Source organism: Mesoplodon bidens, assembly GCF_964165515.1.
Source record: "Mesoplodon bidens genome assembly, chromosome: 11".
Lineage (NCBI taxonomy): Eukaryota > Metazoa > Chordata > Mammalia > Artiodactyla > Ziphiidae > Mesoplodon > Mesoplodon bidens.
The window spans coordinates 6,705,547-6,824,521 of NC_138167.1; the positions used below are offsets into that span (position 1 = coordinate 6,705,547).

At 41.3% G+C, this 118,975-nt stretch overlaps 4 protein-coding genes across 10 annotated transcripts; 1 reads left to right on the plus strand and 3 right to left on the minus strand.

The window, feature by feature from the left end:
* Positions 1 to 7,423: 7,423 nt before the first annotated feature.
* Positions 7,424 to 30,404, minus strand: AICDA (activation induced cytidine deaminase; the record flags this gene model as incomplete). The annotated part of the gene is made up of 6 exons (XM_081249114.1): positions 7,424 to 7,477; positions 7,854 to 7,969; positions 8,458 to 8,731; positions 11,284 to 11,431; positions 16,278 to 16,315; positions 30,285 to 30,404. The coding sequence occupies 6 exons, from the start codon at positions 30,402 to 30,404 to the stop codon at positions 7,424 to 7,426; spliced, it is 750 nt and encodes a 249-aa protein (XP_081105240.1).
* Positions 30,405 to 32,661: 2,257 nt separating this feature from the next.
* Positions 32,662 to 33,611, minus strand: LOC308625686 (histamine N-methyltransferase-like; the record flags this gene model as incomplete). The annotated part of the gene is given in 2 exon segments (XM_081250194.1): positions 32,662 to 32,796; positions 32,800 to 33,611. Coding segments are annotated over 2 exon segments (876 nt in total). The 5' UTR covers positions 33,541 to 33,611.
* Positions 33,612 to 35,985: 2,374 nt separating this feature from the next.
* MFAP5 (microfibril associated protein 5) lies at positions 35,986 to 48,204 on the minus strand. 4 transcript variants are annotated; one of them, XM_081248724.1, is made up of 10 exons: positions 47,960 to 48,204; positions 47,380 to 47,439; positions 46,378 to 46,413; positions 43,294 to 43,338; positions 42,491 to 42,523; positions 42,025 to 42,060; positions 40,430 to 40,456; positions 39,604 to 39,691; positions 38,916 to 38,989; positions 35,986 to 37,639 (listed from the first exon to the last, which is right to left on the minus strand). In XM_081248724.1, the coding sequence occupies exons 2-10, from the start codon at positions 47,435 to 47,437 to the stop codon at positions 37,527 to 37,529; spliced, it is 510 nt and encodes a 169-aa protein (XP_081104850.1). In that variant the 5' UTR covers positions 47,438 to 47,439; positions 47,960 to 48,204; the 3' UTR covers positions 35,986 to 37,526. The 4 variants fall into 4 exon arrangements, with proteins under 4 accessions (XP_081104850.1, XP_081104852.1, XP_081104851.1 ...); XM_081248726.1 differs by lacking the exon at positions 46,378 to 46,413; XM_081248725.1 differs by lacking the exon at positions 40,430 to 40,456.
* An 11,209-nt stretch (positions 48,205 to 59,413) lies between these two features.
* Positions 59,414 to 107,896, plus strand: RIMKLB (ribosomal modification protein rimK like family member B). Of its 4 annotated transcripts, none has more exons than XM_081248300.1 (6): positions 59,414 to 59,436; positions 80,634 to 80,869; positions 97,400 to 97,630; positions 99,341 to 99,427; positions 100,580 to 100,783; positions 103,577 to 107,896. In XM_081248300.1, exons 2-6 carry the CDS (start codon positions 80,695 to 80,697, stop codon positions 104,038 to 104,040), a joined length of 1,161 nt encoding a protein of 386 aa, XP_081104426.1. In that variant the 5' UTR covers positions 59,414 to 59,436; positions 80,634 to 80,694; the 3' UTR covers positions 104,041 to 107,896. The 4 variants fall into 4 exon arrangements, with proteins under 4 accessions (XP_081104426.1, XP_081104427.1, XP_081104425.1 ...); XM_081248301.1 differs by lacking the exon at positions 59,414 to 59,436 and adding an exon at positions 68,883 to 68,905; XM_081248299.1 differs by lacking the exon at positions 59,414 to 59,436 and adding an exon at positions 69,088 to 69,325.
* Positions 107,897 to 118,975: the final 11,079 nt, after the last annotated feature.

The following is a 118,975-nucleotide window of genomic DNA, read 5'->3' on the forward strand; positions in this document are numbered from 1 at the left end:
AGATACACACTCCATAGAGTGTGGGCCTTCTTAGAAGATGAGAGGCGGCCACAAAATATGGAGTGTTTAGTTTTTATGGTCTGGATAATTTCATAGGCTAGTGAGTGGGAGGAATCTTCTAAGTATCTTGGAGAAGGGCTGGGGATTTCCAGGAATTGGGCCACCACCCACTTTATGGCCTTTTTGGGAAATTGTGTCATGGCCCCTGCGGGTGTGTCATTTAGATGCTAACGAGAGTATAATGAGGCCCAGGTCTACTGGAAGTAGACTCTTGTGCCTTCTTGGACCTAGTCGGTTCTAACCAGTTTACGTTCTTAAATGGTCGTGGCGTTCTCTTAACCGTTGTGCCCTGCCCCCTTCCTTCTTGTCTCAAAGCCAGTTACATAATACCTTTGATTTTAGTTCAAGATAATATGCATTCAAACGTAATGCAAAGAATTCTGCATTAGATATTGGCGTTTCAGGCTGAAAGGTTTAAGAGAATTTAAGTCCATAAACCATATTAAGATGTTTGGAATATTTAACATTTATTTTGCCCTTTTATAGGTTTAATTTGTTAGATTTGTTTTCCAGTCTGCCGTGTCAAGCATTTAAGGTGGTTAAAAAGCAGCTATGTTAATATGCGTAATGTAACTTAAAATGTTAAAAGTAATGTGATCATATTTTTTGTTTGTTTGTTTGTTTTTGCGGTAGGCGGGCTTCTCACTGTTGTGGTCTCTCCCGTTGAGGAGCACAGGCTCCGGACGCGCAGGCTCAGCGGCCATGGCTCACGGGCTCAGCCGCTCCGCGGCATGTGGGATCTTCCCGGACCGGGGCACGAACCCGTGTCCTTCGCATCGGCAGGCGGACTTTCAACCACTGCACCACCAGGGAAGCCCAGGGTAATCATATTTGTGAATAGAATTGTTTTAAAAGGGAGATGGGAAGCCAGCGAGGTCGGTTCCGCCCGACTCCAACATGGCGGCACTCTTTGTCTGCTCTGAAGTGCTGTCCCCGGCCTCCTCGCGGCCGTGATGCACCTCCCTCTGCGGTGGGGTCCGGGACATGACAGGTAACGAGCTGGAGGAGGAGAGCCAAGCTGGAGTTGCCCCAGACAAATTGTCAGAACAGAGTAGGCTGGGCTACTTGGAAATCTGAGAAACAAAGTTGTGAGACTTCCCTGGTGGCACAGTGGTTAAGAATCTGCCTGCCAATGAATGGCACATGGGTTCGAGCCCTGGTCCAGAAAGATCGCACATGCCGCGGAGCACCTAAGCCCGTGCGCCACAACTCCTGAGCCTGTGCTCTAGAACCGGCGAGCCACAGCTACTGAGCCCGTGTGCTACGTGTCTGGAGCCCATACTCCACAACAAGAGAAGCCACTGCGGTGAGAAGCCCATGCACTGCAAGGAAGAGTTGTCCCTACTCACCCCAGCTAAAGCCCACACACAGCACTAAAAGATTGAACTTACTTATTGTAAGTAAATAAAATTGTTTTTTAATTTAAAAAATTGTTTTAAAGGGTTTAATATCTGTTTTGAGTTGCTCTAATATTAAAAACCAGTGAAAGTTATTCCTCCTATTTAATACAAAATTATTATTTAAAAAATTAATTAATTTTTGGCTGCGTTGGGTCTTCGTTGCTGCATGCGGGCTTCCTCTAGTTGCGGTGAGCCGGGGATACTCTTAGCTGTGGTGTGTGGGCTTCTCATTGCGGTGGCTTCTCTTGTTGCGGAACACGGGCTCTAGGTGTGCGGGCTTCGGTAGTTGTGGCTCACGGGCTCTAGAGCACAGGCTCAGTAGTTGTGGCACATGGGCTTAATTGCTCCACAGCATGTGGGATCTTCCTGGACTGGGGCTCGAACCCGTATCCCCTTCATTGGCAGGCGGATTCTTTTTTTTCTTTTTAATATGTATGAACTTTTAAAAAAAATTATGTATTTATTTTTGGCTGCTATGGATCTTCATTGCTGCTTGAGGGCTTTTCTCTAATTGCGGCGAGCGGGGGCTACTCTTCATTGAGGTGTGCAGTCTTCTCATTGCGGTGGCTTCTCTTGTTGTGGAGCACGGGCTCTAGGCTCACAGACTTCAGTAGTTGTGGCATGTGGGCTCAGTAGTTGTGGCTTGCGGGCTCTAGAGCACAGGCTCAGTTGTTGTGGTGCACGGGCTTAGTTGCTCTGTGGCATGTGGGATCTTCCCAGACTAGGGCTCGAACCTCTGTCCCCTGTTTTGGCATGTGGATTCTTAACCACTGAACCACCAGGGAAGTCCCAATATGTATGAACTTTTAAAAAAAGTTATTTATTTATTTATTTATAATTAATTAATTAATTAATTGATTTTTTGGCTGCACTGGGTCTTCCTTGCTGCGTGCCGGCTTTCTCCAGTTGTGGCTAGCGGAGGCTACTCTTCGTTGCGGTGCGCGGGCTTCTCATTGCAGTGGCTTCTCTTGTGGAGCACGGGCTCTAGGTGCACAGGCTTTGGTAGTTGTGGCACGCAGGCTCAGGTTTTGTGGCTTGCGGGCTCTAGAGCACAGGCTCCGTAGTTGTGGCTCACGGGCTTAGTTGCTCCTTGGCATGTGGGACCTTCCCGGACCAGGGCTCAAACCCGTGTCCCCTGCATTGGCAGGCAGATTCTTAACCACTGAGCCACCAGGGAAGTCCCTTAATAGAAAATTAGATTTGGAAATCATATTACACAATTTTGAAGGCTTAAAATTAGGTATTGAAATTTGTATCTTTAATAAATTGAACATGTACTTAAATTCTAACATACTATAAATAACGTTCTGTGAGCAAAGTCCTCCAATTCCCATCAACAGATTCAGCATTTATTTCTCATGAAAGTATCTTTAAAAAACAACCATCATCATCACCATCACAGAATGTCAGTAAAATATATTAAGAATTAGTGAATACCATAACTCTTGGCAATAGACTAAGCAAGCGATGTTGACAGCTCCAACTAAGGTGTCAATGGCCTCCAGGTGAAGACCATGAAGAAGATGCCTGCCGTTGAAGAAATGAGATTTATGACTCTCTGTGAGGGAGAATGCACCTCATTGGGAGCCATGAGCCATGAAATGTCTCAGCATGAGGACGTCTCTCTTACTGGGACACTCCATAGCTATACATTCTATGATAGAATTTGGGCTTTGGTTTGGTCATTTGGGGGAGGGCGTAAGAAAAGGGAAATTTGCTTTAGATTGTGAGGGAGTAGGGTTGATGCTGTCGTTGTTGATAAATCTTTGGGGAAGGCTGACTGCAACAAGGATAAGGCTGTAATTGGTTAAGACGTAGCAGACATTCTTTTTACCCAAGAGAGGGGGTGTTGGGTGTTTTGTGGGTGTCTCAGACAAATTATGAAGTGGCTTTGCTTGCTCTCATTTTATCAGGGTCTTAGAGTCATCTTGTCTCAGGTTGGTATTCTACAAGACTTATGTCCAACAGGGAAATGATATGGCCTGGTTACGAGTATCAGGCCAGTTTTTGACTGTCAGGGGCTGCACCTTGCCCTCCACCGTGCCCCTCCCTCCCCCCCCCCACCCCGCGCCCACCAGGTGATAGTAAATAGAGAAAAGTAAATAAATTCAAGAGATTTAGCCCACAAGTCTACAGGACCAGATATAGGGTCAGAGGGAATGTCAGCAGTGATTTCTAGGTTGCTGTCTTCTAGAGGGTGGCAATGCTGTTCACGAGGATAGCACCAGCTTTGTGTAATCCTTCAACTTAATACCAAAAATAAAGAACCTACTGTACGGCACAGGGAACTTTACTCAATACTCTGTAAGGACCTATATGGGAAAAGAATCTAAAAAAGAGTAGATATATGTATATGTATAATTGATTCACTTTGCTGTATAGCACAGACTAACACAACATTGTAAATCAACCATACTCCAACAAAAATTAATTTAAAAAAATATATGAAAAGTTAACATATCATACCCATTTTACAGATGGAAAATTAAAACTTTAGAAAGGTTAAATACCTTGCCCACTGTTGCATGGAATCAGAACTCTGGATTTATCCATTTTGGACATTTCACATAAATGGAATCATACAATAGTTGGTGTTTTGTGTCTGACTTCTTAGCACAATGTTTTCAAGGTTCATCCATTTTGTAGGATGTGTCATTACTTCATCTCTTTGTAACCAAATAAAATACCATCGTACAGATGTACCACATTTGTTTATCTATGTATCAGTTGATGGATGTTTGGGAATTTCCACTTTTGGGCCACCACATATAATGCTGCTAGAATATTCATGTACAAGTTTCTGTTTGAACATTTGTTGTTAATTCTCAGATATATGCCAAGGAGTGGAATTGCTGTGTCATACAGTAATTATATGTTAATTTTTGAGGAACCACCAAACTGTTTTCATAGTGGTTGCACAATTTTACATTTCCACCAGCCAATATATGGTTCTCATTTCTCCACTTTCTCATATGACGGTTCTAATTTCTCCACATTCTCACCAACGATTGTTATTGTTGGTTTTTTTGTTTATAGCTTTCCTAGTAGGTATAAGTGGATCTCACTGTGGTTTTGATTTGCATTTCCCTAATGACTAAGGATGTTGAGAATCTCTTCATATGCTTACTAGCAGTCTGTAAATCTTCCTTGGAGAAATGTACTCAAGTGTTTCAGCCGTTTTTTGTTTTTTGTTTTTTGTTTTTTTTTTGCGGTACGTGGACCTCTCACTGTTGTGGCCTCTCCCATTGCGGAGCACAGGCTCCGGACGCGCAGGCTTAGCGGCCATGGCTCACGGGCCTAGGCGCTCCGCGGCATGTGGGATCTTCCCGGACTGGGGCACGAACCCGTCTCCCCTGCATCGGCAGGCGGACTCTCAACCACTGCGCCACCGGGGAATCCCCTTTCAGCCGTTTTTAAATTAGGTTGTCTTAAGAGTCCTTTATATATTCTGGATACTGAATATCCAGAATATATACAGATAATATTGGTAAATATTTTTTTCCCTCTTCTGTGAGTCTGAAACTGAATCCTCCTAAAACAAGAGATCCCCTGCTGAGTTTATGATTAACCTCTCTATCCAAAACTTTATCCCCTTTCTTGTCCCACCTCATTCCCCTCAGGATTGAGTCCTATCAAAGAAAAGGGAGGATTGAAAATGACCCTTCCAGGTACAAAAGCCCCACTGTGTCCCCTGTTTCTTGTTTGTAGAAAAAGGCTTTAGTATCTTAGGCCTTCCCTGAGTTCCAAAGAGCAGACTTAAGCATGTACTAATTAGGGACATTCTTAGATTTAGGTATTTGATAAACTTTAAGTTAATTTTTGTGTGTATTGTGGTAGAGGTCCACATTCATTCTTTTGCGCATAGATATCCAGTTGTCTCAGCATCTTTTGTTGAAAAAACTGTTCTTTCACCTGCTGCATGGTCCTGGCACCCTTGTCAGAAATCAGTTGAACATAGATGTGTGGGTTTATTCCTGGACTCTGAATTCTATGCCATCATCCGAATTTTGTAACTTAACCTTTTAAAAATCACTTTTGGATTTACTTTAATTTGGCATTTTTATCTCCAAAACTTCCAAAAGTATTTATCATTTATTCAGTTGATTGAAATGAGCCAGAATCAAATTTGCTGTGGGAAAAATTTTACTAAATATCAAGAGGGTTTCATAGCAATGTTATTACAGTGTTAGACTAAACATCAAGAGGGTTTCATAGCAAAGTTATTACAATGTTAGACTATGTTAGAATTACATGCTTTGCTACTAGAAGCATTTCTAAACGTATAAATTTATGAGACATTAGGAATCCATTTCAACATATCAGAAAGGGAAATTATGATAAAAATACGAGACACCACATAGCATAAACATACAATATGAATGAATACATGAATAAGGATTTTTAATATTTAACTCCTTCACAAATTATGTACAATAAGAATAAAATAATACAATTATGTGTTCAACCTTGCCTGTGGATCTGTTTATCTGCATTGCAAGGGTTGCTAGGTAATAATTGTACAGTGTTATAGTTATTCTGAATATTTTTCTCACAGTCCAGGATAGTTATTAGGGACAAATGACCACTCTCTGCCATGCTGGCTCACACCATTTTACTGGATAAAACACGATTTCCTTGCAATGCTCTGTCATTCTAACTTCCCAACTATTCTTCTGTCACAGTCTGTTATATCGTTACATTTCTTTGAGAGAAGCAACACATACACACAAAAAGGGGGAAACCTTGACCTGGTTGGCATTGCTGAGGTTCAAAGACCCATCAGAGAGAACAGATTTTTCTTTTCTCAACATTCAAGCAAGTCCCTTCCAAGAATTCACTAGTTATATGGGAAGTGTATAGTTGCAAAAGTATGATTTTAAAAGGATCTTATATATATATATTTTAAAATTTATTTAGTTTTTATATTTGGCTGTGTTAGGTCTTCGTTGCTGTGCGTGGGCTTTCTCTAGTTGGGGTAAGCGGGGCCTACTCTTTGTTGTGGTACACGGGCTTCTCATTGCGGTGGCTTCTCTTGTGGCTCACGGGCTCTAGGAATGTGGGCTTCAGTAGTTGTGGCTCGCGGGCTCTAGAGCGCAGGCTCAGTAGTTGTGGCGTATGGGCTTAGTTGCTCCGCGGCATGTGGGATCTTCCCGGACCAGGGCTTGAACTCGTGTCCCCTGCATCAGCAGGCAGATTCTTAACCACTGTCCCACCAGGGAAGCCCTTAAAAAGATCTTTTTGCAGATCTGTTACTTGAGGTATACATTCACTTTTAGCGTGTCTTCTTCACAGCCCTCAAATTCATTTTAAGATCCTTTATTATACAAGAGCCTAAAGGTGACCAGGCATTTTCCATACCAAGAAAAAATCCTCTGTACGTACAAACATAAAAACATGCTTCAGACAATTAAAACATACAACACATGCTTGGATATTAATGCTTTGAAGAGATGGCTTGGGGTTACAATCACCCAGGTTCTCTCATTAGGAAGTTCTGTGGATCACAGGGTGACAGAATTTTGTTCACTTGAAAGTGAGCCCCAGTGGAAAAGAGTAGAAAATTTTATCATTAATACCACTGAAAACTCAGAACAAGAATCAAATAGTAAAGGATACCGGTTGTAAAACATTTGATCCTCTCACCATGCTCCTCAGCATTTACCTTCTGCTTTCTCTCTGCTTAAACGGCAGAGTATTGACACTTAGGGGCTCCCAGGCCCTGCAGTTCTGTCGTTTCCCAGTAGGGGACGATGCTGCATTTAAAAACTGCACCACTTGCGGCATTAACCCTGGTGGGTCTGGGTTCCTTCTATTTTCAAGACATTTTAGAAACATCTATGAATACTTTTTTCTAAACTCAGAGAAAGTGAGAGTTGAAGAAAAACAGAATTCTTGAAGGATAGTTCTTTTACCCACTATCTTCAGAGGTATTTCTTTGTATGTGACATTCTTGACGGTTGGTATCAAAGTCCCAAAGTACGAAATGCATCTCGTAAGTCATCAACCTCATATAGGGGCTGTGGAGAAAAAGAGAGAGTGGATTACTTTGTAAATATTTTTGAAGAAAGTAAGGGGAGAGGGGCTTCCCTGGTGGCTCAGTGGTTAAGAATCCCCCTGCCGATGCAGGGGACACGGGCTCGAGCCCTGGTATGGGAAGATCCCACATGCCACGGAGTAACTAAGCCCGAGCGCCATAACTACAGAAGCCTACAGCCTGTGCTCTGTAAAGTTTTCATCAGAGGAAAAATAAGGAGAGAATGATAAATACACACACACACACACAAACACACACGACAATGTGGGAAATATAAGAAAAGGAAGTATAAGTAGCTCCAGGGATAGATGACTTTGGAGAGAGAAAGAAAATGAGAAGCAAAGAGGCCCTTAACTTACCAAAAGGATGCGTCGAAGCTGTCTGGACAGACGAACCGAATTTTCATGCAGCCCCTCCCAGGCTTTGAAAGTTTTTTCATGATTTTCCACAAAAGTATTCCAGCAATAAAAATAATCTATTAAAAAAAAGGAGGGGGAAGGGGATAGCTCAGATCTCAAATCATGAGGAAAGAAAGAAAACCCTGTCTCCACCCAAAGCCTTGGGTCCAAGCCATTTGTTCTTTTTTTTAAAAAATATTTTATTTATTTGTTTGGTCTTGCTGGTTCTTAGTTGCAGCAGGTGTGCTCCTTAGATGTGGCTCACGGGCTCCTTAGTTGCTGCATGTGAACTCTTACTTGTGGCATGCGTGTGGGATCTAGTTCCCTGACCAGGGATCGAACCGAGGTCCCCTGCATTGGGCGTGTGAGTTTTAACCACTGTGCCACCAGGGAAGTCCCAAGCCATTGGTTCTTTTCCTCCAATTCTAGTTGATAACTTTTGGCTCCAAAGGCGAACCAGAACTCCCAGAATTCTGCCCCCCTGGGTCCCCCCCCCGCCCCTGCTCTTCCCAATCTGAATTGCAAACCGTGCTTCGCTGAGCCGGGCAGAAAGGTCCCTGCGCACCTTTGAAGGTCATGATGGCGATTTGGACCCCAGCGCGGTGCAGCCGCCGCAGCCCCTCGGGCTCCGCCTTGCGGTCCTTGTCGCAGAAGTAGAGGCGTGCTGTGAAGATCCTCAGACTCAGATTGGGGTACCCTCTCAGGAAGTCGGCCACGTGCCGCGCACAGTCGTAGCAGGGGCTCCAAGACGTGAACCAGGTGACACGGTAGCACCGCCCGGGGTCCAGGTCCCAGTCGGAGATGTAGCGGAGGAAGAGCAACTCCACGTGGCATCCCGCCTGGGGAGAGAGCAGAGGGTTCAGTGGAGGGTTATTGACCTCGACTGCCCTGCCGGTAACTTTACAGTCATTAATTCGTGTCCCTCCCAGGGTGATCTTTTTTGGGGTCTTTTTTTTTTGGTACGCGGCCACTCACTGTTGTGGCCTCTCACGTTGCGGAGCACAGGCTCCGGACGTGCAGGCTCAGCGGCCATGGCTCACGGGCCCAGCCGCTCCGCGGCACGTGGGATCTTCCCGGACCGGGGCACAAACCCGTGTCCCCTGCATCGGCAGGCGGACTCTCAACCACTACGCCACCAGTGAAGCCCGTGTCTGCAGTTTTGTCCTAGGTTACAGGAAGGTTAAGCGACTGCCAGAAAGGACACAGTGTGAGTGGTGAGCCCAAACACTTTGCACTTTCGGCCCTAGGAAGAGAAAAGCGTACAGCTTCTCTGTGGAGCGGGGAGGATGGAATGAGTTGGGTGGATGAAGGAGCAGCACGCTATCTGAGATTTAATTTTTGTTTGTGAAGCTCCTTTTCCTTCCTTGGAGGGGAAGGAAAATGGCTTGGAAGGGCTGTTGATGGAACGTTGTGGAAATACACTGGACCACTAAGTGGAGGTCAGAAAATCTAGGGGTAGGAGAGAGATTATGAGACTGACAGGTGAGTGTTGTTTTTTTTAAATTAATCAATTAATTAATTTATTTATTATTTTTGGCTGTGTTGGGCCTTCGTTGCAGTGCGCGGGCTTCTCGTTACATTGGCTTCTCTTGTTGCAGAGCACAGGCTCTAGGTGCGCAGGCTTCAGTAGTTGTGGCACACAGCCTCAGTAGTTGTGGCACGCAGCCTCAGTAGTTGTGGCTCGTGGGCCCTAGAGTGCAGGCTCAGTAGTTGGGGCACATGGGCTTAGCTGCTCCACGGCATGTGGGATCTTCCTGGACCAGGGATCGAACCCATGTCCCCTGCATTGGCAGGCGGATTCTTAACCACTGTGCCATCAGGGAAAGTCCCTGAGTGTTGTTTTGAGAGAGGTAATAGGCGCCACTGGGGCTAAGAGCAATTAAATACAGGCATACCTATATTATTGTGCTTGGCTGTATTGGACTTTGCAGATATTTAGCGTTTTGAAGGTTTGTGGCAACCCGGTCTTGAGTATGTCTATCAGCATCATTTTTTCCAACAGCATTTGCTCACTTTGTGTTTCTGTGTCACATTTTGGTAATTCTTGCAAATTTCGAATTTTTCATTATTATATTTGTTATGGTGATCTGTGGTCAGTGATCTTTGTTACCACTATGATTCGCTGAAGGCTTAGATGATAACAGTTTTTAGTAATAAGCTTTTAAAATTAAGGCATGCACTCTTTAGAAAAAAATTTATTTGGCTGTGCCGGGTCTTAGTTGTGGTGCACGGGATCTTTACTTGTGGCATGCTGGATCGGTAGCTGCATGTGAATTCAGTTGCAGTGTGGCATGTGGGACCTAGTTCCCCGACCAGGGATCGAACCTGTGCCCCCTGCAGTGGAAGCGCAGAGTCCTAACCACTGGACCGCCAGGGAATTCCCAGCACGTCCCCTTAATACTGCAGAAAAGTCATTAGTCTCAGAATCTGAAGACCCAGGCCAGGTTCCATTTCCTGGCATCGCCACTCTTGTGACTTAAACAAGTCACCCAGCTCTTGGATCTCCTGATTCCTCATCAGCGGAATGAAGTTTTGTTGTGAGGATTAAATGAGAGGGAAGGAAAGGGTTGTTAACACAGAAGCTTTCTATGTTTAGAATGTGTCTTATTACCAAATAGGAAAGAGATTAGAATGTAAAACAATTGCAGTGAGACAATTTACATAATACAAATGGAGGCCAAAAAATTGGAGAGTAAAACTAGCCCTAGAAACTAGCCAGTGTCATTCCACCCATGGATTGTTTCCTGGGATTCCACCAAGACTAGATGTCACTGCATTTTATGAGAGGAAATATTCATTGGCAGAAGAGCATGTGAACCCATCTGGGTTTTGGTGAAGAAGTCTCTTGGAAATGTAATTGTCTGATCTTCAAGTTTTAACGAAGGGCTTCCCTGATTTTTCTGAGGCTCACTATTACGTATGTACTTACTGGCCTCCGATCTAGGTGAGCAGGAAGGTATAGGACTCATTTGGAAGACAGAATGGAGTCATTCATTTTTCCTAAATTTTTCTTCCTTAATTAAAAAAAATTTTAAAGCCACAGTTTGTTTTTCCACATTTAAAATTCAGCTTGAATGAGCTGTATATATTCCCCCAAATCAAAAGCCTCTTTCTTTGGATATCTTCTTTAATCTCAAAGGCAATTTGGTTGCTGGGGAAAGTTTGGGGGCAGTTATTCTTGGCATTGAAGCAAGGTGTGGCCTTGATGTGCTCAGTGTGATTGGGGAGGACATTAAATGACACCCTTTGGGGTATTTCTATTGTGGTTGCAGGGACATGTAAAAATGAGATTTGAGGAATCTAGTGGAGACAAATGAAACAGGCTGAAAGTGGTACCATCAGCAGGTGGCTCTAAAAATGCCCTGCCTGGGAAGCAGGTATTAATTGATACCTTGTTTCGAAGGTGCCCAAAGTCCAGGGAGAAGGAGGTGGCGCTATCCCGCCGCTTCACCACGTAGCATAAGTAGGTTTCATGGCGGCCCTTAGCCCAGCGCACGTTTTTGAAGTGGTAAAGAAACTTCCTCTGCTTCATCAGGAGGCTGTGGGTGAGAGGAGGGAGGAAGTGCAGGTGCACCGCTGATCCTCTGGTCACTCCTGGCTTTCCTTCAGCTTTTTAAAAAAAATCTGTAATACTTGGGCCAAACCAAAGGAGATGCTCTTGCTTTCCTTGGTTGGATGCCTGAGACTTACTGAGCTTGGAATCCATTACAACCCCCTTATCATGCTTATATTTAAGACCCGTTGAGACAACAAGAAACCCAAAGCCATACGTGCTCACAGGACAGGCCCCTCCCATGGCTGCCTTCTAGATGCTGATAACTTGGAATCACAAACCTGTTCCCCAGTCCCATACTGATCTTTTCAGGTTTCCCCTCCAATCTCTACCTAAATGTCCAACATGGACCTCTAAGTCACGGGGTTAACGCAGCATTCCCAGATTGCCCTTTCCTGAGCTGCCTCTCCTCTCCTACTGACTTTCCATCCCAAGTAACCAGGCTAAAGGCTTGGAATCATTTTTGATTCTCCTTCACTCCTCATATTGAATTAATTTATTAATCATCTAAATTTATGGAGTCAAACTTTCAACTATTTCTGGATTTGTTCCTGCTCTACTTCCTCTGTTCTCTGCTTCAGTCCAAGCTCTAATCTTTCCCTTTATCTATTGTCCTGACCTCTTAACTGGTCTCTCTGCCCGCAGTCCCTTCAAAACAACATTTTCCATGAGGTGCCTGAGAAATCTCACAAAAGCCCAGGTGTGGGCCAGTCATTCTGATACCGAAAAGCCCCTAACTTCCACTGGTAGAATAAACTCCAAACTCTTTAATACAATAAAGCTTTTTTTTTTTTTTTTTTTTTTGCGGTACACGGGCCTCTCACTGTTGTGGCCTCTCCCGTTGCAGAGCACAGGCTCCAGACGCTCAGGCCCAGCGGCCATGGCTCACGGGCCCAGCCACTCCGCGGCATGTGGGATCCTCCCGGACCAGGGCACGAACCCGTGTTCTCTGCATCGGCAGGCGGACCCCCAACCACTGCGCCACCAGGGAAGCCCTACAGTAAAGCTTTTACATTTGGACATCAATCTACATTTCTAGCCTCGTTTCCTAGTATTTTCTCTTTTCCGCATCACTTCAGCCTCCCCGCCATGCCTGCAGCAGGACCCCTGGCACTAGTCTTTTCTTTCCAGCCACCTGACTGCAAGCTTCCCTGCCTTTTTTTCCACTGGGCAAAACCTACCCATCCTTCAAAGCCTTATCCACAATTTAAGACCATTCTCACTGCCACTATGCTGAAATTTCTAGGCAAAATCAAACATTAACAGCAACAAAAAACCCTTCCGTAGTTTCCTACTGTTCTCCGCTTATCCTTATCAAAGCATTCAACCTTTGTTATCAATTGATTGCTATGTCTGTCTCCTCAATTAGAATTTCTGTGTTTTGAGTCAGGAAGTGTCACTTTCTGAGTCAAGCTTTTTAAAAGTATGTCAACTTGCATAGTACTAAAAAGTAGAAAGTTAAAATTTTTTAAATGCTTAACCAGTATATCTAGTGATAGTTAGACATACTATCTAATGATAATTACTGTTAATATACTTACGTTTTTCGTTCTAGTCTTTTTTATAGGCGTGTATTTACAGGATTTAGATTAGGCTGATTTCCTGTGTAAATTTGCAATATAACCTAAATATTTTGCAGTGTTCTTCACACACGGGGTGGGGGTGTGGGTGGGGCGGGTTAGGGGAGGGGCGGATTGCTCTTTGTTTCCCAACACAGTGTCTTGCATATCATAAGCACTAAATTGAGTTGAATTTGTGGAAATACTCTCTGCTAACAGAAGTTTCTTTGTGGTTGTGAACACACCACAAGCTATACAGTGTGGCTGATACCAAAGCATCAGGAGTGAGTGTCCCTGGTTTTTGTCCTTGGACTTTTCCAGAAATGTACTTATCTAATCTGTGGAGATAATGTTGCCACCTAGTGGCACTGAGCAGAAGTGCAGAGGACTTGTCAAAGTAATGACCTAGTCATTAATTTGAATACGGTTTGCTGGCAAGAGAATTGAAACTTTTTTCAATTTTTTTTTTTTACATTGAGGTATAATTTACATACTTCGCCCATTTAAAATGTACAATTCTATGAATATTGGCAGATGTAAACACCCAAAACTGCTACCACAATCAGGATACAGAACATTTTCAGGGCACCCCTCCCCCACAAGTTTCCTCACCCAACTTTTCAGTCAATTCTTCCCCACCCTCGCAGGCAAGCACTAAACTGCTTTCTGCAACTATAAATTATTTTCTAGAATTTCATATAAAGCACACATTATTTCCTCCTTTGTGTCTGACTTCTTCCACTAAGCATGTTATGACTGTGACATTCATTCCTGGTGTTGCATGTATCAGTATAGTTTGTTCTTTTTTACGGCAAAGCAATATTCCATGGCTTAGATACAGCACATTTCGTTTATTCATTCACCTGTTGATGGACGTTTGGATTGTTTCCATTTTGGGGCTATTGTGAATAAAGCTTCTACATTGATGTACTAGTCTTTGTATGGACATACGTTGATTATTGATATTTTAATAATGAAATACATGAGATAGACCCTGAAGTCAAGTTCTCAAATGTCACACTTATTAAGTAGATAAGCAAGGGCTGGAGATTTTTAAAGCTGTTGCAATTTGAATGTCTTCCTCACACACATGAAGGTTTTTGGAATCCACATTTTTTTTTTTTTTGGCCATGCTGCAGGGCATGTGGGATCTTAGTTCCCCCACCAGAGATCGAACCTGTCCTCCCTGCAATGGAAGCACAATATCTTAACCACTGGGCTGCCAGGGAAGTCCCTGGAATCCACTTTAAATCCTGAGGCAGAGATGGTGATACATCTAAATCACCAGTATATACATTACGTATGGGAAACCATTTAAAAATTAGTCAATCAGATTTTTAGAATTAAAAATGCACATTTGACAGGAATCTGAAATGGATGCTAACAAAGATCTAATGATAATTGGCTTTATTTTAAAGTGATAATAATTTACACGGTGACCACCGCAGCACTACCTCTGTTACTATTACGATTGTTAAATAATTAACACAATCAGCCTCAGCATAGAACATAAACCGAATACATAATACATGCTTAATAAATACTGGAGTGGAAGAAAAAAAATTCTCTCTTTGGGGCCCAGTTTTAAATAGATTAAGCATAATCTCTTCATATCTTATTCATTCATAATTCATATTCATAATCTATACCAGTAAAGTCCTTTTACATTTAACCTGTCTTCCTGGGGTTTGTGGATGAGAAGTGGAGGAAGGGGGACTATATGATGCACTGCAGGTGGTGTGGGAGCCCTGTTACCATGAGGAGTAAAAAAAAGTGTCCTGGGAGTATAAGAAAGGACAGGACATAGAGTAAGGGATTCAGTTAGCCTTCTATCTCCTACCCCACATGAAAATACAATAGCTCTGTTTCCATCAGAAGATACCAGTCACAGTGAAGTGAATTGCATGGCTATGGCCTTGTTAATTAACTATCTTGATCCATCACTTTCTTTAACTATAGCTGGGGGCCTATTTCCAGCACCCTGTGCTCCTCTGGTTTCTCTTAAGTGTACGGAGGACTCGGCAGAGACAGTCTGTAAGGCCTGCAGGTTGACAGCTGTGCAGGACAGCTGTGTTCCCTGAGGCAGAACACTGGCTGCATCCCCAGCAATGCAAACCAGAGACAAATGGGTTAAAAATAATCGTGACAAGGTCACCCTCTCCTGCCGTGTGCCATTATTACTGTGCTCTGCAGATAGTATTTTCCTTAATGAAAATCATGTATTTCCCTTTTTCTCCTGTTGAATTTCATCTCCTTTGCCTTCTCTGACTTTCTCTGAATTTCAGCTCTGATTTGACCATTGCTTTGCATTTCATTATTTACAAGTATCTCCACTGAGACTTTTTCCTCTCTCTTTTACCTCAGATTAGTTTTCAAAATCTCACTGTAAACTGAGCTGACATTTGACATTTTTGCCCTCAATTTTCTGAAGAACATTGAATCTACCATTAAGATTCTTAGCTCTGTAGTTTAAACTCTTTGTAAAAGAATTAAATTGAGATAAAGTATGGATTAGGTGTACATTTTCATACATTTGCAATAATCAAAAATAGGAATAGATTAAGTTCTATGACAATAACATAATTGTCATAAACTTCATGTGAAGACATTGTGAAAATCTTACAAAATACACACTAGAGAAGTAAGTTAAGTCATGTCTGAAGAAATGGAAAGACTAGGTAAATAATAAATGCCATTTGACTGCCTAACAATTGGGCCTTTAATATTAAATAAGTTGCTTGACTGATTTATCTCCTTTATAATAGCAGACACAGTCATAGTGACCTGCAAGCAATTAATTTTGAATATTGGCATTTAAAAAATAATTTCTTGACTGTGTAATTATTCAGTAAAGTCTCCCTAGTAAAGCTTTTCTTCAAGGGGTTTCATAGTTGAATGTTTACAGAATTATTACAGTTACCACTACTGTTAGTATAATATTGCTATGAGCTTTTCATGATTTCAGTCTCTTAACATTTGCTTGGTTCATATTACTACCATAAACTAGTTCTAACTGCAAGGACAAGTCAATACATAGTGCATAAAAGCTCTTTTGACTATGGGAAAAAGAGAGAAAGAGACAGTTGGGTGGAAAGCATGTTAAGATCTGAACAGAAGATGAGGCAGAACTAGAAAAATAAATGTGCATCTTGACCAAGCAGGTCTTGTGAGTCAGACAGTGACAGGGGAGAAGGGGAGAATCTACCCATCTTATTACTCAGATTTGCTCTGAGGGGAAGGACAACACAACCACCCACGAGCCGACTGCTTTACCTGTCCATGGTGGACTCCAGCGTGTCTTTCTTGGCTCCCTGAAAGTCTTAGGAAGGGAAGTTTTCCTCCAGCACTGCTGCTGCACTGGCTGACAGTGCTTGGGCCCTACACATTCAAATCTGAACTCAGTTCTTTATGCCCCTCCCCACAGCAACATCACCACCACCAGGCAGCCTTCCTCCTGTGTGGGTCCAGTGAAGATGGGCGGGGTTTTCACACACCGAATCACATAGTTAAAATGATTGGGGGCCACTCTGCCTAATGCATAGGTTCCTTTAGGGCTGACTCTTTAAAAGTCCAGTCCATGCTCCACAGGTAATATAGATCAGGAGGCAGGAGGAGTAGACAGTTTGTAAATTGTAATCATGGTAAAATGATATCTTTAACTTTAGAAGCATAATAATAATCATAGTAACTTTATTTATTTATAATTTTTTATTTATTTAATTTATTTATTTTTGGCTGCGTTGGGTCTTCATTGCTGCGCGCGGGCTTTCTCTAGTTGCAGTGAGCGGCGCGGTGCGCTGGCTTCTCATTGCCGTGTCCTCTCTTGTTGTGGAGCCCGGGCTCTAGGCGCGTGGGCTTCAGTAGTTGTGGCACACGGGCTCAGTAGTTGTGGCTTGCCAGCTCTAGAGCGCAGGCTCAGTAGCTGTGGCACACGGGCTTAGTTGCTCTGTGGCATGTGGGATCTTCCTGGACCAGGACTCGAACCCGTGTCCCCTGCATTGGCAGGCAGATTCTTAACTACCGCGCCACCAGGGAAGCCTGTAACATTTATTTAAAGGCATCTTGTGTTCCATCAGCCAAAAGCATCTATTCCCTCATTTAATTACACAATATCTCTGAGTCTCAATAGAGACCAGCACTAACTGCTCCTGCTTTGTGACTGGGCAAGTAAACTCAGTTATATAGGACTTAGGACAGAGATTTTGCTTCCCAAACCACTTCTTTGATTGCTTTACAAGAATTGCTAGAAGACTGGATGATTACACCAAAGGATTTTTGCATAAGCCATGTTTTCCACAAACATGGAAGCCATATACTAATTTGAAGTCAGAAGCAGCAGCATCTCAAAGAGCAACAAAAAAAGATTTATTTCATCAGAATCAGCATCTAAATGACTGCACTGAACTTGGAAAACAGGTCGGGCTTTTCAAATAAGAGACTTTAAATTCCTTCCCTCATGCAAGCTGGTCTATTAAAGATTTTGCGTCTCCCTCCTACCTGAGGCCATATGCATTCTATTTATTCATTCAGTAGAAACTTAATACCCACTAGATGATAGAAACTGTGCTGGTGTTACAATAGTGAGCAAAGCAGCAAGGGTTCCTGCTCTCTTCCTGCCTCAAGGATTTGAATACCATCTATACATTGATGATTCCCCAAATCTGTAGTTCTAGGCTGGACCTCTCCCTTGACCTCAAGGCAAGTATGTCCATCTTCCACCTCAGCATCTCCATTTGGATGTCTGATGGGCATTTCAAACACGGCTGAAACTGAGCACCTGTTCTCTCTCCCAACATATAACCTGCTCCTTTTGCTGCCTTCCCTGTCTCAACGGCATCAATGGCACTGTCATTCTTCCCATTGCTCAGGCCAACCTGGCCGTCTTCTTGATTGCTCTCTTCCTTTTAAATCCCATGCCCACGGGGAAGGCTGGGGGTGGGGGCAGGGAGGGATAGACTGGGAGTTTGGGATTGACATGTACACACGGCTATATTTAAAATAGATAACCAACAAGGACCTGCTGTATAGCACAGGGAACTCTGCTCAGTATTCTATAATAACCTAAGTGGGAAAAGAATTTGAAAAAGAACAGATACATGTATACGTACAACTGAATCCCTTTGCTGTACACCTGAAACTAACACAACATTGTTAATCAACTCCACTCCAATATAAAAAATAAAAATAAAAAAAATAAGTAAATCCCATGCCCAAATCCTGTTCACTGACCACTTTCACCACCTCCAGGTCTAAACAACCTGGATGGTTACATTCAGCCTCTCAACGGGTCTTCCTTTCTTCAATTACAGACTATGCTCTGCACAGCAATCCTTCCAAAATATTTAATTTATTTATTCTAATTTAAAATTTGTATTTATTTATTTAGTTTATTTTGGTTGCGCTGGGTCTTTGTTGTGGCAGGCGGGCTCCTTAGCTGTAGCATGCAAACTCTTAGTTGCAGCATGCATGTGGAATCTAGTTCCCTGATCAGGGATCAAACACGGGCCCCCTGCATTGGGAGCCTGGAGTCTTAACCACTGCGTCACCAGGGAAGTCCCCTGAAATACTTTAGTTCATGTCTCTCTGCTCTCAGAACTCTCCATGGTCCCTCATTTTCTCAGTAATAGCCAACATCCTTACAGTGGGTCACCAGACCCTCTGCCACCTGCCCCTGCCATACCTCTCTCCTTGCTTGCACAGAGAACACAGAGGAGCAAAGAATACTTGCTGGCCCTTCTGCCTGGAATGCTCTTCCCCTGTATATTGTTACAGCTTGATCCCTTATCTTTTTTTTTTTTTTGCGGTACGCGGGCCTCTCCCGTTGCGGAGCACAGGCTCCGGACGCGCAGGCTCAGCGGCCATGGCTCACGGGCCCAGCCGCTCCGCGGCATGTGGGATCCTCCCGGACCGGGGCACGAACCCATGTCCCCTGTATCGGCAGGCGGACTCTCAACCACTGCGCCACCAGGGAAGCCCTGATCCCTTATCTTTATTCAAATACTCCCTCGTAGTTGAGGCTTTTTCTTGTCCCATATCTAAAATTTCGACTATATTCCATCATCCTGACCTTTCCTTTTCCCTTTTCCTAATGTATATTTCTCTTTAGCACGCATCACTTAAAATACAGTATCGTGTACGTTCATTGAGCTTTAGGTCCATGACAGGAGGATTTTTTGGTCGGTTTCTTTTTTATCCACATGGAGAAAAAGTACATAGTACCTGGTATAATAGACACTGAGAAAAGTACTGAATGAAACCAATAAGGATCTCATGGAAGTTAAATTCAAGTGGGGAAGAGACATTAATTAAGTAATTGCATTCACATGTAAATATATAATTAAAACAGTGATGTTTAATATGAAAGAAAAGTACACATCTCATAACAAGAGACCTAACTGGCCGAGGGACCGGTGAGAGAGAGCGCTCCTGGTTGGGAGGTGGTGATAGCTCTCCTCTCAGTCAAGATCCTTTTTAGATGATGGAAGGAAGCTCCGGAGTATATGCTGTTTCCTCTCTACATTTCATGCCCAACCCAAAAACTTTCTAATCACATCCTTTGTTAAACCATAGAACTCTACCCTTCCCTATTTGTCCTGCACCTGTCCTCACCCATCAATACCAGAACTTTAAGGGGAATTTCTGAAGTGAGCGTTAATTCAAATAACAGCTAATGCTTTGAATTCTTATTATGGTTAGGTTTGTGCCAAGGCTTTAAATACAAGCTAGGCAAATTTAGGAAAACTGGTGGTGGGGGCATTCTCTTGTAAGCTCCTGAGTTGTGATCAAGGTCACTGATTCTCTGGATTACGAATTCTTTGCTCCAGTGGGGGTCCCCAGAGGGGGATATCATGATGCTAGTTCACTCTGAAGGACTCTCTGGGAGAGGGTGGATTGAGTGTGGGGCAAGCCTCACTTCCCTTTACAATGACTTTCCTCCAGTACAACCACACTAAATTGTAAAGGTGCGGCAGGTTTAAATATTTATTTCTTTATTTGGCTGCATGGGGTCTTAGTTGCAGCACGTGGGATCATTCGTTGCAGCATGCGGGGCTTCTAGTTGTGGTGCACGGGCTCAGTTGCCCCGCGGCATGTGGGATCTTAGTTCCCCGACTAGGGATCGAACCCTCGTCCTCTGCTTTGGAAGGCGGATTCTTAACCACTGGACCACCAGGGAAGCCCCAAGGTACAGCAGGTTTTACCCAAGTTTGGAGAGCCAAAGGGAATGATACATGTGAGAGAAAGAGAAGTCACATACATTAATTCACTGTCATATATATCAATACATTAATTATAGCTTTTTATAGTTTGAATATTTGCAAGGAATTAAACTCTACACAAGAGCTCTGCTCATGAACAAACCCCACTCCTAGCCTTGCTCCCCTGCCTTCACGTCCACTCCTCTGTTATAAAACCCTACCCTGTGTTGTCATGGGTTATTCTCCCCCAAGGATCTAAGCTTCCTCTCTATACATTCTTTTCTCCAAGTCTAATTATCTGTGGAATAATTCCTCAGGGCACCAGAAAGACGGGAGATGGTCACCTTTGGCATAGAACAGATGAGTGAGGAACATAGGGACGGAGACTTTTCAAAATTCTTCTGAAGGGAATTCCCTGGTGGTCCAGTGGTTAGGACTTTCACTGCCAGGACTTTCACTGCAGAGGGTGTGGGTTTAATCCCTGGTGGGGGGAACTGAGATCCCACAAGCCCTGCAGCACAGCCCCAAAAAACAAAACTAAAGTTCCTCAGCAGAAGACAAGGTGAGATCATCCAAGGGCATGTAAAAATGTTTCCTCAGATATGAGGTGCACTTTTATCCTATTATCAACCGATTGTCCAGAGAATAACACAAACACACAAACACACACACACACACTTCCAAATAATAAATATTAATTCTCAGAGATGGTAACATCTCTAAATCCAAAAACTAGAAAAAAATGTCCTAGCTGCCCCAATGGGAAGACCCCTCACTGATACTGCATGATTAGGCAAAACTGTATTAGCTCCTTTTGTATATTCTCTCTTTTCAAATGATGACCTTTTGTTCCAGCCAGAAATAGGAAAATAGACCCATTGATGACACACATGCTTCTCTTTTGTTTAGTGTTGGCTTGGTTTGGTTTCTTGGATTTTAACCTTTCCCCCCCACCCCCCTTGGCTGCACTGTGCGTGGCATGTGGGCTCTTAGCTCCCCGACCAGGGATCCAACCCATGCCCCCTGCAGTGGAAGTGCAGAGTCTTTAACTACTGGACTGCCAGGGAAGTCTCCAACCATTTTTAAATGCACAGTTCAGTGGTATTAATTGCATTCATAACGTGCAACCATCACCACTATCTGTTTCCAAAACTTTTCGTGACCCCAAAAAGAAAACCCATAATCATTAAGCCAAAACTCACCATTCCCCCCCGCCATCCAACCCCTGGTAATCTCTATGAACTTGCCTCTTCTAAACACTCAGAAGTGGAAACATACAATCTTTGTCCTTTTGTGTCTGCCTTATTTCATTCTGCATAACGTTTTCAAGATTGACCCGTGTTATAGCATATGCAGCAGAACTTCATTCCTTCTCATGGTCAGCCTTACGTCAAAACCCATGCAATGCTGTCACGCTGGTAAAATCAACCCTGCAGGTATTATCTGTTGACGATATCAGTTTAGAAAACTTCATCAGAGCTGCACAGAGGGGTTTTCCCCCCATATTACTGTGTCTTTAGAATTGGGCTTGGCTGCATATGTCAGGCAAACTCAATAGATTGCTTAGGCAAGATACAATTTCTCTCCCACATAGAAAATGTAGACTGTTGGCCTAGTGAGTAATTAAATCTAAATCTAATTGAAGCATGGACTTTGGAGCTCTTTGTTTTGTCAAAAGAGTCTCTGTTGGACATTTTTAGCCAGAATGTTTTCCCATTTTTCTCAGTTCAGTGATGAAACGTGAGTCTTAGCCAGGCAGCAAAGAGAAATAAAACACTACATATTGGGAAACATACAAGACCAGGCAATATGGGAGAGAATAGAGAAAGGTGCCCATCAAGTCAGTTCCTCCAAATTAGTTTCCAAAGCAGAATTATCTGTGGATATTTATTCTATTTTATAAATTAGATTTGATAGGGTTGGCAGAATCTAATAAACACAAAATAGTCAATGTACATTTTTGTACATTGTCCCTATCTCCTGTTTTGAAAATCTTACTTTTCAGTGTATAGGCTACATAAAGAAGATTCTCTCCAACATACACAAATGTTTTAGATATCCAGTTCTTGAAAATGAAGGTGCTAGGGAGGAAAAAAAATCTACTGTGTTTGTTTTGATGTTCTCTCCCTTCGGGGGCAACTCAAAAAGTGCTTCTATAAGTAATTTTTAAAAAGCATCTTTGAAAACTGAAATTCATTCAATATTTATTGAAGGCCTATTATGAGAAAGCTGAGCTTTGAAGGGGAACAATTATGCACATTATAGTTCAAGGAATTTATAATTTTGTTTAAAGCTTTAAAATAGACAATACTGGACCTTCCCTGGTGGTCCAGTTGTTAAGAATCTGCCTTCCAATGCAGAGGACACAGGTTCGATCCCTGGTTGGGGAACTAAGATCCCACATGCCATGGGGCAAATAAGCCCTTGCGCTCTAGAGCCCGCACACTGAAACTACTGAGCCCACGTGCCGCAACGAAAGATCCTGTATGCCGCAACTAAGACCCGATGCAGCCGAATAAATAAATAAAAATAAAATAGACAATACTTAAAATGACAATATAAAAAAATTAAATGTCAATAAAAGACTAAAATAAAAATGACAGAATCATAGCATCTCAAAGTTGAAGGAACCTTAGCGTTCATCCAGCCCTGTGCTTCTCAAAATGGGATACACATATCTTTACACCTAAATTTGAGTACATGGCAATATACCAGGGAGTAGGTCAAACCTACAAGATAAACAGGTCATGTTATCCTAGAGCATAAAAGTTTTCCAAAGATAATGGGGAAAATAGTGTTTGTATTTAAAATTATTTAGAGTAGAATATAATATGCATGTTAGTTTTCCTTACCCTTATGCTTTTCCCCATTACCCTCTATCACCCTCATTTAAAAAGTAAAATTCCTTATGACATGGAAGGTTTCAACAATTTTTATTCTCCCCATATGGAGAGTAAGCCCACATTTGGCAGGCCCACAGGTAAACAGAGGATCATGTAAAATGTTAAAGAGAAAACATAGATTCCAGGGAAATTTCAGCCCAACATGGGGGGCAGTTTGAGATTATAGCCTCAGATACTCAGCATTTCTTGTATTACTCTTCTTTATAGGACAGTTTAATGGGAAAAACAAATAGAGAACCAATGATTCCACAATTCTTTGTAGAGAATTTTTGCTAAGGCATCCCAAACAGTGGTCTCCTACCCTCTTGTTTAATCCCATTAACAGGACACCATTGTCCACTTGGTGCCATGAGTTCAGAGGAAGGAGAGACTCCATAATCTAAAGCTTCATAATAGACCTAGTTCTTTTTTTTTTCTTTTATAAATTTATTTATTTATTTATTTTTGTCTGAGTTGGGTCTTTGTTACTGTGCGTGGGCTTTCTTTAGTTGCGGCGAGCGGGGGCTACTCTTCGTTGCAGTGCACAGGCTTCTCATTGCGGTGGCTTCTCTTGTTGCAGAGCACAGGCTCTAGGTTCACAGGCTTCAGTAGTTGTGGCACGTGGGCTTCAGTAGTTGTGGCCCACGGGCTTAGTTGCTCCACAGCATGTAGGATCTTCCCGGACCAGGGCTCAAACCCATGTCCCCTGCATTAGCAGGCGGATTCTTAACCACTGCACCACCAGGGAAGCCCTAGACCTAGTTCTTGATTGAGACTCTGATGAATGTATAAAATTTTAATAAATAAAGAGTACAGAGCAGAGAGTTTCTGGAGAACAGTCTTGAAGATAGACTTGGGCCCTACAACTGGACCTTTCACCTGTGAAGCACATGACGTTGGGAAAGAATTCTTCGCAAAGTCATTCCAAGAATCTACTTAGCTTTACTGTGTGAGTGAGAAAGCAAGGTATCTGGAATACGTGAATATGCTTGATAAAATTTCTCATCCTCTCTCCAAGGGGCAGAAACAACATAAACAAAGGCAGAACTGTAGGAATGGGCTTCCTATGTTTTAGTAACAAGTAGCGTATTCTGGTTTGAGTGATGGCTCATAACAAAAAATAATGACAGATAAAAATGAGATGACATTCACAGTTCATATAAGCTGCTTAAGGAATGCTTTCTAACAAAATGGAGACAAATAACTTGCATAATGGCTATAAAAAAATTATTAAAGAGGCATGATTCATCCAGCATAAGGAAATAACTTTATTTCTCAGTAATCTATAGTTCCTGCTCACCTTTCTTCTGTTAAAGGAAAGAAAAATACATCTCTTATGATGACAATAGCATTTTTCATTCCTGGAGATTTGGAGTTAGTGAGATTAAAAGAAACCATTTTGTGGGGTTTCCTTCAGCTATTTTGAAAGTTATTTTCCTTACTAACTACCCTCTCCCCTCACCAACTTCTCTTGAAAAGTTAAAAACCACAGAAACAACATGACTTGGAAATTGTGCCTCTGGTGGCTGAGTTAAGTCTTGGACATCTGGACTTCACCATGGGTAACCTTCATGAGAAGAACAAAACAAGGTGGTGGGGTTTCGTTATGGCCAGTGTGTGAAGCCAGAAGGCCCCCTGGGAATTCTTTAGGGTATCCATTCCTGTGTCTGAGAGATGAGATGCTCAGACAATGACTCCCCAGACCACTATTTCTGGACACCAGGTAGATTGTTCAATATGATACTTTGTTGTTTTTGAAAAGAGCCCAAAAAGGTTTCCACGTGGGTTAAAGTGTGGTTTTTGGAGTGCTTCAACTTCTGCATTTCCCAATTTTTGTTTTTCTCACTTTACTGCCAGGCATATTACTGAATTTCTCTGGGGGTATGAAGAAGTTGAGGGACATATACAGGAATTACTCACTCAGCTTCTGCTGTGCAGCTGCCCAGGACTTATCGAGGTTGAGAGAACAAATAAATATTCATCAAAAGCCTGGGGCTGGTCAAAGGTCTAAAAGAGTTATTTTTGACGGGAACATTAACCAAAGCTTCATTGATCCCACACATACAAGAAAGAATAAAAAGTTAGGTTTCTATAATCAAACATATGAAAACTTGAATTCTGTCTCCACCATTTCGTAGTGAATCGTCTTTGGGTGTTGCCTGATACCATATGTTTTTTAGTTTCCCCATGTATAAAATGTGAATAAATAATAGTAATAATAGCTAACCTTTTTTGTGCACTTAATTTATGCCAGGTTCTGTGCTAAGCATGTTGCATGTGTTATCTCACTTAAGTCTAAGAGGTAGGAACCATTATCTCAATTTTCAGATGTGAACACTGAGGCCCAAATAGTTGAAATCATTATCTTACAATTGCTAAAAATAATTTAAAATCAGTGGCTCTGCAAGTAGCCTAGTGCAGGGAAGGTATGCTATAAGAACAACTACTTTTATAAAACAGTATCTTCTAGGGACTTCCCTGGTAGCACAGTGGTTAAGAATCCACCTGCCAATGCAGGGGACACGGGTGTGAGCCCTGGTCCGGGAAGATCCCACATACTGAAGAGCAACTAAGCCCATGCACCACAACTACTGAGCCTGTGCTCTAGAGCCCACGAGCCATAACTACTGAGCCCATGTGCCACAACTACTGAAGCCTATGCGCCTAGAGCCTGGGTTCTGCAACGCGAAGCCACCGCAATGAGAAGCCCGCACACTGCAACGAAGAGTAGACCCCGCTCGCCCCAACTAGAGAAAGACCGCACACAGCAACAAAAACCCAACACAGCCAAATAAATAAATAAATAAATTAATTAATTAATTTAAAGAAGCAGTATCTTCTAATATCTGATAATATTAAGGAAACCAGATACTTGAAAAAATAAATTATTTTCATCAAAGTTAACTCCTCCCATGGTTCAAAATTTTCTGATTAGCAATAAAATATGAGTGCGTAATTTTGAGGTTCTCGTACTTTGAGGTTTGAGCAAGTGTATAAAATTGCATGTTCCAGTGTTTAATCCCTGCAGATTTTTTTTGACTCAGTGGTTCTGGAGTGCAGCCCAGCACTCTGCCTTTTCAACGAACACCCATTAATTCCAAGCAGGTAGTTAGTTTACACTGGCCTAGTAGACCTCTAGAGTCTTCCCCAGTGGTAAAATTCTATGATTATGTGACTTTATATACCTTTGAAAAAGTGTGTGTGTGTGTGTGTGTGTGTGTGTGTGTGATGTGTGTGTTTGCTTACTTAGAAAGCAATTGAAATGCCAGGAAAAATGAGAAGTGCTCCAAATAACATGCAGGTCTTTCTCTTTGTGGGTATGTGTATTCCCAAGACCAAATTCCATAGTATTGGTTTGCTCAGTGATGTAGTATAAGGAGTGATGTGATTTCATTGGTAGAGATAATCTCTTTTTAAAAGATTTATTTATTTATTTTTTAATTTATGGCTGCGTGAGGTCTTTGTTGCTGTGCGCGGGCTTTTTCTAGTTGTGGTGAGCAGGGGCTACTCTTCGTTGCGGTGAGAGGGCTTCTCCTTGCGGTGGCTTCTCTTGTTGCAGAGCCCGGGCTCTAGGCATCCGGGCTTCAGTACTTGTGGCACGTGGGCTCAGTAGTTGTGGCTCGCTGGCTCTAGAGCTCAGGCTCAGTAGTTGTGGCGTGTGGCCTTAGTTGCTCTGCACCGTGTGGGATCTTCCTGGACCAGGGATTGAGCCTGTGTCCCCTGCATTAGCAGGCAGATTCTTAACCACTGCACCACCTGGGAAGTCCTGGTAGAGATAATCTTGATAAAAACAGCTCTAAAATGAATAAGGGGCAGGTTCTGAAGTAAGGATAGCAGATTAAATGTTACCTGCAGAACTGCTATTCTTTACTCTGTCTAGTGACCAACACTCATTGGTATCAGATCATCCCCTCTAGGAAGCCCTGGCACCATATTGGCAAATTCTTCCTCCTTGGCTCTCACCTTTTTTGAAGATCTGTGTTGATCACTGCCTTCTGCAGTAATCATTCCATCACTACTAATTAGATCACATCACCTTTAAAAAAATTATTTATTTTATTTATTTATTTTTGGCTGCGTGGGGTCTTAGTTGCGGCACGGGGGATCCTTCGTTGCAGTGTATGGTCTCCTCTCTAGTTGTGGTGGGTGAGCTCCAGAGCTCAGTAGCTGTGGTGCACAGGCTCTCTATTTGTGGCGTGGGCTCCAGAGTGCACAGGCTCTGTAGTGTGGCATGCGGGCTTAGTTGCCCCGTGGCATGTGGGATCTTAGTTCCCTGACCAGGGATCAAACCCGCATTCCCTGCATTGGAAGGTGGATTCTTAACCACTGGGCCACCAGGGAAGTTCCCACATCACCTGTTGATTTAACTAAATTCAGTATCTTTGAGATTTGAGAAACAGCTACTTGATATCAAATAGTCCCAATTTCCTTAGTGTGTGAACCTGGTTTCCTCCCACCAACAAGACCCCCATGTTTTTCACCACCCCCAACCCATCCACACATTGGCTAAATGCACCACCAAGATCTCTTCAGTTTGTTACCAGAAGACAGGAAGAGTCAATTTCCTCAGTGCAATTAGAAACTCAGTACACTCAGCACCTTGGTTACTTTATTCAGCATGGCCCTGACTCTCACATGTCCTGGTTACTTTAGACCTCCATCCACAGGTTCCTTAAAGGAGGTATGGCTACAACATAAAAAGTAAAGTAGAAGTTCTTCCTATTAGTAACTTATGTCCTATACAGATAACCTTAAATCCTGATTATGGCAGACACAGAAGGCCACACAGTGTATGATTCCTCTTATATGAAATATCCAGAGTAGATAGATCCAGAGAGGCAGAAAGCAGATTGATGGTTATTCAGGTGCTTGAGGGAGCAGGGAATAGTTATGACTGCTTAATGGATATGGGATTTTCTTTTCAGGGTGATGAAAAAAGTTTTGAAAGTAGATAGAGCGGGTAGTTGAACAACAGTGTATGCGTTAAATGTCACTGAATTTTATACTTTAAATGGTTTGTTTTTTTTTGTTTTTTTTGTTTTTGGTATGCGGGCCTCTCTGTTGTGGCCTCTCCTGTTGCAGAGCACAGGCTCCAAATACGCAGGCTCAGCGGCCATGGCTCACAGGCCCAGCCGCTCCGTGGCATGTGGGATCTTCCCGGTCCGGGGCACGAACCCGTGACCCCTGCATCGGCAGGCGGATTCTCAACCACTGCGCCACCAGGGAAGCCCCTAAATGGTTATTTTTATGTCATATGAATTTCACCTAAATAAAAAATTTTAAGAGCCCTGATTCATTCAGAGACTTCAAGGGGCTGAACACCCGGAAAAGGGGTGAGAGTGATGATAGGTATTCTTTCAGCTGTTGGTATGTGAAAGCAGAGGAGACAGTCCGTAATAAGAGAGGCAAAGGTGATATATACCCTGGAACAGAGGAGAAGAAAGAATAGAAACGGGAATGGGAAGAAAGAACCCAGACAGAAATGGGAAATTCAGTTGCTTACAGGGTGCTTACAGGGAACTGAAGGCTATGGGTGGGACTGTACAAACTTAAGCATCTCTCTGTCCCTGAACAAGAGGAAACACAGTATAAATTAAAGCATTGCGTCATGTCTGATCAAAAATAAAAGCTGAAAAGAAAACATGTGCCATTGTAAGAGGTGAAAGTAGAAACAAGTTGAGTAATAAAGACGCTACTCTAATCTCATGGATGGAAGAGACCATGTCTTACTCATCTTTGTATCCCCAGCACTGTGCCAGGCTCAAAAGTTGTTGACCTAAAGATAATGACTCACACTTACATGGGGGCCTATGTGCCAAGTGCTATTCTTTCTTTTTTTAAAAAAAATTTATTTATTTGACTGCATCGGGTCTTAGTTGCAGAACATGAGCTCTTCACTGTGGCATCTTTCATTGTAGCGGGCTCGGGCTCAGTAGTTGCGTCTTGCGAGCTCTAGAGTGTGCGGGCTTAGTGGCCCCGCAGCATGTGGGATCTTAGTTCCCCGACCAGGGATTGAACCCGTGCCCCCTGCGTTGGAAGGCAGATTCTTAACCACTGGACCAGCATGGAAGTCCCCCAAGTGCTATTCTAAACATCTAATTCATTTGATCTTAAAATAGTCCCCAGGTTCAAAGACATTGTGCTCTCCTTTTACAGATGAGGAAACTGAGGCACAGAAAGGTTAAGCTCACAATGATGGAGTCAGGATTGGCACCCATGTGGCCTAGCACAGTGTTTGTGCTCTGAAACACTTTCTCAATTTACTGAAGAAATCAAAGAAACCATGATGAAAAGGTTGACTAAACTAATTCTCCATCCTTCTGAGAAAAGGAAAAACATGACCATCTTTGGCATTTCGCATGTTCTTCCATGTTCTTCTAACCAGATCCATGGCTCACAACTATTGGCTGTCTCCACAAAATTCCAGAGAAGCACAGTTGCTGGGTAGTGCCTGTGGTGTACGAAAGCAAAACGGTCGCCTGCAGTCTAGATTCCCTTACACACCTTTAGCAAGCTAGTAAACTACCTCTGATTTCTAAACAAGATGTTATCGAGTTTTCCTTTTGCAAATGAATGAGCATTAACCTAAGTTTTAGAACTTAGTTCAGGCATGGTTCTGCCACACTAAACTTTATCCAGTCAGTGGGGCTCTTCCTTTCTCTAAACCTTGTTCCCTGTCTGAAAAATAGCAACAATGATCCCTCTGCTGCCCACCTCACAGGGTCACTCTCAAAATGAAATAATGATGTTTGTTAAAATGAATGAGCAAACAAAACACCTGATAGAGCAGTAGGCTCCAACATGCGAGGGAACTTTGGCCACAACAAGCACCGAAGAATCCAGGGCCGGGAGCTCAAGGCCAGGACATCTCCCGAAGGCTGTTTGTCAAGCTGTACAGGTTTCTGGCCAACCAACTCCACCTTCAGCCAAGTTGTGCTGAAGAAGTTGTTTATGAGTTGCTATAACCAGCTGCCCCTGTCCCTTTCCTGGATGGTCGGGAAGATGAAGTTTCCTGGCTGGGAAGACAGAATGGCTGTGGTTATGGGAGTTATACCTGACGATGCATGTGTCTCAGTATAACCCCCAAACTGATGATGCACACCTGCCCAAAGTTCAGGTGTGCACTTCAGGGGAGCAGCTGCGCCCAGAGTTGCATCCCAAAGGCTGAGCTGCATCCCCAAGGCCAGAGGCAAGATCCTCACCTGGCTCTGGACTCCCCCAAGAGCTGTGGCACCATCCTGCCCTCCGGTCCTCTCAAGGGTTGCAAAGTGTCCAGGTGTCTGGGCGAGGCCCAGGGAACACCGCACAGCTCCACCCATCATCCTGTCTGCTCTCCAAGTGCCAAAGGCCGACCCACCAGCCGCTGCTACAAAAACGAACCTGCCCTGCTAAAACATTTTTGGATACTTAAAAAATTAAATTTAAATTAGGAAGCTCAAACTGTTGAGAAACTAGCATCGGTGGCATTGTACACCCTTAGCAGGCTTCCATACCTCTCCACACAAAAGCTAATCCACAAGGGTCATCTCACTTTGTCACAAGAGAAAGGAGAGTCAAGCTACTCAAGGACAGTTTAGGAGAAACCAATCGGCTTAACTAGGAAAAAAGTCCCATAGTTTTACTACATAATTGTTTTACAGGCGCCAAACCTTTGAATACATGGTCTTGTTAATCCCCAGAACCACTCATAAGGCAGATGTATCACCACCAATTTACAGTTATAACAGAGGTTATTACCTTAGGACCACACAATGTGGGTGCTACATCAGGACTGGCCCGGAAACCAATATCAATTCTTTTAAATTACTTGAAACAAACAGGATGATACAAATGCACCTGATTTAGGGTCTAGATGCCCTGGGTTTAGATGATATAATTTTTAGGTTTTTTTTTTTTACATGGCAAGAGAAATTATTCTTGTCCTATGTCATTAGAACATACTGTGATTCTTCTGAATTGTAATTTAATTATTCATAATTAAATTTAATTATGAATTATTGTGCTTATCAATTTATTACACATTGTCAGGTCTTTCGATGCTGGGTAGCTAATGGCAGAGAAAAGAGCATAGTTGTTTAACACAATTAAGTTATAGCTCACCTTCCAACAAACAAATTGGTTTCTCTTAATAGCCAATTAAGGAGCTGCCGTGCATGATTTTATATGAACTTTTTTTTTTGTGGTACATGGGCCTCTCACTGTTGTGGCCTCTCCCGTTGCGGAGCACAGGCTCTGGATGCGCAGGCTCAGTGGCCATGGCTCACGGGCCTAGCCACTCCGCGGCATGTGGGATCTTCCCGGACCGGGGCACGAACCCGTGTTCCCTGCATTGGCAGGCGGGCTCTCAACCACTGCGCCACCAGGGAAGCCTATATGAACATTTTTGAAGTACTTTTTTGTTTTCACATTGATTTTGATGTTAATATTACACATTTTCATAGGCTGATTTGTATTTGTATTACTTAATTTTCCTTCTCCCCTAAATCTCACCCATTTTCAAGAATGAGTGAATATATGAGTGTTTTTCTGTGCAGTTCTCACTACCCTTCATTGTAACTCCTTGTGTTTGACCATTTGGGACAGAACAACGTATTAGGAAAACGTATAATGACACAGTTGATACCTCAACGCCCATCAATCCCTTAAGTATAATCCAGGTTATTTTCCATTAAAATGTTTCCTTATACTTGCTCAAAGTGCATCTATTACTTTTTAAAAGAGTTGGGCGGAGGTGAGTCTCACAAATGTATGAGATCATTCCGAGTTCAACCCTTATTGATTGGTATGGAACTCCGATAATGTACTCCCCAAAACTACAGAGTACAGATTTATGGCTGGGTAAACACACAGAAGAAAGGAAAAGGGAATGAAAGAGGAAAACACCAGAGACAGAGAGAAGAATTTCAGGACCCCTGGGTTAAGAAAAAGCTAGAATCTTACTGAAAGTGATTGGACAAATTGAAAGAAAAAAACCCCCAAAACCCGTTATCAGCTTTTTTTTTTTTTTTTTAATCCATAACACAGGGCTTCCGTGGTGGCGCAGTGGTTGAGAGTCCGCCTGCCGATGCAGGAGACACGGGTTTGTGCCCCGGTCCGGGAAGATCCCACATGCCGCGAAGAGGCTGGGCCCGTGAGCCATGGCCGCTGAGCCTGCGCGTCCGGAGCCTGTGCTCCGCAACGGGAGAGGCCACAACAGTGAGAGGCCGGCGTACCGCAAAAAAAAAAAAATCCATAACACATATTTTATTAGTATTCCAGGAAATTCCATTATAATCAACAAATGGAAAGGATTTTATTGTCAATAAGCCTGTGAAACTTAGTTGTCTCATTTTTCCAGATTATGTGGTATGTAGACAGCATGTAGTCTCTTTACTGATAGAAGGGATGGGATAAGACCAGCAGTGTCATATATGATTCCACATGGAAGTCCAAGAATATCTTGGGATTTTCTAGATTTTACATATCAGAGAAAATGCTCTGTTTATGTTATGAGATATATTTATAATTTTAATACACAAATAAGTGAATGATCAAAATTGTTCAAACTATCATTTTTGAATACATTCTCATGGTGGATATTTATGCCTCAAGCACTATGAAACTCAGACTGTTATTGAAAAGAACCTTTCCCTCTTTCTTTACACTGAATTCAGGCTCTTGCCAATCTTTCATAATTTCTGCTTTGAGATCAGGTGGTGCTGTTGTGCTAAAGTTTCAGGTTTCTGTCAAAAAATCCCAAAGCAGGTCTCCATTTTCATTGCTGTCAATAAAACAGTCAGATATGTCCATGGTGGACAGAAGGTCATAACACTCATACTTAATCCCCAACTTGTCCAGCATCTGCATGAGGTCAGATGACGTGACATACTGGCAGAGGTCATCCCGGGGTAAGTGAGATCTGTACTTTTTCCATAGATTGTCCCAGCCACTGGCTCCGGACACAAGAGTAATGAGAATCTTAGCACTGGTAGCTAAGAGACTATGGAAGAATTTCAGAGTGGCTGGGATGTCTTTTACATAATACAGCATCTGAATCATATGAATAAAGTCCCACTTCTGAAGTTCTTTTTTCTCCATCATTCTATTTTGATATTCAGATGATGTCTTCTTATGCCAAGTTAACTTTATGTTCTCGAGGTTTGATGTCTTGGCTACAAGATCTTTGTCCTTGGTAATTTGTGCAGCACTCGGTTCAACAACTTCATTATTGATACTAACTCCTGGGTATTGAGCCTGCACTTTGGAGAGGATATGAAGATCAATTTCACCTGCACCTCCACCAGTGCTTAGAATCTTAATTTCAGATTTTGTGTCTCCAATCCTTGCTGTTATGCCCGGCAGCTTCTCGTCCATGAACTGCTGCATGCACGGATGCTCCGTAGAATTGTTGAGAAACCTCCGGAAAGATTCAACATATCTGCTGTGGTCAGAAAACGAGCTCTTCATGGAAGATGCCATGTTTGGTTTTCTGAGAAAGACAAGGAGGGAAGGGAGGTCTAACTTCCCTCTTCCCTTCCTTCTCTTCCCAGTTCCTTCTTTCTCTCTTCATCCGCATCAGTTTCTATCCAAAAAAAAAAAAAAACACACACACACACAAAAAAGCCCTGCTTTGAATTTAACGTGCTGGAGAGGCTGGGTTTGCAAAGCTGGTTACTAAGTGACTATCAGCTATTTTTAAAACCATTGAGGGTTTGAGGTGAAGTGAAGCTCATTTTGTCAACAGGAAGCTATGGGCTCTGCACCTCTATTTATATAAACAACATTTGCTTTTCCATCTTGGGTTCTGCCCAGAAGTTGTCATCTGAGGCTGCTTCTGGCTCTGGTTGACTGGTTTTTAGAAAAAAAAAAAAAAACTGTGGCCACCTGTTCCTCTCTCTACCACAGAGAAAGTCAAGTCACTTTCGCTGGCGTTTGCTTAGTGAAAAATGCTAAAACACACAAGGATTTCAATTTTTAAAATTATTTATTTATTTATTTATTTGGCTGCCTTGGGTCTTCGTTGCTACGCGCGGGCTTTCTCTAGTTGCAGCGAGCGGGGGCTACTTTTTGTTGTGGTGCGCGGGCTTCTCATTGCAGTGGCTTCTCTCGTTGCAGAGCATGGGCTCTGGGTGCACGGGCTTCAGTAGTTGTGGCTCATGAGCTCAGTAGTTGTGGCTCGTGGGCTCTAGAGCACAGGCTCAGTAGCTGTGGCTCACAGGCTTAGTTGCTCTGCGACACGTGGGATCTTCCCAGATCAGGGACAGAGCCCATGTTCCCTGCATTGGCAGGCGTATTCTTAACCACTGCGCCACCAGGGAAGTCCCAAGGATTTCAATTTTTATTGGAGTGTTGTATTTTTAACCTAATCTTTGCCTCCCTGAATTTGACTAAAGTCTAAGCACAGTCCTGCCCCACCTCCACTGTGCTTCTGATGTTCATTCTACCCTGTAAGGTTCCAGATGGATCGGTATGGAACTCGGGTCCTCTTCACCACACTTTGCAAATTCCCTTCTCCCAGACAGATTTGTGAATTCCCAGAGCTTCCGGGTTCCCGTGCTCTGATGTCAACCCATCATCCCTCTGCCGTCTCCTTATCCCCCTTATCTGGTACTCTTCCAACTTCTGTTTCTTCTCAGATGTCTCTCTTGTGTTACAGCTGCTTCAGTACAGAAGGAAGGTGAACCTTAAGAGACTGCCAGTTGCTTGCACCTCTGACCAGGTGTAAAGTATTTGGCTAAACATCAGCTTTCACCACGAGTGCCCGAGACAGGGGAGGGAGGAGCTTGTGGCTGGCGACATGTACTGCTTGAGGTCATCAAAAGTGGGGAGACAGCTTGGGGTTTGCACCGTCTGAGTCAAATGAATACTTAGAGAGAGTGCAAGGCGCTCTTTTTAGAGAGTATACTGCACACTTGAATTTCCAGAACTTCTTCATTCAAGGAGGAAGGAGAATTTTCTTTAATCAGAAGCATGAAATATGGGAAAAGGTTAGGCTCAGAGCAGGATCAGCTCAATTTTGGAAGAGAAAATAAGAGTAAAACTTTTTTTTTTTTTAGGTGAGGTGAGTAGGCAGGTGAGTCTCTTCAAGGTTCCAGGAAGGCATTCAGTCACAAATTGCTTAAAGGTACTTTTACCCGATCTGTTAATTCCGACATTAAAGATCCATTTTTTAGTTCAAATAACTTTTTCATCCAGTTCCTTGTTTGAGAGGGTTGTCATTTGTGTTCACCAGGAAAAAAATAATATTGATACCATAAAGAGTGAGATGTTTTCACATCCTTTTATGGGGAGGATCAAGGAACGACAACTAGAACATCGGGAACTGAAATGGGTCGAGAGTAAAATGCAACAGGAAGGAGGTGAATGGAATTCTGCAAATGGGGAAGAAAGGATAGAGGGAAAGAACTAGGACCAAAACCAACCCCCCAAAACTGCCCTGGGACTGTTCTTAGAGGAAAGTTATGAGGGAAAATAAGCCTTTGTAAGGGTAAGGGAAGAAAGGACGGAAAGTGAGTTAGAAGTGTTGGGTTACATATACAGAAGAGGACAAAAGGCAGAGGATATCAGAACAGTGCAAAACGGCAAAGCACAGGAATTTGATGATGCAAAAGAAAAGCGAGGGTGAAACACTAAACTTCACCCAGTAAGACTAAAGGAGGCAGAAAAGAAATGGAATTTTCTGGAGGACGTAGGAGGGGACCACATCTGGGGGAGAGTAAACAAATTTGTAATGTTGGAGAACCACTGGTCAAGTTGCGGAGGGAAGGAGGAAACAATGGAGAAGAACAGAACAGAGAAATGTGAGCGATGCTGCTACTCAGCTTTCAAAATGGGATAAAAGCCTAAGTTCAGGCCTTCTTTCTAAACATAGAAAAAGAAAGAACCAGACCAAAGACCACTGTCTTCTGAGAAAGAAATTGGGAACATTTATTTTAAATGTTTAATTTGCAATATACCCAATACTGGGATTGGGGTGCTTTCTGGTGGGAATGCCACCTCTCGTTCAATGGGCAATCAGAGGGTCAAGTTCATGAAGAGACTCAAATGATTCTTGGAAACTCTGTGCCTATGAGATGCCTCTACAGTGGTTACAATGTCCATTGACTATGTCTGTCTATATACGAGTACATTTGATTTGAGAGATTGGGGTAGGGCTTACATGCTTTGGAGCTTTTCTAGCATTTCTCTTTAATCAGTTGTGCAAATCCTATTAAACTAAATTGCTTCTTAACAACAAGAATCTTGTCCTCATTTAGGTAGTATTTCCGCAATGTGAAAAGGAATCCAACCCTTACCAAGTTGAATTCTGTAATGTGTAACATCTAGGCTTTGAGAAAAACGAATAATGCATTTAAATCTCAAACCATCGAGTTAAAAGAAACCTTAGAACTAACATAAATTTAACTTTGTCATGTTAAAGATGGGGAAATTAAACCAGGGCCTAATGAGAGAGCATGACTTAACTGAGGCTACCTGATTACTGCTAGAGCCAGGATTAGAATGCAGGTTGCCTGAATATTGTGTTTCTTTTACTCTATCCTGTAAACCATCAGGTAAACTTTATACTTGTGTGTTAAAGTTCAGGTCTGAATTCCCTTCTTATGCCCCAAATCAGGCTACTCCAGAATCCATTTGCACAATATAATCTCTACAGATTTTGGTAAGTGGTGAGGATGAAAGAAGTACCAACCACTCAAGGAAATTAGGAGCAATGATATGGTTTCACATTAAGTTGTCTAATTAACTTGTGGAGGTGGGCTAACCCCCATACTACCATAAATGAGTGGGTAAATGAGACTTGCTGGCCCTACTTGCCGACTGAACAACTGCATGAAAAATGCAATAGTTTTATACCTGGTGTACTCCTCTCTCTTTAGCCTCGGTCTTATATAACTCTTGGCTCTGGAGAATTTTCTACGACTACAAAAATTACCATAATTCTTCTCCTAAGAAGGACCTACCAGGCAAATGTTAGGACAATGCAGCAAAATCATTAATAAAAGTAAAGGGGACTATGTAGGTGAATGGGGGTTAATCTAGGAAACTCTGGAATGAAAAATAAAGTTCCATGGTTAGTTAAGGTAGACAGTGATAGCGTCTTCCACCCTAAGATGTATCTCAAACAGATTCAGTAGTTAATTATTATTTTTAATAATTTTATTGAAGTTTATTTTCCCTTGAAATTGTATGTAGAATGTTTGTACCTAAGCCACATGGTATATCCACTAGGTCTATGATATGGGGAAGCAGCAAAACCATGCAATACTATAGACTATTTTAAGTCCTGAAAAATGAGATAAATGGATGAAAATCAAGAAGTAGGGGCAAAAGCTAGACATTGCGATGGGATTGGTTTAAGAAATACTCATGTCTATGGGTTGGCTGACAATGGTTGGACAAGAAGTTCCCTCTTAGAGCGTTCTCTCCCTCCCACCCACACATTCTTTCTTTCCTCTTCCTTGACATCACAGACCACTGGGTCTCTGCAAGTTCACATCATCACAGGGAGGAAGGCTGAAATAGCTGGAGCGACGGAGTCGCCTTGGGGGTAGACCAGCCATCTGACGGCAAAGTTCATCTAGAAGAGAAGCAGAGCATAATGGGATGAGGATGCAGGACGATGGCAAGGGCTCGTGTCTTAAGGAAAGGGAAGACTGCAGGGTGGTGTAGTGAAAAGGTTGAAGAGAAATAGATGAGGGTTAGAACCCCAGCTCTGCCACTTACTGGTTATTTACTCCCTACCAGAAAGTTTAACTTTTCTGAACCTCACTATCCCTTTCTGTAAAGCAAGCATTAAAATACCCCCCTCAACAAGGTAGTTGTCAGTATGAAAATGAAAACATGGATGCAAAGGTACCTAGCACACTGGTGGTCGGTAAATTTTAGTTTCCTTTATACACCTTGCTCCCATTTCTTCGAACCGTGGACTTATTAAACAGCAAAAATATGAGGTCCAGTCATTCAATATACATTTAAATGTTTACTATGTGCAAATGGCTAACTTTAGCAAGTCCCCTGAGACACTTGAAAGTGCCTAGAGTCCCAAATACTCATCCTCAATGTCAAGGTGCTTCCCTTGCAGGTGGCTTGCATAGAGCCAATTGGGGGCAAGCAGCAAGTTTCCTTCTGCGAAGTTAAGTACAGCTCTTACTCAGGGGCTCGGTGCAAGGCGGGCTGCTGAGTCAGAGTGGCTTTCGTGTGTGGTGCCTTGCCGACCACAGCCATCGTTTGGGGCTGGCCAGGGGCAAGGTGAGAAATATCTTTTTTCCCACCATGCATAGTTTATAACCACACACTCTGGACCCTTGTAAACTCTTTCTACCTTCCTCTACCTCTGACATTTCACAATAAGCAAGGTAAATGGTTCTTGGAATCGGTGGACTGTTTAAAAGGTAGCCGGTGTCTAGGAGTCCAGTTGATTTTTCACATATCCAAATGCTACTCTGCCTCCAAATCAGTGGCTTTCCCCGCCCCACCAGAGTTATGAACGTGGCTGCAGACTAATAGAGACTGTTATTTTTAATGGCTGACTTGGCCTTCCTTCTAGAAGTCTGGTGAATGATCTTCAAAGCAACCAGAGCATCTGAAATTTCTATCTCTATATAAGAGAAGTTAGGGGCTACTGTCTAGCTGGAAAGAGATCTGGGGAGGGGTGCTTTTCTTAGGTTATGCATATAGTAAGCATACAGCTTTCCTTAGATTGTTTATCTGAGGTAACTTGTTGGAATGGGAGCTATTGTACGTCAGGGAGTAACCTAAAGCCCTCCTGCAAAGCCAGACCTTGGATCTTGTAGCATCTTGTGCCTAGTTACCACTCTCATTACTGTCCCTCCCCACTAAAAAGCCAGTCTTACCTTTCATAACTTCATGCTCTTTACAGACGAGACGGGAGCAGACCTCATTGTTGATGATGTACATACGCCGTAAACTGCCACCGGTGCAAATGTCACGGGGCAGGAAGGAGATAGAAAAAGCATTGAGAGGGAGAACTAGCCTCGGCCTTCAACTCCTGTATTTCCCACTCTTCCCTATCTGTTCTCCCCTTATCTGGATTTCCTTCAGTGCTTCAGACTGCTTCCTCCCGCTCCCCACCCACCCCACCTCCCCAAGCAGTGTAGGAGATGGAATGGGATCAATCACTCTTATTGGTGACACTGCACACTCCACCTAGACTCAAGCTTCATACTCCTCCCCACTATTCCCTACTATTTTCTACCTTCACACTTGGATGTTTAACTCCAGCCTTTTTCAGTGAGGTGGTAAATTTGATAGACTGGAGTTTCCCTCATGATGATCCTACCTCCAGCCCCCACCTTCATTTGCCTTCTAGCATCTACACTTGTTAGTCAAACTGTTCTCTGTGTGCCTTAATCCATACTCCACGTTCTCATTGGCACCTTCAGGAACAGCTAAGAGGATTATGCTAAAAAAAAAAGTCTGCCCTTCCAAAGACTGAAATTCCACAGTGGATGCTCATTCAATAGTTACTGACATGAAAGCCCTATCATGGACGATGCTCTCTAGGTGTTCTGGGACCTTTACCTGGTAAAGCATAATTGATGGATGCATTGCTTCACTGGCCGATGCACAGAGTAGAGTCTTGTGCAGGCAAATTTCTCATCCCGGCACTCTGAAGAGGCCCAACATAAAAAACACGGGGAGGCATAACAAACAGACATGAACAAAGGGTTAAGGGGATGGAGGAGGGGAGATAGAGTTGGGGAAAACCTACAAAGGAATCTCTACAGGGGATCACTGTAAGTTGGGGCATGTTCTTCCTGTCACCAAAACAAAGCAATGATAGAAGTTGGCTAAAAAATGAAATTTAGGTGCTTCCCTACCTGGAAGGAAAGTGGGTTAAAATAGTCCCTGAGGTCTCTTCTAAGAAAAAAATCCTTCTAGGGTTATACAGGTGGCAACATGAAATATCAAATGCTAGCAGTCCCATTCTGAAGAATTTGAATTCTAAGGTGGGTCACTATTTCTCTGTTCTGGTGGGTTTTCAACCCTATCTGCACATCAGAATTATCAGTACATTAGAGAAAGCATGACATCTACAGTCATATGGAGTCCTTGCAGTCACTTCCCAACCCACTAACCAACAGATAGTGTCCAAAAGTAGTTTAGGGAGAGGACTGGTCTGGGACCATGCAACAGTGGTCCCATCTTTTTCCCATGACTTTTAGAACAGGAGCTCGTAAAACAGTGGGGTGGGGTGGGAGGATAATGAAGAGTACTACAAATACGCTTTGAGAAAGAATTGGAAATAAACTAGAAGATGTACCAAGTATCCTCCCAAGAACAAGGACAAGGAATTCTCAGGAAGGAAAAAAAGGCTTAAAAAAAGACATGCAAAAGACAATCATACCTGTGGTGGTATTTTTATCGGGTGAGGCTAGAAGGCAAAAATTTTATTCAGTTATTACTGCTTCTAGAAGTCACTGCCCTGTAACTGTCATGTTGCCTTACTTGAGACCCACGTGGGGCACCCATAAATAGATGAAATAATAACTCTTTTTTTTAGCAACTTCTAAAAGAAAACCCATAATGGGGTGTTTTGATCCACAAAATTGAAGAGATTTAACATGATTTTAAATGATTTTTGTCTTTCTCCTTTCTTTCCTAGAGAGTTGAGAAACTTATTGTATTGAGAATATCTTTGTTTCTATCAAGCGGCAAATTTAGTAGAAACACAAGGCAATGAGCCATGCTCAGAAGAGCGTCATCCTAGAACTAAGGGGAGAAAAGATTATTATCCTGCTGTGGAAGCTCTAGATACATCATCATGGGTTCTTGGGTAAAAGTTATTTGGTAAAGAATAGCAAGGGTCATAGTCACATCCAGCCCTAACCTAGGGGCAAGTTAAATACCAGCGAAGTTTGTAAAATGGTGAATAAGTCAAGGAGTAAGATGAGTCTTGAGGAAATAGACTAACCACGGGAGTTATCTGTAAAAATGTCTTTGGAAGGGTTGCTTATAGGATACCATAGGAAGAATACTATATCTATCCCATGGTTTCAATTACAGGTTTATATGTTGAGAATTCTCAAACTTATATGTCTAGCCCAGATCTTTCTCCTAATAAGCTCAAGACCTACAAATCCAACTGCCATTTTGTGGAAGAGTTCATGGATTTTTTTTTTTTAAATCGTTCCATATCTCAAACTGCCTTATCTTTCCCCTTCACCAATTCACATTGGTGCCACCATCCACCCAATAGCTACCATCTACCTAATAGAAAACTGGACATGATCTCAACAGTCCCTGCTGACTGACAGCTCATTTCTCTCCCTTACCTCTAACGTAGTTCAGGCCATCATATTTTATTGGAACTAGGCAAAAGCATTCTTGCTGGCTTTCCAGTTCATGAATCTGCTTAGGACCTTCCTTTGCATGCACTATTCTCTGATTGGTTTTCATTTCCATGCTAAGCCTTTGCCCATATTGTTTTCTTTACCTAAAAGCTCTTCCCCTTTCTATTCACTTGTCTTTCAAGAATCAACCTAGTCAATATGCTTTCCATAAAAGCCTTTCCTAACTCCCAACACAAAGTATAGTCAAGGACTCTTTGAGTCTTCCACAGCTTCTTTTGCTTATCCTGATTATAGCATTAGTAAAACTGAATAAGGTTATCCATTCCTTTGTCTATCTTGTCTACTAGACAAAAGATATCTAGAAGAAAATCAGTTTTGTTCACCCTTGTCTTGCTTTTACCCATCCAGTCTCAGGAACTTGGAGAGAAAAATCAAGTCTTGGTATTTTGTGTATCAAACCCCTTACGCAGATCTTGCTTGTTAGGGGATCAAAAATGTCTTTAGTTTAAATTATACTGTTGGACAAATGTGCTACATAAAATGGTAGCCCTAATTAGGATCCTTCACCAGACATACTGCCTTCTGTCATGGGGGATAGGGAAAGACCAGAATGGGCCCGGTGGCCCTGGGATCCCAGATCTGAACTTACCCAGCTCATCTGTGGGAGGCTTGATATCGGCCAGAACTGAAAAGGCACAAAACAGTGGTGTGAGGAGGGTTTCGAATTGGCAAAGGGGAAGGCAGAAGGCAAGAGGGAAGAATATAGATAACAGGCCAAAGTCAAGACTATGGCTGGGTTTGTGTATTATGTCCAAGGGAATAAAGTTAATTGAAAATAACTAAATATTTTTTTAATATTATTTGGCCTGTTGACATTATACTAATTTTTGGAAGACTTTAATTCATGCTTTTTTAAGCTATTAATCCACTTTGCTTCCTGTTTTTAGAGGACTAGGAGCATTCTTTCCTTTTATCCCACCGTCCCTGAACAACATCCCTTTCCCTGTGATAAAAATACATGATTAATTCAAGAGCTGGAATAAATAATTGTGAATATTAACAAGAATCACGCCATCTTTAAGGAGATGAAACATACCTGTAGGAGTGAAACCTACCTGTTTCGTCTGTAGCAGGATCATTCACCAGATCTGCAAAGATACAACATAGGGAATGAAAAATGCAAGGCGGAAAAGTAGCAAAGAGGAGCAGGATGAAGGGATGATGATCTAAAAGGAGGCAAGATTGAAGTGAAAGAATGTGGACTCTTGGGGAAAATATAAGGGAGCGATAAAAAGACTGGGCATGTTTAGAGCCCTCGGTGGCATCTAAGATAGACAACAGAGCTCTGAACCTCAGCAAGTCCCCTACATACAAATGAGTTCCGTTCCGAGAGCACGTTCGTAAGTCCAATTTGTTTGTAAGTCCAACAAAGTTAGCTTAGGGACCCAACTAACACAATCGGCTATGTGGTGCTGTACTGTAATAGGTTTATAATACTTTTCACACGAATAATACATAAAACACAAACACAAAAAATAAACATTTTTAATCTTACAGTACAGTACCTTGTAAAGTACAGTAGTACCAACTACATCACTGCTGCTTTTACGCTTGCTTCTGGACATCCTGGGCTTGAAATAAAGATACTGTACTACTGTACTCTATACAGTACCATGCAGTAAAGTACACAAAAGCACATCCACTTGTAGAGGATGCACACACGTGACAATGTACGCCAGACACTAGAACTAACTTAGGTGACTGGACATGAGAACGTTCAGATCTTTGAAAGTTCGCAACTTGAAGGTTTGCATGTAGGGGACTTACTGTTCTAGTCTTCCTTTAAGGAAGGAGGTACAGACCTCAACCCTTCTATCCCCAGTTTGAAAGCAAAGAAATAAACAAAAGAGTATCCTACTAGGATCTTCTGTGAATGTCTCTGGAGTCACTGGAGTCACATCATCTGCATAAAAACAATCGGGAAAGATTTTCTGAGCATTCTCTGTCCCCCACCCCTACCCTTGCACGCCCAGTAAGTGAAATTGACAAGCACAGTAGACTCATAGTAAGATCCCAAAGTGTTTTTCTTTCTTTGCTTCCCAGCCTAAGTCCTTTCCCCTGTGACCCAAACAAATGTCACACTTTCCTACTTCCATGAATATACCTGTACAGTCCTAACCCTAGAGAGTCCTTCTCCCTGTATGCTCCTTATTTAGAGGAATGAATGAACTACATGACAATTAGACAGTCCACCACAGGCACGCCCTTTCTCGGTTAGACTTTGGTTAAGCGTTGGACTGCAAGAATGACTTCTTCATCCTAGCATATAATAACAGATACAGCTAATTTGGGATTACTATGTGCTTGCTTTTACAGATGGTAAAACTCAGGACCAGGAGAATAAATAACTCACACAAGGTCATAGAGCTTGTTAATAATTATAATGGATTGATGACCTCTTTGCGATACTTATTTAAAATGAAAATTGTTTTTCTCAAACAGACTGTGGTTTTTAAAAACTTTTTATTTTATATTGGAGTATAGTTGTTTAACAATGTTGTGCTAGTTTCAGGTGTACAGTACAGTTATTCATTTATACATATACACGTATCTATTCTTTTTCAAACTCTTTTCCCATTTAGGTTATTTAATATTGAGCAGAGTTCCCTGTATACAGTATACAGTCCCTGTTGATTATCCATTTTAAATGTAGCAGTGTGTACATGTCAATCCCAAACTCCCTAGCTATCCCTTCCCCCCCGGTAACCATAAATTCGTTCTGTCTGAATCTGTTTCAAGCAGACTGATTTTGATATTCATAATGTGGATGTAATTGGATATCAGTCTGATGATAGGCTTTACACAAAAGAGTGTTCACAAAAGGTAACATTGGTAGTTTTCTGATGCTCAGTGATAAGTGAGGTAAAGAGAGGGGAGAGGAAATGCCTTGTTGTTGATCCTTGGAAAGTAAATGCCGGAGGGGAAGAAATAAAAATGGTCCAGGTCTTAAGGCGGAAGCTATTTGGATAAACTAAGAAAACTGTATCTGAAACTGTAAATAACAGCAATTCCTGAAACAAATAGTCTCTGCTTTAAAAAGCAACATAACAAAGCAGTGTGAAGAACTAAATGTTTGTTAAACATCCCACCTGTAATTAACCTTCATGGTAAATGGCTTATAGTCATAATCTGTTTTACCCACTAGAGGTCAGCAAAATCACAGTTTGCCTTGAGGTCAGTTTACAAATGTCAGATTTAAAATCTGGTGAGAATAGCATTTTTATAAAGCATGTCAGAGTTACTGATCCTTGCACTAGAAGCAATACACAAAACATTTTGAAGGAATTTCCCCTGCTTATTCCTTACCTCATCCTTTTAAAAAAAATTTCGGATAGAAGGTCATCAGATTGACAACAGCCTCATCTTTAACACTCAGTATAAGCTTTTGTCTTCTGGAACAAATTTTTTTTTTTTTTCTTTTTTCGGTACGCGGGTCTCTCACTGATGTGGCCTCTCCCGTTGCGGGGCACAGGCTCCGGACACGCAGGCTCAGCGGCCATGGCTCACGGGCCCAGCAGCTCCGCGGCACGTGGGATCTTCCCAGACCGGGGCACGAACCTGTGTCCCCTGCATCGGCAGGCGGACTCTCAACCACTGCGCCACCAGGGAATCCCCCAGAACAAATCTTGATAAAAGGAATTCAAGTCTGCTCCAGTCCCACAGGATATTTGAAAAGCCACTGACCTGAACCATTCCAGAAGCTGTAAGAAGGGAGTGGATTCTCCCCAGGGTGCAGCCCTATCCTGCCCTGTTTCCCATTCTCTCCAGCTACATTCCAGTCCAACCACGCACAGAAACAGAGGGAGCAGTGGGCGAAAAAAGGGTTTGAGAGTATCCTGGCTGTCTCCTCAGAATTCCAGGCAGAGTACTAGTTTTTTGTATATTCCTCAGTTTACCCACCTTTTCCATGAGCTACCACCATTTGAATGCTTTATTAAGGATTCGTGAGTGTTCCCTGAAGGAACATTTTCATCATCTCTTGTACTAGCTCTGCATCACAAATCATAAAATAGGACTGGACCTTAACCAGCCCAAAGAAAGGAATTTGGATTTTTAGTTTTGCTACTGCTGATTGTGACCTAGGTTCAAAAATGTAGGGATTCAGACCTCCATATCCACAACAGAGAAAAAAAAAAGCTTTTCTATATTTTAGCTTCTCTACCAGGATGCACAGTAAGAAATGATATTGTGCCTCAGTATACACAAAGAAAATTGAAACAAGTTTAATAAGATAATAGTTTACTCTGGTAATGTACTTGCAGTGTACTCTATTTTTATTTTAGTCTATCCTAACTCATTAAAAGCCCCAGTTGTGACCCACTCATTTGGTTTTTGACCCATTAACAGGTTGCATACTGCAGTGCTCTCAGGGGTTGGGAAAAGCAAGAGAACTTATGTTAGATACCTGGAGGCAGCCTGGGAATGTTGATTAGAGTATCTTTCATCAAGCTGAAGGAAGTGGCCCTTTGGAAGCCAGAACTTTTGGGTTCTGTCTGATTGTGCCACAGTTGCTCTGGTGCTGGGAAGACTTCTTATGTCTGCACTTCAGTTTCTCCACTATTACATGGTTAGGAAAATGTTTTCTGTTAGGATCTGTGGGCATTTTCCAAGGGAGTGGAAATGAAATGGACATAGAGAAGGTCTGGGGAAAGTTATTTCAGTAGTTCAAAAGAGAACAAGAATGTTTTATGAATGGGATCTTAGTTTCCCGACCAGGGATCGAACCCGTGCCTCCTGCAGTGGAAGCTTATAGTCCTAACCAATGGACCGCCAGCCAATTACCAGGATAATAGGATTGTTGAACTAGTGAATTAGATCCTCTTATTTCCCACACCTTGGCAATGCATCTCTGTGTTGTATTACAAATTCTTGAACTCTAACCGTTTAGCTACATTGTCCTAATAAGAACCTCATCAGAGCCCAGTTCCAAGGGTTCACCTACCTCCTCTTTGGCTGTTGACCCCTAGGGGTGTCCAGTCTGTATCAAAGGAAGGAGAAAATGTATGTGAATGAGTCCAGCTCTGTACCCCGTAAAGCTTGTATAAGATGAACCAGAAAATGATAGGAAAATTGTACTTTATCTTTCAGTGTTTTATTTGTGTTATAGCTCAGTATAAAAGTACTCAGAGCGTTAGTGCTACACACAGACATGGGAACACGCAAAGAGAGCAGATTTCTGAGAACAAAGGCGAGCTCTGCTATGCCCTGACTCAAGAGGCCCTCTTGCCCTCAGTCCAGCCAGAAGGGGTAGGGTCCTGATCCACACGCAAGGCCAGCAGACTTTCTGATGTCCCATCCTCTGTCCCCACAGCCAACCCCTCTTAACTGCACTACTGAACAAGGCCAAAAATTATCATCTCACAGTCTGCATTTGGCCGAATGAGAAAAAAAAAAAAAAAAAGAGTAGGATTTTTTGAAAGCCAAGGTTCACTTTCTGTGATCAATCTTCTAGTTCGACTCTTTGAAATCTGTGAAGATCATTTTTCATTTGTGTATAGATGTGGCAACATATTTTCTGTGTGCATGTGAATCTGCTTGTGTGTAGGCTGGTACTCGTGTTTCTTAGGTGTATATATTCACTGTTTTCCTTCACGGTTTAAACTGGAGTTTCTTGTGAGGTGATCCTTCTATGTTTGTGTATGCATTTGTATATATCAGCTTCTTTAGCCTTTGGGTGTTTTTTTTTTCTTCACTGCCTGGCTGGCGGGATCTTAGTTCCCCCGACTGGGGATTGAACCCACGGCAGTGAAAAGTGACGAGTCCTAACCACTGGATCACCAGGGAACTCACCATGTTCTTCTCTTTAATGGCAGTTCTGGAGCTCAATAGCAAGCATCTCTTCTCCTAGTCCCCTTCAGCCTCATTCCATCCACCCTCTAACATACACCTTCACCCACATCTGAGGAGCTGACATTTGAGGGAGAAAAAAAAGGTAGGGACTCACCAGAGGGAATGATGAGTACAGTGAGAAACAGCAGCACTTTGGGTCCCAAAAGCAGCATATCTGACAGGTGGGTGGGGAGAGTAGAGATTTCAATTCCAGGCAAGGATATCTGTAGGATCTCTGTCTCTGCATCTTCCCAGGAACTTTCCGAGTGCCCCATAAGTCTCAGACCCTTCCTCTCTTTCACTCAACCTTTCTCCTCCAAATTCTATTCTTTGATCATTTGCCATTCTTCTCTCTCCTTTTTTTCTACCAAGTCAGAGGCAATTTTATACTCTAAATGGTTCATGATGGCCCCCGCCCTGTGGCCTCTTTCAACCCTAGTGTCTAATCTTCTGTTTTGAAATCTGTGGCTTTTTAATATAATCGGCTCATCTTGGTGTCTCCTTATTGGGATTCCATGGATAACTGGGATGTCTGTTCAATTCTAAGTCAGTGACATTCCCCATTGCCCTCTTCCAGCCCTTCAAAACACCACACACACACACACACACACACACACACACACACACACACACACACACACACACACACTCCCTACCCCTGTCTATTTAGGGTTTAGACAATCAAAACAACTCACTGTTTATGGTTCTCTGCTCTTTCCACCGAGTCCTTTGGTCGTTGAATGTGTCTCTCTCCTTCTCACTCTGTTCCACTTTGGCTGGAGAGTAAGATGAACAGGGCCACTCCCTGGAAAGGACTTCAGATTTGGCCTACTCTGAAACAATGAGATGAGGGAGAGCGAGGAAGAGAGAGAGAGAGGGAGGGAGGGAGAAAGCCGGGCTACAGGAGTCTGATGCTGTGCTACAGTATGAGGCTGGGAGGAGAAGGGGGTTGGGGCTTTGCAGTCACTCACACCCTCATTCCAAAGGTTATGACCACATTGATGCTGCTACTCCCTTGAAGGGTTGGCTGGCGCTCATATGTGCCTTTCTTCCGTGAGCCACGTTCTGGCCCCAGCCTCCCTTTCTCCTTGGGTTCCTTCTTACCTAAAGAGCAGCCCCCCAGCCCCCTCCCCGGTCACGCACCCAGAATCTGTTTCTATTTTTCTGGTCATCTTCCATATTGGAATCATTCCTCTAGCCCCCTTTCTCACTTTTGTCCTTTTAGAATTCCACACCAAAAATTTTCTTTGTATCCTTTTATTATTTTTTTTAATTTATTTTTTAATTTTTTGGCTGCATTGGGTCTTAACTGTTGTGCACGGGCTTTCTCTAGTTGCGGCGAGCGGGGGCTACTCTTCGTTGCAGTGTGAGGGCTTCTCACTGTGGTGGCTTCTCTTATTGCAGAGCACAGGCCTTAGGTGTGCGGGCTCAGTAGTTGTGGCTCGTGGGCTTTGTTGCTCCGTGGCATGTGGGAATCTTCCTGGACCAGGGCTCGAACCCATGTCCCCTGCATTGGCAGGCGGATTCTTAACCACTGCACCACCAGGGAAGCCGCTCTTTGTATCCTTATGTTTCTCTTTTTTCTTTGCCTCTTTCTTGACCTTACACGTTTGACTCTCCCACCATCCTCCCCTGCCCCTGTCACACGCCTTTAAGAATCTCATATATTGCTACATCCAAGCAAACAGACAGTACATGACTTTTGTCCAAGAGGAGGGCTGCTGTCTTAGGAAAAGTTAAGGAACATAGAACCCTCATCTTTTTGAAATGTGGAGGAGCTCCATGAGAGGAGATCCCACCCAGCCTTATGTTGTCTTTTGTCTTTGTTGAAGCTTATATTAAGAATCTTGGTTTCTGGAATCTTAAGGACAAAAATGCTATCAGAAGCCCAAAGAAAATTGGGAGCCAAGTTCATTCTGCTTGCCTTATTTTCCATCAGTACTCCTTCATGTCACGTAATATGTACATAATGTTTTCTCTGATCCAGGAGCTATAAAAACTTTGTCTTCACTCTTATTCCTAGAAACTCTGGTGCTTAGACCATTACAACATCTCCACTTCGGAGGAATAAACTTGAATTACAGAAACTTCAAATCTGAAGAATGGTTGCCCTTATGTGCCCTTGCAGTGTGTAAATTTCAAGTTATCTGTTAGCTTCTTTAGTCTATATTTTGTATTTCCCTGATGAGCTAAATTAGTGAAGTGTACAGGTAGACAGAGCAGATAGTATTCATGGATTACAGACCAAAAGAAAGCAGAGAGTAAATGATGGAAGGGAAGAAGGAAGGAAGAGAGGGAGGGAGGGAAGGAAGGAAGCTGTCACGAGGAAGGCAGAGGTATGGACATAGTCAGAAATAAGCACATAGCACCTCTGGTTTCTCTTAGGAAGCTATACCTGTTCCATCTCTGAGATACATGGGTTCTGGTCAGTCCCCAGAACAAATCTGTGCACAAAACCCAGCTTTTCCTGATTGGACCTGTCCAGAACTTGATCTTTTCCCATCTGTCCCACAATGAGAGTGCAGAGGCTACACAACAGATGTCTGGGGAGAGCCAGGGCAACAAAAGGCAGGGACGCAGGGGTCGGGGAAGAGACAAAAGCACACACAAAGCAGAACTAAGGCAGGGCATACGACAGAGAGCCTAGAGCCACACTCATGTTTTCCATGAAGCGCAGACAGATGGAGAAACTGAACTCAGGCCAGTCGTTTGGCAGGGACAGCAATGACCTCAATGTGCTCCCAGCCAGAGACTGTAGCTTAGGAAAGCCTCCCCAGGCAGTAGGAGGGGGCGCTTTCCTAGGGTCTCGAGGGGGAATCTGAAGTTAGGGCAGTAAAAACAGGAACAAAATGTTCAGAGCAAGGCAGAGGGAGCAGGCAGGCAGCGAGCCTGACCACGGAAGGAAGGAAGGGAGAGGAAGCGAGGGAGCACGGCAGGAACTGGCAGAAGAGCAGATATCACCATGTAGGCTCTCTTGGTCATTCAAGAACGCCGTTTACTTGAAAGTACTTGGGTTGGTTTCTTGTTCATGGCAGCTCTGGTGGCCCCTTCTTGCACAAGTCCCTGTTTGTTTTCAGAGTCTCCGCTTGGACCCCCAGTTTTGGAGATCCTCTGACTTACTTTTCTCATTGGTGGTTATCATGTAATGACATCAAGTCAGAGTCAGCACCCGTGGTCAGGAATGAGCAACTTCCATCCAGAGATGTGAGCCTAGACTCTTCCGAGGTTCTTGCTGACCCTGGGGAAAAACTCCCTGGGCAGCAGCCCACATACTTATCCAACACAGGGTGGATCTCCTGCAGGTCAAGGATGCAGGAAAGTCCTCCATGGAATTGACTGGCAGGTGAAGAAGCGACTCAATGTAGGCAATCTAATGTCTGAGACATCCAGGAAAATGTTAGTTTTCAGAAGAGGTCTCCAATCAGGGGACGATGGGTAGAATGCAAAGAAAGAGAAGGGAGACAGGGATGCGAGACAGCATGCTGGTTTATTCATCTGTTGACTGGCCTGTGAAGAATACACCCATTAGCTGAAGGCCTCTGGGCAAACATACAGAAACGTTATTACTACAGTCCAATCCAACTAAATTAAATCCAGGGCCTAAACACACACAAAAATCCCATAAAAGGAAGGAAAGGAAGGAAGGAAGGAGGGTTATACGAGGTGGGTGTGTGGGGGGGAGTGCTGTGTGTAGAGGGAATGAAGCAATAAAGTGGTAACCGCCAAACTTAAGAGATGGACCCAGTGGAGGAGTTAAGAGCCAGCAAACATATGTCCTCAGAGAACTTGGGCAAAGGAAAACTTCCCGCTTCTTAGTAACCCATACCTCTCTGTTCTTCACGCCTCCACGCCTTGCGCTTTCTGTTCCTTCCTTTCTCAAATATATATCCTCTTCCCAGCTCCAGGAAATAAATGCTGATGTGTACATCAAAACCCAGGCCCCATGCTGCTCTTCTCTGAAAACTTTCCTGGTCCCCTTTGCTTCTGAATGGTTAATCATTCCCTCTATTGAGCTACGTCTCTTTTTTAATCATTGTGGCATCAGCTTTATTACATTCTTTATAAATTTATTTTATTTTTTTGGCCACACCACGCAGCATGCGGGATCCCAGCTCCCCAACCAGCGATCGAACTCCTGCCCCCCGCAGTGGAAGTGCAGAGTCCCTTACTGGACTGCCAGGGAAGTTCCCCTCAGCTTTATTGTATTCTTTTTTTGTTTGTTTTAATTTATTTATTTATTTTTGGCTGCGTTGGGTCTTAGCTGCAGCACACAGAATCCTTCATTGCGGTGCACGGGCTTCTCTCTAGTTGTGGCGCCCGGGCTTAGTTGCCCCGCGGCATGTGGGATCTTGGTTCCCCGACCAGGTATTGAACCTGCGTCCCCTGCATTGGAAGGCGGATTCTTAACCAAGGGACCACGAGAGGAGTCCCTATATTCTTTGTTTTACATGTCTGTGTTCTTGATTAGACTGAGAGGTTCTTACTCGTCTCTGGCTGACATGATGATCAGCACAGGAGAACTCAAAATTTGGTCATTTGAATTGAGGTGAGACGAAGACTCGAAATATTTCGAGAGAGAAACATTCAAAAACTGAGTCAAATGCAAAGTAAAGGACAAAGTTCTAGAGAAGAAAGTAGTCTGAGAGGATACAGGAGCACAGCCAGTGGAACAACTAACCAGTGTTTTGATCCAATATGAGAGGAATAGACCTAAAGGAAACAGGCACAGAGATTGGGCAACAGTTATTCCAGAAATAAAGGAATTTGGGCAGAAGGGCTGTAAAATCAGTGCATGCGAAACATAAGTGACTTCTGTCAACAATAATGAGTGCTTTTGTCTCATCATTTTGCTTTGTGTAAATTTTCAGATGGCGCTGGTGGTCTTGCACTGTTATACCCACACTGTATGTAGTATCTACACTTACATTTGACTCCCTTGGTCTTGGTTGAGAGAGGAAACGTTCCCAGAAGCAAAGGAAGAAGCCACAGATCTCTCAGGGCTCAGCATCAGATTCCCAGCATCACTCCCATGTTCTGTTGGTCTATAGGGGCTCAGTTCCAAGTTAAGGGGAGGAGAAATAGACTTTACCTCTTGATGGGAGGAGTGGCAAAAAAGTGTGTAGCCTCATGTGTCACCAAGTTAAAATGAATCTTTTTAACAGATTAGACAAGGCCAAACAAAGAACATTTATATTTTGCCGTTTCCCTGAAACCTGATTTACCTCTCTTCACAATTCTAAGGACCTCTTGGATGCTCAATATGATAGAAAAAGTTCAGTGTTATTTTCTTGTTTTCTGCAGCATCAGACACTGTTGGCCTGTCCCTCCTTTTTGAAATGTGTCTTTCTCTTGGCATCTATGACATCACTTCCTTTGTTTTCCTCTTTAGCTTGGCTCAGCATTCTTTTTTAATTTCTTTTTCTTCTGTGTTTACCCTTAAATGTTGGTAGTTTTCAAGGAAGGTTCTTGCCCCAGCCATCTCTTTTTACTACACCCCACTCCTGTGTCTCTATTTACCATCTACTGGCTTCTGCTTCTAGATCTATACTTTAGTCTCTTCTATATCTGAAGGTGAAATAGTACATCTCTAGTTGGATGTCCCATTAGCACCTTGAGTCCGTCAGGCTTCATATTAGAGCAGGATCATTTAAGCACAAAGGGGGGAAGCTAAAGAACAGACTCCCAGGAATAACTACCAAGATTCTAGTGCCCCTCCCACCTTCTGGAGGCCACCTTCCATGCTGAGATGTCACCACTCAAGCTCTGGAAACGCGCTGGCTCTGCTAGAATCCACACCAGTAGAATGGATCCTCACTCCCTGCCTCTCTCTTCACTTAACCTTGGTTTTGAGTTCAAGACTTAGATTAGTGCATATGGTTGTTGAAACCTAGCTATAGGAGTCAAACTCTAGCTATAGGAGAGCCTAGGGTATGTCGTTTTTAGTTTTCCACCCTCTGTAATCCAGGAAGGTGCCCAAGAAAGAAGCTTCAATAAATGTTGAGTAAGCCTTATTTTTGCATATGTAAAGTTGGGTCATGCTCCCCGCATAGTCCCTCCCCATGCTAGGACTGTGGTGCCACCATCGCCCCATTACCCAGCTGAAGCATGGGAGTCACCCCCAGTTTCATTGGTTTCTCTCTTTCCCTCACCTTGAGTCCCAACACACACAACACACAACACACACACACAGATACACACACACACACGAGTCTTTCAAATCCATCCCTTTTCTCTATTATTTCCATCACCACTTTAGCTCAGTTCGGTCCAGTCATTGCTCTAACAGGGTCTTAACTGGTCTCCCAGTTCTGGCGTTTCCCCACCTTTGCTTATAATACAAAGCACTGTGAGCAATATTTCTAGCATTACTCAACCTAGGTTACTCTGGCTTAAAAACCTTAGAGGCGTTTCATTATCCTTAGGATACGGTAGGAACTTCTCAGTTCCCTCTCTCATCACCAGTGCTCTAACCCACCCACCCCGACACATTCTGCATCTTTCTTTCCGACACACTGAATCATTCATAGTTCTGCAAAAGCTCCAAGCTCTCTAAGCTGCCGTACGTGCTATGTTCCATTTACAACACCTCCACCAGAATCTTTAATTTACCAATTCAACATAACCTTTATGTTCATCTGTCTAATTTCTACTCATCCTTTCCAACTCAGCTTTGGGTTGTTTTCCTGAGTGTCTCCACTACAATGTGGGCTTATTGTGGGCAGATGCTTTGTTCACTGTTGCATGCCCAAGACCAAACCCAGGAAACTCATATTCGTACGTCAGAGAGATGTGTTGCCCGTGTATGGGAGAGACTGTACTTCCTAAAACTGAACACAAGAGGGCAACGAATCACTTCTCCAGGCCTGTTTTGAAGTTTGGCTGCCCTTTCCTACGCCTCATTTACTATTCCAGCTGACGACATAGTTCATGGAGCCCAACTCTTGAGCTGTGCCCGACAGGATGAAAGATTCTTAATGACTCAGAGCTGTACTTCATTGATATTCTGGCTGTCTTTTCAGTGCCAGGCACTTCACTTACCTACCGGTAATTAAAAAAGATGAATCAGTCCCAAGTCCTCCATTCAAGGAATCGAGAATCTAGTGGGAAAGAGAAGTCAACTGAACTTCCTTTATTCCCTGACATATGAAGAAACAAGTGACATATGAAGAAACAACCCGTTTTTTCAGTATCATTGGCTTCTTAAGATGGTAGAAGGGTTAACTACTGGGTGTAAATAAGACAGAAACTTAGAGTCTCCTAAGTGACAATTTTGAAAAACACGCACCACCAATCCAGCTAATTCAACCCCAGGTAATTCTAGGATGGCGGGAGAAGCATGCCCCGTCCTAAGCCCATCTCTGCGGCCACCCCACCCCCTTACCAATTTTAAATAGACTTTTCCTTCTGGAGCAGTTTTTATGTTCACAGCAAAATTGAGTGGAAGGTAGGGAGAATTCCCTTATACTCCTTGCCCCACATACCTACATCCTGCCCCACTCTCAACATCCTGTACCAGAGAGGTCCATTGTTATCAGTCTGTCAGGGTTCGCTCTTGCTGTTGTACAGTCTATGGGTTTTGACAGCTGTGTAATAACATGTATCCACCCTTATAGTATCATACAGAACAGTTCCACTGCCCTCAAAAGTACTCTGTGCTCTGCCTATCCATTCCTCCTTCCCCTCTAATCCCTGACAACAACTGACCTTTTTACTGCCCCGTAGTTTTATCTTTTTCCAAAATACATATGGTCGGAATCATACAGTATGTGATTTTTTTCAGATTGGCTTCTTTCACTTAGCAATAATGCATTTAAGTTTCCTCCATGCCTTTTCATGGCTTGGTAGTTAGCTCATTTCTTTTTAGGGCTGAACAACAGTTAAGTTATGTACACCTACTGAAAAACATCTTGATTGTTTCTGTTGGGGCTATTACAAAGCTGTGATAAGCCTCCGTGTGCAGTTTTTGGTATTTCCTTTTGGTAAATACCAAGGAGCACGATTGGTAGATCATATGGTAAGGGTATGTTTAGTTTTATAGGAAACCCTAAACTGTCTTCCAAAGCGGTCATACCATTTTGGACTCTCAGCAATGAATGAGACTTCCTCACTGTTGTTTCATGTTATCAGGATTCTGGATTTTAGCCATTTTAATAGGCTTGTAGTGATATCTCCTTTTTTTTTTTTCCTGTACACGGGCCTCTCACCGTTGTGGCCTCTCCCGCTGCGGAGCACAGGCTCCAGACGCGCAGGCTCAGCGGCCATGGCTCACGGGCCCAGCCGCTCCGCGGCATGTGGGATCTTCCCGGACCGGGGCACAAACCCGTGTCCCCTGCATCGGCAGGTGGACTCTCAACCACTGCGCCACCAGGGAAGCCCTACCCCATTGTTTTTAATTCTTATTTCTCTAATGACATAAGATGTGGAGCGTTTTTTCATATGTTTATTTGGCACCTTATATTTTTGTTGGTGAGGTGTATGTTTCAGGTCTTTTGCCCATTTTAAAGTCATGTTGTTTATGTTCTTATTGTTGAGTTTTAAGAGTTGTTTGTATATTTTGGATAACTGGCCTTTATCAGATATGTATTTTGCAAATGTTTTCTTCCAGTCTGTGGCTTGTGTTCTTATTCTCTTGACACGGTGTTTTGCTGAGCAGAAGTTTGGAATTTTAATGAAGTTCAGCTTATTAATGACGTAGTGACTTTGTATTTAAAAAGTTGTCACCATACCCAAGGTCATCTATGTTATCTTTCAGAAATTTTATATCTTTTCATTTTACATTAGGTCTATGACACATTTTGAGCTAATTTTTTTGAGAAGGGCATAAGGTCTGTGTCTAGGTTCTTTTTTTTAATTTTTGCGTATGGATGTCCAGTTTCTTGCATGTTTCTTGTTTAGTACATGCATGCAGTGACAAATCTGCCTCTACACACTGCTTTTGCTGCTCCCCACAAATTTTGATAAATTGTACTTTCATTTCCCGCTGACTTTTAAAAAGTTAATGTGATGTAGTGTGACATGCATATATAAATACATAAAATAGCGGAGTTCAACACATTAAAGATAAATTGAGGCATGTTAAATATTCTGAGTTTGAGCAAAAATTGATGTGAGGGCTTCCCTGGTGGTGCAGTGGTTGAGAATCTGCCTGCCAATGCAGGGGACACGGGTTCGAGCCCTGGTCTGGGAAGATCCCACATGCCGCGGAGCAACTAGCCCCGTGAGCCACAATTACTGAGCCTGCGCGTCTGGAGCCTGTGCTCCGCAACAAGAGAGGCCGCGATAGTGAGAGGCCCGCGCACCTCGATGAGGAGTGGACCCCACTTGCCGCAACTAGAGAAAGCCCTCGCACAGAAACGAAGACCCAACACAGCCATAAATAAATAAATAAAAATTAAAAAAAAAGTTGATGTGAACCTGGTAGCGCCAAACTGGAAGTGGTTAGGTGTATTCCACCAACAGGATCTTGGAGTGAGACTTGTAGAGAAAAGGCAGAAGCAAAGCAAGAGAATTATGGCTTGGCTATAGCTTAAGGCCTCTTGGGCTACCCTTAGGTTTCAATATTGCAACCCTGAGGTATTTCAGGCTTAGATTTTGGTTTGCTTATATAGGCCACCTTGGAATTAGAGCCACCTCAGTCTAATGGCCCCCTGCTTAATGAATTTAATGATTTCTCTCTTTTGACCATCATCTTGTACGTGATTCACCAAAAATTTGGTATTAGCGGCACTCTCAGTCGCCATCAGAGTTGAGTTGCTCTTGCCTCCTTGTGAAACTGATTATGATGTCAGGTTCATAGAAGAATTTGTTTGGGGGGAATTCCCTGGCAGGGTAGTGGTTAGGACTCCAAGCTCTCACCGCCGAGGGCCTGGGTTCAATCCCTGGTGGGGGAACTAAGATCCCACAAGCCACACAGCACAGCCCCAAAAATATTTTTTTTGTTTTTGTTATTCATCTCTTTTCTGTTCTGCAAGCACAGAGAGACCATCTGATGTATTGCTGATGGCTGTGAATATGCATTTAAGGCCTTTGGACAACACAGTGCACCAAGGAAACAACCATGATTAGGAGGGTAATACCAAGAGTGAAGTATATTCCTTAATCAGGACCTCCCAGTTGTTCTCAAATAAATCAGAGAATGTACCTGAAGGGTTATCAACCCCTGGCTATTTATTAATCTCTTGTATTTGGTACAATACCAGTTGCGTTGATCCAGCTGCAACAGGAGACATTCTGCTATGGCACACATTTCTCCTTGTTCAGCTGATAAGTAACGTTAAGCAATTCTGTTATCTAAAACCATCCTAGCAAGAAAGTCTAGGGACTCTTGTTGTGCAGCTATGGCCTTAGTGATAGATTCAGAGATGATTGCCAGAGTTAAAGGCCTTCCAGGAAGTGACCTTCCTTATTCACCTGGAAAGGCTGCAGGAATCCTGCAAACAGGGTAGCAGGCCAGTTTTTCCCAAGGGGCTTTATTGACTCCACAAAGTCAACCTTAGTTTTACTCTGGGCTTTAAATTGCTTTTAGAGCTGCACTTCTGTTCTTGTAAGGACTCAAGTTATAAGGCAAGTACAGTTGTTTTTAATTCCACAAAGAATAGTGTTGCAACCTGAAGGAGATCAAGAGGCTGACCCACCCACCCAAATACATTATCTTCAATGAGTTTCTTCATATTAGGGAGATTTCCAACTAAGAGGGAAAGATTCCCATGTTCTAGATTTAGAGCCCTGTGTCTTTGGAATATTTTCGTAAATGCTTCCACAATGACCTCAGAATGTTTTTCTTTCCCTCTGGATACATAGTTTCATTTTAGCTTAGGAGAGAACACCTAAAAAAAGGTTTTGAAATCAGCTTCCAATAAGGCCAACTTCTGACCACAGGCCTATTTTTAAAAATATATATCCTCCCTCCCCCCCACTCCCCCAATATCTTGTCGGGTTTCAGCTGGGACAAACAGTAAATGCCTGGTAGTTTTGACCAATCCCATGGATGCGAGAGGTGTCTCCAAAGAGGGTGCAAAAGGTACTACCTTCCCAAAATCCAGAGCCACTTCCAAAAATAGCCCAAAGAGAGAGCTAGCAACAATCAGTAGAATCCTAGCCACAAATAGAATACAGCCCACGTTTCTGTCCGGCTGTATTTTTGTGCCCCCAACCTGAGGACTGAGGTTCCCTCATATGCACATAAGAACCAACAACCTGAGTGCCCCAGGCAGGCAGAGAGCCAAGCCATGTCCTCAGGACACAAGTTGAGACAAGAAGGCAATCGCTGCCTCTAGGAGAGAAGCGAAGGATAACAAGGGGGTACCCCCAAATCAACTTCAAACCCTGAACTTGGTAAGGAAGGGACAACTGAAACTTTACCTTCCTCTCTTGACCAGGCGCCACAGACAGAGATCTGGGAGCATTGACTTTTTAAGAACTCTTACCCTTGGCGCACTTCTGCCAGTTTCCCTGAGATCCGGTCTGCAGGGTGTCCCAGTGGGTCCTTTTTTAAAAATATATTTATTTATTTTTGGCTACATTGGGTCTTCGTTGCTGTGCGCGGGCTTTCTCTAGTTGCGGCGAGCAGGGGCTGCTCTTTGTCGCGGTGCGCAGTATTCTCATTGCGGTGGCTTCTCCTGTTGTGGAGCACGGGCTCTAGGTGCACGGGCTTCAGTAGTTGTGGCACACAGGCTTAGTTGCTCCGTGGCATGTGGGATCTTCCCAGACCAGAGCTCGAACCCGTGTCCCCTGCATTGGCAGGCAGATTCTTAACCACTGCGCCACCAGGGAAATCCACCCAGCAGCTCGTATTCTGGTAACTAGAAACTGTAGAGGAGGAAAAGTACTTTTCTTTCTACTTTTTATAGTGAGGGAAGTGCCCTTGTGCTCTAGGGCACCTCTTGACTGGATCTAGGTTAAAAGTTCCCCACTGTGTCCACTGTAATTCAAGATTGTCTGTGGTGAGATTAATATACTTGTTCAGTCTTAAAATTTTACTCACCTGAAGCCTCACACTGGACCTAGTCCAGTTTAGGTCAGACCCAGTCCAGTCCCCGACCCAGTCTGGTTTTTAAGTTGGACTCTGGCTGGTTTCCGGACCCAGTCTGGAAAAACTCAGATAAAGTCTGACAGCTCATAACACGAGGATCCAAGAGGGACTTGGACACAGAGAAGCAGACATAGAGAAGCAGTGAGTTAAAGGGGCTACATGGATATGTCCACCTGGTTCCTCATTTCTCCTGGGAGGGGTCCCTGGGGGGCTCCTTTGGGTCCTTCTTCTGACAACAGAACAGTTGAAAAGAGGCATATTAAAACTTTAAGTAAGAGTTTATGTGAACTAAAATCAGTTCTAATTGGGCAGCTTTCCACCGATGGGAGCTGGGGAGAGACTTTCATAGGGAAAAGGGAGAAACAAGGAAATTATTGATGGGTGGATTAAAATTATGGATGTAGCTTAAAGCCTATTTAGTGGCCATTCAGTCTAATGGCCCCCTGGTTTAATTAACTGAACAACATTTATTAAGATTTAGGGAGGGTTCCATGAAAGAATTGTGAGGAAATCAGTGATTATCAAACTTTAGTGCATCAAAATAAACCAATGTATATCATCACAATGAAGATTCTTCAGCTTCTTAGGGATTTCAGTTTGGTATGATTGTGGGGTAGGGATAAGAATCTGCAAACACCTCCAGGTGTTCTTACTAAAGGTAGGCCTTCTTACTTCTTACCAGTATTTCTCAAACTTGAGTGTGAGTCAGAATCCTCTGAGAATATAATTGCCAGATAAAATGTGGGATGGTCAAATAAATTTGAATTTCACATTTTTAGTATATGCATATCTCAAAAATTGGGGATTCCCTGGTGGTGCAGTGGTTGGGAGTCCGCCTGCCGATGCAGGGGACACTGGTTCGTGCCCCAGTCCGGGAGGATCCCACGTGCCGCGGAGCGGCTGGGCCCGTGAGCCATGGCCACTGAGCCTGCGCGTCCGGAGCCTGTGCTCCGCAACGGGAGAGGCCACGACAGTGAGAGGCCCGTGTAGCGCAAAAAAAAAAAAAAAAATTGAGACATCATCTGTTGTTTTAACTAAAATTCAAATGTGCTTTCTTTCCAAGTGTCACTAAATCCTTCAAAATAGCAGTTTAAATTTTCCTTGTGGCAGATATTTGTGATTGTTGTCTGTTTTGTCTTTTTTCAGAAATTTCAAATGATGCAGTCTCATCAGGAGATTATTCTCTTTATCTCTGATTCACCTATTGACCTTTTTGTAAGAATCTTCTGTCCTACTTCTACAGTCACCTTGGTAATGTAGTGGGTAACAAAAAGCTCAATAAACTGTTATACCAAATCTTTCATACTTTTATCTTTTTTCTTAGTTTCTCCGTTTACTTTCACACCTCCGTTTTGTCTCTCCACTGCTTTCCCGTCCTAAATCTGTTTCTCTGCTTTTGTTCAAGTCGTCTTCGTTGAAATGTCTCCCGGGGCTTTCTCTTTCCTTTCCTTTTCTTTCTTTCTGTTTTCTTTCTCCTCTTTTTCCTTCTCCTGAAGCCTTCCATGACAAAATTAAAATCTGTAGAAACAAGTTAGCGCACTAGGGACCAGGCCACGGTATCGTGTTCCAGAAGGAGGTTCTGTTCTGACAGTCCTTTTGCAAGACCAAATTCCCAGTCAGGGGAAAAGAGAGCTTCAAGAAACAATTGCTTTGCCCGAGGATCTGTTGGGAGAGTGATGGATGGCACTGCACTGAGAACTGCCGGAAAAGGAGGGGAGACCTTGCCAGGCAGCGTGAGGAGAGGAGGCGGCTGGGAGAAAGAGCCAGTCAGGAAGAGCTAGCAAAGGGGCGGAGAATGGGCTGCCTGTATATGCTGCCTGCAAGACCTTTCTGCAGATGTTGTGTCTTTGTGAGCTGACCGCAGAGGCCATGTGCATGCAGACTGTATGTGAATGTATGCGTTGCTTATTTCAGATCGTGGGTCTATGAACCGCTGACTGCAAGAAACAGGAATGTATTGTTGAAAGGATTTTGCAGTCAGAGTGCTTGTTTGTGGTTGTGTGGTATGTGTGACTGACTTTTTGCCAAATGAGCTGTTCTGATGCCAACTCTGAGAGTTTAGTGGAAGTCTGGCCGACTAAGCTAAGACACAACAAAGTCAGAAGGAAATATGGGGGCAACCTGAGATGGAAATAGAGAAGCTGTTGCAACGAGAGGAAAAAAAAAAAGACTTGGAGAAAGGGGAAATGAATGAGAAAACAGAAAATAAGCAATAAAAATTCCTTCCTTAGAAAAGGAAGAAATTTGAAAGGAAGAAAAAGAAAAGCAACATTCTTCCAGATGCAGGCACTATACATATATATATATATATATATATATATATATATCCCTACATCTTCTGGTGCCTTGGTGAGATATTTCTTAGCTTTTCTCCCTTATTTCTTTCTAGACGCAGTTCATCGTGGCATATTTATTACACGTATATTTTGGTTACACCAGGGGATATTTTAAAACTTAACAGTTATCCAGAAAGGAACATTAGTAGCTCTTAAATGAGAAAGGATTTTTGGTTGCTATTGTTAGACAGGAGCGCTATTGGACATAATGGAAAGACATTCAGTTTTGATCAGAGATTAATTGAATTTTAATTCTTTAAAATGTTTAAGTGATTAAAACAGTACGTGAAGTGCATGACATTTCAAAAGCAGGGGTGTTGAAATACAGTTTCCACATTCCAAAGGTGGTTATTGTTGCTACTATGATTATTAACAATTTAACAGGCACTACCTACACCTGCAATGAGATATTTAAATTAGTCACGAGGACTTCTAGATCTCGACTGACCGATAAACACAGAGGCAGCATAACTTTGAACTTGGATGTGGACTGGGGAGGGAAGTCCTAGTTGGGACCATCCCAGTTTCGCTTTGTTGCGAACACACTACATATTTTGGATGGTTTCAAACTGCAACCATTATGGTGTCTTCCTCAGCTCTTTGCTTGCTTCATTTTTAAAACCTTAGAAGTTATTAGAATTGTATTTCCAGTATACTAATTTTGCTCCATGCGCTAATATGATTTTTGGTTCATTCAGCCATCTTTTCCTCCCTTTCCACTATTGTTTTCATCTGCCCCTCTCCTTTTATTTTCTTCTTTCATCATGTTTTCCTGGTTTTGATTAAAATTCACTTCACTTCTCTCCTCACCACTCTCTCCTTTATGGAAATTATTCCTTTTCAGGCCTTGTCTTTTTCCTCATTCCCTTCTCTGGTGTCTTTGTCTCCAGCAGAGGGGTCTGATGTTGATATGAGGTAGGGAATGAGGCCTGGGAGAAAGCAGCCTGGGAAGAGGGAAGAGGGCGGAGGAAGCGGTGCTTCAGCTGTTTCTGCCATTAGCCTATAAAAGGCTGCCTGAAGTCCGCCTCTGTAAATTCCTCCCCTCCCATCCCCACAGTCCCCCCTGCAAAGGGTCTCTCCACTTCCCCACCTTAAATCCCACCTCCCCTACCCCCCACCCCACTACTTGGGTGACATCACTCTCTACCAGCTGTGACTGCCAGGGACACTGACCTACTTTTGCCCTCTCGGTCAGGAACTAAACCCTGGTTTGTCTTTTAAACCCTGACTTTCTGCTAAACCCTTTTTGCCCCAACATATCAGTGGGTCCCTTTTTGAGCCGCCAAACATTTCAGTTCCCCACAAAAATAGTAGTTTTTATTTTTAGTAACGGAAGTTGGAGAAAAAGCTTAATGATAAAAAGCTTCTACGACTTTAGCAAATCCATCTATGACTTAAGTGGATTTGTACTTTGTTGATTAAAATGGAATCTATATGTATTTGGAGAATAACATTAGTAATAGTTTTTTGGTTGACTCTTTATATGTATGGTTGAGGAATGGACTATGAGATCCTTTGCGACAAATTCCAAATATATATATATTCCATATATATATATATATATAACCATTATTTATCAAATGTTTGTATATGATGTTAGAGACATAAGCCAAAATAGCAGGCATCAATATCCAAATAAAACTTTACATACTAAGTAGTGGGAAGAAACTGCCAACAAAATCAATTGTGTAGCCTTTGAGGGATTATAAAGAGTTGGTTAAGAGTATGTACTCTGATGCTTGGATCCAAATCACGGTTTTGGCACTTGCTAGCTGTGTGAGGTTGAAAAAGTTACTCAACGTCTCTGTTCCTCAGTTTGCTCATTTGTAAAAAGGAGATAACTCAAGCGCAGTAGGGTTATTAGGAGGATTAAACATGTTCTAAGACATATTAGGTTTATTATGAGACTGGGGACAGATATAGAACTATATCTGTTTCAAATATTTCTGTGGCAATTTCCTCATTCACCGTTTATTTACTAAGCAAGCCAGTGTTAATAGGTCCTCTATCTTGGTCTCCATTGTCTGCCCTAGTTGTCCAGAAAAGTTTTGGGAAAGTAGCCAGAAGGTTTGGAACTTGTATATTTCGAGAGATTTGCCTAGTCATTCCACTGTGTCACTCATTTTTTTCTTTCTCTTCACTGTCTCCTCATGCTCCTAGGATGAATCCCAAACTGAAAGGCACTGAGAGAGAGAGAGACCAAAAAATCAAGGAAACAGTTAGTTTGGGGGAGTCAGGTGGAGTCGATGGAAGAAGGGTTAAATAGAAGAGCAAAGAAGATTAAACAAATCTAGCTTGATGATCAAAATGGCTTTGTAACCCAAGAGAGCAAAAATGATTTAAAAACAAAATGTAGAAATAGGGTAGATAAGGATTTGGACACAACAGATATAAATTGTTCTGTTTCTTTGCATCAAGGATAACTGCATGAACTTAGATTAATGAACAGAACTCCCTAGTCTAACTTTTTCGATGTGCAGAAGATAGCAAACTGGACCAGGACAATCATGGTTGCGGCAGATCATTAGGATGATCCCAGAACGCATTCATTCATTCATCCATTCAATCTGTAAATGTTTGTTAATCATTCAAGGTGCTGCTGGTGACATAGGTGTGTGGCAGATCCTACAGCCCATGCGTGGTTCGATACCATCATTTCTATGGTTGAAATGTCAACAAATTCAATCCGGTGTCTCCCTGCACCTAGTGGAGGGTTCTTGTTTTCTTTTTTTCCCCTATTATTTGAGGCTTCCTCTGTTCTTTAAAAGAGAGCATGCTGCTGCCTTTCCACCTTTGCTTAGTCCATCGTCTCTTCTTCTATTCTTCCCAGACTGAGATACTTTTATGATACTCCAGTGGATAGGGAATCAGGAGACTCGGAATTGCCACCAATGATTTTATCTCATTGCCTTGATTTTCCCTTCTGTCAGAAGAGACTAACAATATTTACGCAACATTTCAAGGTTGCTTGAGGCTTACATCGAGTTTATAAATGCTGAGTGCTTTAAATTAAGAACATTTTACAAATGGTTATCTCTTTAAGACACGATTCTCACGCTGTCATGTATCTAAGATTCAACTTGGTAAGCTTGTTAAATTTGCAGACTATTGGCTGATTCCATAAGTTTTTTGTTTGGCTCAAAAAAATGCAGATACCCGGGCTCATTCAGAAGGTCGGGGTGAAGGCCAAGGAATCTGCATTTTAAACATCCTGGTTTATTCCTGTGTAATACAGAAAAAGAAATAGTAGCCAGATGCAATTAAAGGAAGGGGAAAAACCTACATCACCTCTTTTTCTAGGGGGAAAAACCTACATCACCTCTCTTTCTAAGTCATTTTTTTTCCTTTACACTTTTTCTTTCTCTGATGCAGCCAATCTGAACGGTCTTTCCTCCCTTTCCCCATCCCACCCTCCTTTGTGTCTGGCATCTGTATTTTCTTAGCATAGTTAGAGAGGCGCTCAGCTTACTGTGCACAAATGGAGTGGAGGGAAAGGAGGAGGGATGTGGGTGGAGAAAGGCTAGATCAGGGTTATTCTAACTGAAGACTGTTGCCGCCAGGCTGGTTCTAGCCGGCTGGCTCTGGGAGAGGAAGCACAGGGAGAGCTACATCCCCTGCAGCTGCTGCTACTGTTCTTATTTGCTAGTGTACGTTCTGATATAGGACACCCACTACCTTTTCTCCACCCACACGAATCACATTAGATACCCAGTGATGTACACTATTTTTGGTACTGAGAATAATTCTGGATTCATTCCTGTTTACAGTTTTTCTCTTCACTACTTTAGGCCTTAGTTTTGATCAAACCCCAGCTTGTTTGTTTGTCTTTAACCCCAGGAGAGAAAGATTTGCACCAGATGGTGTCTATGGGGTACTTAAAGTTTTTGCTTGACCCGCAGTCTAGATAATAGGTGAGTTATGCTTTCTGGCTGATATAGATATACACCAATGCAACTCAAGTTGAATCAGAGAACCTGGGCAACTTTGTTGGGGGAGATTTTGTTTTCATCAAATCCTCTGTTTTATGTGCCTCTCCCACTATCTTCATATTGTCCACCAAGAACATTTCAATAAGGCGATACATGGATAATTCCAGCACCTCTTGTCTAATCCTCAGTCCCTTCAGCTTGGGTGAACATCAGTCTTGTGTAATAATAGCTAATATTTATTGCACGCTTCATATGTAGTGCATTATATTTAAGTTACTTCATTAATCCTTATAGTTCATTGAAATAGTTAATCTTCATTTTGTTGATGAGAAAACTGAGGCTCATAGAGGCAACAATCCCATGACACCAGCAAATAAAGCTGGGCTTTCAAATCAGATAAATCAGATTTATCTGACTCCAGAGATGTGAGGTTACTTATAATATGTCTTCTCAAGGGATTCAACCCACCCCCTCCTGAAGAGTATCAATTTATGGGTTAAAAATGAGTGGCGCATGATTAAACCAAGATAAGTTACATGGCCACCAAAAGGAGATGTGAGTCCATACCTGACCAGACATAACTACCATGAAAACACAAAGATTATGGTTGAATCTAAGAAACTGAGCCTTTCCGGAAATGCTAAAAACAATTTCTGCTCCCTCATTACTTCACACAAAAATAGGAAGTATCAATTTAATCATTATTCATGTAAAGATTATCTTATAGAGTGACATATCATTGGTTTTGTTTTTAAAAATATACTTATGAGTTTTATTTCCCTGACTAGATTAAGTGAAAAGCAAAGTTGTTGTGTGTGTTATGAATTTCTTAGGATGTGTCTGGCACATAGTGACAGTATATTGAATGACAGCATTTTTTTTCTTTTTTCTTTTTTTTCTTTTTTTGCGGTACGCAGGCCTCTCACTGTTGTGGCCTCTCCCGTTGCGGAGCACAGGCTCCGGACGCGCAGGCTCAGCGGCCATGGCTCACGGGCCCAGCTGCTCCGTGGCATGTGGGATCTTCCCGGACCGGGGCACGAACCTGTGTCCCCTGCATCGGCAACATTGGCAGGTGGACTCTCAACCACTGCGCCACCAGGGAAGCCCAATGACAGCATTTTTTAAAGAGACAAGTGGCCTGTTAGTTAATAGTCTCATACCCCCTATCCACAGTTTCACCTATACAACCTGGTTTTCTTGGGCAGTGCATGGTTACTGTGAATGGGGATCCTCTGCTGGGCATGCCCGCGACCTTTTCTCTGTGCCAATTTCCCTATGTATTTGGTGTCAGATTCTCATTGTGTTCCTATCTCTGTGATCAAGCTTTCTTTGATCACAAAATGATTCTCTTCTTTTCCTCTTTAGATTGAAGGGAAGAACTTCATGTTCCAGGAGATAATATCAGAGTGGAGTAAATAGCAACATTTTAGTTCTGTAGACTTTTCCCCCCTTTCTTCTGAAGGTAGTATATCATATAACACTTTTGTACCTCTAAATGTATCTTTCGTGAAAATAGTTCACCATCCTAGGTTACCCTGTGTCAAAACGTGCAGTAAACACTTAGTTAACACCCTAACTACATTTCTCAGTCACGGTACTCTCAAGTCCCCCTGAGGTAAATCAGCAAAACAAAAAACAAAAAAAAACAAAGCAGACCCTAAAGATTGGGAAAGGAATGCTGAAAAGAATTTGTTGGCTGAGGGGACTGAGAAGGGGTTGTGATCTGCAAGAAGGCAAACGTGTTAGGACATACTCTCTCACATCTGGGCTATCTGGTGTAATAAATGACTAAGGTTATTTGGAAATGAATCTTCCATATAAGGTATGGTTTATCACAGGATATTGAATACAGTTCCTTGTGCAATACAGTAGGACCCTGGTGTTTGGATATTCTATTATATACAATGCACCTGCTAATGTCAAACTCCCACTCCATCCCTCCCCCAACCCCCCTCCCTGAACTCTGTTCTCTGTCTGTGAGTCTGTTTCTGTTCTGTAGATAAGTTAGTTCATTTGTGTTGTATTTTAGATTCCACATACGACATCACTTGGTATTTGTCTTTCTCTGTCTGGCTTAACTTTACTTAGTATGGATAATCTCTAGGGCCATCCATGTTGCTACAAAAGCATCATTTCATTCTTTTTTATGGCTGAGTAATATTCCATTGTATATACATACCACATCTTTACCCGTTCATCTGTGGATGGATATTTAGGTTGTTTCCGACCTATTCATATTCTTACCCTCCTTTATGGAGTTTTTCGACCTTCCTCACTAGAGGGAAATTACCAGCAACATCTTAAAAAATCTACCCCTTCTCAGCCATACTGCGAAGAAACACACTAAAGTGTAAATGAAAAAAAGTGTAAAACATTCATTTTACACAGTTTGGAAATTTACAAAATGCTTGTAAGTCTATTATCACATTTCATTCACACAGCAACCTTGGAATATACTCTTTTCATAACAAAGGATCAGAGGAAGTTAAGTAACTAGGTTAATTAACAAGTAACAAGGTTTACACTGGTTTCTACGCGGCAGAGCTGGCTATACCACGGTGCCCCGCCTGTATCTTAAAACCTGCCTAAAGCCTGGCGAATACATGATGTTTAAAAATTGGCCTCACTATATACAGAGGCATTGTCCTTACTCTGTACAGGGACAAGGACTTTATGGGTGTTTACGGTCTTTGTCCCCCAAACCTTTGCCTCCGGAGGGAAGACCGCGGTTTGAGGGGACTCGAGGGGGAGGCGGTCCTCAGGGCGGTGCGGGAGGTGGGCGGGGACGGGCGGGAGGGGTGGAGGCGCGGACACGCACTCCGCACACTGCGCCTGAGAGACTCGGTGGGCTCGCGTCAGGGTTCAGAGTGTGGGTGAATGGGGCTGGAGGAGGGACGGTGAGGGCGGGGAGGGTGTACAAAGGAAGGGATTCACCACGCGGTTTCGAGTTGGGAACAAACCTCGCCCCTCCACCCGTTTCCCTTTCTCAGTGAGGACGGTTTGGGGGCGGGTGGGGAAAGCGCGTCCTCGAAGCGCTCTCGCGCTCCCCTTTTCCTCCCGGCGCGCACGCGCGCCCCATCGCCTCTCCTCGACCCCAGAGGCCGCGAGGGTTGCGTGTGAAGACGGGACGCCTGGGGGTCGGGTCCTGACGCAGGTGTCAGATCCGCTTGGCCAGGTTTGGCCGGCTGGCTAGCCCTGCCCCTCGCTCGGCCGGCGGCTCGCCGCGCCGCCGCGCCGCCGCGCCGCCGCGCCTGGAGGGCGGGGGCGGGGCCGGGGCCGGGGCGCGCACGGGTTCTCGGCGCGCACGGGTCCTGGGCACGCGGGCGGACGGCGCGCTTCGCCTAGGTCTGGGGGAGTGCGGGGCGGTCTCCGCCGGCGTCGCGCGCGCTGTGTGAGAGCGGAGTCGCGCGCGCGCACGCCAGGCGAGTGAGGGAGTGTGAGGGAGTGTGAGGGAGTGAGGAGCAGTCGGGTGTGCGTGTGTGTGGGTGGGTGTGTGGGGGGGTGAGTGTGAGTGTGTGTGTGGGGTGAGGGAGAGCCAGACCGACCGCGCGGCTGTGAGAAAGGGGGCGAGTGGGCGAGGGCGCCGGGCCAGGCTGTGGGAGCCGTGGCGGCGGCGGCGGAGAAAGGAGGCGGCTCCCGGCCTCCCGACCCCCTCCCCCTCCTCTCCTCGGACTTACTGCCCGCCCGGCCGCCCGCCCGCGCAGCCCTCGGAGGCCCCAGCCGGGCGCCGCCGGCCGAGAGCCAGAGAGAAGTCGCCCCAGCCAGGTGAGCGGGACCCTTCGCGTTCCCTCCCCGGGGGTCGTGGCGAGAGGCGGAGGCGCGCCCGACCCCCGCCGCCCGCGGCGGCCGAGTTGGGCAGAACGGGCTCCTGACGAGAGGGGCCGGGCCCGGGAGAGGACGGGGCCGTGCGCGGCTGGGGCCCAGGGCTTGAGGAGGCCGGTGGTCGCCTCAGAGCCGGGGGCGGCGGGGCGCTCGGCGGACCCCGGCCTGGGCGTCTGCGCCGGGAGGGGCTGAGGATGCCGGTGGGTGCGGGAGGCTGGAGGGAGGCGGCGGCCTCGGGCGGGGAGCAGTGTGGTGTCTCCTCGGCGAGGGGGTGTGGTGACCCTGGGGATGCGCGTCGGAGCCACACACGCGTGGCGCTAACCTGTGCTCGGCAGCGTGATGATCTCTGCCTCCACTGCTGCCATCAGACAGATTCCTGTGGTGTGTGACCGAGGCGGGAGGGGCTGGTATTGGTCCCTCAATTATTCTGTTTTAATTCCACGCTTTCCTCCTTACGTGTACATTTTTAGAAGAGTGACAGCCATTCCTCTTTTTCTTTTGAAAGCCCTCTGAATAAGATGGGTGACAGTAATTGCTTGTCTCGTTTGATTTTTTTTAACAGCATTTGACCGTGATGCAGATCCCCCCCCCCACCGCAATAAATCCAAAGTAGTTAGGGGATAATTACTTCAGATTTGCCTTACTAATTTTTCCTTATCGCTGATAGCAGATTTGTCATCCCCTGTATTTTCTCCCATTTGTGTTTACGGATAGAGATGGGGCGTTAATTCTCTTCTGTGAGTGGGATTATTATAGTAACCGTGTTGAATGTAACCTCGATGTAAATTCTTTGCTTGTGCCGTTTTCTCATTAATTACAGGAATTGTTCCCACATCTTTGTGGAGTTGGGTTAAATTTAAAGTCTGTATGGAAACTGCATGGGCAGCCTAATATGGAAGGTTTTCCTTTTGTGGGCTTGATATTTTGATTATTTATGGATGATTTAATTTTTAACTGTAACCATTAAAATGTAAATGTTATTTATTTTAGATCTCATTTCATAGCATCGGATAGTTCTAAGGTCTTTTTAAAAAGAAAAAAAGGATTTCTTAAACAATTGACTGTCCAAATACTTTAACATATTCACTTGAAATAAAACACTCTCTGAAATTTTCGTCATGGAGAGTCACCATAACTTCTGGAATGAAAAGCTCTAATAGAGTCATAATATAGTTCGATTTCTTTTATAATGGTTACTGGATTTAGTAAGTGTGTCAAAGGGGAGGAGGCCTATTTTGTTTTGACGTAATCTTTTGTTTATTCCAGTCTATCTTGGTTAGGTATTCGTTTCCTTCGTTCACGTCATAGACTTAGTTGTTAGTTTGGCAACATGGCTGTTGATGTTTTTTCTCTTTCTCTGTCTCCCTTGTTTTCTCTCTTGTCTTCTCTTACCCCCGCCAGGTGCTGGAGTCTGCTTGTCAGGCAGGGAGGCAGTCTATGGGATTCTGAAAACAGAGCCAAGAAGGGGAACCGCAAATTGAGTCACATTCAGCCCTCTCCTCAGTGAAGAGCCACTTTTCTCTTCCTGCCTTTCCCCCTGTAGGGGGTAAGGAGCTGTATATCTAACCTTCAGACTTTTGACTATGAGCTACAATTCCACTTATCTTAGTTTCTAGTTGGATAGCTTTAAATTTTTTTTTCATGTTTCCTATTGAAGATGATAGCATCTGGGGGTGCAGGGGAGAGTGACAAGAAGAAATTATCCTTTTTTTTTCTTTTCCCTTCTCATTCAGTCCCCTCTTCCTCACCAGAGGGAAATACCAGCAGTATCTTGTATATCTTCTACCACTTCTTAGCCATACTGTAAAGAAAGTTCTAAAATGAACATTCTTTTTTTTCTCTAAACACCAACCAAACTTCATGCGTTACTTTGTTGGGGCACAGGATGAAACATACCTTTTAAATTATCTCCCAATTCTTTCTTTCCCCAGTTGGTATTCCCATGGGGTTTGCTACTGGGGTAAGTCACTAGACGGATCAGTCTCTCAAATCCTCTCCCCTCCCAGTGAGCTAGAAGACTGAGCACCGTGAACCCTGGAACAGATTAGGGGAATGGGACACAGTAGAGTGAGTTGTTCCACACGTTGGGACATAGCTTTTATCGTCTTCTTCTGGGGAGCAGGCATAGAGACCTAAACACAGAAAATGGGTGGAGGAAGAACTCCTGTACCCACAAACAGGCCATGAAGAGTGAGAAAACCAAACATAAAGTAAGGAGGGTGAGTTCTTATATGTTGCTTGCTGACAACTGTTTTTTGGGGGTGGATTTGTAGGAGATTTTATGGCTGATTAGTTTACAAAGAATATTCTCTGCAAGTGGGATTAAGCCATAAGCATTTGAGAAAAGAGCATTTAGAATTGTTCTCATTACGCTATTGAGGGGTAGGTAGATAGTGATAAGAACAATGAAGAAAGTAGTATGTTTAGATGTTAGCTGTACTGGCATGTGCAGTTGTTTCAAGAGAGGTTGAATCGGGAGGTTAGGTACAGGTGTTGGGTAAATTGTCCTGCATTACTTGGGAATTTTCCTGCTTGTCATATTAAGTGTTGTGAAGAAATAATGTAGTACCTCCAAAAATATCTGTACATAATATATTTTACATTTATGTGCCATATGTATCTGTGTAAATGTTTGGTTTGCAGAAAAGGACTGATTTTCTGGCTTCATGGTAACTGATGCCATGGTGTCATTTTCCGTGTTTTCTTTTCCAATGTTTTTTCCCTTTCAAAATTGGCTTGGAGGACAGAAGTCACAGGGCTAGCCAGATCTACTCCCTGAGAGCCTGGTCTGCACGGAACCCATCTGCTTATGTCTTTTTCCCTCTCCTTACTGCCCCAACCCCAGGCCCCACTTTAATTGTTAACAAAGGTTGTATAGTGATGATAGAAAGTAGCAGTAGCTTTGGGTTGTTTGTTTTTTATGCGAAACTGAAAAAATAAAATTTTAAATTTTAAACAGCTACGTTTAGATATTATGTTGTACAATTTGCCACCATGGTGTTTGATTTTGAAAATAGCTCTGGTTTTTTGATACCCCTTTGTAATTCAGCATAACACAGTCCTTTAAAGTAACTCCTAACCCTTAACCATGTCCTTCTGAGGTTCTGTGCTGCCGGCTGGGGATAATAGTAAAGAATACAACAGATGGGGATTCTGTCCTCATAGAGTTTACTGGCTAATTTCATTGGTCCTCTTGTTTCAAGAGAGGTTGAATGGAGGGCGGGGGTGGGGGGCAGATTAGGTACAGATGTTGGGTAAATTGTCTTTCATTACTTGGAAACTTTACTGTTTGGTCCTTTCCCCTGTCAATCACTTCTCCCAGCAATGTCTGGAGGAGTCTACTGGATTGTGAATTGATGAATTAGCAGAACAAATTTGTGTACATGTTGATATGCCAAGTTTTTTTTTTTTTTTTTTTTTTTTACTACCTTTCTTTCAAAAGTGGCAGGCACACCACCAAGTTGTGATCAAACAAAATAATCCAAACCTACCTCTTAAATGTTTTTGCTCTATTCAGTTCCTTAACGGTCCCCTTTTTGTTTCCCTCTCTCCATCTCTCTCTCTTTTAACCACTTCGGATACTAGCTCTTAGCTTCATGTTCTTAGAAATATAGAAATAAGGTCTCCGGGCTTCCCTGGTGGCGCAGTGGTTGAGAGTCCGCCTGCTGATGCAGGGGACACGGGTTCGTGCCCCGGTCCGGGAGGATCCCACGTGCCGCGGAGCGGCTGGGCCCGTGAGCCATGGCCGCTGAGCCTGCGCGTCTGGAGCCTGTGCTCCGCAACGGGAGAAGCCGCAACAGTGAGAGGCCCGTGTACCAAAAAAAAAAAAAAAAAAGAAAAGAAATAAGGTCTCCAAGATAGAGCATGGATTTGCTATAAAAGATCAGACCGGTTCTGTCTTACCGCTCTGCTGTCCCGTATTTGGCAGTATTTCAGACTTTGATGCTTTATCAGAAAACTACATCTTGAAAATTCATGCAGGTTTGCCCAAATACAGCAAGCTTGGAATTCTTCCCTGATGCTTTGGAGTTCTCAGTTGGTAGCTTATTCCTTTGACATGTGATGTAGTTAGCCATATCTGCAAAGCCTTCCTGAATATGTTAACAGCTTCCCAACCCTTTTTACAGCATAGTGTCCGGAAAGAAAATTTCGAAGGAAGGCCTGACATTTAACATGTTAAATGTGATGAACTTTGAGCTGTACTGTGCATTGCATCTCAGGAACATTTTTTAAATTTTGTGCCACGTTCCAGAGATACTTTGATGTAACATTTCTCTGTTAAGTGAAATCATTAGAAATGTTATTTGGATTCCAGAGAAAACTTAGGTTTTGTTTATACCACAGACTATTTTAGGAATTTTAGTAACAAAGCTACAGGTTATTTAAGTAAAGGTAACATTTGTTTTTTGACCCTTTGGTTGGGAATGTGTAAACATTTGCATGTTAATTTGCTCGTGACAGTTTTTTTCCTTTTCCAGTTTTCTTTTTATTGTAAAATACACACAAAATTTCCGTCTTAACAGATTAGTGGTATTAAGTACATTCATATTGTGCAGCCATCACCATATCCATCTCCAGACTCTTTCATCCTGCATAACCGAAACCCTATACCCATAAAACAATAACTCCCTAATCTTTAAATGCCCCAGCCATTAACGACCATCATTCTACTTTCTGTGAATTTGAGTACTTTAGATTGTGGGGCATAATGTCGTCAAGGTTCATTCACGTTGTAAGCATCTATCAGCATCTAATGCCTTTTTAAGTCAATAGATGCTGATACATGCATTTTGCTTGTTATTCATCTGTCAAATGTACACGTGGGTTGCGTCCACCTTTTAGTTATTGTGAATAATGCTGCTCTGAACATATGTGTACAGATACCTCTTTGTGACTCAGCTTTCAGTTCTTTTGGGTATATACCTAAAAGTGGAATTGCTGGATTGTATGGTGATTCCATTTTTAATTTTTTGAGGAACTGCCATACTGTTTTCGGCAGCAGCTGCACCATTTAACATTCCCACCGGCAGTTGGCAGGGCTTCCAGTTTCTCCACGTACTCCCCAAAACTTGTTATTTTCTGTTTTTTTTTTCCTTTCTTTTTTTTATTGTAACCATCCTGTGAGGTAGTTTTGTGTTTTTATTTACATTTCTTAGTGCTTAGTGATGTTGAGCATTTTTTCTTATTCATGACATTTTAACATCAGATCATTTTTAGTTCTGTTGGGGCTGGGGGTTTGTCTCTTTTGTTTACCATGGTATCTTTAGGGAGAGTGCGTAGTAGGCACTCAAATATTAATTGAATGTATTATGCAGTTGAATGCTTAGTTTTGTGTACTTAGTAGTTTATCTTTTTTGGCTATAATAAAGAATCCCCAAATATCATTGAGTTGGAAGTTTATTTCTCATGAAAAAGAGATAGTAAGCAGTCTAAGGCCACAGCACTGCGCAGTTGTCAGGGATTCGAGTTCTTCTAACACTTAGCTGCGCTTTTCTTAGGGTTGACTCTTGTCCTCTGTCCAGATGGTTGTTGGAGGTGTAGCCATGACACCCACATTCCAGGTAGCAGAATGGAGGAAGGGCCAAGGAAGAGTACATCTCTTTAGCATGCTTCCTGGAAGTTGGAGTGCAGTACTTTGGCTCAGCACTCTGCGACCATATCTAGTTGCAAGAAAGCCTACGGAATACAAATGCAGTCTCTTAGTCATAGGGCATTGTGCTCAGGTAAATATCAGATCTGTTATTACAGAGGAGTAAGTGGAAAGTGGATATTGGTAGGCAGGTGGCAGTCTCTGCCATAGAGTGTGTGGAATTTGAAGTGACTCTGGGCTCTTCTACCAGTTTCTAATTTAGACAAATGACCTCTCGGCTAGTGCAGCCTCACCTGCCCAATGAGGACAATAATGTGTCACAGGGATGATTGTGAGGATTCAGTGAGAAGATACAAGTAAACTGTCTAACACAGTATTTGGTACATATAATTACTCAAAAGTGAATTTATCCAAATTCCCTTCGATATCTTTAGATATATAGTAGAAAAGAGTACAAGGGACCATATTGAGTATGTATAGGAAAATGGTTATCCTCTCATTTTTCATGCAAAATCTTGTATATAGTTTTTTTAAGAAAAGATATTATGATAGTGCTGTAAGGAGAGAGTATGAGTGAATGTGTCACGTAAAGTTTGGAAAATTAGATATTTGCTCTGTTTTTGAGGTATACTCTTTCAAGAATAAGTAGGGGACTGTCATCCATTTCTGTCACTGTAAAGTCAACTTTGATTGAGTCCTAACCTGCTCCTGCTTTCACAGCCGTACAGTCTAACTTCAAGTTAATGTGCTAAGGAAAATGGCACCCAGACAGTGATATTTTTAAAGTGGCATCTTAGCTAAAGGATGAGATGGTGGAGGAACTATCGAAGTTTCTAAGGGACATTCTTTTAGTGGATGATGGGGTAACAGGTTTAACACTATTACTCGGTTGTCTCTGAGATTTTCATTTTATCATTCATTTTCTGTACCCCTTTAATAAGTATACCCCACACACACACACAATGGGGTGTTCCTACCTTTCTCCCATCTTTCTTCTTAATGCTTTTGCCCCTCTGCCTCTTACTCCCATTCATTCTCATTTCGAGCAGAAATTCAGATCCACCTCCTAAAGAGACACCGGATAAGACAAGGAAAGGAAAGAGGGTAAAATTTCAAATGTATCCCAGATTGTGTTTTGTTGTGTTTTGGATTTTTTTGGGAGGCGGGGAAGCATTAGAACTTACTGACATGGAGAGAAAAGCCTTGATAAACAGATCCTTGGTTTAAAACCTTAAGCATAACAAAGTAGGTGTTAAAAGGTACAATTAAAGTCAACATAGGCACGTAGTATGATTTGGAGGGAGACTGTTGGGGTTTAGAAAATCTCTGGAAATACAAGCTATGCCGCTTAGTATTACTTAGTTAAAAAAATTTATTTTAGGTGCATTTCTTAACTCTCTTAACCTTCATTTCTTAATCTGTAAAATGGTTACTATTAATACCCGAGGTTTAATTTGAAATAGTGTTCATTCAACTTTTAGTTTTAAAATAGCCCAGTATTTGGAGTTTGATAAGGCATGTCATTCAACATCTTTAAACATTATGCTTCTGTTATGGCATTTATTATATGTGTGTGTGTGTGTATATATATTTATTTATCATATGTATGTATATTATCACACACACAGAGTTGACCCTTGAACAACGTGGGTTGGAACTGGGCAAGTCCACTGATTTGTGGAATCTTTTTCAATAAATGTGTACTGCAGTACTTTACTTGCTTAACCGAGGCAATAGTGGGTGGCATTTAGTTAAGGCATATTGAATATGCCCGTTTAGGCATATTGAAACAAGATCTGAAATTCAGTTGAACTCTTGGTTGGAAAAATATATTTAGTAGGTCAATGATAGTAGTTGAAACTGGACTGAGAATGACTTTTCTAGAGAAAGGAAAGAAGGGTTTAAGAACGAAGCCCTGGGAATTATGTACAGGGGGAAAGCTGTCAGGAGAAAACAGTTACAGGAAATAATAGTGAAAGAGTGCCTGTTCGCACATTTGTTATTTTTCTGTACAAACCTAATCCACATCCAGGACAGAACGATGTCATTGAAAGTACAGCTGTAGTTATTGCCAAGTTGAGTAAATTCTAGTTTTTATATTTAAGTATGTATATATTCTTTCCTCCAACATATTTTCTTTTTCAGTCTTTTGATTCTAAGTTCATTTGGTATATCTTATCTGGAGTAAAGAATTTTTCTAGTTATAAGAGATGTCCTTAATATCATCAGATGGTAGATTGTGGTTTTGTTTTTTCTTTACCAGAATAATTACCACTGGGAAGGGGGCCTCACAAGAAATCACCTTGTTTATGATTCTCATTTAATTAGCCTTGCCTGGAGTATTTGAAGATGACAGTCATAAAAATTGGTGTGCTTATCCAGAAGTTTTCACGGGAAAACTATCTCTAATATAAAATTAAATTTTATAGATTTCTCTTTATTTCAAAAAGGCTAGTTTAGGGCTTTCCTGGTGGCGCAGTGGTTGAGAGTCCGCCTGCCGATGCAGGGGACACTGGTTCGTGCCCCGGTCCGGGAGGATCCCACGTGCCGCGGAGCGGCTGGGCCCATGAGCCATGGCCCCTGAGCCTGCGCGTCCGGAGCCTGTGCTCCGCAACGGGAAAGGCCGCAACAGTGAGAGGCCTGCGTATCGCAAAAAAAAAAAAAAAAAAAGGCTCGTTTAGCATTTATTTATTATCTGATGTTTATATATTATTTGGTTCTTTTGGAGAAATAAAAAAATAGAGAATTAGTAGATCTGATTTTTTTTTTATATTCTAAGAGGAAAAATCAACTGTGTATATGTGGACGTTTGCAAATGCCCTATTGATCTTACACTGTTGGAGAATAAACTTTTTTCCTACAGATATGTTATTGGGTAGCCAAACCTACTACTTTAAATGTCAGGGGGAAAAAGGGGAACCATTTTACTTTACAGGGGACTCTTTCCTGTCATTGACTGATTGATTGCTGTGTGGCTTGCGGGATCTTAGTTCCCCGACCAGGGGTCAAACGCATGCCTCCTGCAGTGGAAGCACAGAGTCCCAACCACTGGACCACCAGGGAAGTCCCTCCTGTCTTTTAAAACAGTGGATATGATATGAACTTCAGTACTAACCTTTCATTGGCATACTTTGTGCTCCTAGGCGGTGTAGGTTTACTGTTATACTTCTGACTTTTTATCAGCTTTTTTGTTTTGTCTTTTTCCTTGATGTTAACAGATGGGGGGAGAAAAAGAGAAAAGTAGATGTTTTAAAATCATAGCCAGGGAGGAGATACCAACCTGTTCGTCTCTGCCTGGCCTATAGGAATGCATTGGTGGCCTTGCAGGCCAGGAAGGCTGTTGGAGATGCAGAGCCTCTGCTTTGCGGCTGGCGTCTTTACCTGTTTCCTGGGTATTGTTAAATGTGAATCCCAACGGAACAGTCTGAAAAAGGAACAGCCACTACAGCAGCATCCCTGGGCACCAAGGATGGTCAGCCGCTTATCCTCCCGTGGAAACTGGGGGGGACCACTGGGCAGAGAAGAGGTCGTGCCCTTTCACTCCCTGGCAATAAACTGGTCTCTGGAGATGACTAAAATTATAGTAGATAAAAAATCTAGACAGGTCTTACTTGAAGATACCAACACCAGTCAGCTGAGGGTTGTTAAGCACACTTTGCCTTTTAAAAACTGGTGATGTCATTCACTTGTACAGGAAGACTGAGTTGGAATACAGTGTCGCATACCTCTACAAATCTTTACAGGAAAACCAGGGCATAACACAAAAATCTCTTGAAGGTGATAAAATGTATTCTACGTGATCAAACTGAAGATACCTCAGTTCAGGACAAGGTGACAGCCCCCATGGGGGTACCACTTCTTCTGCAGGGTGAGAGCATTCCTCCAGTTACAGATTAGGGGGTGTGGGCATCCCCCCTGTAAGAATGTGGTCCAGTTGCGGCCAATGATGCTCTCTCTACCTTTGCTTCATGTCTTCCAGACAGAGAGGGGAATCATTTTCTTTCTTAGAAACCTAGGTTCATGAGGATTTCGAGCCCTTTCATTAAAAAGAAAATGAAAGGCGATGGGGAGCCTAATATGAGCCTGTTGTTAGTTGTTCGTTGCACACCAGTGTAGAAACACCCAAACTTTACATGAGGATATCAGGGCTGTGGCCATGAAGCCAGCCAGACAAGATGGATATGCCCATTGGCATCATCTCTTAGGAGTTGCTGCATGACTGTGAGATTGCAACCCTGGAGTGTTTTTATTGTCTGGTTATAGAATCACTGAAAACACCATGTTGTGTTACGGTTGTGGCCTGGGCATTTTCCTGAAAGCTTACATGCCATAACTGCTTCCCAGTTGCTAGTGGCTATAACATCCCATCCTGATTTCTACTGGGTCCACAACTGCCCTAGTAATGCAGTGCAATTTCATGCAATGAAGTCAATCAGAACAGACAGTGGTCAAGAACTAAGGGTCAGGGGAGGCACAGACCTGGCTTCGGGGTATTGGAGGTCAATGACAGGTTGTTTCAAAACCTACCCATTGTAAACATTTTAAGGGCATTTTTATAGTTCCCCTCTCAAGGGAAACTGGACATCTCTACAATAGGTGCTCTGGTGTGACTTGTGGAGCTTTTCCTTCTGAGTGAGACCCTTTCCATTCACCTGGAAGGCCACATCCCATGTTCCTCGTGTGTAAATTGAGCCCCAGTCCCCTGATGCCTTTGAGACTGTGGGTCCCCAGGCAGGTGGGTGAGTGTGGTAGGCAGGACAGGTCGAGGTCTTGAGGGAGGGGGTGGTGTGTGTGTGTGTGCGTGTGTATGTGTATGTGTGTGGTGGTGCCTCTGTCCCATGATGTTCTGCTCTTACTGTGTGCATCTGTGGAGCAGCCCCTTCTGGCTGAGACTGTGGAAAGCACGTGAACGGTGCGTAAGGGACCAGTCCGGCTGCTGTGATGCTGGAAGCCGTCCACCTGTATGGACATTGCTTCCTCTATTCCTTGCCCTGGTCCTGTCCTTCTGTGTTAGGTTTCCCATGTCATCTGGGATAATACTAGAAATCACCTGTTATGCTTGTTAGTAAAACTTGTAACTTTTTTCTTCTTTTCATGAAAATGATTTTCAGTTGTCTTGCTCATGATATAAACTCTGAGAAGCAGCACTGTCTTTTTTTGTTGGTGGCATTCTAGTAAACAAGCTATGTTTGTTTAAGAAAAATTCTGTTTAAAAATAGAATAAAAACAGTGAGTAAGAGCATGCTGTCTCCTGACTGAAAAACAAATTTTAGTGAATGAACTTTGGCATTTATTTAAATAACTTTGGCAGTTATTTAAATTATTTCTCCCACATTCTCAAATTACTTATTTTGACAAAAGTTGCTATGTGAATGACATCATTGTTGATGCTCATCTAGTAATATGTGCTACCAGCTGATTTTTAAACATACCTATAAATATGTTTATAAGAAACTATACATATATGAAATAAAGGAAGATAATTGAACAATAGCTATAGATACATGAATATACATAATTTGTTCAAGTTTGTAGTGACGGAAAAGACGGGGTATAGTTCCTGTTTTTCATGGCTAGTATATAATCATGGTGTGATTTGTGTGAAAGCAAAAAATTGAGTAGGTTTCTCGATTTACTTTGTATGTATATCTTCTTTTCCAGCTAGAAGGAGTCTATATTCAGGAGGAAGTAATCCCAGAAAAGGAAGAACAGGCAGAGCAAGATGTGTAGCTCTGTGGCCACCAAGTTGTGGTTTTTGACAGATCGTCGAATCAGGGAAGACTATCCCCAAAAAGAGATCTTACGAGCATTAAAGGCCAAATGTTGTGAGGAGGAACTGGACTTTAGGGCTGTGGTGATGGATGAGGTGGTGCTAACAGTCGAGCAAGGAAACCTGGGTAAGTCTACATTTAAGTAACTTCTTTGCATTTTTACTTAGAATTTGGTGACTCTGCATGTTTTAGGAATAATTAGGGCAAAGGATTTGTTAATAGCCTTATTATTACTAAGTGTCATCTAATCTAAAAATCTAGTATATTTTACGGAAGAAATGGCAACACCGGTATTTGTTAAACCCCTTATTGTATTATTTAGGAAATAGTTGGGAGGGAAATTAAAGATAACCTACTAGTTTTCTTCCATTATTGTTCTCTATTTTTAAAATGCCTTCTTTATAAGGTGCCTCTAAGGGAATTTGTACCCCATCAGGGTCCTTCTAGTAAATTGATCAAAATCCATGTGTAATTCTCATTTTCTTTTTTCTTTGTAAGATACTTTATATGTATGGTGTTAAATACAGCTTTTCTTTCTGGATAAAAGTGTCCAAATGATTTGACTTAATTTGTGATAAGTATTTTTAATATTTTCAGTAGTTCATATTGTTTTCAGATTACTTGGGGAAGAGATTTTGGAAATGTGTAGAAATTCTTTAGGACTGACTTGCAGGAATCTTTAAGCTTTGTAAAAGGATTTGTTACAGCTAAATTGATCCTTTCTATTAGGGAGAGGTGGTTATTGTGAGAATTAATAATGCAGAGTACAGATCTGCTTTTAAGGTAATTTCACCCATGGGCTTATTTCAGTTTTTCTGTCTCTGTCTCTTTTGACCTAATTCATCCTTAAGAGCCATTTATGCCACAAAATTCTGTTGCTTTTTTTCCCCCAAGCCACAGCTATTCTGACTTCTACTTCTTACTGTCCTGGGTCAGGATCTTAAGGCCCCAAATTTTAATGCTGCAGCAGCCCTCTATGTCTTTTTCAAAAGTCTTTCCTTTCTAGCCCTTTCTCATTCATTAGACACTACTTTTATCATCTTAACATGATAAAACCTTCAGAAACTCTCTACTTCCCTATAACATTAAATCTAATCTTATTTTAAAGACTTTTCACTGATGCATGTCCCATAAATCCAGGAATTTCTACGTTTGTTTTTTTTGTTTACATTTTGCATATTTTAAATTATTTAAACCTCATACCATCTTGTAAGGAAGGTAATATTATCATTTTACAGGTGAGGAAACAGACTCTTGAACAATTAAGTGGATAAATTAGGATAAAATCCCTCTTCTCACATATTGTTAACTCTGCTGTAAATGCTGCAGATAGACCATTTGTCCAACCTTGTCTCTTATTAGTCTGTATTGTTTGCCTTGGATCAGTATGTTCAGTATGAAAGCTCAATGTCATTTATGCTCATTGCTGTTTCTTTGTCTTTGCTCATATATTTCAGTACACCTTAATATTTCTGGACCACAGTTAACTGTGGTAACTGTGCATAAGGGGACTGCTGCATTCTCCTATAATATTTTTTATTTCTGTAGAATCGGTAGTAATGTTCCCCCTTTCATTTCTGAGTTTAGTAACTTGAGTCTTCCCTCTTAGTCCATCTAGATAAAGTTTTGCCGATTTTATTGATGTCTCCTGTATTAGTGTCTTCTTTTGTGTTTAGTTGCCATTTTTGTAGAAATCTTTACATTTCCTTTTGTGTATATTTCATTTGCTTTTTGCGTTTACCATGGGGATTACATTTAACATCCTTATGTTGTACTACTCTAATTTGAATTTATACCACCCGAACTTCAGTAACATGCAAACACCCTGCTCCTTTACCACTCTGTCTCCACCCCTTTCATTTGTTGATGTCACAAAATTACACCTTTATTCAGTTAGTGGCCAAAAACATAAACTGATAATCCTTTTAAATGCACGAGTCTCTTAAGTTATGTAGAAAACAAGAGTTGGAGTTACAAACGAAAGTTATAGCAATACTAGCTTTTATACTAATGGTTGTTTATTTTTTCTTGAATTATATTAGTCTCTAAATTGTGAAGTACAGTTACAAACTATTGTTGCAGTAATGTTAGCTTTTCTAATTGCCCATTTATTTACCTTTATTGAGATATTTATTTTTCCATACGACTTTGAGTTACTGGCAGATGTCCTTTCATTTCACCTTACAGGTTCACCAACTCCCTCAACTTTTGCTTTTCTGTGAATGTCTTAAATTCTCCCTCTTTTTTTTTTAACCTCTTTATTGGAGTATAATTGCTTTACAATGGTGTGTTAGTTTTTGCTTTATAACAAAGTGAATCAGTTATACACATACATATGTTCCCATATCTCTTCCCTCTTGCATCTCCCTCCCTCCCACCCTCCCTATCCCACCCCTCTAGGAGGTCACAAAGCACCGAGCTGATCTCCCTGTGCTATGCGGCTGCTTCCCACTAGCTATCTGTTTTACATTTGGTAGTGTATATATGTCCATGCCACTCCCTCACTTTGTCCCAGCTTACCCTTCCCCTCCCCATATCCTCAAGTCCATTCTCTAGTAGGTCTGTGTGTTTATTCCTGTCTTGCCCCTAGATTCTTCATGACCATTTTTTTTTCTTAGATTCCATATATATGTGTTAGCATACGGTATTTGTTTTTCTCTTTCTGACTTACTTCGCTCTGTATGACAGACTCTAGGTCCATCCACCTCACTACAAATAACTCAATTTCATTTCTTTTTATGGCTGAGTAATATTCCATTGTGTATATGTGCCACATCTTATCCATTCATCTGTTGATGGACACTTAGGTTGCTTCCACGTCCTGGCTATTGTAAATAAAGCTGCAATGAACATTTTGCTACATGTCTCTTTTTGAATTATGGTTTTCTCGGGGTATGTGGCCAGTAGTGGGATTGCTGGGTCGTATGGTAGTTCTATTTTTAGTTTTTTAAGGAACCTCCATACTGTTCTCCATAGTGGCTGTATCAATTTACATTCCCACCAACAGTGCAAGAGGGTTCCCTTTTCTCCACACTCTCTCCAGCATTTATTGTTTGTAGATTTTTTGCGGTACGCGGGCCTCTCACTGTTGTGGCCTCTCCCGTTGCAGAGCACAGGCTCCGGATGCGCAGGCTCAGCGGCCGTGGCTCGTGGGCCCAGCCGCTCCGCGGCATGTGGGATCTTCCCGGACCGGGGCACAAACCCATGTCCCCTGCATCGGCAGGTGGACTCTCAACCACTGCGCCACCAGGGAAGCCCCTGTTTGTAGATTTTTTGATGATGGCCATTCTGACCGGTGTGAGATGATATCTCATTGTAGTTTTGGTTTGCATTTCTCTAATGATTAATGATGTTGAGCATTCTTTCACGTGCTTGTTGGCAGTCTGTATATCTTCTTTGGAGAAATGTCTATTTAGGTCTTCTGCCCACTTTTGGATTGGGTTGTTTGTTTTTCTGATACTGTGCTGCATGAGCTGCTTGTAAATTTTGAAGATTAATCCTTTGTCATTTGCTTCATTTGCAAATATTTTCTCCCATTCTGAGTGTTGTCTTTTGGTCTTGTTTATGGTTTCCTTTGCTGTGCACAAGCTTTTAAGTTTCATTAGGTCCTATTTGTTTATTTTTGTTTTTATTTCCATTTCTCTAGGAGGTGGGACAAAAAAGATCTTGCTGTGATTTATGTCATAGAGTGTTCTGCCTATGTTTTCCTCTAAGAGTTTTATAGTGTCTGGCCTAACATTTAGGTCTTTAATCCATTTTGAGTTTATTTTTGTGTATGGTGTTAGGGAGTGTTCTAATTTCATACTTTTACATGTACCTGTCCAGTTTTCCCAGCACCACTATTGAAGAGGCTGTCTTTTCTCCACTGTATATTCTTGCCTCCTTTATCAAAGATAAGGTGACCATATGTGCGTGGCTTTATCTCTGGGCTTTCTATCCTGTTCCATTGATCTATATTTCTGTTTTTGTGCCAGTACCATACTGTCTTAATTACTGTAGCTTTGTAGTATATAGTCTGAAGTCAGGGAGCCTGATTCCTCCAGGTCCATTTTTCTTTCTCAAGATTCCTTTGGCTATTCGGGATCTTTTCTGTTTCCATACAAATTGTGAAATTTTTTGTTCTAGTTCTGTGAAAAATGCCAGTGGTAGTTTCTACCTCTTTTTTGAATTAGAGTTTTGCTGGATGTAGGAGTTTTGGTTGGCAGTTTTTCTTTTAGCACTTTGAATGTAGTATTAGACCCCTGTCTTCTGGCCTCCAAAGTTTCTGATGAGAAATCTGCTGATAATTTTATTGAGGATCCATAGAATGTGATGATTTGCTTCTGTCTTGCTTTTTTCAAAATTCTCTCTTTGTCCTGGGTTTTGAAAGTTTTAAGTATAGTGTATCAACATGTGTCTGTTTGAGTTCATAAGGTGGAGACTGTTGAGCTTCTTAGATGTTTATAGTCATGTCTTTCATCACATTTGGGAAGTTTTCAGCCACTATTTCATCAAATATTATCTCTGCACAATGCCCCCCCCAGCCTCCCCGCCCCAATCTTCCTGGGACTCCCACAATGTATAAGTTCACTGATTCTTCTGTCTGCTCAGATCTGCTCTGAATCCCTCTAAGTGAATTCTCATTTCTGTTATTGTACCTTTCAGCTCCAGAATTACTTATTGGTTTCTTTTTTATGTTTTCTGTCTACTGGTATTAACATTTTGTTCACACATTGTTTCTTTGACTTTTTTCTCATCTTTCTTTAGCTCTTTGAGCATCTTTAAGGTAGTTTCTTTTAATGTCTTTGTCTAATCTCTCTGCCATTAATTAGGACTTCAGGAATGGTATCTGTTGATTTATTTCATTCCTTTTAGTGGCCATACTTTCTTGGTTTTCTGTATGCCTTGTGGGTTTTTGTTGAATTCTGCACATTTGAATCTAATGTGGAAACTCTGGAAATCAGTCTCCCCCTTCCCCAGGGTTTGCTGTTTTTTGTTTACTGTTTTTGTTGTTTTGATTGTCATAGACTGTCTCTGTACCTCAGATCAGCCTAAGGTGCAATCTTAATGTCTTCTAAGGTCTTTTCTGAACCTTTGCCTAGGCACTTGCAGTCACTTTTTAAATTTTCCCCATATATGCAGTTGAATGTCCTAGTGTTTAGTGTATGGCTTCTGAGAGGGGAAAAATGACAAGGGGGAAAGGGGCAAAGAGGATATTTGAAGAAATAAATAAGTCCCCTGGAAGTGACTTCAGCTGGAAGGGGAGGGGCTTGTAAAAGTGGGAGGAGTGGCACAACAAAAATGGCTGCTGGCTTCTTTGTCTGCACCTCTAATCAGAAGCTGCATCCAGCCATCAGAGCAGAGATGCCGGATATTTGGAGGGCAGCATCCTTATAGGCCACCCTGACTCCTGCAAGGCATGTCAGCTGCTCCAGAACCAAGTGCAGTATTGCTAAAGAATGGGGGATGGGTAGTTGCTACTTTTCTAGAGCTGAAATTGATGAAAATTAACTGCACTTACCATGCCAGTCTTTTCCTTCATTATCCTTCAACAGGTTGACAATGCATTTGTTGTTTAGGTGGCGAGACAGAGTCCTGATGCTCCCTACTCCTCCATCTTCCCGGAATCCTCTCTGTACTCTTTTTTTTTTATATTTTGCGGTACGCGGGCCTCTCACTGTTGTGGCCTCTCCCATTGCGGAGCACAGGCTCCGGACGCGCAGGCTCAGCGGCCATGGCTCACGGGCACAGCCGCTCTGCGGCATGTGGGATCTTCCCGGACCGGGGCATGAACCGTGTCCCCTGCATTGGGAGGCGGACTCTCTACCACTGTGCCACCAGGGAAGCCCCTGTACTCATTTTTAATTGGTGTGTGTCTCTTTTTGTTTTGTAGTCTTATATTATATTCTGGGGAAAAGTCTCTTACTGGATACATGTACTGTGAATATCTTCTCTCACTCTGTGGCTTGCCTTTTTCACTGTGTTAATGGCATCTTCTGGTCAGTGAAAGTTTTTAAGTTTAATTAAGTATGGTTCATTTTTTCTTATTTTTTGATTAGTGCTTCTTGTGTCCCAGTTAAGAAAATGTATGTGCCCAAGAGTCCTTATTTTGAGATACATGCTGAAAACCTACTTCATAAAATACAACATTGTTACGTGAAATTATTGTTAGGAAAAGGGCGTATACTATTTTCTAAGGGGAGGATGGGTATGTGACTGTAACTTTTGCTGGTTTAAAAAATAGTTAATAGGGCTTCCCTCGTGGCGCAGTGGTTGAGGGTCCGCCTGCCGATGCAGGGGACACGGGTTCGTGCCCCGGTCCAGGAAGATCCCACATGCCGCGGAGCGGCTGGGCCCGTGAGCCATGGCCGCTGAGCCTGCGCGTCTGGAGCCTGTGCTCCGCAGCGGGAGAGGCCACAGCAGTGAGAGGCCCACATATCGCAAAAAAAAAAAAAAAAAAAAAAAAGTTAATAGAAGGATAAATCATAATTTTCCAAGTGTGGTTACCTTTAGGGAAAAGAAAGGGTTCAAGAGGACAGGGATGAGCTAGACTACTCTGACTCTAACAAGGTTGGCCATGTATTGATAATTGAAAGTAGGTGATGGTACATTGGATTCATTATAGTATTTTTATTTTCTGTTTAGGAGTTTTCTTAATAAAATTAAAATAAATGGAGAGAACATTTCAACTGATGAAAATTTTTGACTCAAGGATAGAAGGAGAAAGTTTGGAATTTAATCATTTTTGGTATGGCACTTTGATGAGATTATAGGTTGTTTCTTGCTCAAGTTAACTAGAGATATTTTAATTGCTTACAAATCAAATAACCTTCCCCATTACAGAAATTAATTCCAGAGAGCATATTGCCAAAAATAGACGCTCAGAGACTTGGTTACTTGGCATAGATAGGGCAGAAATCAATTAATACTACGTTCCTTATTTCAGAGTGGGAATCTCATAACCCATGGTACACAGTGGTGAAACTGGTAATTAAGTAATTACTTTTATTCACTTGGAATCATGGTCTTTTTGAAGATAAAGCCTTGGAATCTGTTAGGTACTGCCACAGGAAACTTTTTTTAAAGAGTATGAGGGATTTGGCAACATGAGACTGAATAGCCTTCTGAAGGCATTGGGGAACTTAAAGCAAAGGAATGATGAGGAGCTCAGATCTCTAAATTCTTCCTTCCAGGCAAATAACAAAATTCAGGGGCTTTCCAGTATTTAGGATTATAGGTCTAACCTAACCATTAGAGCATATTCTTGTTGAAAGGAGTCTTCCAGCTGTCATGCTGCTAGGGCTTTGGAGGGAATTCATGTGATATAATGAAAAGAGCTTCTGCTTTAGAACTAGTTAGATCTAGCTATCCTGGCTGATTTAGTTTTTAAACTAAACTGTTTTGCAGTTGGTCAGACTGGTTGTCTTGATACTGCTAAATTAAGTCTGCTGGTAAATTCTCTCCTTGACAAGTAGAGAAATTTCTAGATCGCATGTAGTTAGGTCACCTGCTCTTAATTGCCAAAAGGAGGTTAGAACAGACTGATATAAATATTTGTCTTTAACCTGGAGCCACTGTTAAAAAGTTTACTCTTTTTCAAAGAGGGACTTGACATTTAAAGGACATCACAAAGATACTTTGCTTACACTCTCCCCTTTTTTACATTAGTCTGTTGCTGGGAGACTGCTGTAAATTTTTATGGCTGGCTTCATTAATAGCGACCTAAATGATACATTTCCCCACTTTTCTTCTATATAGTTTTCTTTTAAACTATTTCAGTATAGATTGCTATCTTATGGGGGAATAAAATGTAATTTTGGTTAGATATAACATTTCATATTTGGATAATAGAAAAAAATTCATAAAGTTTTCATGTTAAGTTAGAAAAATAGAAATATGTTTTCTTGCTTCTAATACTGAGACCTTATGCATCAGATATCAAACAAATCAAGTTTGCTTGGGAGTTGAGGAAAAAAAAGGAGATGAAGAATCAACAGCTACCACATGTGCCGTCAGCCTACCCCAATTGACTATTGTAAACTAAGAGTAATTGATAGCCACTAACAATTATTAACTACGTACTATGTGCCAATCTTTATCAAATACTTAACATGCACTTTCCCCCATCATCCTCCTCAAAACTGTTTAAGTGGGGCTAGGACTTTATCCCAAGGCTCAGAGTATCTTAAAATAGATCCTCAGTGTTTTTGAATGAATAAAAGAAGGAGTGGTTAAGTGGATGAGTCCTTTAAGGGTATTTTATCTTTTTATCACTTTCATGAAGTATTTTCTTCTGAGCCATTTTTTTCTATCTATAGAAAAGGTAAAGAGAATGTACTCAAACATGCAGAGCTTGAATGCCAGCATTTATAAAATTAAGATTAATTAAAATTATTTAGCTAGTGGCATCACATTTCTCTACATTTGATATGTCCTACCTGCTTTTTGGGGTAGGGTCGGTTGTCTTGACCCCCAGATTCTGTATTTTTTAAAGGTACTTAGAGCAGAAGCTAGCCAGTCATTACCTTCAGTAAAAGATGTTTTTAAAACAGACGTCATAATCTGACTTTCCTCATCTCTTTCTCCTTTTCTCTCTCTTTTTTTCAAACACATGATGGTCAGCTGCAAAGCGGCAGTGCTCAGTGATAATGAGGCACACTGTTATAGTAGACTTCCTTTTGTTTCTTTCAGTACCACTGATGGACCTGGGAAAGGAATTTTATTGGTTCCTTATCATTCCCCAAAGAGCATACCATTGAAGAGAAAAATTTTCTTGCTACCTGGGATTAATAGTGAGATAAGGCTTGGAAACAAATTGGACAGGATAAGGATTGCTGAGGATGTTAAACGGGTAGTTTGATAGGAAACATAAAATGTATCTTCGTAGGAAGCACGTAAGCAGAAAGAAAAGGCATGTATATTCTCAAAAGAATGGATTGTTTTATTCTTGTTTTTGATACTTGATAATTTAGATGTGTGAGTACTAACCCAGTCTTAATAAAGACTTTTTAGTGTTGTATATAACTCTTGAGAATTATCTGACCCTTAGTACTGTAAATTTCCATTACCAGTTGTCCTGTTCTCTTCAAAATTTGGGTAATTACTTTTCATCCTACATTTTTGGGACCTGGTGGAAACTAGCCAGTGATTTTTTTTAAGGTGATAATTTTTTAAATATTCATTTATTTATCCCCCCCGCCTGCATCGGGTCTTAGTTGTGGCACATGGGATCTTCGTTGAGGCATGCGGGATCTTGCCTTATGGCACGCAGGCTCTTCTTCGCAGTGTGCAGGCTTCTCTCTAGTTGTGACATGTGCGCTCCGGAGCGCATGGGCTCTGTAGTTTGCGGCACTTGGGCTTTCTTGTTGAAATGCGAGAGCTCAGTAGTTGGGGCGCGCAGGCTTAGTTGCTGCGCGGCATGTGGGATCTTAGTTTCCCGACCACGGATCGAACCCGCATCCTGTGCATTGCAAGGCCGATTCTTTACCACTGGACCGCCAGGGAAGTCCCAAGCCAGATTTTTTTTTTTTGCGGTACGCGGGCCTCTCACTGCTGTGGCCTCTCCCGTTGCGGAGCACAGGCTCCGGACGCGCAGGCTCAGCGGCCGTGGCTCACGGGCCCAGCCGCTCCGCGGCGTGTGGGATCTTCCCGGACCGGGGCACGAACCCATGTCCCCTGCATCGGCAGGCGGACTCTCAACCACTGCGCCACCAGGGAAGCCCCAAGCCAGTGATTTTTTTTAAGAAAAGCTTAGGAGGACAATTCTCATGAGAGGATAGTTTTGCATTTATAGTAGGCACCAGTTCTGTGTGACCTAAGCCCTCTTGCTGCAATCTTTTTTAAATGTCCTAAAGTAGATTAATTGATAAATAGATTTATAGTGAGTTGAGTATTTTAAAACGTTCAGAATTATCTCATCTTTTTTGTTAATGTAGCTCCTTTTATTTTACATGTGGTGGTGAATTTAATAGCTTTGTCAGTTAAGTAATGGATTAGCATTCTGGATTATTGACCTAAACAACTAAAGTTTGTTATGTGAATTTAGCTGGAAGTAGGGAGCTCAGAAGTTATAAATCTCTTACCCTGACTCCTTGCTTTTTCTAAGTAGAACTCAGCCTGAGAAAGAACAGGTTAGATTTCTTGTCCTAAATTTGGTTTTGACTGCCTTTAGCAAGTTACTTTAGCTTTCAGTTAGTCTTCCCTCCTCCGCCTTCCAAGATGAACTAATATAAAGTTTTTACTGCAGTAGTAGCACTTGAAACATAAATGGCAAGGGAGATGGGTCACTGGCAGAATAGTAAATGGGCTTTTGGTGAGAGAAAGGATGAGAAAGCATTAAAAAAAAAAAAAAGTGAAAAGCTGAGCAGCAAAACCCAGAGATTTTGAAACTGGAATGACCAGCGTCAGTTCTCTTTAGAGAATACTTAAGAATTTGATATGTCTTGGGTTCTCCCCTCCAAATCGGGTTTTCATTAAGAATTTTAAACGAAGAGAAAAGTTGAAAGACTAGAATTATGAACAGGTATATTCTTGCTACCTGGATTGAGTGTTCAGTAGTAACCCCCTGTCACAGTTCTTTAATATCTCTTTCTCCTAGTACGTATAAACATTATGTACATTACACACAGCTTTTTGAGAGCGTCATTATCTTTTGAACACAAGTAGCTATCTTAATGTTCACCCCTGAATATTTCAGTAACTGAGGCCAAAAAATAAGGATATTGTTCCCTATCAGCCAACACAATTAGCACGCCTAAGAAAAGTAAACTCTTTAATATCATCTCATATATACTCTAGAATCAGATTGTCGCAGTTGATTCCAAAATACCTTTTTCAGTTATTTTCAAATCAGGCTCTATAAGGTTCATGCATTGTATTTGGATATAATGTCTACTTAGTCTTTCTAACTCTAGACATTCTTCCCATCTTTATTTCTAAAGTGACATCAACTTTTTGAAGTGATCAGAACAATGTCTCATATCCTGGATTTGTGTGATAGTTTTCTTGTGATGTCTGCTTCCTGAAGCTTGCTGTGAGTTGGCATGATTAGATAGAGTTCATGTGTTTTGTGCACACAGTTACCTTTTAGTTGACCATGGATACTTCATAGTGCGTCCTTCCAGGAGGCCCAGAATGATAGTCTGTGCCACTGTCCAGGATAAGTTTGATCACTGGGACAGGTAGAGTCTGCATGGTCTGTTAGAAAAATCTATTTTTATCTTTTGCCTAGCAATTCTTTGATATTTTGGCACTATACAGATATCCCATCCACTTTTCCTTATAATGATATTTTGATATTTCATTGGGATTTGCAAAATGGTGATTTTTCTAATTTTGCTATTCCTTCTATATTAATTGGCATTCTTCTCTAAAGAAGACCTTTTCCTACTGGTGATAAATAGCTCCTTCTGAAATGGGGGCATAAATGTAATTTTTCCTCATTATTTACCAGTTTTTATTTCTTTATTTTTTAATAAATTTATTTATTTTTGGCTGCATTGGGTCTTTGTTGCTGCGTGTGGGCTTTCTCTAGTTGCGGAGAGCGTGGGCTTCTTACTGTGGTAGCTTTTCTTGTTGCAGAGCACGGGCTCTAGGCGCGCAGGCTTCAGTAGTTGTGGCACGTGGGCTCAGTAGTTGTGGCACGCAGGCTTAGTTGCCCTGTGGCACATGGATCTTAGTTTCCCGACCAGGGTTTGAACCCACGTCCCCTGCATTGGCAGGCGGATTCTTAACCATTGCGCCACCAGGGAAGTCCCTACCAGTTTTTAGAATACAGATTTATGTAATAGTTCCTCAAGTGATAGCAAATGAGCCCCCCTTCTCCATTATCATTATAGATTAATGAGCTTTTTTTGCATTGTTAGTAGTTCTTTTTTTCTTTGAAATTTGGCTAAATTGAAAGCTCTTTCAGGCTGTCTCCTGTGTTCTAGTAACTCATCTGTCTTAATCTTTGAGTGCGTCCTTGATTTTTGGCACAGAGACTGTGTCACTTTTTAATTGTGTACAAATAGCTCCTTCACTGGAAACTTCCAGTTTAAATTCTTAAAATTTGTTAGCTTTAAAGTGATTCCAGAGGTCCTGGTAAGTCCTCTGGAGTACTAAAGGATGGAAGAAAAAGAAATGCCAGTCAGCAGGTAAGCCTATCCTTATTTCCTGAGGATGAAAACACCTAGTACTTATCATGTAGCCAAACTAGTTTCAAAACGCACGGGTGTAGAGCAGGCTACGTGAGAGATTTCCCACTTAATTACTGGCAAGGAGATTATTAATATCCCAAAGGAATCTTTCAACTTGGGAGAACAGTGAGCCCTCAGCACCTTCTCACTCTGCCTTGACAACAGTAGCAGCCTTTTAATACATAATACATTTTTTTTTTTTTTTTTTTTTTTGCGGTACGTGGGCCTCTCACTGTTGTGGCCTCTCCCGTTGCGGAGCACAGGCTCCAGACGCGCAGGCTCAGCGGCCATGGCTCACGGGCCCAGCCGCTCCGCGGCACGTGGGATCTTCCCGGACCAGGGCACGTACCCGTGTCCCCTGCATCGGCAGGAGGACTCTCAACCACTGCGCCACCAGGGAAGCCCCCATAATACATTTTTATCTAAAAAATGTAGGAATAAAAATTGTTCCCAACCCCATTGCTATTCTAAGGTTAACTCATTATTTATTGGCTTTAAATTTTTTTTTTTTTTAAGATTTTGGGGGTAGGAGTTTATTAATTAATTTATTTATTTTTGCTGTGTTGGGTCTTCGTTTCTGTGCGAGGTCTTTCTCTAGTTGTGGCAAGCGGGGGCCACTCTTCATCGCGTTGTGCAGGCCTCTCACTATCGCGGCCTCTCTTGTTGCGGAGCACAGGCTCCAGACGTGCAGGCTCAGCGGCCATGGCTCACGGGCCTAGTTGCTCCGCGGCATGTGGGATCTTCCCAGACCAGGGCTCGAACCCGTGTCCCCTGCATTAGCAGGCAGATTCTCAACCACCGCGTCACCAGGGAAGCCTGGCTTTTAATGTTTAATCATACACAATTCAAAACTTACCCAAAATATTTATATTGAAATCTCTATCCCAGTATGAAACAAAACTAGATGAATAGTTTCATAAGTTGCTGTTTAAGATGATGAGCAAAAAAGACAGTATACGCTTGAGGAAGTGGAATTGAAAGCAAAGCTGACTGGTAGCACATTCAGTTGGAATAGCTGTTTTCACAATGAGTAGAGTGGAATTGTGCATGTGTATAATGAATAACAGGGATCTAAGGAAAAGAGTCATTCTCCGTATATTTCAGTTTTATAAGCTCCGCATCAAAGATGAGTGGTATTTACTAAGAGTACTCAAGAGGTCAGTAATACTTTGCCTTTTTTTAATTTTTTTATTTTTTTTATTTTTTTTCTTTTTGCAGTACGCGGGCCTCTCACTGTTGTGGCCTCTCCCGCTGCGGAGCACAGACTCCGGACGCGCAGGCCCAGAGGCCATGGCTCACGGGCCCAGCCGCTCTGCGGCATATGCGATCCTCCCAGACCGGGGCACGAACCCGTATGCCCTGCATCGGCAGGCGGACTCTCAACCACTGCGCCACCAGGGAGGCCTGCCTTTTTTTTTTTTGACTCACATTCATCTGTACCTGCCCTTCTTTCTGGGCAGCCTCGGATCACCTTCTGCTTGTCTAGGATAATAAAGTGTCTGTTTCTGTTGCAGGAGGCATTGAATTTCTTTCCATCCTCAATAATGCCCATATAGTGTACTATGCAGATCTGACTGTGCTTTGGATAAAGTACTCCCATATTCCCAATTTCCGTTGGCAGCAGACCGAGAGTGGAACACATTGCCTTCTCTATCCCCTTTCTTTAAAAGGAGCAAAAAGTGTGTCCATTTTAGGGAAATGAGAAGATAATGTCATAATGGATGAATTTTCTCTTGACAGTTGACAGTGTCTCTTTTCCTGATCACTCAAGTTTTCCCAAACTCAATCTTTGTTTTACCTCTGTTTCATTTAATGAATTTGATTATTCTCTCCAGGTAACACTGACTTTTCTTATTTTTCATATTACGACTTAAGACTAGATTTTCCTGTTTTTTTTTTTACTCTTTTTTCCTCAGGTTTTTGTTTCCTTCTCGTGTCCCTTAACTGAGATTCATCAAATCCAGTCCTAGGAATTTCCATTTTTTCTTTTTCTTTTTTCAGCCTATACATCCCCATTTCTTTAGGTATTAAGTCTTGGGCTGATTCCTTCTGTAAGCACACACACACCCCACACTACCAGATATGAATTATTTTACACACCTGTAATACACATGTGTATTGTATATACACATCTGTATAGTTCCCATCCGTACTTCAACTATTACAGAATAGTTCTACTTTGATGTTATCACCAGAATCTTTCATATCTACATCCAGAAGCAGCATCTTTTGCCGTAAACTGGGTTCCCTTTTTACCTTTCCCATTCTCCATGTCCCCTTTTAACTCCCAATTTGGTCACTAGGCTTTTTTCTGATTTCAAGTAAAATGCTGTTTAGATTTTCCTGTTGAGGCAAGTCAGCACAAAAGCCCAGGAAATGAGAAAATGTAGGATTGCAGAAATCTGCTGCTACTGATCTCAGGATGCCTGTAGCAGCATGGTCAGTGAACGACTGCAAGGACAATGCCTGAAGCCTTTGGCAAAAAACCTCACATCTGCTGATGATCACAGCGCTACCTGTAGCTGCCCCTGGAGAATAATGACTTCTACTTCTCTTTTTTTTTTGCGGGCCCGTAAGCCATGGCCGCTGGGCCTGCGCGTCCGGAGCCTGTGCTCCACAACGGGAGAAGCCGCAGCAGTGAGAGGCCCGCGTACCACAAAAAAAAAAAAAAAAAAAAGAGGGCCCAAATAATAAAGGAACAAGGTGCTTGTGTCTCCTTACAACCTACTTTCATGAAAAAACTACATATACTTATTTAAGTAATATTCAAATACAAATATATAACACATTTACCTCCCATCCAACATCCTACATACTTAGTGTTAATAGTATATATTAACTATTAGTTAATAGTTAACTAATAGTATGTTAATAGTATTTTCCCCACCATTATCTAATTATAGAAAAATATATAGATAATTTTTAGACAAATGGGATACTTTGTTTACATCATTTTATGTCACTTTCTCTCATCACTTAAAATTATACCAGACATCTAAGTCAGTGCACATATAACTGTATTGGGCTCAATAGAATTATATTTAAAGATACACCATATGATCAATCCCCTACTCATGGACATTCATTCATTGAATAAACATTAAGTAATTACTATGTGTCACATTCTTTTCTAAAAGTTGGAAATAGATTGGTAAATAAGGCAGGTAAGGTCCTTGACTAGTCACTGTACTCTATATACATTTACATACCCAGGACTTTTTGAGTGAGTGAGCATGTGTGTGTGTGGGTGCGTGTGTGCGTGTACACCGTATTCTTTATACATTCATCTGTCAATGGACACTTAGTTTGCTTCCACCCTGTAACTATTATAAATAAAGCTGCTATGAACATAGGGGTACAGATAAATCCTCAAGATAGTGATTTCATTTCCTTGAGGTAATATACAGAAGCAGAATTGCTGGATCCACAATTCTGAGCCAAAGAGATTTTATCTGTTCTGATTAAGGGAACTGAGGTTATGTGCTTGATATTACCTGTTGATACTTCACACCTTCCCCATCTTTTACTCCCTCCCTGTATGGCAGGCACTAGAAGCACTTCCTACTCTCCCTTGCCAGCAGGATTCCATTTTGAGAATCCACCAACGAGAGACAATTACACAGAATTTTAAAGGTCAAAGAGAAGTAGAAGGGGCTTCCCTGGTGGCCCAGTGGTTAAGAATCCACCTGCCAATGCAGGAGACACGGGTTCGTGCCCTGGTCCGGGAAGATCCCACATGCCGCCTAGCAGCTAAGCCCATGAGCCACAACTACTGAGCCTGCGCTCTAGAGCCTTCGAGCCACAGCTACTGAAGCCCGCGAGCTGAGAGCCCACGCTCCGCAACAGAAGAAGACACCTTAGTGAGAAGCCTGTGCACCGCAATGAAGAGTGGCCCCCGCTTGCCACAACAAGAGGAAGTCCGCGTGCAGCAACGAAGACCCAACGCAGCCAAAAATAAATAAATAAATAAATTTAATTTAAAAAATAAAGCAGAAACTAAAAAAAAAAAAAAAGAAGAAAAAAAAAGCATATATCCTCACTTAAAAAAGATAGAGAATTGTATGGAGCAAAATGTTTTAAAGTTCCTCATTCTGCCTTTCTCTTCCTGCCTTACCACCCACACATACTCAGAGAAAGCCATTTTTATATATTTTCTGTACATATGTAAACACAAAAGTTATTTGCTCTTTAAAAAACTTAACCTTATGCATCTGGACATTCTTTCCATCTTCAGAGATTTATGACATTCTTTTTAATGGATATGTAATACTTCATTGTATTGACATGTACTGTAATTTATTTACCCAGGTATACATTCTTATTGCATCCTCTTTGTTCTTTCAAAAGAAAATTATTTAAGGAGGAATGTCTCTCTGTCCCAGTGAAATGTTAGCAAAATAGTACATTTAGTTTTGAGACCTAAGCTTTGGTATATATCTATTTCTCTATTTTATTGTATATTCCCCTTTAATGGTTGTGGTTTCATTCCTGTATATTTCAGGTCTTCGTATCAATGGAGAGCTAATTACTGCCTACCCTCAGGTGGTGGTAGTGAGAGTACCAACCCCTTGGGTGCAAAGTGATAGTGACATCACTGTATTGCGTCATCTAGAGAAGATGGGATGCAGGTTGATGAACCGACCTCAAGCCATCCTGAACTGTGTTAATAAGTTCTGGACGTTTCAAGAGTTGGCAGGTCATGGTGTTCCTCTGCCAGATACTTTCTCTTATGGTGAGTTAACTAATAAGAATTTATAGCCTAAATTTTACAGCACCAGTAAGTTTTGAAAGCCCTACTAAACTAATAGGGTTATGTGATATAAGGAAATTTGTGAACAAGGAAGAACTCTTAGAAGCAATTTTCAGTTTTAACAAACTGGGCAGGAGAATTATGAATCTGTGTATGGTATGGGTAGAATGGACTGACCAAACTTTCTGTAATGGGCCAAATAGTAAATATTTGGGGCTTGCCAGGCTATAAGTTCTCTCTTGTGACCCTCAGTAAAGCTGTTGTACTGAGAAACGTGCTGTAGACAAAGCTTAAACAATGAGTGTGGCTGTTTTCTAGTAAAACTTAATTACAAAAAAGGGCTGTATGCCAAATCAGTCCTTAGCGTGGCAACCCCTGAGGTAAAAGAATCTGTCATCTCTATAATTTCTGATTATCTTCATTACCATTTTCATGATAATGGTTCATCAATATTTTCATATTTTTAAAGAAAATTACACTATACTAGGTGTGCTTTAAACCAGTGCTTCTAAAATCATCTGTGGTAGAGGACTATTTTTTTTTTTAAGACCCATTTGCTGTGGATAAGTACACATAAAGTACCGTAAAAATAGCAGAGCAATGCCAAATTGCTTTCTTGTGCTTACTCTTTTTGTATTTATTTGGACACATATCAGTAGCAAAGAAGTCACAAACAGGCTGGGGTTACTGGACCACACTTGGAGTAGCACTGTTGTAAACAGTATTATGTTAATATATTTCCTGCCTTTCCAGTTTTTCTAGTTTGGAAAGAATCAGACTTGCTATAAATCAGTGTACTTTTTCATAAAAATATTTCTTAAAATGTCCAGCAGAATGCTTGGAGAGTTAACGAGGCTTTAAAAAGAAATTCCTGTCCTGTTCCAGTTTGAGAGTTCTCTCTTCCTGATGCTTTTGAGATATTATATAGTTTATTTCATCGTTCTGCAATTCTGATTTTAAGAGAATGGAAAGTAGAAAAGTATATTAACCAAATTAATGAATATTACCTGTCCTTTCACGTTTAAGGTTTAAAATTTGGAGACTAGGTCATCTTAATATCTCTAACCTGCAAATTTATGATATCACAGTTGTTTAATGAACCTTTTCTTGGTCTGATTATTCTGTCGTCATGCTGATGTTTTACAACTGCAATCCATTTTTGCTGTAGCTTTGCTTCTGTATCGTTTGTTCCTAGGAATATAAACAGAAAGAACAAGAACTGAATAGCAGCTCAGTGTAGAAAGAACTCTGATTTATAATAGAGATAAGAAATATTAATTTGTGTATTTGACGAGAGAGAGAACCGTGCCTGCGCATGCAGCATCTTTTCAACTTTGGATAAGTCTCCCCAACTGCCTCACTCTTCTGTTTCTTGATCCAAATAGAATTCTATATACTAAAGTAGATCTTGGCTTCTATTATTTGTGTGGTAGAGAAATAAGGGCTAAAACTATGAAAAATGTTATAGAGTCAGGAAACTTTGTTTTAATTTCTTTGAGTTGTATATTAGAATATTTATAGTTTAAGATAGTTTTTATCCATTTTAAAAGGAGTGGTTGTTTAACTGAAGACAAAATTTAGCCATCAGGTTCTTACCTTATACCTCCCTTGTCTTGCTGACTTTAGTATAGATAAAATTGATCACAAAACATCTCTGTTGCTGTTCTTAAATTTCTTTTTTGCTCAAACCAGGTGGTCATGAAAATTTTGCTAAAATGATTGATGAAGCAGAAGTACTGGAGTTCCCAATGGTAGTGAAGAATACACGGGGTCATAGAGGTGTGTATGAGTTATTGCTACCACACATAATATTGAAATTACTTTTGAGAATTAATAAGTGATTATACAAAACAGATTTCTTAAGGCTTAAATTAGATCTGCCTTGTATTTGCTCATGGTTATTGACTAGACAGTAGTCTTGTCAATTGAAGTTTATAGCTTTTGAAACAGAGCTTCTGAAGAATTACTCTAGGGAAATTGCTAGGTGCATGGTACCTCAGACTTACAGAAGGCGCTTCTGTGAGTTGTTCTGCTAGGCTCGAACAACAACAACTCACATTTCTGTTCGTTTAGTGGTTATCCTAGAGATTTTAAGATGCATACTTTAATGTAGGCTGAGTCTCAATATCTTTATCTTCCTTTTCAACAATGCAGGGATTCTAGGTCACCAACTCCATCATCCCCATCCCAATCTATATAGTTTGAAGACAGTGTATAAAATATCTTAATAACTTCAGATTAAGTAACTGTTTCTTGAGGCATAAAATGATTCATAAATCCAAGTACTTCACAAGGTTTAGTGCTTTGACAGAGATAGCTGGGTCAGGGTTCAGCTGGGACTTTTGACTGCACTGTTTCTACTTGGCTTCTCCAGTATGGCAGCCAAGAAGTCTCAGGGCTCCTGCAGTGAATGCTCCAGTGAACAAAGAATCTGTGTGACCTTTTACAATTTAGCCTCAGAAGTCAGATAGAATTGCCTATTCTGTATTTTTCTGAAACAATTACGTCCCCTCCTAGATTCAAGGGATAGGATATAGATTCCTCCTCCTCTTGATGGGAAGAATGTCAAAGGATTTATAACCATGTTTTAAAAGCAGACACTTCTGTTGGCATAGAAGTAGTAGCATACTGCTATTTTACTATATGCAAACATGGCATCTTAATATTGTGTAATATATAAAACATATGTTTTAACTCAGAAAAATGTTTTGTTGATAAGTGGGGCTAGTATTATTGGCTAACCTGGAGGAATACAAATCTTAAGAACCCAAATATTTACTTTGTCTTTATATACATTTTACCATAATGCTGTTACTTTGGTTAAAAAGCAGTTGGTTCTGAAAAAGTAGATTGGGACACAAGAAAATGCAGGTAATGATACCAACTGCTCATAGTTTGTTGACTTACATTTTTTATTCTTTTCGATCACAGGCAAAGCAGTTTTCTTGGCTCGCGATAAGCACCATTTGGCTGATCTAAGCCATCTTATTCGCCATGAAGCTCCATACCTGTTTCAGAAGTATGTTAAAGAGTCTCATGGAAGGGATGTACGTGTCATTGTCGTGGGAGGCCGTGTGGTTGGCACCATGTTACGCTGTTCAACGGATGGGAGGATGCAAAGCAACTGCTCACTAGGTAAAAGCAATGCAAGTGTCTTTCTAGGATATAAAGTAATATTATTAAAGCTTATTCAGTGAGTATTTGTATATAACTTAGATCTTTTTATTTAATATGTTGAAAAACATATCTTTCACATGTAAATATGATTCATAGATTTACCACTAATATAATAAATGTATAGAATTGTTTTTCTAGTAATGAAGTTGGATTTTTCTGAATCATAAATTTGCTTTCACCCAGGCTCAATTTGTACCCCAATTCGCACATGTGTGAAATGTCTAACAAATTCCCTCTTTGGTCATATTATTTCATTTAAGCTGTGTCCTAACCCATTTTACCCATTGGTCCAAAGAATGTTGCTGATTTTGATTTGCTTAAGTGTGTATCTTCTGAGATTTCCGACTGTTGAAGCGCCTCAGAATGTAGTCTGGGTTTTTTCTTCTTCTCTGTTTATTTTACGTTCCTAGTAATCTTACCTAGCTCATGGCTTTAGATGCTATCTATGTTATTATTTTCAAATTTATCTCTCCAGTTTAGGCTTTCTTCCTGAACTCCAGGCACATGTAAATCACTGCCTCTCAATATCTCCATGTAGATGTCTGTTAGACGTTTTAGTCTTAACATGTCCAAAACTGAACTCCTCATCTAACTCCTCCTCCCAATATGTCCCATCCACAGTTTTCTCCTTATTGTTTTTTGGCAACTGTATCTTTCTAGTTTAGACCAAAATTCTTGGAGTCATTCTTGATCTCCTCTCTAGTCTAACACCTCAGATCCAAACTCCTTGAAATCTCTACTCTCAAAATGCATCACCTCTTGTTCCCTCTCTCTTCCCATGAGAGGATTAGAACAGTTTTACTTCCCTTCCTACTCCTCCCTCTTGATTCATTCATTCACTGAACAAATATTTTTGAGTACCTCCTAAGTATCAAGTACTGTTATAGCAGTATTTTGTATATAGCAGTGAACAAAACAGACAAAAATTTCTGCTTCCCTGGGCTTTGTATTCCAGTGTTTTACTGATGAAACCATTTAATAGTTTTAGTTCAAGTCTATAATAGAATTTCTTTTATTGTGTGTCTCTTCTGTTTCAAGAATCCTTATGTAGCACTTACTTTATCCATTCCCAGGCAGTCTTTGTCTGTTTAGAGTTAATTACACCTGTATTGCAAGAATTACACTACTCGTCACTGTTTACTCCCCATCTGCATCTTCCCATATCTTGAGTTTTCTGTCCTTAGTCATTTACTGCTATGTTAGTATCTTTTCTTGATTATTTTCCCTGGATGGTGTATGTGAGTGATAGATACCTCATACATAGCTTGCTTTCTTTCTCAAACGAGAATGATATATTGGCTGAGATAGGATTCTTAAATTGTGTGAGTCTTGCTTCTGTTCTACTGCTTTACAGTTACACTTTTGCAATTGAATGTCCAAATCTACTCTGATTTTGGGAGGGGGATAGGTAATTTATATTCTTTGTAAGTTTGTTTTTTTTGTTCTCTTATTTTTGGTTGTTTTGTTTTATTTGAAATGCTAAACAGTTTTGTCAGGATATTTTCAGATATGTGTCTCTTCTCAGTCAGTCCAACCTGGATTTTAGTAAGCTGTTTCTGTCAGATTCAGTTTTTCCAAGCTTCAGGAAAATTTCTTCTCTCCTTCTGGGGGTTAGGGTTTTTCTGATTCAGTTATCCAAATTTTTTATCCTTCTTCTGTGACTTCACCTCAGGTTTTTTGTATGTGCTTCAAAATATTTCTTACAGTGGATTTTCCAAGTTATAAGTTAGACTCACAAAAGCAACTCTCCTTCAGTTCCTCTGTTGAAAGTTTTAAGTTGGGTAATCATGTTTTTGTTTTAGTTCAGAGAGTCTTTTTGTGCTAAACTTGAATTTGTGCTCTTATTTCTTTCATTCAAGTCATAGACAGCTTGTTATTTGTTCTTGTTATTGTCACAGCACATCAGAGCTCTGCTCTGGTTATTTGGAGCATTCCAGATGGCCTCAGTACTATGGATGCTGAGAAGCAGTGTCATTTAATTCATTGGCTAGTGTGCCAGTCCCCTCCTTCCTGCACTCCCCTCCCCTACTCTTCCAGCCACAGTGGTAAGGGGGACTCTGGTCATATGTGCATTTACCTTTGGTCTCTTTGGGTCAGGCATACTTACATAGTACTGATGTCAGCTTTCCTCCTGTTGAGCTCCTCAAAATTCTTTTGATTTCTAGTCCTTATCTAGTCCTTTCTAGTCTTGAAGCGTGTCTCCAACTAGTTCTAATTCTTTTCTCTCAGATACCAGCGAAGACTTCACGCACACTCCTCCAGCTACCTGAAACCCCAGAATGCTTTTGGCTTAGGAACAGCAAAGAGATTAGAATTGGGACTGTGGAGGAAGAGGAGCATGTTCCTAGATTCTGTCCTCTCTCCCTCTTATGCATCTTTATTTTTACAAATCAAAATCTGAAACTGATAAAAACCAATAACAACATTAAGTGGTTTAACTGTATTTATGCAAAAGTTCCATGTTATTGCAAGTAAGATAGGCTTCAGTGAAAGTTGAATGTCTTCAGAAAAAAACAGCATATGGAAAAAGTACTAAGTCATGAATTTGTTGAGAGACTGTGTTGGAAGGGGATTCCCGAATGAAAGAATCTTAGACTTCAGTGTCCCAATTTTACACCAGAATAACACTTTTGCTATTCTACTGATTTAGAAGAGAGGTTTAGCCTTAGAGGCTAACTTTAAGGTCAGCTTTAGTTTTACTCCAAAATTTTATCATTTTGGTAACTTATTATCTTATTTCTCTTTTGCCAGGTGGTGTCGGGATGATGTGCTCATTGAGTGAACAAGGGAAACAGCTAGCTATCCAGGTGTCTAATATCCTGGGAATGGATGTGTGTGGCATTGACCTGTTGACGAAAGACGATGGCTCCTTCTGTGTCTGCGAGGCCAATGCAAATGTAGGTTTCATAGCCTTTGATAAGGCTTGTAATCTAGATGTAGCTGGTATCATAGCGGACTATGCCGCCTCCCTTCTGCCCTCTGGCCGGCTCACCCGGCGTATGTCCCTGCTCTCCGTGGTGTCCACGGCCAGTGAGACTAGTGAGCCGGAGCTGGGTCCCCCAGCCAACACTGCTGTCGACAACATGAGCGCAAGTTCCAGCTCTGTTGACAGCGACCCTGAAACCACGGAGCGAGAGCTGCTCACCAAGCTCCCGGGGGGCCTATTCAACATGAACCAACTGCTAGCCAATGAAATCAAACTCCTGGTGGAGTGATTCCACCAGTAAATAATTAACCAACAAAACCCTTGTAAAACTTTCTTTTTCTTCTTTCCTTTTTTTCTTTCTTTTTTCTTTTTCTTTTTTTTTTTTTAAACCAACTTGCAATGCTGTTCATGGAAAATGCTCAGAAAGATGAGAGAAAATTGAGTAGGATTAGTTAGGAGGGAAGAATGGGGGAGATAGACGAGACCTTTGCTACTAAGATGTTACTGACTTTGATTTACAAATCCTACAGATAGAGAGGCAGAAGAGGTGAGATACAGAAAAATGTCAGGCTCTCATAGTTTTACATTACTCAGAAATGTGTAGGCTCTCAGGCCATGAAGAACATAATATTTTCATGGTCTCTTGCTTTTGTTTTTGTACAGTTGGTACAAATTTCAGAGTAGTGTACTTAACATTGTGTTGTAATCCGTGAGGAAGACATCTACCTAAATTATAATTTTTTTATACAAATCTGAAAATTCAGCCTATACACTATTATCTAGGCGCTTTATGTTCATAGTTATGAAATCTTGAGGAGCTCTGTTATTGACTTTTCCCCCTTAATTTGGGTGGGAGGGCAACGTGAATGTGACCCAATAAAGATTTTTTTTAATGATAAAGTTGGCATGTTTGCATGATAAAAGGGAAATGAACAGTATTGCAATGTCTGGTACACAAAATAACATTTACTCCATTGTAGATAAAATTGCACTAGTTAAAAATATGTGCATTGACTTGTATTTGTTAGTGTTTTAGCCTTTTTTGAAAGATATATGCTCTGTTAATGTTGCTTTTTTTTTTTTAAATACATGCTAGTCTTAACATTCCCTGATCTATGCCTGCATCTTTAACAATGGCCAAAGTGAAGAAAATGCTACCTTTTTTGTTAACAAGACACTGACTTGAAACATGTGCATTTAAAGCCTTTTATTTTTTTCCTTTTTTCTTTTGGTGGTTGGGCATTTAAAGAATGTGGACAAGGAAAAATATTTTTGGGGGGCAAATCAAGGGTCTATAAGTTCCTAAGTATAAAGTTGAAGTGATTTCTAATACCAGCGTTATATATCTGCATTTTTCACATTTTAGGAGGATGTGTGTGTGCGCGTGCGTGTGTGTGCACGCATGTGCACGCTTGCATGTTTATGTGCTTTGCTTTTTGTTTACACCAACCAATCAAAAAGGAAAGATTCTAGAAAATGGAGCATGATGGGAAACAGTTTTTTACTTTAAAAAAAAAAACAACTGAGTTGTTTTCATAACTATAATCTACTGGTAGAGGTACTCACCTAAAGACATGAGGAGAATAGCTGCTGCTTAGGCTTTTGTGTATATGTATGTTGTTTGCTTTTTTTCTTTGGTTCTAGACTGTTCAGTGTATGATTTATTCCAGGCTACATGCTTTTCCTCTGCTTCTTGCTGTGCATTTTCTCCTATTACACATAGGTTTTGGGTTGGGGTGGACTGACCGTTTTTGTTTGGGGACTTATTTAGCAGTATTGAGTCTCTTATAGCCCTACTCTGAAGCCTTCAATATTCTACTCTTTATATTACTTTATTTCTGAATTTATAAAAGCCCCCAAACTGCATATAATATGAGCCTTTAAACATGGGGTAAAACTATCCCAGTGAATGGTTTGGAAGGTGTGTTAAGAAATGGAGATGCACCCGAGCTCAACGTAATTTTTTTAAGCGGCAAGTTCCATCTCCCTACAATCCTCTGAAGCTTTTTACTCGAGTCCTTTCTTGCTTCTCCGGTGCTTTTTTCCTTCAGATGGACATTAAACATAATTTCCTGGACACTACTAGAGAGACTTCGAGGCAATAAGATCAGTATTAACCAGCTCTAACAGAGGTTTGATCATGCTTACTTGTACAGTTTTTCCCCCATTTTAAAAAAGGAATGTAATAAAACTTGTTTTTTCCATAGAATTAAATAATATTAAAATGGAGTGAAAGGTTGGTTGTTGACAAATAGAATAGTACCTCTGATCTGTGCAGTGTCTCATTTCACCTTAGAAAAAGATACATAAGAAGACTTCCTAATTTATTTTAGGATATTCTCATCTCATCTAAAAGAATTTGACTTGTACAGGGTTATTGTGCGACATATTGTGGAATATATAAGTACCTCTGGCTCACATGGTACTTCTTTTACTAAATGACCACACTTTGGAAGATGCACACTATTCGGGATAGAGAAATAAACAAGGGAGAAGGAATCGCTTAATTAAATCATCATTCATATGTGTGTAGAGATGATCTGGTTGCCACATAGATTATGATACACATATTTTGAATAGTTACATATCACATGTATATAGATTAGTGAATTCTAAAACAAATAGAACACCCTGTCTATTTGATGAAAACTCAAGGTTTCTGTTGGGTGGGATAAGGCACCAGGAAAAATGCAGATAGCCTTTTAAAAAAATTATCAAATTAACCAAGTACATTAGAAGAAATATCTGAGATGATTTCACTGTTAGTTTTACTCACTGCCCATCTTTTGTGCATTCACACTATGTTAAAACATAGCCTTACCAACCTATTTCTGGATCGTACACTGAATGGACAGGAATGGACATCTTAGAGTTTAAAAACATGAATATCCTCTTGAATTCCTTCAAAAAGTAAGGTAAAGAATATGAGCAAACCATACTGGAAGAACCCAAATAAAACAGCCCAGATATTTAAGTGAAAGTTAAATATATTTTCATATTGTTGAGTAACTTCCTTAAAATCTTTATTGCTACTATGAGAGGTAAAAATGTGTATTTATCAAATATGTATAGTTGTTATTTTATCATGCAAAAATCTGAATTATTGTAAAACTATTATACATTGTTAAAATTGTAATTCTGAATTGTATTTAAAAGTAATTCTTTCTGATACTGTTTTTATGTCACCCATGATGAAAAGTGGACTATGTGTATACATAAACACACAAATATGAACTATTCCATTTAAAATTTTTAATAGTTATTTTCTTTTCATTGGTCATTTCTGTTGGCTTTAACTCCACTGAACTTTGAAATATTTCTGTATATGCTATCAAATAAGAAAATACCCTGGAACATTAGAAAAATCCATCAAGAGACTTGCTTTCATCAAGCGCTTTATCAGACTTTTGAAAAGGTATCAAAGGCGTTGAAAGAAGTAATTGACTTTCAAGATCATCTCTTCTTTTTCTCAAGAAGAAAACAAAGGAAAAAGAAATTCTCTTCATTCAGTGAGTCCCCAGTTTGGGGTCTGGGGCGCTTAGAGACACTGTGAAATCAAATCTTGTGTTACATTTTTCTCCTGGCTCACTCTTTTTGAGAAGGTTTATGGGCTATATGGCTGGTGAGACACGATCCCCTCCTAAGAAAATGTAGGTGCTCAGACAGGTAACCTCTGCTGCTACTGTTTTTATTTGTTTGTTTGTTTGTTTAATTTCTTTTATAATTTGTTTTTGTCGTACTAGGATATTTTTAAATGTAATATATTGCAGGATTTATAACCAGGTTCACTGCTTTCTTTCTTTTTTTTTTCTTAAACAAAACAAAACAAAATTTCATTTAAGATACATTTAGGCGCCTTTGAAGCTTGGATTTTGGAATGTTTCAGTAGTGGACAGAAATCTGCTGTTGGAATCTTCTAGTCTTCCAGGTTTAATTTGAAATGTTTTTAGTTTTGTTTTGGATTTTTGTGTGGTATTTTATTTCCTTTATACCAGTGCCTTTTTGCCATGCTGTTTTGGGGTGGCTGCCTAACTCTAGTGAAAATTCTTTCTATATTAACGAAAATGTGGTGTTTTAAATTCCTTAATGTTTTGCATTTTTAAAATTGTTTTTAAAGAAATATTCTAACTGCTTGCACTATTACTGTTCTTTGTCAGCCTTTTCAGGAGACAAAAAAACAAAAACAAACAAACAAAAAAATACCCAGAGAAAAAACTTTCCTTCTTCCCCCTTCCTGATGATGAGTGAGAAGTATTGAGAACTTTCGGGGTCAGTGCCCTTCTAAACTCCCCTTCCCCCAATAATGCAGCTGTAGAATGAATGGTAAATGCAGCGGTTTGGATTCAGGCACAGCCCCAGCCTGCTGGCAGGTAATTTGATTCTTTCTCCTTTTTTTCATCACAAGGCTAACTTTACTTTCTTTTTAAAATTTCCTTTCTTTTATGTACTTTGAAGGCACCAATGGGTTTGTAATATAACTTGGATTTCAAAAAAACAATATAAACATATCTAGCAAATAATTTGGTTATAGAAAAAGTTCTGGGGGTAAAGTTTGAATTGGTTGGGATGAACCCAGGACTTTCTTTGGGGATTTGTTTTAGCCATTTAGATATCTCCATTCCTTGCATATATGTCTATAATTATTTCAGAGTGTGACTTTTTTAGCTTTGTTTTTGTTTTGGGTTTGTATGTTTCTTCCATTGTGCTACTCTGGCTTAAGCTTTTTCAGGGGTTGGTGTTCCGAATACACAGTGAGCTCACAGTATAAAGACATCAATTAGGAGTTGACAGGTATGGAAAACTAGAGTTTTGAAAGGTAAAATTAGGTTCTAGGTTATATATATGGTAAAAACTCAACATAGCCTTCAGTTGACCTTAGTGCCTCTCTTTCTGTGACTTCATTATAAAAGTGAAAGATAATGAGACAAAAGGTAATAGCATTTCAGTTATTTCAGGAGCAGCGTGATTTCAGAATTAATGATTTTAGCATTTCTGATACCCTAATTCTAACAAAGAGATAGATGTCAGCCATTCAAGATTATCATTAAATAATGGTTTAAATATTCAAAAGTTATAGGTTTGAACAGATTGGAGGGCATTTCTGAAGCACAAGATCTTGAAGCAGATTAATCAAGCCCATAAAACAAAGTTAATCACAGGAACAGGAATATAACTTATCCATTTTAATAGCCTTCCTGTTAATATTACTGTCCCTTCCTGTCTACCCCAGTCCCCCTACCCTTTTCCTCCTTTTTCCTGTCCTTCCCAAAGTTTTAGCTCTAATATGAGTTATTATCATTATGGGAGATAATCCTCTTTCTGATAGGTAGAATTTCAGTGTCAGTAGTCAGGACCTTTTCAAGATATATTTCTATTTGGATGTCCTATCCAAGGAGGCTGTAAGTCTAGTAACTCACTAGTTAGGGAATAGGAAATCCTGGCTTGTAATGCTGTTTCTACAGCTGAAGGCATAAAATAAGTCATAAACTTGTTTTGTGCTTCAGTTCTCTCATATGAGGTAGGGACAGTCATTCCCCTAAGCATCTTAAGGTGCTTAAGATAAAAATATTTATGTCTTGAACTGAAATTTACCAACAAAGGAATCCTGGCTGCACTCCTGCAGTAATTTATGACGTATGGAAGGATCTTGTTCTCTTGTTGATGAGAATGGCTAGCATTAGCATGTGTGCACTCTGTGATTGCATGGGATGTGGAGGATTTGTGAACCTCCATTCCGCTGCCCCCCCCGCCCCCCAAGATCACTGCCATGTTAAAAATGATCTTGCTTTCAGATTTCACCATATTCAAACTATATTAGATGGTCCTTATATAGCATATATACCTGGCTGCTACTGTGGGGTTTGGGAACATGAGGGGTGGGGTGAATTGTTGTTGTTTTAGGTTTCAGTCAGACAGCCATCCCTGTGCCCCAGTTCCCAGAAGCACAGCAGGCCTCTAGGAGCATCCGTGGGAACGGCGCAGTCCTGACATCACCAACTCTCCTGCTCAGGCTCATCCCATATACAGAGGTCAAAGGGTGGGGCTTGAGATGGGGGAAGGAATGAGAAAGTAGAAACAATGTCACGGCAGTGCCACTGTTGACTAGCCTTTGGTGCTTATGTCAGTGTTTGTTTTATTTTTTAAGTTCACAAAATAAGTTTTTATTTTGGGGTAAAGGTAGTGGGAGGGTGGAACAAAAGCCATTATTACTAGTTCATCATTATCACTAGCCCATTCTTGCATATTGTTCTTTAGTAGCAAAGAATAAATTTGAAAGCTAGACCTTAATAATAAAGAGACTGGGAATAGAAATGAATCTCAGGATATTAAAAAACAAAACATTTATGTGGTATTAATTTCCAGTTCTATAACCACTATTACCTTTGTCACTCTCCCTTTTTTGCCCTAATTCTTTTATGTATGTATACAGTTTGAGGAAATGTGCATTTGTGGTCAGTCCTTTTAAGAGGACCTAATGAAATTACTACTCTTTTGCAAAAAATATACCCATCGCTTATATGGGCATACAAATGCTACCCTATTTTAAATGTAGGTGGCGTATGTGTTCGTGTTTTAATGTATTCAGAGCCATTGGGCAATAAGCAGTCCAGAACATGAAAACTCAAGCAGGTAAAGCGCCTAACACCCTTAGTTTCTAGAATTACTTTTAAAACTCCTTTATTGCTGCATCTTCCACAAGTCTTTTGGTAGTCTCTGAACTTAAAATTTGGAGGAGTTGACTACCTAGTTAAAATTTTAAGTTATGCATTTATTATTTGTAGGGACAGGTGAAGAAGGAAAGTAACAGAAAAGGAATGGCTCCTTGAGATGGCAACTGCTGAGTTTCTAAATCTTTCTAGCTCCCCCCTCCTCCAGCTTAGCATGAACATTGATCATACGTGTTTTGATCTTCTGTGATTGGGATATTTGTTGTTTTAACTTGGAGGGGAGGTTTCGGGGAAACAGGAACTTCATACAGGTGTGAAAATATGAAATGTTAAGGAATTTTTCTGTTTAATATGGATAGTAAGCAAGAACTTTTTCTATATACTCTTCTGCTGCAGCAGAGAAATAAACTGGTAGGTGGCAGCAGAAGAAAGAATTCTTCAGATTGATGGCTACTGACAAACTCTGCATAGGAGAAGAGATAGAGCATGACATACCACGACAAGCAAAGGGGGCAAAAATGGAAACAGGACTACGATCCCTGATCTTGACTCTTAAATGGTAAGTTAATTTCAAGAATGTGTTTTCAATATACCAGCGTCCCATAAGTCACTGTGGTGTGTAATCATGAATGCCTGTAAATTCTTGACATAGGGTGAATTTGTCCTAACTGGGGTACTATCATTCTTTAATTTGGAAGAAAATTAGCAATATGTAAAATTAGGGATTTCCAGTATATGGATACATGTGAAACCTTTTTTTCCCCCCAGCTTTATTGAGGTATAACTGACAGGTAAAATTGTAAGATGATGATTTGATATACATTGTGAAAGGATTCCCCCCCCATCGAGTTATTATCATATCCAATATGTAGACCTTAATGATGGCAAAAATTATGCTATCTCACAGTAAATGTGATTTTTTAAAAAATCTGCAAGATAAATGAAATATGCATTGTTAATCATTTTGTAAAAATGAAAGTGTCCCCTTTTTAGTGTGAGCACTGGGGGGATAACTACAGAAGTATGTAACTTGACAATATTTTGTGGTAAAAATGACCTTGTCTTCTGGCTATCTCGTTCCTTTCTGGTCCCATTTCCTTGTCACTGTACCTGCCCATCAGTTCCGTTCTGCATATTCACCTTTCTGTCTTGCTTATCTGTCTCTGCCCTTCTTCTCTTACTCTTTCTTCAGTTGTGCTTCTGCTTTCCTGGTTTGGTATCTCTCTCTTTAGTCATTCAGTCCCTTGGGATTTTATTTTTCCAGTGTTGTCATTTTTTGTCTCTGCCTACCTATTTCTCTCTGTGTGTGTGTGTGTGTGTGTGTCCCCATTTTCATTTGTGTTCTCTCTGGTAAATAGGTCTATTTCCTTTCCATCAACAGCTGCCTTCAGACATGTGCATCAGTACCAGTATTGTGATTTTCTACATTTTAGAATTTGATGAGGCTGAATAAAATAAATGAAGTGATATTTTGAAGTCCCTAGATTTAAAGACTGTAATTTTCCATTCTTTTAATAAGTTGCAGACCCGTTTATTCACTCAACTACTTGTTTTACTATAGTATCTGTAGTAACAGATTAAACTACTGGCCTACAGAGGCCTACCATAGAAGTTTAGAATTTTTAAGTGGAAAGCTTAGAGGTCATATACTGTAATCTTGGATTTACTGGTAAAGAAACTAACGTTCAGAGAAGTTAATAACTTAACCAGGATTACAGAGCCAGGACTACATCTGAAGTGTCCTAACTGCCAATACGGTGCTCTTTGCATTATGTGGCGTGCATTCTTCAAAATCTGCTGTAGTCCTGAATAAGTGAAGGGCTCTTCAATGAGACCGCTGTGAGTTAGAAAGAAAGTTGTCACTGTTTGGGCTTGTGGTTAGGATACTAAGGCAAGCTGTGGGCAGCCATTTTAGGTGGTTTGTATGTAGAATTAATGAGTACATCATTTACAGGGTTTGAGAATAAAAAAGTGTCCCTTGTTAAGAGAAGATGCAAAGAGATTCTTTGCAATTTCTGGTCAAGAGAGAAGAGAAGTGGATCTCTTAGATCTATTATACCACTACTCCTCTACCTCTCCTCTGGCCTACCTTTATTTCTGTTCTGGATAATGAATCAATCTTCAACAAAGATAAAACATTATACTCTGATTTTTTTTTTTCTGACAGATTTTTAGGTTAGCAACGGGAAGTAGATAGTTAAATGGCCTTACTGTGTATACTTGGAATAAAGGATTTATAGTAACATGAAGCTAGAGTAACTGATATTATTGTTTAAATACATGGTGAATTCTTTTGTTTTTTAAATAGTATAAAAAGAAGTCACCTTCTATTTAAAAATTGTTTAATGCTAAATACAGTTTTACATATATTAGTATGGAACACAAGAAAATACATGCCTCAGTTAATATGGTTAGAATTTCTAAACTTAAAAAGAGTTTTGTCACAAATTTTGGTTATTATATGGAGATGTCAGTGCTTTAGAACTGAAAGAAGCTTGAATCTTAATCTGAACCAAAATTTATTGCTCATTATATAATTTATTGAAAATGTAGTCTTGAGCACTAGAGTAAGAGCATTTAAGTTTAATTTTGTTTGTTCAGGAATTTTGCTACAATAACTTTCTGTGATGTTTTAGAAAAAATGTTCTTACCTCAATTTTTTCCTCTTGGTGCTAAAATAAAACACAATTGTCTATATTATAGGGTTGTCAAGGAGTAATTGCTGACACATCTTTTATATGATTGTATTTTTTAATGTGAAATTCAGTGTCTAAAATTGGGTTGATTTTTGTAAAATATAAATTATCTCTATAGTACAGTTTAAATCAATCACTAGGAAAATATGCTTACTTGGATGTCTAACTGAAATAAGTCTCACAAAACTCCAGTGATAAAGACCAAAGTTTTGGCTTTTGTGTTGGCAGCATCTTGAAAAAGTAGATAAAATAGTGGACCTATAAATTGAATTATTGATTCTAGAGAGAAGAAATTTCAGGAAATAAGAATAGTTTCTCCTGAAGAAGACTCAAGTAAATCTGGGAAGTAAGCTTGCTCTTTTAAACCTGTTACAGGTTTAAGCTTTTAATTTTTAATGAATGATGATATACCTTAGTATACCTTTGTCAGCTGAGATCACCAAGATGAAATGTGGTAATTACAAAAAGGGTTATGATTCTTTTTAGCAATCTAGACAATTTGTATTTTTTTATTGTCACATTAGTTAATTTTCTTATTTTCCTTTTCTTTTTTCTCATCCTAATTATAAAGACTGTTTAAAACTGTGATTTAAGTGAGCTCTGTGTGTTTCCCCCCTAGGTTCTTTTGATCTCGCAGAATGGATGAAGACTGTTTTTTCAAATGGAGGATAGAAGTACACAGAACAAGGAAGCAATAGCTCTAACCTGTTTAATTCAATGTGCTTTCTAAAATAAAAACACCGGAACTGGAAATGAAATGGCATGGAGTATGGTTTGTTCTTTTGTCAGTTATTTCTGCTCACTCCATTTTGTATGGGTTCACTTCAGTCTGCATATCTAGACTTGATGTCTAGCTCCACCTGTGTCATTCTCTTTTTTTTCTTCACTTTTTGCAAGATTAAACTCCTTGGTTCTTGACAGACTGATCTCTCTATAAAATATTCTGATATGATTACTCCTTTTGGCACAAAGATAGGCACTAAAATGTGTATTATGTGGATTTTCTCCTGTCCCTTTCATCTCAGTTTATCTGTCCATGCTGAATAATTATTGCTATGTTTTTATCTCTGAAGAAATGCGGCCTTTTTTCTGTTTCACTCTGACAAGGCTCTAGCACACACTTGTCATACCATTGCTCACTACATTTTAATCTTGTGACTGGAGACCATGTCTGACCTACTTTATTTGAACTGTAGGGGATCTAATAATATACGTGTGTATACAGAGGCAGCCCTAGTACTTTTGACAAAATAGCCTTTGTAAGCTTTGACAGAATGGGCTTTGTAAGCAGATACTGATAACAAATTCTGATTTCATTACTTACTGTTTAAATGGTCTTTGGACAAGTCACCTTCTGCAAGCCATAAAGGAGTGTTTGTAAAAAAAATGGAAAGAATCGTACCTACTTTGCTAGTCTAATGTGTAAGTATTAGCTAAGCTATAATACATGTATAATCCTTAGCACATAGTTGAGCATTTAATAAATACTGTCTTTTAATTCTGTAAACTTTGGTTATTGAAATCTTATTCAAGAACTACCAAATCTTTTTTCATCTCAGAATGGAAGTCTGTAAGGTTTTCTTTCTTGATTTTCTTTTTAAAAAAAATTAATTTGTTCATTTATTTTTGGTATATTGGTTCTTTGTTGCATGCGGGCTTTCTCTAGTTGTGGTGAGTGGGGGCTACTCTTCATTGCGGTGCGCAGGCTTCTCATTGTGTTGACTTCTTCTTGTGGAGCACAGCCTCTAGGTGCACAGGCTTCAGTAGTTGTGGCAGTCAGGCTCAGTGTTTGTGGCTCGCGGGCTCTAGAGAGCAGGCTCAGTAGTAGTTGTGGTGCACAGGCTTAGTTGCTCTGAGGCATGTGGGATCTTCCCGGACCAGGGATCAAACCCAGGTCCCCTGCATTGGCAGGTGGATTCTTAACCACTGCACCACCAGGGAAGTCCATGATTTCCTTTCAGTTTTCTTATTTAACTTCCTTTTAAACTCTTTTGGTTGGATCATTTGTGTGTGTGCGTGTGTGAGTGTGTGTGTGTGTGTGTGAGTGTGAGATTTCTCCTAATATAGACGGATTATTCCTCCTTCCCACATTTCATTGGCTGAGGAATTTTATATTTCTTTAAAAAACCTTTTATCTCATTTTTTTCCAGGTTTTCCCCCCCCCGTCAGCTCATCACATAAATATTCTTTTCTTGCTCCTAAACCGAGAGAATTAAGTAAGGAAAATGCATACCATGTACCATAAGGAATAGTTTAGGATAGTATGACTTGTTTTCCCAAAAACGATTTGAGGAGACTTAGTATAAATGCATTACAACAAACAGAAGATGGGGATGAAGCCAAACTAGAGGGAAAAAGAAGGTGACAAGCAGGGTTAAACTGCATGTGCATGCTGTCAGCTCCTGTACCTTGGCTCTGATAGAAGTGACAAAGAGTTGACTAACATGAGAAAGTGCATGGCAACCTTGACATGGAAGCGGATATATTGCACAGGAAAAGCAGTGTCTCCTGATCATGAGACGTCCCACGGTGCAAATCAATACGACACTAAAATTGAGTCCAGTAAGATGTCAGTCCAGTAAGAAGTCTTTCTGACGGTCTGAGCTGATCCCATGATTAAATTTTCTCGAAGTGTTCTTACAACCCCCTGTATCATGATCCCATGGATTATTTGTTAGGTTCCAGGGTCCTAAACCTGAATTTTTGGGTTGCCAGGAGTCTGCTTTTGGACAAACTGCTCAAGTGACTTACTCATAGTAATGTTTGAGAATCACTGCCCTAAATCTTGTCAGTGATGGTGCCTTTAAGAAACACTGCTCTTTGGAACAGGGATGTTACTCTCTTAAAGGACAAATTCAGAGCATTTTAGGCTTTGCCGTCCACAGACAGTCTCCTGCTTAAAAAAAAATAACGCTTTAAAAATGTAAAAACCATTCTTAGCTCAGTTTGTACAAAACTGGCTGATCCTTACTCTAGAGGAATGGGTGGGTGGATTGAATATACCTTAGGCAATGATCCATGAATTTTACTTCTCTAAATTGAGGCTTTGTTAGCAGAGTTTGAGGTTATTTGCTGTGATAGGAAAACAGATGTATTGAAATTCCTTGTAATGACCCAAGAATGGTGCTTTGGTCGTTATGGAAGGTGGGAAAGTTGATATTCTCGTTAAAGTTAGCATAAGTAGAAATATCAGGACAGAAGGGTGTACGTTTCTAAAAATATTCAGACACCGAATCCTTCAAAGTTTTTCAGACTTGAAAGCTCAGTAAATAAGGACTTCAGTACTACAAACAGATGGGCTTAGTGGGTTGTTTACTTTTTTAGTTCTGTACTCAGCTCCAGGAAGAATCCTTTAAAGGTGAGGGTTTCGTGAAGCAGGCTTCTAGAGGTTGCCTGAGTACTCAGCTATTCCATGATCTCTAAAATGGTACATGGTATAAATTTGAGAGACAGTATGGATTAAGCCATTGAAATCTATGTTACTGAACGTTGTGTAGAAAGAGATATGGATGGTTTTGGATAATCTCTCCCTCTTGTTTAATGATCGTTGTAATTTTAAAGGTTTATTGTTAGAGCTGGAGGCTGTTTGCTTCAGGTTTTCTTTTTTCCCAGCTTAATTGAGATATAATTGGCAAATCACATTGTATTAAAGTGTATAACAATGATTTGATGTGTGTAAGTATTGCAAGATATTTACCACAAGTTTAACATCCATCATCTCACATAGTTACAATTTTTTTTCTTGTAATAAGAACTTTTAACATCTACTATTAGTAAATTTCAAATATACAATACAGTATTGTTAAGTATAGTCACCATGTTGTACGTTACGTCCCCAGGACTTTTTCACCTTACAACTGGAGGTTTATACCTTTTGACCACTTTCACCCATTTCCCCCCATCCCCCAACCCCCAGTCTCTGGCAACCACAAATCTGATCTCTTCCTATGAGGTGTTTTTTTTTTTTTTTCTTTGAGATAGTCATTTTGTTTCCTTCAGGTGTATGCCCAGAAGTGGAATTGCTGGATCATATGGCAGTTCTATTTTTTAACTTTCTGAGGAAACTCCATACCATTTTCCATAGTGGTTGCACCAGTTTACATTCCCACCAGCAGGCACAAAGCTTCCCTTTTCTCCACATCCTCACTAGCATTCATCTACCTTTTTTTTTTTTAGAAGGTAGCCATTCTAACAAGTGTGAGATGACCTTCACTGGAGTTTTGATTTGCATTTGCCTGATGATTAGTGATGTGTTGAACACCTTTTCACGTATCTGTTGGCCGCTTGTATGTCTTTGGAAGAATGTCTAATCAATTCCTCTGATCATTTATGTTGTTTTTGCTATTGAGTTGTATTTATATTTTTTCAATATTAGCCCCTTGTCAGATATTTGATTTGCACATACTCTGTTCAGTATGTTGCCTTTTCATTTTGTTGATGGCTTCCTTTGCTGTGCAGAACGTTTTTAGTTGGATGTAGTCCCACTTGTTTATTTTTGCTTTTGGTGTCTAATCCGAAAAATTATTGCCAAGACCAATGGCAAGGAGCTTACTACCTATTAGTTAACGCCTAGAAAACTCTTCTAGGAGTTTTATGTTTTCAACTCTTAAGTCTTTAATCCATTTTGAGTTAATATTTCTATATGGTATATGTGTATAGTTTAAGGTAGGGGTTCAGTTTCAGTCTTTTTGCATGTGGCTGTCTAGTTTTCCCAACACCATTTATTGAAGAGACTGTCCTTTTCTCATTGTCTGTTCTTGTATCCTGCATTGTAAATTAATTGACTGTATATGTACGGATTTATTTCTAGGCTCTCTATTCTGTTCCATTGGTTTATTATGTGTCTGTTCTTATGCCAACACCATACGGTTGTTTACTAAACTTTTGTGACATGGTTAGAAATCAGGAAGTGTGCCTCCGGCTTTATTTTTTTCACATCAGGTTTTCTTGAAGAGATCTGAGTGGCACACCTGTGGCAACCACATGCCACCTCTAATATATGCTGCACAGATCTCTTCGCACATACGTTTGGGGAACAGCTCCTCCACAGTTCCATGAGCCTCTGACAAAAACGGCTGCATTGCATCATTTTCTACCAATGGTACCTAGAATACCATAAGGTCCACCAGATTATATGGCCCAACTTGGCAGGGCTTCTTGCATCACAGCCTGAATCTTCTACAAAGCCCTTTCTTGCTCCAGACCCTACTCAAACTAAGTTGCTTTTCATACCATCCAGTATATAGGCTGGGATAGTGTTTCTAGGCAAAATGTGTTGCCTCCATAATCTAGAGAGATCCACCGGGCATTGTGTGTGTTTCCATGTAGCAGGTGATGTAAATGTAACAAGTTGTGTTTTACTTTGTAGGGGATGTTCCAGATGCCTCTTGGTACAGGTCATCTAAAAACTTTATAGGAATGGCAGATCTCCAAATCTCTGTAGAGTTTATTTCCCACCCTCTGGAACACGTATCTCAGCAAGGCCTCTGGTATGCTAAGCTTCCTTTTGCTCATTTGTCCGATAAGCATGATGTCATTGATGTAATGCATTTATGTGATGTTCTGTGGAATGTCCAGATGGCCTCTAATTTAGATTATATCATATGCTTGGAGCAAAACTAAATGAATATTATCCATTCCATGTGGATGCAAACTATTTCTAGTCTTCTTTCCTGATGGAGGTAGTGGGGGAAATTCACTTAGCATACCAGTGGTTGTATATTATGTCCCTGAGCCCTAGTATCCCTGCTGTGTGCAGTCATTGGCTAGGAGTAAACCAGGAAGAGAGTGGCCTTGGAGCAGGATACGGAGGTGGATTCAAAAGAATGTCAGCTGGAGGCTGGCAAGCCAACAACATCTT

Bases quoted from the DNA above. Each gene is read 5' to 3' on its own strand.
- MFAP5 (XM_081248724.1), bottom strand. From the start codon at position 47,437: ATGCTGCTTTTGGGACCCAAAGTGCTGCTGTTTCTCACTGTACTCATC. The intron at 42,061-42,490 runs GTAGGTTTCACT...GTGCCTTTTCAG, and splicing joins TCCTGCTACAGACGAAACAG to TTCTGGCCGATATCAAGCCT. The intron at 39,692-40,429 runs GTATGATTGTCT...GGGCCTCTTCAG, and splicing joins CGATAAAAATACCACCACAG to AGTGCCGGGATGAGAAATTT.
- RIMKLB (XM_081248300.1), top strand. From the start codon at position 80,695: ATGTGTAGCTCTGTGGCCACCAAGTTGTGGTTTTTGACAGATCGTCGA. The intron at 99,428-100,579 runs GTGTGTATGAGT...TTTCGATCACAG, and splicing joins GAATACACGGGGTCATAGAG to GCAAAGCAGTTTTCTTGGCT. The intron at 100,784-103,576 runs GTAAAAGCAATG...CTCTTTTGCCAG, and splicing joins GCAAAGCAACTGCTCACTAG to GTGGTGTCGGGATGATGTGC.